The sequence below is a fragment of the Schistocerca nitens genome, chromosome 3 (assembly GCF_023898315.1).
Source record: "Schistocerca nitens isolate TAMUIC-IGC-003100 chromosome 3, iqSchNite1.1, whole genome shotgun sequence".
In the NCBI taxonomy this organism is placed as follows: Eukaryota; Metazoa; Arthropoda; class Insecta; order Orthoptera; family Acrididae; genus Schistocerca; species Schistocerca nitens.
In genome coordinates, this window is record NC_064616.1 from 761,296,665 (window position 1) to 761,440,843 (window position 144,179).

Below are 144,179 nucleotides of genomic sequence, written 5' to 3' on the forward strand. Positions count from 1 at the left end.
TTCAACATTGGAACAATTCACTGTAAAACTGTTGGCGCCTCTCAGGTTGGTGTTATACCATACATTTGTGGTCTCTTTTCTTCTTTGAATACAATCCTCTTGCACCAGTGACCTCACTAAACGTGATCGTTTTGTAATCTTCATTTCAACATTTTGTCATTCGTTTCTCTTAGGACATCCACAATTATTAATATTCATAAACAATGATAAAATCAGCTACAATTGTAAAACTTATTTATTTATAAAAAGGAAAGCTCTCAACTCGGTTTCAGGACCTGAGTCCCATTTTCAGGTGCATCCACAAAATTATAAATCTATGACAACACCTATCCACATCGTTAATATAATAAAATCTTCGCAGGACCAACAAAAATTCTTAGGAAAAACCCATGTACACATATTTAAATGTGAGTCCATAAAGGATGCATAACTCATCTTAAAATAGGTCAAAATATGATAAAATAGTGCAATCCTGTTATCAGCCTGAAACATGATATCCTCTTCACGTGTAGACGCGGTAATTTATAATTATTGCCTCACTGGTACGCGAGAGACGGATGCTAGTTTGTGATTTGTTAGACCTGTTGTTGGCGGTTACGTTAATTCAAATTCTGATCGTCAGATGGCGCGAGGAGTCCACCCGCTAACGTTACGGGTACACGGCCGCTCCCGCCGGCATTTCAACTTGGGGTTGTGCTTGGTACGGATGTGATGGGTGTGTGTGCTGTACTGGTGAGTCGCAAATTTTACTCAGGGGGTTACATTGTTTTTTCACACATGCCTGCAGGTACACAGTGTATATAACACTCTTGTTTGGATGTCTGATGTTTACGTGTACGAAAGATCGCTTATCTGTCTTCCTGTGGAGCCACATGTGGCACGTCCTTAAGCACGGACCATTGTGAGTTTTGTGATGGGGATTTGGGATGTCGGGCGGTTAATATTTTACATTTGATTCAACGGGGTTTCCATTCTTTTAATTGGGGACCTCTTGTGCTTTTATGTAGGTCCTCTTCTGCGAGAGATCTTCTGGCAGGCCTTGTATTGAAGAGGATCTCCTGTTTATTCCATGTACCAGAGCTACACTATTTTAAAGTATTTTATGGACTCACATTCTAATATTCGTACACGGCCTGCTGAAAGTCCATAAAATAGCTGCCTTTCGTGTGAACAACTTAAAATCGTTGCTTGCGAGCTGTTGCTACGGTGTTCATGATATCAGCAGAAATAAAATACTTCTTCATCTTCGCTCACGCTTTCTTTTAGAGTTATCACTGTTTCTATTACTTCCCTTTGCTAAATTATTTATGTTCTTTTCACCATTCAAGACACGCAAGTGACAGGCTTCAAAACGGCAGGAACACGCGGCAGTGTATCATCTCTAGTAACACATACTGCACTTACCACATTTAGCATGAACAACGCATAGGAGCTACCCCTCATGCCATCTACTGGTCTTCGTAGCACTTACATCAGCCATCACTGGAGATACCGGAAGCCCTTTTAGTATGTAAAAGCCCTGTTCACATACGACCCAATGAAGTAGGTATACCAATTAATGCAAAACTGGCGCTTAGCCCCTTCAACACAACAACCCTTCAATTGTCAAAAGTGAAAGCTCCTGTGTGAAAGTTTTATAATAGCCCGTTCTGATTGTTGAAAAATGTTTTGCGACTGTCTAGTATGATAAAACTTGTGAATCAGTCAGTATCTCAGCTTTCGGCTGTTGTTTTGAGCTTTTGCAAAGAAGCACTAATTTGTGAAGTTGAGGTAGTGCATCGAAAGTGAAATATAGACGGGAATGAGTCTACAAAAATGTATCATGCTCTTGGGAAATTTCATGTGTGACGTGCCAACTTTCAGTAATAACCTGAACAGTGAAAGGTAGGCGGCAGTGGACTGATTATTTATCAAATTGTAACATACAGAACAGAAGCAGTGACCATCATTTCGTTAATGTACCAGACGATACGATTCCTTATGCAAATTACCTATGGAATGAACATAGTAACTGTAGGTAAACGGTCAATTACGGTAGTGAGCAACCAGTTGCTAAGAAGAGGTAGCCCCGTACAACAATGAAGAGTTCTGTGCATGACTGCAACCGGTTCTTATTATCGGCCGATACAACACGGTCTTGCCGACTTACACAAGATAGGCAAAACTACTTCCAGAGCAGTTTGGAACTCCTTCTGCATGTCATCACCAGATGAAATAAAATTAAAATTAACGTCACTGAATGAGTCGTATACAGCTACACGTAGAGTACTATTTAACGTAGCAGTCTGTTTGAACAATTACACTTTGATAATCCTCCTATGAAGTTCCTGATAGCCTAGAGGCTTGGCTAGTATGAAACAATCAGGAACTAGTTGTAGAACAAACATCGCCAGTTGCGAACCGCTGCATAGAAACTTCACCCCACGCTCAACTTGATGGTCCTCCAACTGACATTTTGGTTTCCCAGCGTCTGAAATGTGCTGCATCTTGATACGATCATTCATGAGACGCATTTTGCTTTCACTGACAATGCCATCTCAGCAGTCATATTGTAATCGCTACGAGTAGATGATAATAGAATTAGTTCTTTTTGCAGATGACACTAGTACTGTAATTAATACAAGTATACAAAAACACAAGAAATGGTAAACAATGTCCTTAATAGTACCATTGACTGGTTTTTTATGAAAGGTCACATCCTGAAATTTAAAAAGACATAAATATTCAGTTCTGCACATCTAAAGGTAACATACCAGTGATAAGTGTAACACATAGTCAGGAAATAAAATATAGGGTGTAAATCCCAAAATCCTTAAGTGTACATACTGATGAGAGTTTCAATAGGAAAAACACATTTTGGAACTCCTAAAACATCTTTGTTTAGCCACATCTGTACTTAGAATCATTACAAATCTTGGGGAGAGACAAATCATTAAGTTGACATATTTTACATATCGTTGTTCAGTAATGTCATATGGAATAATGTTCTGGTGTAACTCATCCTTAAGAAAGGAAGTTTTCATTGCTCAAAAACGCGCTCCAAGAACAATGTGTGATGCAAACGCACGAACATCTTGTAGACATGTGTATAAGGAATGGGGCATTCTGACTACTGCTTTAGAATATATTTATTCCGTCGTGAAATTTGTTGGAAATAATGCACTGCAGTGCACAAGGAACAATTACGTACATAATTTTAATACCAGAAGCAAAAATGACATTTTTACCCCACATGAAGGTGGTTTTTCGTACAAAAAGGAGTGGACAATGCTGCAACCAAAGTTTTTGATCACTTACTCAGTGACGTAAAATATCTGACAGACATCAAAGGTAAATTTGAGAACAAACTGTAACAGTTTCTCCTTGACAGCTAATTCTGTTCCGTAGAAGAGCTTCTGTTACTGTAATATGTAAAGGGTAGTGGGTCGCAATTACTAACTCATATTTGTATTTATAAAGATCTTATAAATGTTCAGCATGTAGCCATATTTACAAATTAATTTAAGATGATAATGTAAAATGACTCATTCCACATCGTTACGATTTATCGTGCAGACTTCTCCATGGAACACGAAACTAACTAACTAATTAACTATTCGTTATTTTGATTACCGTAGAATGATTGGCAGTTTCGTTTAATGACGTCATATCTCAGACAATACAGATAGCTGATGACAGGTGCTTCTCCCTTCGTGTTATCCGAGGCAGAAATTGAATTTGCAAAGGTTCTAAGCGCTTAAGTCCGGAACCGCGCTGCTGCAACGGTCGCAGGTTCGAATCCTGCCCCGGGCATGGATGTGTGTGATGTCCTTAGGTTAGTTAGGTTTAAGTAGTTCTAAGTCTAGCGCACTGATGACCTCAGATGTTAAGTCCCGTAATGCTTAAAGCCATTTGAAATTTTTGAATTTGCGCTGCACATATTCGCCGAATTCTTTTTTTTTTCTGAGTTTTTGGGTCCACTTCACTGTCTTGATTTCAACCTCTATGTTAATCACAGCTTTACGGATACTGCGAATGAAAGCATTCCTTAGAAACATTGTTTTTATGTTCATAACGATCAAAAGAATAAGAAGTGTTATCTCCTCATAATGTTTACGTGATAACCACCAGGTGATGCCGGAAAATGAAAAGAAGAGAATCGTGTCTCGCGAATTAGTGTCTCAGTTTGGCAAAAAAAAAAAAAAAAAAAATTTCGGCAGGTACTATCGGGTAATGCCATCCAAATAATTCCCCCTACTCTATATTTATTATGTACGAGTTACAGTCGGTGCGTCTGGATATTGTTTGTAACCACGCTTTAGACACATATCATAGTTAAGGAATGATGACTCATTGGCCTTTAGGTATTTCGGCTACTAGTCAACACAGTAGCAGTCGCAAGGGCGAGCATCCCAAGTGCTAGCAAGCTCAGCGCATCGGCTGAGCAAGCGTGTTCTTCTTGTCGCTAGTCTAAGAAAATTAAGAATTGGCAAATTGTAGAATATGTTTGGCAACTACGTGACCATCGATTTACTTCCTGGAGTGATTCAGAATTGTTCTGTTAAATTCACTTGATATTTCGATGTCATTTCTGATAAATCATCTGAATGATTCCCACTTAAGGTGTAACATAAGGTTCTCAAATTTATTATTTGATTCCAGTAAGGTAGTTGCACATAATCTATAACTAATCTCTTATTTAACTTCAAGATTTGTCTGTTTTTGAGATCACTACGGCAATGAGAGCATACTACTGGCATTATCGGCGTGCTCTTTGTAAAGGAGAAGACGCTAGGTTCTAAGCTTGCTGGTGGCCTAGAAAAGTTTTTAGCTTATTAATTCTTCTGTTACGGAGCTGTAAGCTTCCAGATCGGAAACCAGCAAAGAAATCGTCACTTCAGCATCTCTAGTCTTATCTCAATCTCAATTAAGTACCCCCTAAGGTGAAAAACTTAGGAAACTGTGGCATTTCAACTTTGTTAAAACTTGGTTTTTTCTGCATACTATTTTGCAGATGGGGCAGCCACAACTAAAAATATAATAACGTTAATATTTAACAAGCTTCAAATCGTTATTTACCAAAGAAGGTCCTATGGCTTGCTGGGATTCGCCATGAATGAAAACTCTTCAAGCCACTTTACCTGTTTTGTAGTCCTTTATTGGGAATACTACCGGTTTCGTACTATTATAGGTGCTTCCTCAGGTGACGCAATGATCAGTCCTCAATCAATCGGAAGTTGATCCATAGTTCAGTAACAAATCGAAACTGTTGATCCACTATAGACTGTTGTCAGTTGTAAAATTGGCGTTAAGCACCAGCAGGTGAATATCAGACTGTACACATCGGATGATAAGATCAAGAAAATGTAAAAATCACTGCCGTTCGTTACGCCAATGATACGGACTGTAGTTGGTGGTGTTGTACTAGAAGTTCATATTGGAAAGCATTTATCCCCAGCTTGAGTTCATGAATCCTGTGATTCCTAAGCCTTTTTGCAGAGTCGCCTTAATAAAAGCATAAAATCAGGAAAAGCACTTCTATAATGAGCGTTTCCTCCGTCAGGCGTAGACCCAGTACCAACATGCGCGACACAGCTGTTGCAGGTTGCGTGCGATAGACTGGGTCTTGGGCAATTGTTGCTCAAGGCCCTGTCTACCGCACGCAACTTACAACAGCTGTTTCACGGATGGTTCCCGTACTGGATCTACGTCTGCCAGAGGAAACGCTTATTATAGAAGTGCTTTTCCTGATTTTATTCTTTTATTAAGGCGTCTCTGCAAAAAGCCTTAGATAAATGCTTGCCAATATGAGCTTCTAGTACAACTTCGCCTACTATAGTCCGTAGCATTGGTATAACAAACAATCGCCGTTTTCACATTCGCTTAATGGTCTTATCACCCCATGTGTCCAGAAGGACACTCCCCTGCTGGTGCGTAATGCCAATTTTACTAGCGACAACAGCCTATAATGGATCAACGTTTCCCATTTGCAACTGAACTATTGGACGTCATAGCTTCCAGATTATTTGAAGGCTGATCATTGCATCACTTGAGGATCCACTTGTAACGGTGCGAAACTGCTAGTGTTCCCAATAAAGGACTACAGGACAGCTAAAGCGTCTTTAAGAGTTTTCACTCACTGTGAATCCCATCAATTCATATCACCTTTTTTAATAAAAAAAAACGCTTTGAACATTCTTAAATATTACGTTTTTTTCTTATACTGACATATGTCTTAGTTTTATGTGAATACGCAGTTCAGTTTGTTAAGTGTGACACTGAATAATTTGTTAACTGGTTTTCGTTTTGGGTTTACTCACACTCCGTGGCTTACATATTTTCGTGGTAATCCCGAAATGCTTCTTGGTTAGGACACTGGACTTTACGTGGACATATACCATATCAGAGACAAACGTGCCTAATACCGTGCTAATGAATGGTGTTTTGAGCAGGCTCGTACTGCAGATACTATTTGTTTTATTAAATTAGACTTTTATCGTAAACTGGTAAATTGTAATTAATTTGTATTAGAACAGTGCATATTTCATAGTTTTTCTCGTTGATTTATTGAATATAACAGAAAAACATAAGAGAAAGATTAGTTCAAAATGGTTCAAATGGCTCTGAGCACTATGGGACTCAACTGCTGAGGTCATTAGTCCCCTAGAACTTAGAACTAGTTAAACCTAACTAACCTAAGGACATCACAAACATCCATGCCCGAGGCAGGATTCGAACCTGCGACCGTAGCGGTCTTGCGGTTCCAGACTGCAGCGCCTTTAACCGCACGGCCACTTCGGCCGGCAGAAAGATTAGTCAAAAATATATACCCTCACATTATCTAAAGCAGTCTCATGATGCTAAGGCAGTTTCTGCATTACAAGCCGATAGAAAGGTATTAGTTCGGAGATAAAGATGTCATCAGTCCCTGTTTAAAATGCATTTTCGTCCCCATAGAAATTTTCGTGATGGTTTTCGATGAGGAGCGAGAAAGGTAAACGTTTGAGGGCGCTATATCAGAAAAATTAGTCCGGTAGGGGCTGCTTTCCACCCAAGCTCCTTGATAGGCACTTTTGTGAAAACGGAAAGAGTGTAGCTGGGCATTCTCTTATAGTAGCAACATTTGTTGCAGTTTCCTTGGTTGCTTTTCGATGTTGTGACGGCAAGGTGTCTCAGTTGTTGCCAACAGATGCCAACAGCAATGGACATACATTCTGTTTATGAAGTTAATACTCAGTGGCTCAAATCCCCGTTTGAATATTATGATTTAGTCTTTATGTTATTTCTTTAAAGCGTTTAAGGGATATGCTGAGGCCTTTTCTTTGAAAGGACACAGACGATATCATTCCCTATCCTTCGCAATCGTAGCTTCTGCTTTGTCTCCAAGGATCTCGTAGTCGACCGGATGTTTAACCTTAATGTTCATTTCTTCCAATTTCCCCGAATACTGCCCATTAAATGCAAGTGTCTCACGAAGGTTAAATGGTCAAAGTTCAATACATTTACTAGTAATCGGGTGTACCACACTGGTAAACCAAAAAACGTCATTCATCAAAGCCCTTTAATCTTCTTGGATGTGGTAAATAGTTCACGTCGAAAAGATCCTGTTTGAAATGAGAAAATTATTAACTGTCGTGTTTTCTTCTACGCACTTACCCCATCTTTGCACCCGCCTCCGCTGCCTGAAACGCTCTATTAAATCCAAAGAGGACAAAACGTCAAAAACGTTAAAGTTTGTCCCGCTTCAAGCTATGCTTTCTAACGCTTCGACAACGCTTATCATAACTTTCAAACATGCAACGTTTACGTTCACCACACGGAAATTGAGGTTTTACTTTCTTTCTTTATTCGTGATTTAATAAATTCTGTTATCAATTGGCACATGAAATAGTATTTGGTGCTATTTCACTTGTGTTGCCCAACGCTAAATGTTGTAACAGGGGCCAAAATTTATCTTTGACTTAGTTATTAAATTCTGACTTTCATAAAAATGTAGAATTACTGAAAATCTGAAGGCTTTCCTTTACTATTATTTTCAAAATAACAACGGCCCACAGTTTACTTGGAAACAGTTTAGTTAATTCTCTGACGGTGTAATATTGACGTAAACTCCGTGAATCTTAAAAGTTCGAAAAGACGATTGGACTTCGGAATAAAGGAAAGTCATTGTAAGTTCTATTGTAATTAATGACTGTGAAAAATTGCTGAACTTGTCAGTTGAAATTAATTCCTATATCAAACGAAACGATTCCGTATTTAAATATTTCACTTTTTTTCCTCTTATGAACCTTTCTCTTTAATAAAATGGAGAGATAAGTTAAAGAAAGTAATCGGGATATAGTTAACTTTTTCACTTTAATTATTTCAAACACTGACATACACGATGATGTGTGACAACTTACATGGATAAGCAATCTCGACTACAAAGGGAAATCAATTTGAGAGACAATCTGATAACGAGTCAATGTAGCAATGGCCGATTTCGCAATTGTATCGTCTTTATATAATACATCATTCTTCAGGATCTTTGTCTTCTTTGTTTTGCTCACAATGATACTAGCACAATTTTTATAAAGATCACTGGTCTTGTACAGACGACAAATATTTTATACATTAATTATTATTTCGCTTCGTGCTTACATGACGCTTTCATGACATCCTTAATGATTTGAATAAAAAGCACGGGTAAATGCCTTTACTTTTGGCTGTGACGGAATAAATGCCCCTTTTCATTGTTGAGCTCTGAATGCCTCTCCACATCAGAGAACAACATTTAACACAAAGTTTATTTCGTCTCGTTCTAAATTTCAATGTTAGTTCGTCAAAAATGTTTATAGGCAGTTACATTGACTTTGACACATTACGTTCTTTCTATATGTTTGTACTCCAGTTACATTTTGTTCCAACTGATTGTTTGCGGCTTCTGAACAGCTGATAATCATGTCTGATTTACTTTGTCTTGACTAGTGTTCGATTATACAGCTTCACTGGCGTCTGTTTTACGACTTATGCCCCAAAAATTTTTATCGTCCACCTATTCAGGCGCAGTCCACTGGAAAAACTGGCGTCCAAAAACCAGAGATGGACGTACAGGCTCCAGTAGGTAGTTTAGTATTACATTTGAATTTGATATGTATATGGTATTACTAGTATTACAAAAGTACATAATACATTTTTACAATGATTGCGAATTACGATCATAAAGTATAGTCGATACTTTCATTAGGAAATGCATCACCAATCTTGGATGAGTGGTAAATTTTATTATCTTTTGCCATTTCAAAAATACTGAATACTTGACAAGTGCATGAAAATTTTTGAAAGACAATTTTTTATAAGCATTACAAATTTTCGGAAGCTCTTCCGGATTTAATACAATAATATTTATACAATTTTTATCTTGTGATGATTTAGTGGTTCTTGAGGAGCCGTCAAGGTAGAGGGAACTCGCGACAGCTCATCAAACAGTTGATCGGTTGACGCCAGGACCCTCGTAGTTATACTGGAATATGACCACGTCAGCTGAGGTACAGAACTGAGTCGAGAGGGCTCAGGGCTGCCAGGAGAGGCTCTCAAATAAATAAAATTTTACTGTCGTTCAACTGTTAAGCAATTGAAAATGTCAAGTTACAAATGTATATGAATATGCAGTACATACACAAAGCACATTAATGAAAGCTGAAACTACAATAAATTTCCTATAGAGTACGACATTTAAGCTAAGACAATTTGAGCAAAGCGTCTTACATTGACAGCGTTAAATAAATTGTGGTAGACTCTCCAAAGAATTACCACCATGGTGTCACATTTTCACATTCATAAAACTCATTAACTGAGTAAAAAGGATTGATGGATAAACGGCTGTACCATCTGTCCTTAAATAAGTCGAATGAAGCTTCTACTCATTCTAAAGGCAGTTAATTGAACATTTTCATGCCCATCACTTCATAGCTTTTCTATAATTTACATAGTCTACAGTAAGGTATGTTGATATGCCTGTTATTTCTATTGATATGTGCCTATTATATCTATTGATATGCCTATTATTTCTAGAGCCTTGAGAGTGCAAATCCTATCTAAGTACCAAGCGAGGTGGCGCAGTGGTTAGACACTGGACTCGCATTCGGGAGGACGACGGTTCAATCCCGCGTCCGGCCATCCTGATTTAGGTTTTCCGTGATTTACCTAAATCGCTCCAGGCAAATGCCGGGATGGTTCCTTTCAAAGGGCACGGCCGACTTCCTTCCCCGTCCTTCCCTAATCCGATGAGACCGATGACCGCGCTGTCTGGTCTCCTTCCCCGAAACACCCAACCCCCCCCCCCCCCCCCCCCAACCCTATCTAAGTTGGTAATCTGATAAGTTATTCTTTGTTTACAAAAGAACAGTGTGAATGTACGAGTTTATTGCAGTTAAAATTTTTAGGTTCACAAACAATGATCTGCAGTAGTGAAGTTTCCCTGAGTTTGTAATAACAATGATAACTTTTTTTAATATCCAAAATATTCTGAACACATCTGCCATTGTCCCAGAATAAAAGCTCATAGTATAGAATATTGTGAAAAAGCAAAGTAGGCGATCTTACATAAGCCAAAGGCACGTGATTTTTTAAATTTCATAACAATTACACCACTCTATACAGGCTTGCACTAACGTACTTAAAGTGTGAATCCCTAGACATTTTAGTATCAGTGACAGTACCTAACAACTTAACACTACCTAAACAGTCTCCTACTGGCCAGTCTCTTAATGCAAACACAGTTTGTTGAATTGTACTCTCATTGATTAGAAATCCGTTTGCTCGAAAGAAGACTGGTATTTGTGACAGGTTGACTTTAGTCATAGTCTGAAGGGTATCAGAGAATCAACTGTCATTGAAAAAAGTGGTATCATCTGTGTGGAGAATGGAGTGAGTATTTATACAAAATGGCAAATCATTTAACATTAGAATAAATAAGAAATATCCCAAAACTGAACTTTGTGGCACACCACACTTAATTTCAGCTATCTGCGATCTCTCATTTTTAGTATACACAGTCTGCTTACGGTTATTAAGAAATGATTAAAAAGTGTTACCTACCTTGTTGTTAATGATTCAATAATAAACTAATTTGTTGAGAAGCGAATCACGGTCCACATAGTCGAAGGCCTTGCTAAGATCACAAAAAGTAGACTGAGCAAAGTTTTTCTGCTCACAACTACTGAGCACCTTTTTAATGAAAGAGTCAGTAGCATGAACAGTCGATTTGCCCGTCCTTAAGTCAAACAGTGCAGCATGTTCAAAATCGCATAACTGGTAATAGATGACAGATTCTAAAATCTTAGATAAAACTGGTGTCAGAGATCCATCGGCGATATTACGGAAGCAATTTCTCTCTCCCTTCTTATATGAAGGGTGTCAGTAGTAGTGCAAGTCCATTTTTGTTCATTTTGAGATACAGAGTCCTAAAGTTAAATGAGCTATGAAAAATCTGCAGCTGAGATACCAGAAAATTCAAGCATATGGCTTCTTGCTAGAGATGAACCTTTCTTTCCGTTTGTTTGGATCATTAATTTCAGAAGCATTATAGACAGAAAAGTGGAGGTAATAGATTTGTACCACTATTGAAATAAGCCCTTCATATATGGGCACAACTCTTGATAATTTTCACACTTTGAGGAATACACCTGCATTTAAACATTTGTATACACAATACGTAAGAGGAAAAACTGTGTTTTTTTTAACTTATTACTAGAAAGATAATAAACATCTGCACTATCAGAAGGCCTAAAATTATCTACAACACTTAACACAACATCTGGTGTTATCTCTGAAACAAAATTTTGTCTTTCTGTGCATAGCTTACATTATGGCATTTTATGATACCAGATACAGTTTCACGAGGGCTAAAAATGCTTTTAACAGATTTCATTGATAGACTATATACAACAGTTATTAAATTCAGCTGGTGATACAGCTACAGCCTCTATTCTTTTCTTTTGGCACTGAGTTTATTACACTCCATGCTTTCTTGCACATAAATTTGGATGACGCTATACTAAACAAGTTATATTTATTCTCAGTCTCACTGACTGTTCGTTTATAATCATTTTGAGCTCTTAAGTAACTTAGCTCAGTCATATCTGTTTGACGCACGGGGAAGCCCCGCGGTCTGGGGCGCCTTGCCACGGTTCGTACGGCTCCCCCCCCCCCTTCGTACCACCTCCCCCTCCCGCCCCCGTCGGAGGTTCGAGTCCTCCCTTGGGCATGGGCGTGTGTGTTGTCCTCAGCGTAAGTTAGTTTATGTTAGATTAAGTAGTGTGTAAGCCTATGGACTGGACTGAAGACCTCAGCAGTTTGGTCCCATAGGAACTTACCACAATTTCCATATCTGCTTTGAGTAATCTAAAAAAATCAAAATAGTTTAACAATCTGTTTTCAATATTGGCTAGTTGAAAAGTATACCATGCATTCTTATTCCTATACTTATTTGTGTTCGGACTGACTTTACATTTGTGCTGAGGAAAGTTGGTCTCAAAAATTTTAAGAAAGCATGAAAAAATCTATCAAAGCTTATATTAACAGTACAATAATTATTACTGTTAAAGAAACCTATCCAATCATAATTCTCGGATGAAACCATAAAATTAGAAATTTTGTCCTTTGTTATTGCTCTCGTAATGGCCACTTTAGGCTCTTTGCGCACTTTAGACTTCATACTAGGCTTAATTACGTCTACCCAAACGGAATCATGATCTGAGATAGCAAAAACAGCTACATCAGAACAGTAAATCTCTACTATCATTTGTAAGTAGGTTTACAGTTGTTGGAACTAAATAATGGGGAAATATATGCGGAGGGCATCATCTGGCATTCACTCATGGAATATAACCGTTTAGCATTAATATACATAAATGGGATTGATGCTTCTGGTGAAAAGACGTTTGATTATTGCACATATTAACATAAAGATGCTCTTGCAATGTCCAACAATGTCCTACTTGCAAATCTGATGATTCGGATACCGGTGCTACAGTTATCTTCTTCTACCTGAAAGAGAAAAGATCCAAGGCCTGGGAAGGAAGCATCGGTAGCTAAGCAAAAATCTTCGTTCACATCAAAATGAAGTAAAATTGGTGCATTCATCAGAGCCTGTTTGATCCTGTCCAAATCTGCTTGACAGTTACCGTCGCAGCGCCAAGGTACGTTTCTCCTTAGCAATAGGACTAAAGGCTCATTGTTAAGCAATTGATCCGAAGGAATCGGCGGAAAAATGAGGCTAATCCTGAGGAAGCATTCAGTTGATTCTTCGTGCGGAGAGGTGGCATATTTTTCACTGCATTTATCTTTTTTGGAACGTGGTTAATACCTTCAGATGAAATGATATGCCCTAAAAACTTGATTTTTTCCTTATAAATTTTGATTTGAACAAATTTTCCGTATCTCCCGCTTCCTCGAACTTTCGAAGCACTCTTTCTAGAAGCTACCAACAAGTCATCTACGGAGACAGTTACTTCATCCACGAGGTGAGGACCCAAACGTGTGCCTAAGGCTGCGTTCACAGTGGGATCGACAACAATCGTTAGACACGGTCGCCAGAGGCCACAGGTCACCCAATAACATCGGCCGAAAGTTGGGTCATGGCGCGTCCGATTTCCTTCGTCAGTTTTTGGCGGGGTCGAGAAGTTTAGTTGAGGTTCGAATCTATTCTACATACGAAGCAGGTTTGTTTTAAACCTCCAAGGATGGTGTGGATACCACACCGCCTCTGTGATTGGAGACCAGTGCTGTAATGCGGCTCTTGTTATTAAAAAGATGCTGAATGCATGTGAACAACCTATATTTGTCTCGAAAAGAACATGGCGGGTACTGTATATTCTATTCTGTTACTGGAATCACCAGAGAAATTTTACAAATATATGAGATGAAGGGAGAAACGTTCTGTTACATACTCGAGATGATTCATAGTGACTTTGAAAAGCAAAATTACAAAGACTGGTTTGCTGAATTTATTTGAAGTTGTGCAGACATAGATCAATTAATCTGCAAATGACTGTCATTCATCCTACCTGTGAAAGACAAACAAAAGGTTTAGAATCAGATACTCTGAACACCTAAAGCACTGAAAAGTGGAAAAACATACACCACATTTGCAAACCACTTCATGTTACAGAATCATCACACTCCTCGCATAAAAACGCCAGTAATCAATAATAATAATTTGTAGACAGCTAACATCCACCTATCAAAACCTAGAAAAGAGCCACTGGAGTAGGTTTAAGCTCTTCTCACAGGAACAATTTTTTTGAGATTGTTATTTACTTCTAAAATTTCCGATATAGAATAATTTGCAGTAATTTCATTCCATAGATTCCGAAATATGTCTCGATTATATTTTTCATCCTCAGGATGCCACAAACTCATTCTTTGGCTTAACTCATCAGTTTCTCACACTCCATGTTTCATGTTGTGTCGGCCAATATGACCTAAGAAAACAAACTGATCTGAATTTCATCGACAGTCGTCCGAAGTCTGTACGTTCGAGAGATCAGATCGGCTACATAGTGACCACCCACGTAATGGCGTACTGGTTTGGAAACATCGGATGTCTTCGGCCCATTTCGGTAGTCGGCAAAAGCCATCGAGACCGGTGCCACTGTGACCGCAGCCTAAGGCTGTTATGAATGCGCCAGCGCTCACATTGAGGCTAAATGGTACGGTATGAAAATGATAACTTCTACCGTTAAAAATAAAGGCGGTACATTGGCGAGATTCTTCCGACATTAAAACCTCCCATTAGGAAGATCTCAAATCGATTGAAGATAAACACCGCACATCCAAGACAAATACTGCACATCATAAAACTTCTGGATTTGTTTTCTGATCGCGTCCTAACAGCTACAATAATTTTATTTATGTCCCTCACATATAACACTAACCGTGCAAGTATCTTCTTGATTTATTTATTCTTCTTGGTCCAGCGAATGGATTAGGGGGATCGGCAATATGTTTCACGTGGTTTAACTTGCATATGATATACGTATCCTTTTACGGTACTAGGTTTCTCAGTGAATGCTGCTAAGTACACTACTGGCCATTAAAATTGCTACACCAAGAAGAAGTGCAGATGATAAACGGGTATTCATTGGACAAACATATTATACTAGAACTGACATGTGATTACATTTTCACGCAATTTGGGTGCATAGATCCTGAGGAATCAGTAACCAGAACAACCACCTCTGGCCGTAATAACGGACTTGATACGCCTGGGCATTGAGTCAAACAGAGCTTGGATGGCGTGTACAGGTACAGCTGACCATGCAGCTTCAACACGATACCACAGTTCATCAAGAGTAGTGACTGGCGTATTGTGACGAGCCAGTTTCTCGGCCACCATTGACCAGACGTTTTCAATTGGGGAGAGACCTGGAGAATGTGCTGGCCAGGGCAGCAGTCGAACATTTTCTGTATCCAGAAAACCCGTACAGGACCTGCAACATGCGGTCGTGCATTATCCTGCTGAAATGTAGGATTTCGCAGGGATCGAATGAAGGGTAGAGCCACGGGTCGTAACACATCTGAAACGTAACATCCATTGTTCAAAGTACCGTCAATACGACCAAGAGGTGACCGAGACGTCTAACCAGTGGCACCCCATACCATCACGCTGGGTGATACGCCAGCATGGCGATGACGAATACACGCTTCCAATGAGCGTTCACCTCGATGTCGCCAAACACGGATGCGACCATCATGATGCTGTAAACAGAACCTGGATTCATCCGAAAAAATGACGTTTTGCCATTCGTGCACCCAGGTTCGTCGTTGAGTACACCATCGCAGGCGCTCCTGTCTGTGATGCAGCGTCAAGAGTAACCGCAGCCATGGTCTCCGAGCTGATAGTCCATGCTGCTGCGAACGCCGTCAAACTGTTCGTGCAGATGGTTGTTGTCTTGCAAACGTCCGCATCTGTTGACGCAGGGATCGAGACGTGGCTGCACGATCCGTTACAGCCATGCGGATAAGACGCCTGTCATCTCGACTGCTAGTGATACGAGGCCCTTGGGATCCAGCACGGCGGTCCGTATTACCCTCCTGAACCCACCGATTCCATATTCTGGTAACAGTCATTGGATTTCGACCAACACGAGTAGCAATGTCGCGATTCGATAAACCGCAATCGCGATAGGCTACAATCCGATCTTTATCAAAGTCGGAAACGTGATGGTACGCATTTCTCCTTCTTACACGAGGCATCACAACAACGTTTCACCAGGTAACGCCGGTCAACTGCTGTTTGTGTATGAGAAATCGGTTGGAAACCTTCCTCATGTCAGCACGTTGTAGGTGTCGCCACTGGCACCAACTTTGTGTGAATGCTCTGAAAAGCTAATCATTTGCATATCACAGCATCTTCTTCCTGTCTGTTAAATTTCGCGTCTGCAGCACGTCATCTTCGTGGTGTAGCAATTTTAAATGCCAGTAGTGTACTTACATAGCAAGTTACTGAGTTCGTTTCATTTATTCTCAGTTACACAATCAGACTCAAATAGTTTATCTTGCAATACATTTTCTAATTCATGCATGTCAATCCTATTCATTAAGACTTGGGCGACTTCAACTGGTTTGAACACAAAGCTACCTGTGTGTGGTACCTCAATCTGGATATACGAAAACTACCCCTGCGATATTAGCACCCAATCAGAAATTTGTGGAATTTGGACCCAGATTACTTGGAAACTACCTGCTCACTACATTACTACCTATCTGCTCCCCGATTTCTCGCTCACCCCCTCCCTAAGGCCACTGGCGGTGCTGTGCGGCCCTGTCAGAGCCGCGTCGACGCCACGTTTAAAATGATCAACGTAAAAAAATATCCTATTGCCGCAAAAAGAGCAAGAGATATAATCTGTTACATAAGCTTATGGCACTAGTTCTATGTGTTTTAACGTTTACATCCTACGTTCCCTTCTTTTATGGTGTTTATTTGCAACTACAGCTACTTCTACTTCTACATCTACAGAACTGCTCAGTAATTCACATTTAATCCCTGGCAGATGACTCACGAATCACTTGCACACTATTTCCCTACCGTTCCAATCTTGAACAGCGCGTCGGAAAAAAAACTCCTAAACCTTTCTTTGTGAGCTCTGATTTCTCTTATTACAAAGATCTTTTCTCCGTCTACAGGCTGACGTCAGTAAAATATTTCAGCGTTTGTAGAAGGACTGTGCGACTGATCCCGGCGGAGGTTCGAGTCCTCCCTCGGGCATGGATGTTTGTGTTTGTCCTTAGGATAATTTAGGTTAAGTAGTGTGTAAGCTTAGGGACTGATGACCTTAGCAGTTAAGTCCCATAAGATTTCACACACATTTGAACATTTTTTTGAATTTTTGAGAAGGAAGTTGGATATTTAAATTTCGTGAAAAGATCTCGTCGCAACTAAGAACACCTTCGTTTCAATAACTGCCACTCCAACTCGTTTATCATATCCGTGACACTCTCTCCCTGGTAGCTACTTCGAAATAATACAATACGACCTGCCTTCTTTGAACTATTTCGATATTCTCCGTCAGTCCTATCTGGTGAGGATCCCATACCGCAAGGCAGTACTCTAGCATAAGACGGACAACTGTAGTATAGGCAATCGCTTTACTGGCTTTGTTCCATTTTCTAAGTGTTCTGCCAATAAAACGCAATTTGATTAGCAGTCGGTTGTGAGGAACGGTATCAACAGTCTTCTGAAAATCTTGAAATATGGAATCAGTTTGATATCTCCCGTCGATAGCACTCTTTGCTTTCTGAGAATAAAGTAGTTGTGTTTCACAAGAACGAATTAATCCCTCTCTTAATCATAATCTATTATAGATCCCTAGAACGAAAAACGGTGCCTTGTGGGTAGAAGAAAGCACCCGTCTACAAAAAGCGTATCAGAAGTCATCAACAGAACTAACGTTAATGTCCTTGGTATCCATTAGTTGTAGAATCTTAGAACACATTCTGAGCTCGAAAGTAATGACGTATCTCCTCCACACCAAACAGCATGGATTCCTGGAAGCCATGGATCAAGGCAGTCTCAGGTAGAAAAGCATTTGACTTAGTACCTAATCTATGCTTACTATCAAAAGTAAGATTCCATGGAGTATCAAGCGAAAGTTGTGTCTAGATTGAAGATTTTGTGGTAGGAACGATGCACTAAGTTATCTTAGATGGAGAGTCATCAACAGAAGCAGAAGTAACTTGAAGTGTGCCCCAGGGCAGTGTGTTGGGACCCCTGTTGTTCAAGTTACATAGTAATGACCTTGCAGACAATATTTTATTAGGACCTTCTTTTTTTTCAACCTCCGATCGCTTAGTATAGAAGCTACTACGCAAGCGGCAGAAAATGGACATGCGCTGTAGGTTACTGCGCATCTCTCGCACTACACACCCACCCACTGCCGACCTCAAGGCATCAATCTGCGTTGCACTACAGCCACGTAAACGTGGCTGTCGTCATTGTTGCTACCACCAAGTGTGAATTACAAAGTGTAATTCGGTTTCTGCAAGCAGAAGGGAATAGTGCTGCAGAAATTCATCGGAGAATGAGCCGAGCGTACGGCGATAACTTCACGACTGTTGGTGTTGTGCGTGAATGGTGCCGAAAGTTTAAAGATGGTCGAAATGACGTGCATGATGAAAGGGGCCAAGGATGCTGGTCTGTCGTTACAGCTGACCTTGTTGAACGAGTTGACAGAACGGTTAGAGAAAATCGTACATTTACCATAACTGCTTTTCCAACGGAAATTCCGGAAGTTTCAAGATTTGTCGTACACTCTGTCGTTACTGACCATTTTTGCTACAAAAAACTTTGTGCTTGTTGTGTTCCAAAAATGTTGGCAGAAGCCCACAAAAGTCGCCGAATGGCGTCAGCTTTAAATTTTCTTGATCGTTATCATGATGAAGGAGAGAACTTTTTGAAATCAATTGTTACTGCAGATGAAAATTGGATCCAATACGACACACCGGAAGCAAAACGACAATCACAACAATGGATGCAATCAACCCCCCAAAAAATTCAAACAAACATTCAACAACAGAAAGGGTATGGCTACTGTGTTTTGGAACCAAAAAGATGTGTTGCTTGTAGAGTTTATACAGCCTAGAACCACTATCAATGCACCTGCTTATTGTGAAACCTTACGACGTTTGCAGAGAACCATTCAAAGCAAACAAAGAGGAATGCTGACTTCAGAAATTGTGTTGATCCATGACAACGCTCGTCCACACACTGCTGGCACAACCCAACGGCTCCTTGAACAATTTCAATAGGACATTTTCGATCATGTGCCATACAGTCCTGACCTGGCACCCAGCGACTTTCACCTTTTCCCTGAATTGAAGACGTGCCTAGGAGGGCAGCACTTTCAGACCAATGAAGATCTTCAAAACAATGTCAATACTCATTTGACAGCATTGACGGCAACATTTTTTGAAGAGGGTATTGCAAAGCTTGTGCGCAGGTACGATAAATGTCTCAATCTTTTCGGCGATTATGTTGAAAAGTAACCATAACTGAACAAAACTTTTGGTAATAAAATAATTGTTTTCTGTGAACTTGTCTTTTATTTATAGTCTATCGGAGGTTGAAAAAAAAACAGCCTTTGTAGTAACCTCAGATCTTTCGAAGATGATGTAGTTATCCATAGTGAGGTACTACGTATAAAAAGAGGCATAAATATCTTGATAAGATTACAATGTGGTGCAAAGATAGGTAACTTGCTTAACATGTTCAGAAATGTAAAACTGTGCAGTAAACGAAACGAAAACAACGTTGTATTCTATGATTACAGTATCAATGAGTCAACTGTAATCGGTAAACTCATACAAATGCAGGGTGTTACAAAAAGGTACGGCCAAACTTTCAGGAAACATTCCTCACACACAAAGAAAGAAAATATGTTATGTGGACATGTGTCCGGAAACGCTTACTTTCCATGTTAGAGCTCATTTTATTACTTCTCTTCAAATCACATTAATCATGGAATGGAAGCACACAGCAACATAACGTACCAACTTTGTTACAGGAAATGTTCAAAATTTCCTCTGTTAGCGAGGATACATGCATCCACCCTCCGTCGCATGGAATCCCTGATGCGCTGATGCAGCCCTGGAGAATGGCGTATTGTATCACAGCCGTCCACAATACGATCACGAAGAGTCTCTACATTTGGTACTGGGGTTGCGTAGACAAGAGCTTTCAAATGCCCTCATAAATGAAAGTCAAGAGGGTTGAGGTCAGGAGAGCGTGGAGGCCATGGAATTAGTCCGCATCTACCAACCCATCGGTCACCGAATCTGTTGTTGAGAAGCGTACATACACTTCGACTGAAATGTGCAGGAGCTCCATCGTGCATGAACCACATGTTGTGTCGTACTTGTAAAGGCACATGTTCTAGCAGCACAGGTAGAGTATCCCGTATGAAATCATGATAACGTGCTCCATTGAGCGTAGGTGGAAGAACATGGAAAATGAGCTCTAACATGGAAATTAAGCGTTTCCGGACACATGTCCACATAACATCTTTTCTTTATTTGTGTGTGAGGAATGTTTCCTGAAAGTTTGGCCGTACCTTTTTGTAACACCCTGTATATGGACATAACAGTTTGTAGAGGTATTAAATGGAATTATCACATAGGTTCAGTCGTAGGTAAAGCACGTGGCAGACTTCTGTTCATGGACAGTAGATAAATTCAGTCAGTCTACAGAGGAGACTGCATACAAAAGACTCATTCTAGAATATAAACAAAATTGACTTCATGATTTGAGCCACATATAGAGGACGTGCACAGGTAACGCTAGAAATGGGAGAAAAAGGTACGTACCAACTAACGTCGCCTATAGAGGGTGAAACAGAAATCCACCGACAAAATTTCGAAGGTTGTTCACGGATATTTTCTGAGTATTTTGGTACAGGGAACCCGTGGTCTCTGGCGCATCGTTAAAAAGTAATAATGCAATTATGACTAATTTGGCTTTGTTACCAGAATTATCTTTGGCTCTGTGAAAATACTTCCTTTAATATGGAATCAACAAAACGCAATAACACGAAAGGATCCGGTTATTCGTGGTCGACTATGTACGGATGCAAAAATACTGTTATGAAAAATTTCAAATCAAAAACACCTTCAGCCGTCTATATTTCCAATTTTACTTTGTTTTTGCTATTAGTTTCAACGTTAAGCTGCGCCATCTTCAGCCCCTGTGTAAACAACAATAATAACAATGTAAACTACATAACAAAAGGGGCGGTGTAAAATTTAAGAAATGAAATTAGGCCTATGTCTTGTCGTGGTCTTGAGTCTGAAGACTGGTTTGATGCAGTTCTTCGTGCTATTCTATCCTGTGCAAGCCTCTTAATCTTCGAGTAATTACTGCAACCTACATCCTTCTGAATCTGCTTGCTGTACCAACCTCTTAGCCTGCCTCTACGATTTTTTCCTTCCACACTTCCCTCCAGTACTAAATTTGCGACCTCTTGATGTCTCAGAATGTGTCCTACCAACTGATCCCTCTTCTTCTTGTCAGGTTGTGCCAGAAATTTCTTTTTCCCCAAATCTATTCAGTACCTTCTCATTAGTTACGTGATCTACCCATCTAATCTTCAGCATGCTTCTGTAGCACAACATTTCAAAAGTTTCTATTCTCTTTTCATCTAAGCCGTTTATCGTCCATGTTTCACTTCCATACATGACTACATCCATACCAATATATTCAGAACGACTTCCTGACACTTAAATCTATACTCGATGGTAACATATTTCTCTTCTTCAGAAATCATTTTCTTGCCATTGCCAGTCTACATTTTGTATTCTCTCTACTTCGGCTATCATCATTTATTTTGCTGCCCAAACAGCAAAACTCATCTACCACTGTAAGCGTCTCATTTCCAAACTAATTCCCTCAGCATCATCTGATTTAATTCGACTACATTCTATTATCCTCACTTTGCTTTTGTTCTCTGCCACCTTTAGAATTCGAAAGAGAGAATTCCAGTCAACATTGTTAAAAGCTTTCTCTAAGTCCACAAATGCTGCTAACGTAGGTTTGCCTTTCCTTAACCTAACTTCTATGAGAAATCATAGGGTCAGTATTGCCTCGCGTGTTCCTACATTTCTCTGAAATCCAAATTGATCATCCCAGAGGCTGGCCTCTACGAGAATTCGTGTTAGTATTTTGCTACGGTGACTTATTGAACTGATAGTTTGGTAATTTTCACATGTATTAGCACCTGCTTTCTTTGGAATTGGAATTATTATACTCTTCTTGGAGTCTGAAGTCTCATACACCTTGCTCAGTAGATGGAAGATGTTTGTCATGGCTGGCTCTCCCAAGGTTATCAGTAGCTCTAAAGGAATGTTGTCTACTCCCGTGGTCTTATTTCCACTTAGGTCTTTCAGTGTTCAGTCAAATTTTTCACGCAGTATCTTATCTCCCATTTCATCTTCATCTACATCCTCTTCCATTTCCATAATATTGCCCTCAAGTACATCTCTCGTGTATATACCATCTATATAAACCTTCTACCTTGCTGCTTTAACTTATTTGCTTAGGACTGGTTTTCCATCTGAAAAAATATTCATATAGGTGGTTCTCTTTTCTCCAAAGGTCTCTTTAATTTCGCTATAGGTGGCATCTATCTTTCCACTAGTGATAAATGCTTATAAATCCTCACATTTGTCCTCTAGCCATTCCTGCTCAGCCATTTTGCACTCCCTGTCAATCTCATTTTTTAGACGTTTGTATTCCCTTTCGCCTCCTTCATTTACTGCAATTTTATATTTTCTCCTTTCATAAATTAAATGCAATATCTGTCGTGTTCCCAAGAATTTTTGCTAGCCCTCGTCTTTTTATCTACTTGAGCATCCGCTGCCTTCACTATTTCGTCTCTCAAAGCTACCCATTCGTTTTCTACTGTATTCCTTTCCCCTGTTTTTGTCTATCGTTCGCTAAAGCTCTCTCTGTAATTCTCAACAACCTCTAGTTCTTTGAACTTATCGAGGTTGCGTGTCCTTAATTTTCTATCCTTTTGCAGTTTCTTCAAATTTAAAGTACAGTGCATAACTCATAAATTATGGTGAGAGTCCACATCTGCCCCTGGAAATGTCTTACAATCTAAACTCTGGTTCTGAAATATCTGTCTTACTATTATATAGTCAATCTGAAACCTTCCAGTGTCTCTAGGCCTCTTTCATGTATACAGCCTTCTTAAATCAAGTGTCACCTGTGATTAAGTTATGCTCTGTGGAAAATTCTACCAGGCGGTTTCCTCTTTCATTCCTTTCCCCCACTATCGAATTCCATTTGCCCATGACTACTAAATTTTCGCCTCCCTTAACTGTCTGAATACTTCTTTTATCTCATGATAAATTTCCCTCATCTGCGAAGCTATTTGACATATAAACTTGTACTACTGTGGTCTGTATGGGCTTCATGTCTATCTGGGCTACAATAATGCTTTCACTATGCTGTTCATAGCAGCTTATCCGCGTTCCTATGTTTTTATTCATTATTCCGGCATTACCCCTACTTTATTTTGTATTTATAACCCTGTATTTACCTGACCAGAAGTCCTGTTCCTCCTGGCGCCATAATTCACTAATTCCCCGCTATCTAACTTTAACCTATCAATTTCCCTTTTTAAATTTTCTAACCTATCTACCCGATTAAGGGATCTGACATTCCAAGCCCGTAGCACACTAGTTTTGTTTCTCCTGATATCGGCATCATCCTGAGTAGTCCCCTCCTGGAGATCTGAACGGGGGACTATTTTACCTCCGGAATATTTTACCCAAGAGGATGCCACCGTCATTTAACAATGTGGTAGAGCTGCATGACCTCAGGAAAAATTACGGCTGCAGTTTTTCCTTGCTTTCAGCCATTCACAGTACCAGCACAGCAAGGCCGTTTTAGTTGATATTACAGGGCCAGATCAGTCAGTCATCCAGACTATTGCCCCTGCAACTATTGAAAAAATTGTTGTCCCTCTTGAGGAACCACATGTTTGTGTGGACGCTACAAATACCCCTCCATTGTGGTTGCACCTACGGTATGACTGTCTGTATCGGTGAGGCACACAAACCTCCCAACCAACCTTGTGGGGGAGGGAGGGGTAGGGCTATATGTTTACTACGTATTACCACTGTAGGCCTAAACACAGTGGCAATATGTAGTACATATAACAAAAAATCACACTGTACAAGGAGTGACATCAATGCTAAAGGTATATCAAGTAACAAAACCACAGAACAGTGGCACACTGTATGAATATATACTAGGGAACAAAATATGTATGTCACGTAACAGTAACGAGAACCTACTAATCGTAGGTCAAAATTACATGTTATGCATAGATAACCACGGTATCACATACTGACAAACAACCAATGTGTAACTTCCTGGCAAATTAAAACTGTGTGCCGGACCGAGACTCGAACTCGGGACCTTTGGCTTTTGCGGGCATGTGCTCTACCATATGAGGTATCCTAGCACGACTCAGACCCGTCCTCACCGCCTCACTTCCGCCAATACCTCGTCTCCTACCTTCAAAACTTCGCAGAAGCTCTCCTGCGAAACTTAACAGAACTAGCACTCCTGGAAGAAAGGATATTGCGGAGACATGGCTTAGCCAAAGCCTGGGGGATGTTTCCAGAATGAGATTTTCACTCTGCAGTGGAGTGAAAATCTCATTCTGAAACCAATATGTAACGCTAATGCTAATTCCCGTGAATCAACTGAAGCAAAACAATCACAGTCGTATACTGCTGAGTACAACTGAAGGTAAAATGTGTATTTATACGCTGTCGAATAAGAGTAAAATATAAAACCACTTATTGGAGGTCAGCCTCACGCTAACTACCTGTACCATCATGTATTATATAAGAATAATAACTCATAAAACAAGAATATAAAGTTATGTCAACATAATTTATCAGTCGCAGATTCATAAGTTGCCACCTATTTAATAACAACATTTTTAATGACTCATACTTTGAGGCTAATGTAATACACCAGAACGAATTTTTGCTAAGCAGGAAGTATTGAAACATCAAATGGAAAAAGTTATAACCAACATTATCATGAAAGTTGGGAAGTCTGCTGGTAGGCAATCATGTGGATAGGTGATATGTCAAACAGTAAACTCTGAAGTAAGTCTAAAGAAAGTTTTGTTATGCTTTTGACGACCCTACGGGAACAGCTGAGCATACCAGGACATTCAGCGGTAAGACTTTTGCCTTTCCCTCAGCAGACATGGACACATTACACCTCTGAACTGAAACTGTAATATAACAGAAACAATACACTTCTGGACATGTGTTCTGACTGAAAATATTATGTACTCACTCCCTCCACAAGTCCTAGAAGTTTTGTTACAGGAATTTCCAAACACCCCATATGTCTATAGAGCGAGCTGTCCATGGTCTCAACATCAAACCCAGCTAGTCACATGATTTTGGAACCTTTCTGCTTGTCTCCAATTCGTGATAACAGTATAACTTCAATGTTACACATATTCTCCTCATTTTATATAATGTTTCCGCATATGTGAGTTTTAATAACAGCTATGGGGCAGTATTGCCGTTACTACTGATGCCAAAAGAAGTATGTGAATGGAGGACCAGTTGCTTTTCATACATATGTACAACAACTATATAGCTGTAAATGTCATATTTATTTGAGACAATTTATATGTTGAACAGAATGAGACACGCTATTATAAAGTCTTGTATTGTAGATAATTTCTGTGATTTTATTGCATGTGTTTAAAGAGACAAGTGCTAGATAAATTGGCAAGTGTGTCTGAGTAAACTGCCAGTCAGTGAATATATATTGGTGCTGTATTCATATGCAGATAAAATTTGTACGTGGCAGTGTAATTAGTTTCCTGTGACTTATACAAGTTCTCAAATTATTGTGTGTATCTAAGTATTTCTGCTTGAGATAGTTTCCTATTTAGTGTCATTCATGCAGTCAATTTGAACACATTCAACAAAATAAACAGTCCAGTAGAAAATCTAAAAAAAGTTTTTGCCTGCTACTTCTTTTATGACTCGAGAATTAGAGTATTGATCTAATACTCTTTTTTTGTGTGTTGTGAGTACATATAAAATGGGACTACTGGCATACATTTCATATGTGGCCCAATTTTATATCTACAATCGACAAAATTCCAATTCACCTTTAAGTAGACCATACTTATTTTGACAACAATGAAATAATAAAACCGAATTTCATAAACAAAAATAACTAAAAATATCATAAAAATATTAATTTTAACCGAATATAAAAATAAATAAAAAATCAGAAAAATTATAAATTTTAGATGAATATGAAAATAATTAAAAATCAGTTAATAATAAATTTTTATCCGAATCAAAAACCCTACATTTTGAGAATTAATTTTTATATGCTTTTCATTTTTATTTTTACAATAAATTTTTTATTGTTTTATTATTTATTACCTTTTATTTTTTAATTGTTTGATTTTTTATTTTAATTTTTTAATTTTTGTTAATGTTTCTTTCGTTAACTTTTGCTTTTAATTTTTATTTTATTAATTAATTTCATAGAAATTTTCATTTATAGTTCTGTATTGAAAATTATACATTAAACTCCTTTTAAACATTATACATAATGTAAGCTAAAATATCGTTAGAAATTTTATCATGAAGTCATCTTTCAAGTCATATTCATAACATAAATAGTATAATCTGTAACGAAATTATAAGAATTATTTCAATATCCCCTTACGTTTCAAATCAAAAAATGAATAGTAAGCTTTTAAAAAATAGTTTGGTTGATCTAAATTTCACCTTTCTTGTCATTGCTTTAATTTTTAAATAGATAGTACATAATTTAACATTTCAAATAAAGAAGACTCAACAAGTTTAATATTTTTTTGTTTGAAAAGCAACAAAAATTAAATAAGGCTTATCAAACTATACTGAATTATACTCATACATTAAAAGATATTTCAAAATTATTTTTATTACACAAACCAGCAGTTGCTGTAGTTTGTCATGCAAAGAGAGATGTAGGCATTTTATAATTTCTTAGTCTTACTTGTTCTAATTCTATGGTTACAATCGGGATCATATTTAACAAAAGGTTCATTAATTTCCATATTTTCAGTAACAAATTTTCCTTTGATAATGTATCTTTTATTTTGAATGCAGCATTACTTTTATCAGACCAGCTAGGAATAGAATCATCAGAACCTGGACTAAAAGTAAAAATAACAGTTAAATCTCCATCTCACATTACTTCTTTATAATCTTTTTAAAAAACCACCAATTATTTCTAATGCATAAAATAATTCATTTTATTTATTTTTTTTACCATTGTTAAGTGCATGTCCTCCATTTAAATTTATCAGGAAGAGATGAAGTTAAATTTAATAAAACTAATGGAGAAATAAATAGATCTTCTGTTTCCAGTTAAATATAATTTCCTTTTTTATAGTCACAAAAACAAATAATTTTGCAACATATTAGTTAATTAATTTTTATTAGATTTTTCATCATCTGTAGGGTAATTGGAATCATCAGTTTCTACAAATTTGAAATTCATATATAATTGTGCATGATTAGGATAAACCCAGTCATTACCAAACTTATTTTTTCTTTTCTCATTTATATATATATCATTCCAAGCAGAGAGCTGTCACTGAGTTTCTTTTGGCGAAAAACCAGAGCAACACAGATAATGATAAGTTTTAACGGAATGTGTATGGAGATATGGCATGAACAAAAGTACTATGGGTTGTTATGTGAGCCGTCTGTAATCTTCAAAATAAAGTAAAGTCATGATGACGGTCTTCTGGGACTCTGAAGGGGCTATTCTGTTTGATGTACTCTCTCATGGTGCAACAATCAATTCTGAATTGAAGAAACGACTTCAGCATGATTGTCGACACAAAAGAAAAGTGAAAAGAGTAGTGAATAATACTGTGTACTTTAATCCTGATTCAAACCAATCTGCCGTCAAATGCAGATAAACACATAAAGGACAATACAGATTGACTGCAGTTGCACTGACTGCCTCGCACAGAAAAAACGCAGTTTATCTGCTGCTTAACACTTCTTTCTACTCCAATAGGATTTTAGCTTTGTTTATAGCACTAAAGTGGATAGTATGATTCTGGAAAATACACAGTCTTCTTTTAACAGCATAAAGAGATGTAACTACGCAAACTGACACCTAAAAAAAGGAGATATTTTGGTCTACTCGTTGAAGTAGGCTACTTCATTTTTGTATGTGTTTTGGAGTCCTTTTGATTCCAGAGAGCAGAGTTCATTCCATACATGGTAGCAGGCAGTGTTCTGCCTGTCAATAAATATTTTAGCTAATCAGAAATGTGCTAATATATCTCATATGAATATGTATTGTTGTTAGGTTTATGTATGAAAATGAATCAGAAGTTTTATTTGATGGTGCCTATGACCCCAAATATGGACAGAAATGTTTCTCTTCAGTTTTGTGGAGTTAATTGATTATTTATCGATAAAGTATGTCTGCGACTCTCAGTAACCATATATGATTGCTCATGAAGTTTATTTGAGTTATCACAATTGGTAACTGAAGTAAAATTAACAAAAACATATAACACTTTAGCGACATACTTAAGGCATATTGAAACTGTAAGCAATTATTATAAATAACAAGACACATGTGCTGCAGCTTCTGCATTTTGCTACAATTAATGTTACCTTTTAAAGTATTCTGCTAAAGAGGACATGAAATCAAACCCTCACTCCGAAGAGTCAGAGAAAGATTCTTCCCTTCTTGCCAATATGTTTGTGGCTTCTTATGGATTAAAAAAATTATAGTCATCACACTTAACGTTTATGCACTATTGCACTCAGCTGTGTAGTCTGCCAGATTGCACTCACTACAGTAGCATTTAAAACCTATGCAGTGTATGAAACTCCTTACCTGAAACTTATTATACTGTCCTATTTGATCTCATTAAAATGATAATATTACATGTTTTGATGTCAAAGAACAAAATTAGCATATACCTTTCACATTTCCACTTTGTTTGATGGCTATTCATTGATTCAGATTTATGTAACACTAACCTTCTTCATTTTATATATATTCCTAGTCACTTTATACTGCTATACTGTTCTGAACATCTTCTAACTAAAACAAAAATTGATCATGTATTTATTCACGAATCAATATACTCTGATATAGTCAAAACATTACTTAATAGTGCATTGGTCTGCATTTGCAGCAGAACTTCTGAGTGGTCTGGATTAGACAAGTATTAGGTAGATTTCCAGAGGTGTGTGTCAAGAGATGACTATGCATGGGCCACAGAGTAACCATACATTACAGGCTGGTGGTTATCAGGTGTGAAGCTGGTACCCAGTGGTATCCTAGATGCATTCTACCAGGTTCAGATCGGACATACTTGGCGCCTAGACATCATAATGAGTTCCCTACCATGCTCCTCAAACTAATGGCACACGATTCTGGCTTGTGACATGGACAGTTATCCTACTAGAAGATACCATCGCCTCCTGTGAAGACACCAGTCACATAGTGATACAGGTGGTCCACAATGGTGCTCACATAGTCCACAGCTGTCATGGTACCTTCTGTTACTAGCACCGTTCCCATGGACGCCCTGGTGAATATCCCCCAAACAATAATAATGCCCCCACCAGCCTGAGTCAGTGTTGCAGTGCATGACAACATTTGTGATTTATCTGACCTGGCAACACGTTTCTGTTGATCAAGTGTCCAATCTCGATAATCCCATGACCATTGCAGTGATAACTGACAATGTTGTTGGGTCAGCATGGCAATCCAAAAGGTTGTCTACTGCAGAGCCCCATGATCAACAATGTGTGCTGAATGGCGCATTATGAAACATTTGTGCCTGCACCAAACACTGTTCTCTGTCATCAGATATACTACAGATCGCAGCCTATCCTGCTTTAGAGAGCGGGAAAGCCTCCCAGCACTACCGTTCTGTCATACGACATAGACGTCCAACACCTTGTCACCTACTCGTTGTTTTACTGTCCTTTGTCCGCTTTTCCATAGGTGCTCACGACAGTTGCATGTGAACAGCCGACTTCTTTTGCACTTACGTCTGGGCACTGCAAATTGTGGAGCCATTCGGGTGAACTCCGCTAACTTCGGTTCGGTTGACTTCGGGTCTGCTGCATTCGTAGTGCTTCTGGTGGCAGACGGTAAAAGTTTGACAGTTTACACTCTGCAGTCCCTGTTACTTTCTTCAGAGTCTTGTGTTTACTGATCGTTACCTCGCTTGTTTTTGTTGTTGTTACTGTGTTGTTCTTATTGTTGTTGTTATTGTTATTGTTTGGTCCGGTTCTCCTTAGAAATATGGAGCAATACAATTGCAACAATAGAAACTTATATCGCCACATCCGCTGCAAGCACCCGGCTGCTGTTAGTGAAAAATTTACGTGTGTTTTGTGCGGGTATTCCACTCCTAAAGCAGATTCTCTAAAGTGTCATGATAATGCTGTACATAAAACAGAACACAAAAGTATAGTACTGTGTGCTTTATGTGAGTTTGGCAGCTCAAATAGAAACGAAATGCTTCAACGTTATTCATTGCTCCATGATCTAGTTATCCGCGAAGCAAATCATGAATTTTGTGATCAAAGTAAATTTTATGAATGGAAACGTTAATTAGAAAAAGATACTGTGAACGAATTTGTACATGCACGAGGACAATATAATAAAAGTGCTGATGGAAGCAGTAAGTTATATCTTAAGTGCCACGGTGATGGAAATTACAAACCCCATGGAAGCAATGAGCGTCAGTTAAAACTAATGCTCATCTAGAATGGATGTGACACTTTATCAATCAGGCCAAGTGAAAGTTATTTTTTGTAGCACACATGTGGGTCATCAGCAGGAGATGGGCCAGTTGAGGCTTTCGAAATTTGAAAGAGAGGAAATAGCAAAGAAAATTGCTATGAAAATTCTATTTGATCGCATTCTCAACTCCCTTAGATACCCGATTCAAGATAGTGGTTCGCAGCGTCATCACTTGCTGTCAAGGAAAGATATCCACAATGTAACACAAAGTTACAACCTGAAGTCTGAGGCTGTACTGGTGTGGAATCGTGGGTGAGGGAGATGCAGGAAACAGGATCTGTTGTCCAGTACTACAAACCACAAGGTGTTGCATCACAAGAATACAATCTGCGAAATAAAGATTTCATTTTAATAATAATGAACGAAGCTGAAAAAGATATGTTGGTGAAATTTGGAGGTAATTGTGCTTGTATGGACAGCACCCATGGTTTAAATGACTATGGGTTCGAATTGACAACTTTATTGGTGTTAGACGAATTATGGCAGGGATTTCCATGTTCGTTCATATTTTCTAATAGAGGGGATCTTCCAGTTATGGAAGCTTTTTAAGTGTAATAAGAAACACACTGCAAGTCCCAGTACATACAAATGTGTTGATGTCTGACATGGCAGATGTATTTTTCAATGCCTGATGCAAAATAATGACTCCACCCAAGCACAGATTTTCCTGTTCATGGCATGTTGACAGAGCGTGGAGAAAAGAATCTGTGTAGGGTAAAGGGACACGAAAATCAAGAGCAAGTGTATAAGCTAATTAGAACATTCATGGAGTACAACAACTGAGAAAGTTTTCAGGGAATTTTAGAAGAGACTATACACTACATGAAAACAGAACCGGACCTTTTGGAATGTGGGATGTATTTTGAAAAACCCTACAAGGCCTCATCTACGAATTGGTCATATTGTTACCGACAGCACAACACTCCGAACACAAACATGCATTTAGAAAGAATGCACGGTGTGATTAGACACATATATTTGAAGGGAAAGAAGCCAAAGCGACTGGATGTGGCCATCCACGCACTTATGCACTAGTTGCAAGACAAGTTGGGTGGTAGGTTGATTCATATGGACAAAAGAAAACTGACGACCAAATTATCAACCATTGGCAACAGCATCTATCATCAGAGCAGTTGAAACCTGGAAATGTTATTTGTGGAGATAGAGAGTGGGAAGTAGTATCAGCAAACAATGAGGAGACATACATTGTAAAAAAATTGCAAGACAGTCTATGCAAATGTGAGCTACGTTGCTCTGACTGCAAAGCTTGCATTCATGAATGCATCTGTAGTTTTGTTGATTCAGCTATCAAATTCAACATGTGCAAACATATTCATTTAGTTTGCACATTTACAGCTGAAGAAGTTGGCAGTGAACTTGAGTCCTCGGACACTGACTTGATTGTCTGTGAGCCAGGTAGTGGCGATAATCAGAACATTATAATAAAGACGCTGCAAAACCCTGTCACATCGAAACACTTTAAAAGCCTGGAACACAAGCAAGAAAAGCTTTTGCAACAGTTTAATCTATGTTTGAATGAAGCCACATCTGAAGAGGCATGTGAAGTCATCAGCAAATGTGTTTCCTCTCTGATGCCCACTCTTCAAGCTATACAATCTACATCAACTAAATTACCTGCCCTTTCATCAAGTAAAGTTTCTCAATTTGAGTCTCAGAAAAGGTTTGTGTCCACCAAAAGGAAACGGGAAACAATGTATGAGCCAATCATGAAGCCTGACACCCCGGAAAGAAGAAATACTGTCACCGGAATATTAGCAACACATCAACATGAGTTGAGTGAATGTTTAGAACCCTATTATTCTTGAATTCAAAACACATAAAACATATTTTTTTAATTGACTGCTGTACTGATCTTTTTCTCATATTTTGGAGATGAGGAGCAAGATCAATTACCTCCTTAGCCTCTCCATTTCTGATTGATGAAATACATATCAAAAGCTGAGTAATTCTTCATTCTATTGTATATACCAATACATACCTGCAAATTTTTACAGCACTCTTGGAGGTTTTTTAAAGAGGCACTCCATACGTAAATGGAGTGGGGAAAAATCTAATACTCAGTACAGAGGGCTTAACCTCTGTCATACACTTCACTGGTTTGCAAAGCATGGAAGAATGAAAATCAGCTGAGAAGCTACCGAGTATACATTTGTTTTATCTACATTGCCACACTACTGATTATATTTCAAAATCATTCTCCTTGAATATAATTGTGGATGTATCAAATGTTGCCATAAAAGAATTATGTTGACAATGATATACCAACATACCAAACTTTAGGCTTGACATGCAATGCAAACCAAATTTCATCAAAATGGTAACTGATGAAATTTTAATAGATATTTGAACAATCTGATACAGAATGTCTTATGTGCAATTTAAATTGCATATCTGAAGCATTTAAGATTACAAATCTTATCAAAGAAAGATACTATCTTCTACTTCACCATGGTTCAAACCACATAAAAATTATACTTTGGCGGTTTCCTTTACTTTTTAAAGCCTTTATCATTAGCAGCGATGATTTTCATTTTTTTATTTATCATCAAAGAACACAAATGGCAATCAGAGCGCACTGGCAATTAATGTTGTGAACTTGCACTGTTATACTAAAATATTCGTAAATTCCTGTAAACACAGTTTACACTTAACTAGCAATTTCGTAAAAAATAAATAAATAAATATATAAACCCGAAATATCTTTAATGAGTCAATTTCCTATGTCACTACTACTGAGATTATAGAAACAGAACGCCCAATTTTTAAAATATTTCGAGTACCAACAGGTAATGTATAGATCTGACTCTAATAATAGGCTCATTACGCTAATTAACTTATTTCATAAAGCCTGCCAGCTGTTTCTGACTCTTCAGTCCAGTACAACATATTAATAAATACTTCACCTCAGGCTTATGAAATAGCGATGTCGAAAAGGCTTCCTCCAAATCAAGTTTTAAATTTAGGGCATTCCGAGAAAAGCAGACCCTAGGACAGCAATTGAGGACTGAATAACATAATACTTTCTGATTAAAACTTGAAAATAAAAAATAAATGAAATCGCTCAAATGTTTTGTGAAATGATTTATTATCTAAAAGTAAGAAATAATTAGATTAAAGATACATTTGACATGCCATGAATGATGCGTGACTTCATGTACAGCAAATGAGGCATATCAAATGTACTGACAAATATACTTTGAGATGCGCCCTAAAAACTATGGATAAAACTTTGTACATAGACTATATAATAAGGATTACAACGTAAAGAGTTAAAATTTTTTTTGAAAATGATCGATTCCACACCAGAGCGCCACTTCAAAGTGCAGCACAGAATTTGCAGACGCTTCCCCTACGCTACCTGTGTCTCGAGAGTAGTGTTTTCACATTTTTTTACTTAAACACTTAAGCGGTCTTATATATTTGTCGGCTATTGAGAGTTTGTGGTCAGCTAAGAAATACGTGTCTTCACTTCACTGACGAAATAGTCAAACGTTTCGGTGCACATTCTCATACATTCGCGGAATTTGTTTGTGATCCTCATAGTTGATGGATGAATTCAGGGGCGGCATTCTTTAGAAACAGCTGGTCGGCTATGGTAGCCATGTTGTAGCAGGAGCTCGTCGTCTGCAGACCTGAAGTCTGCCGAACCGAAGTTAGCCGAGTTCACCCGATCGGCTACACGATTTGCAGTTCCCAGGCGTAAGTCTCTTTCGCCCATTCTGAGATGCTCGTTCCCAGATGCAGCACCACAACAATCTGCCCTTTGACAAACTCGTTTATGTCAGTGTATATCCATATTTATGGCCAATATCGTCGCTATAATGATTCTCCATTTCTCTCTGCTCTGCTTATACCCTTTCCTTAATGCATCATGTGCCTGCAATGCCACCAAGTGACATTCAAACTCTTGGTGGACAATGCTGATGATTTTGGCTTATCAGTGTATATATGACAATAAAGTGGCGGGCATTACTGTTTTACACTTAAAGGCAAATACATTTATGCAAGAAATGTGCTTAATGAGGATCAATTATAATGATATTACTGGTGGATATTTTCACCACATATGAAAAAATAAAAATACACTTCCTACAAACGTCTTATGTCAGCTACACACAAAATTCTTCCATTGAAATTCCAGGTACGTGAAACGAGATATGTGTTGGTACTTCAAAATTAAGATTACTGTGTGCACCACAGTTCGCGAAAACATCGTTCCCATGATGTAACACGTCATGCCTAACAGGGTTTCACAAGATTAGCTGTCAATAAGCAATGCATGAGACAAACTGACCACAAGCACATCAGGTGTCACTGCTGTACATAGATTCCATCAGTAAAAGTCAAATATGCAATTTAAAAATAACCATGATTCCAAATATACACATATAAATTATTCTGAAGTGTTTATTCTACTCATTAGATGAATTTTTGGATATAATCAGTGGGTAATTTTCCCACTCCCCACAAAAAAAATTAAAAATATTAAGTGCCATGTAATATTTTGTAAAATGTAATATCTTGTATAGGCATCTTTTATTTACCTGACACGTTCCACATCATTACAAAGTGTTGTATTCATGATCTATGGAACAAGTACTAATCTAATCTAATCTCTAATCTTACAAAATATGTTGATGACTTCTTCATGACAGAATACTGCTAAAGAACCCTAAACATCATGTTTACGATACTTGGTTTATATCATTACAAAACTGCAAGTACCAATGTTTTGGCGAATTGTGGCGCACATAGTAATTTTAATTCTGACATGCCAATGCATCTCTCATTTCACGTTTTATGTACGTGTAAATTCAATGGAATGATTTAGTGTGTAGCTGATATGAGATACTTGTAATAACCTTGATGATGGTATGTTGTCATTTGGCTCTTATATGGGTTAATGTTGCATTATTTATATAACAATTTGTAGCACTTCTTGTAATTTTATTACAGACCTAAAGATTGTAACTTAGTTTTATCGAAACCGGTTATCTACAATGAAGTTTTTTGTAGTGATCTCAGCTAAGAAGTTCTTCCTCTCCTAAGTAAACACTGCGGATTGGCCCTTTGAGGTAAACATGAATAAACTAATAGTATGTTTTATGTTTACGAAACCATTGCCACACCACTTGCTAACATCAGAAACAGCGTTACTACAAGTAAGAACAGCCTCTTTCATGAAAGGACTCGAATAAACTCATTTACAACAAAAAAAAAAACTGTACAAGAATAGCAGAAGTATAAATGTGATTTGGCGTAACAAAAGAATTATTTAACTTAATGAAACAGAAATAAGGACAACAGTCGGATTTGTCCTTAGGGGCATTATGGATATTATGGAAGGGTAGGGAATTTTTAGCATTTGTCAGCAAATTTGATAATTATTATGTTGTGCAGCTCAGTGCCTTTCAGTGCATCTTTTGAGGTAACTAAAACACTTCATCATATGACTCTGAATGTACGTAGATATACGTAATTTGATCAAAATGTTTATGATATTTACATTTGTCTTAGATGCAAATATTTCTGTAGAAAGTTCCAACCTGTAAACTACTTAATTAAGTGGTTAGGTGGATACCACTATTCACAACGATTTGAAGATGAATAAGTATAATAATAATAGTAGAAAAAGTTAGAGATGTGTGAAAATTTGACAGTGGAAAAAGCAGAAATACCCAATGGTAACTAGAGGTTATAGTGACACGGAATAGATAATGTACACTAAGAACATTGGTTTGTAATTTATGAACATTTATAGGAGATGTCGTAATATTGTATCTTGTCGCACTACTAGTTGAAGAAGTGACAGAGCGTTATTAAAACATGTCTAACATAAATGTTTATTTCATTGGCGACTATCGAAACATGATTGAATGTGTCCTATTTTATACAGTGTATTTCATTTATGTGTGATATGTATATTCTCATACTTGAGATGAGATATATGGCAAGTCAAGGAACTATATATTCCAATTTCGGTTACTAATAACGGAAATATCTTTTTTTAACAAAATAGATTCGATGATGCCAATTTACTCTTCTGTAACTTCTAATGGCAATTATCAGTGTTGTTCTGGCAATTATTGAAACCAAATTATTTCAGGTATCGAGTTTCTGTTTAATACTGACCTCTGTATGAAGATCCGAATCCGTAATATTATTCTTATTTATTATTGAGGGACTTCATAAAGTTACTGAGCAAAAAAGAAACTCTGCTTTGCAATATCTGGCATACAGTCACCCTCGACGGGAAATTTACGCAAGAAGTGTCTCACATTACACTCGTAACATCGCTGCTGCAAAGACATGATTTGACTGTTAAATAATCAGTGACTAACAAGAATACGGACCTCACTAATAATGCAGATTAGGTGTAAAGTTTTGAGTTAGTGGAGCATGATTTGTTTGTGACGTTTAAGAAAAATAAAGTATTTAAAAAATAGATATGTGATCACATTTTGCGTGTGCATGTTTGTACCCAACACCTACGAAAGATGAAATAGCTGTAGTAAGTCCTGCTGCTGATAATGTCATGAAAGCTGTCATATGGTAAGCTCACGACAGTTCTTATAATTACTTTAATTACTATCTAAAGCTGGCATACAGTAAATTTCCACAGTTTAGATGTGCTTGATTATTTTACGATATTTGCTACAAAAGTTTAGCAGATAACAGAACGTCGAAAAATGTAGGTGGTTAGGGACACACTGATGTGGAAATCTCGTCAGTGAGCAATTTATGCCAAGTGACACCTTTATCCTTGGATCATCGGTTTGATATGTTAATTCTGTGACATCAGCGTAGAGTGAAAAACTGGATGTACAGCTGCTACATATTTAATGATGATATTGTACGTATCTAATCAGAACTTAACTTGTATTATACCAGACCAACCTAATATTTTCGAATTAGCAAGACGTTTTACGTGTTTTACTAAGGGAAGATGCATGACGTTTGGTTACTAAAATGCGGGTCTGCTTCAGCTAAGCTTCATAACTATTCCCGTTGCCCGTATGCTAACTGAATCGTCCCGTTGTTACGCAGGAGAGCAAGTAGAATACGGAAACTATATTTGGTGTCATTTATTTCATACCAGCTATTGTTGAGCCGTTAACTAGTTAAACACAGCTCTGAGTTATAAGAAGAACAAGCCACAGGTGACTGAAGACTTAAAGTATCATGTGTTACACGTTTTCATATCTCACATTCAGCATAGCTGTTACATTGTTAAATGCCAATTGTATAAAAGCTACATAGTACTTGTGAACGGCAGCATATTGAGTATTCACATAAGGTGTGCGTTTCCAGAAACTTCAGCAAATAAAACTTTGAAAGATTTATTAGGCTATGTAAAAACCTTTACCATCGTGTGTGCCAGGAAATGAAAGTGACATGAGCGCATTGCAGTTAAAGCTTCCATTCAGTTTCATGAGAGAAACATTTGTACTTCAGTTTAATTTACACAATTTTTTGTGTGCCATACTTTATTACTTAAAAGTTTAGTAATGTCTACTGCACATGAAGAACATTATAGTTACCGTTACCTTATTAACAGTATATAATTTCAAACTGAAATGTTTGTAAGGTGTTAAGTGGGGTTATACATTATAGGTCCATGTAGCCTAAGTGTATCAGTTGTTTTATTGGTGGAATAATTATGTTGTGCAGCTCAATGCTTACATGGAATGTTCATTTCAGAAAATATGCAGCAGCTAGAAGTGTCTTATAGACAGTTTATGCATAGGCCTACTGACAACAGCCTTACAACATTTTTACAAGGAGCACATATTTACTTTGAGGCGGCACATATCCAGCATTGCTGGTAGAAACAAAAATCAGGTGCAACACTCCTAGCTTTAGGAGCAATTGGTTTGTTCTTAGAGGTGGTATGAGTTGTTGGTTGGGTGAAGTTGTGTGTGTGTGTGTGTGTGTGTGTGTGTGTGTGTGTGTGTGTGTGTGTGTGTGTGTGTGTGTGTGGTGGGTGGGGGGGGGGGGGGTCATTTAACCCTTGTTAGGCACAGTTTAACAATTTTCTGAATTGGATTTTCTCGTTTTATTGTAGTGTAGTTACTACTCTCTAATGTTATTAACAACTGCTCTGTTTAAAAACAGTGACATTTGTAAAGGCATGGAAAAAATGTGATCTCCATAAATTGTAGTGTAACCAAAGATCTCAATTATGCAAATAAAAAAATTGTTCACTCTTCCCCAGCTGAGTAAAATTTCTAACAGACAATAAGTAGAGTTTTAAAATTGCATGGAAATCTGTATGACGGTTCACAGTTCCTGCCACAATTCTTGGGTTCATTCATTAATTGATAATTATGTATGTACATGAGATTTCGGTCCAACTGCCTGAAAGGTGCATACTTCAAAATCTCCTCTCTTCACATGTAGCTTGTCACTTCTATAAAGCATGATTTTCTCATAAATGTTCCATAACATAATACATATATTTCAATAATACTTATAATGAAACTTGGGATTTCTGGACTTTCAGAAAGTTAACAGTTGCCACCTGATTCCCTGAAGGTGAAACTGTCTTGAAATAACGTGCACTTGTATAAGGTTGTTGACATACTGTCATTTAACTTCTGAAAATGTCATGGTTATTGAGTTTATATGTGATTTGGATTATTTATTCGCCCAGGGATCATCTCACAATGATATAGGATTTGTTGTTATACAATGAAAATAAATAGATCAAAATAAACACACACAAATAGTATGTAAGTATGCTTCTATGAGGCGAGGATATTTAATTGGCAGTGACCCTGTTGAAGGAACCATCCCATTTGCCTGAAATGATTTGCGTAAACCTAAATTGGGATGGCCGGACAGAGCAAACTCCATCCACCGTAATATGAGGTCAGTGTCTTAACAAGTACATTGCCTAATTTGGCTGGTTTCTATTGTACAATATCCTTTAATTTAAGCACAATTTGCGCCATATAACATAAAACAAAACATAATTTTACTGTGCAGTAAGAACATCCACTGACTGCTGGACCTTGGGCATGTTGCTATGCCCATTCTATCAACTCCAGTCTATTTAGAAAGGTTACTCTGGGCCCATGAACATGCAGCTAAGTCCAATGCATGTCTTCATGTCCTCCCAACAGGCTACCTGAAAAACTGAGTCGGCATCTTCTTATGGTAAGTGGGAAGTTGAGCTCAGGAGAATGATAAGGCATTACTGTTGCACATCATAGGTCTTTTATAGTCCCTTTTTGCAATTTTAAAAGTCATGTCCATCTTGTACCTTCAATCTCTAGTAAAAAGTCCCGTGGCCAAGAATTGAATGTATATAGGAACGTTGCCACAAGACAATGACTGTTACAAACTGATGATAGAACTTCAATTCCTTCACCCAAAGAAATTTCTAAGTGACAGGTGTCTGAGAAGGGGTGGCATGTACTTCGACTAGGCATAATGATGTTTGGCAAAATGCTCATGAACATATGTAAAATAATTTAAAAAATGGAAACTGGTTCGGTCTGGAGAGAGTGTTAATTCAAAAATGTCTTGTGAAAAGGAAATACATGAATGAAATTGAAATGACAAAGTACTTAAACTCATTCACAATGACAAAAAAAAAAAAACAGAGATGGGAAAATATTAAATGTAGTAGTGATAAATTAACAATTGTCATCACAATATTCAGTGCCCAACAAAGTGCAACAGTCAGAGTTTGAGCTAGAGGGTTTAGACATCTGTGTTGTTCTTATCACAGAACATTGGTGCAAAGAGTCAGAAATTAATCATGTAATCTTAAAGTCTTACAATTTAGCATGTGCATACAGCAGTACATCTAAGAAGTATGGGGGTAGTTGTATTTATGTAAAACAGAAGTGTCTGTTTAATTCAAGAGTAAATGTAAATGTCGTGTGACTAGGACCTCCTGTTGGGTAGACCGTTTGCCGGGTGCAAGTCTTTCGATTTGACGCCACTTCGATGACTTGCACATCGATGGGGATGAAATGATTATGATTAAGACAACACAACACCCAGTCCCTGAGCGAAGAAAATCTCAGACCCAGCTGGGAATCGAAGCTGGGCTCCTTAAGATTGACAGTCTGTCGCACTGACGGGGGGGGGGGGGGGGGGCGGACAATTCAAGAGTGATCTATGTGCAGTCAGTGAAGAGAAGCATTTTGAGTTGTCAGCAATAAATTAAGGGACCAATATGAGTGTAGAAAATTGACTATTGTATGTGTGTACAAATCTCCTAGCAGAGAGAGAAATATATTTTTGTTTAAACTAAATAGGGTCTTGATATGATATATCTACTCCAAAGGACAAGATCCTCACATATGGAGACCTAAATATAAATACACTGAATCCTGATACTACCTGTAATTTAGTCTTAAGCATCAGTCAGTTTCAATTTAGTGTCAATGGTTAGCAACAAGAATAACAGACCAATCAATAACAGTTATTGATCATGTTTTAACAAATTTAGACAAAGAAAACTGTAGTGTGGGTGTAGGAGAGCTAGGGTTATCTGACCACTTCAAGTCAAACTGTAAATATGGAAGTGGCCACAGCAAAAACATTGAAAATCCATATTTATAAATGAATATTTTCTAAACCAAAAAGGTATGACTTTTTCAAACAAATAGCAAATCAAACATGGGAGTAGTATACACAGAGGTAGATGCAAACGAAAAATTCAAAAATTTCAGGACACTGTTCAAACTAAAATTCAAAGAGACTTTTGCTAAAATCCATTAGCATCAGTGGAACAAAACATATGGACAACAAAGGGCATAAAAAATCACCCCAAACACTGAAGTACCTCACGTCCATAAAAAACAGCCAATCTAATACAGCTTTCTCACACTTTTATAAACAGGATAGGGAAACAAACATGAAAGTTCTGCTTACAGCAAAGAGGGCTCATAATTCCAAATACTCTCAGCTGAAAACAAAAACAAAGCATGTGGAATATTGTAAAGGAGTACACAGGTACCAGAAAGATGAATAAAACAAACATACAGATCCAATACAAGGGACCCTAATAGCTCCAAAACCTTTGCAAACTATATAAATAACTACTTCAGCAGCAGAGGAACAAAATTACAAGAAAAATTTCAAACAGCCCCTTATGTCAAGAAGTCCAAAGGCTGGTTTGATACAGCACTAAATGGTACTCTATCTTGTGCAAGCATCTTTATCTCTGAATAATTAGTGCACTCTACATCCTTCTGAATCTGCTTACTGTATTCATCTCTTGCCCCCCCCCCCCCCCCCCCCCCACACACACTCTTACTCACTTCCCTCCAATACCAATATGGTGATCCCTTGATGTATCAGAATGTGTTCTATCAACTGATCCCTTCTTTTGGTTAAGTTGTGCGACAAATCTCTTGTCTCCCCAATTCCATTCAGTACTTCATCATTAGTTAAATGATCTATCCATCTAATCTTCAACATTCTTCTGTAGTAAATCACTCCCTTCCCAACCACTGCTTTCCTTTCATGTCTCCTTACTCTTATAACTGCCATCTGGTTTCTGCACAAGTTGTAAATAGCCTTTGCTCCCTGTTTTGTGCCCATGTTACCTTCAGAATTTCAAAGAGAGTATTTAAGTCAACGTTGTCAAAAGTCTACTAATGCTGCAAACACAGATTTGTTTCCGTAATGTATCTTCTATGAGAAGTCATAGGGTCAATATTGCCTCGCGTGTTCCTACTTTCTCCGGAATCCAAACTGATGTTCCTTGAGGTCAGGTTCTATAAGTTTTTTCATTCTTCTGCACAGAATTCATATTAGTATTTTGAAACCTTGACTTATTAAAATGATAGTTCGGAATATTCACACCTGTCAGCACCTCCAGTTAACTGTTCCAGCTTGTCTTAAGGACTGTACAGGGATTCTAACATCACAGTTAGTTGACATTATTAAACATTTGTTCAAATAGGGTTGCTTTCCTAACTACTTAAAATATGCTAAATTACTGCCTCTCTTCAAAAAGTGACATGGAAGATATATACTATTGGAGGGCACTTTCACTACTCTCGTGCTTTGCAAAAATAATAAACACAATTGTGAAAGATAGATTTATTAACTGTTTAAATAAATACAACCTCCTTTCCAATGACCAGTTTGGTTCCTCACCAGGAAAAGGTACCAAATTGACAATTGTGTATCTCTCGAAACATGTTGTAGAAGCATTGGGTACAGTGAACTAAATACCATGTATAGTCCTCAGTCTAACTAAAGTATTTGACACAGTCAACCACAAAATACTGTTAATTAAACTACATGAATTGGGAATAAGGGGGCTGGTGAAAAAATGGTTTCAGTCATATCTATAAAATAGAGTGCAGTTAACTGAGGTTACACATTTATCAAGTAGCTGTAAATATCTCCAGAATGAAATTTTCACTTTGCAGCGGAGTGTGCGCTGATATAAAACTTCTTGGCAAATTAAAACTGCCAGAAAGTTTCATATCAGCGCACACTCCGTTGCAGAGTGAAAATCTCATTCTGGAAACATCCCCCAGGCTGTGGCTAAGCCATGTCTCCGCAGTATCCTTTCTTTCAGGAGTGCTAGTTCTGCAAGGTTCACAGGAGAGCTTCTGTAAAGTTTGGAAGGTAGGAGATGAGATACTGGCAGAAGTAAAGCTGTGAGGACCGGGCGTGAGTCGTGCTTCGGTAGCTCAGGTGGTAGAGCATTTGCCCGCGAAAGGCAAAGGTCCCGAGTTCGAGTCTCGGTCGGGCACACAGTTTTAATCTGCCAGGAAGTTTCAGCTGTAAATATATTGAAGAACATACACTTGACTCTAAATATATAAATATAGGCTTACCACAGGATAGTGTGCTAGGTCCAGTACTGTACCTTATGTTCATTATTGATTTATCACAAAGTATCAAGTGTTGGCAAACAATACTGTTTGCAGATGACTCTAACATACTGATTACCGACAAGTTGCAAGAAGCACTAAGAGAGAAAGCTGATGAAACTCTTAGTAGTATCTATAAGTGGGCAATAAACAATAAAGTCACACTTAATACAAAGAAAACAAGCAGTATCAACCCATACATATAAAAAAAACAGATTTGAATTACCTGAAAATAAATAGTGAATTTATACTGTGTGTGGAAAGCACAAAATTTTCGGAAATGCGTGTTGACTGTCAGTTAAAGTGGGAAGAGCATGTAAAAATACTTATCAACGGAACCTCTACAGATGCTGTTGCCTGCTAATTTTTACATCAGTGTGTGATGTTTCATGCATCGAATCAGTACATTTTGCTTATATTCATTCTGTTATTAGTTATGCCATAACATTTTGGGGAGTGAACAGAAAAAAATATTAAAGCTCTATTCAGACTGCAGAAAAGAGCATTATGTATAATGACCATGAGTGGAAGCATGGATCATTGCCTCAAACTTTTTAAAATGCTGCAAATATTAATTTTTCCTTGTCAATATATTTTAGTGTGTTATGTATGTAAAAAAAAAATATTGACTACTATGTTAAAAATTGTTTAGTACATGATTATAAAACTAGAAACAGTTATAATTTGCATCTGGAACAGAAAAAAATAAAGTTAAAGCTCAGCAGAGTTCATTGTGCATTGGCATCAAATTATGTAATAAAGTACCACAACATATAAAAGACATAGAAACTATTTGCTCTTTCCAAACAGAACTAAAAGATTATTTACAAAATAAAAGTTTGTGTCGTAAATGGAGTACCAGAATTGAAACAGGTTACCTTACTTAAGTAGTACTGTGTTATTTATAGTAATAAAGTTAACTAAGGTTAAAAAACAAATGTAATTAGATTAAATGAAAAGTCATTGATGACTACTATATAATAGATTAATTTTAAGCTGTTAATTTTTCAATGTTTTGAATGATGAAATCCCTACAGTGTAAATTGTTTCACAGATTAATAAAGAAATCATTGAAAAGATCATAACCTGCTGATGAGATTCTTTTTGCCAGTAACTTTGTGCGTTCATTCGACATTAATTGAATATCTATATTCACCCCTAAACACTTCGTATTTGGTACACAATATGTAGATTTATCATCTATGCTTAATGTGAAAGAGTTATTTCCCCTCTTTATGTAGGAGTATATACTCTTTAGTCCAGCATTAGTTTACTGCATAAAGCCCAATCATAAACATCCTTGAATGTTTTCTTTGCTTTCACTAGTAAGAGTTCTGGTGTTTTATCAGTTGCTGTGATGTTGCTGTCCTCAGCAAAGAAGATTGCGTCTTCATGTTTCAGACTGTCTGGAAAGTCATTGATAACCATTAAAAATAGAATTGAACCTTCAATATCCTTTGAAACCAGAATCAAACCCATGTTTATACGTTTCTTCTTTGACAGTTGTTTTACCAAGAATTTTTCATCAGCAGACGTGAAATATCCCTATCTTTTCGACCCTTTTTTCCAGATAAGACTGGAACCACTCTACTGAACTTTTGACAATTTTCCTTTAGTGTCAGGGAACACAAATTTTTTTACAAATGAAGACGCACTGATTTGCCAAAATTTAACGCATAAACAATCAGATTAGGTCTGAAAAGTTCATGCAACAGTAGACTTTGTTATGATAATGAATTTTCTTGCATAATTTTGTGTAGCTGGCTTGAAATCTGAGCAGTGTACTGTCATCTTGTTGTAAAGGAACTAACCCTTACAAAATTTATTACTTTCTCTTGTGAAGATAGGAACTATCTTTGAATTTAGTGCTTGTCAGCTTCAAACACATAGTGCTACTTCACTTCTCTTCTTGCTGTTTTTTTTTTAAATAGTAAAATGAGAATATTAAGTTGAGTTATTTTTGGAGTAAGTGCTCCAAGCCAGCAGTCCCCATTGATATGGATGCTACTTCATAAGTACAGTCATAAATTAAAATAAAAGGTGAATTATTATTATTTATTAAATAATCCTTATGATTGTAATGGACATTATTACTCAGTAGGTAAGCAAAATAGCATTATTACTTAATGTACAATTTGTTACTTCCACTATATTTATACAAAGACACTATGTCAGTCTTTTGTTGAAACTTGTTACATGCTTATTTTCGTGTGTTTGCTTACCAGCTTCATAATAAATGTCAGTTATCCAAAGGTAGGTATGTAGTTTTCTCCATCTTGTAAATGACAAGCCTTATGACATTTACTGACAAACAAAAGTAAGTAGCAATGATAGCCTGTCCTCTCTTACGGAGTTAGTAGTGAGGCATGTACACATTGTGATGCACAAAAAAATTGTTAGACTTATTCAGGAAACTTTGAAGTGACATTCAGCTATTCTGACGTTTCCTACAACTAGCCCAGTCAACGAAGGAAAATTAGGGGAAAAAAATTGTGTAGTCGCAAGTTTTTATAGAATGGTAGGGCGAAGTGTCATGAAAACCATACTAAAAATCCTGACCTGTAGGTTGTGAGCATTGGGGGGGGGGGGGGGGGGGGGGGGAGAAATTAAAGGGCACTGTTCATTTTTTCCTTGAATAACTCGAAAACCATGGCTTCTAACAAAACTGTTTCCCAGTACAAAATTAAAGTACATTGCATTTCCTACAAAAAAACTCCTATTAATTTTTTATATAGGACTAATATTTTCCGCATTACAAGGGGTGTAAAAGACACATCTTTTTTAAAAAAAAAAAAACAGCGTTTTACTGGTGTAAATTAGTGTTTAATGCCTAATGAACTTGAAAATAACAGAAAACATACATTGGTTATTATAAAACATCATCTTATCTTCGATTTGTAAATTTCAAAGATCAACAACTGTATTGTTATCACCACCACCTTCTTCTTCTTCTTCTTCTTCTTCTTCTTCTTCTTCTTCTAGATTGAGCCATGGTGCACTGTTTGTATGTGTACCATGGCACATGCCAAAGACATCACCACATTCTTCTTAAACTGTATTACAACCCACATGACTCTGCATGGTTCTTGAACCAATTTCTAGGGCTTGGTAACTATTTATTTTTGAGTTTCCGGTTATCCCTGTCAAGAGAGTCATTAGTGAATTCATTTTTGAAAAAGGAGGATGATCACTGAACCACTCATAGCCCTTTGCCCGGCCTTGCCCATCCCTAATTTGCCATGACACCCGGAGATCAACATGCTGGTTCCCACTTAATAAAGTCACTCCAGTAAACTCCTCTAATGCTAAGCAGACGGTGGCCGCTCCAGGAGATCCTCCAACCAAACCCCTGCCCAAGAAGATGCAGTTCTATTTATGGTGAAATAATCCTTAGCTGCAAATCCTTGAACGCATCTGGCCGGCTAGTTTGTAATGCTATCATATCTTGCATGTAAAGATGTGCACATTTTGCATACTGAAAATTACCACTTGCATGAAAGAAAGGTATCATTTTCTAAACATGTGCCAAATAGCCATTCCCATTACAATGACATTCAAAATCTATTAACTTGTTCATTAATGAAACCAAATTGAAATACTCAACCCACAAAGCAGCAGTAGGTCCATTGTCTGTGTGACGAGCCAGCTCATTTTTAAATTTATTTGAAAGTGATGCCAAACAATCATCTCCCTCAATTTTTTGTACAGTAAGATCTTCTTTGTTGCTAAAAATGCTGAGAGAACTCTTCTTTCCTTCCTCTGAGGCACTGGCATCTTCCTGAATGATCAGAGATAAAACACTTGAACAAGTAGGTGTTCTCTAATACCTCTCTTGTAAGCATGTCCAGCTAACATCTTTTCAACAGAATTTGCGGCATAAACTAAGCTTAACACTTCTTTCAGCCCAGACCATGCCATTGTGTGATCAGTGCACCCCACGAACGATTTGAGTGTATGAAATCCTCCAAATCTCACGGATATTACCCCACACTGGATTTCTCGAGCCTTTATGTATAGTGGCTGGTCGAAAGTAACGAGACAAATTATGGCACCTTGCAGCTGGCTATTGTTAGCAGTGTATTGTAAATCTGTGTACACTGTATTGTAGTCATTTGGTGGTGAATTGATGAATGTTAGGAAATTTTCTGCACTTCTTTCAACACTAATTGTGTTACTGAGAGGCTGCATAAATCCCTTTCACTGGGGAACTGCTGACACTTGTGGAGTGGTCTGCACAGAATGAAGCCATTGAACACACATCCACAGTATATCTGGCGTGGTGGGTGTTAATATGTCACAGGGAATGGGATCAATTATGTTAAAGTCAGGGGCAGTAATGTGCCATAATGCATTTCTTCTGGGGTGTTCAAATGTTTGAAGTTCCACAACACCAAGTTTGCCTACTGCTGTGGCAGAGAGAGCCAATTTAACCTTTTGGACCTCTTTAGATGGTGGAAGATCTGAGGCTTGGGTGATGCATTTGATGCCCCCCATGCCCAAATACTGTGGAAAGTATTCCATCTATCGATAGTGGAGACATTGAAATTGGCGATGTCGAATACATACTGACAAAATGTTCCACTTGGGACAGGCTTTTCAGTGTGGCAGACAGCTGATAACTCTAGCTTTGTGCTTTCTAATATGTTCCACTGAATCCGAAAGCAGCTAGTAGAATGATCAAAGTTTTTGATCCACACTTGCTGTGAATGAAGAGTGTGTCAGCGTGTAGTATAGGTGATAGGAATGAATGAGGGTGAATGGCAGCAATGGGGTATGGGATATAGATGTCAGCTTTCTTTTAATTTTCTGTTTTGCCCCGTTTTTTGTCACCAATATGCAGTCCGTGAAGACATTGAGTGTACGAGGTACCATTTCCTCAGCTTCACTACAGAATTTGTCACTGGGTGGAGAAACAGAAAATCATACACCATTAACTGAACATCATCTAAGATTATAGTGGCAGCTGCCTTTACAGTTCTTTCGTATTCTGCTTGTTCATTTGGCACTTTGAAGAATACCATGCATCATTTAAAATTTTTTTGCCTGAGCTATGAAAGCACACAACAGTTTTTCTGGTGTGGACTGTGCTGAAAACAATAGCATCCCCATACTTTTCTCTCTGTCTTTCCTTGACTGTCTTTATGTGAGGTAATGTTCCAGAAACTTGCGCCAACAGCTCTTCTAAGGTGGACTGGCAGTCAAAGTTCCCCTCTATGTAATAGAATATTTCCTCTATTGATGCATTAATTTCTTCATTCTCATGGCATCCACTCAGTCTAGATTTAGGCACTGAACCGATGAAGAACCTTTTGTAGCAATCCTCATGATACTTTGCATTTGCAGTGTGTAGATCTGTAATGGAACAGATATGTCTTTGGATGGTATCTCCCCATTCATCCTTCCTCTCCTGTGCATGAACTAAAATTTTAGTATCGTAACTGTAAACCTTCCAATGCCATTTTTGGGTTTTTCCTTCTGTTTATCAAAAAAATTCATCATCAATTGCTTCTGCACAAAACAGACAGTTTTAAAATCAAATTTTGCTTCAGCTGAACGCAGTTGTTTGACTCTAGCTGATGTTGAAGGCTGTTCCTCTAAAAGAGATTCTCTTAAAAACCTTTTCACTGAATCACCTATAGTGTAATTTTTCCTGCGAGATGCATGAACAACACCGCTTGTTTTGTTTCTGAAACCTTCAGCTTTCCCATCTTTCCTCAAATAACTGGCATTTAGCAATCCACATATTCCTTTCCCAACAACATTGCATAGGTCTCTGATGTCATCACACTCACAGATCAAACACTTCTCTGCCATTGTGTATAGGAACATATTTCATGTACAGTCTCTCTTAATAATGGTAAGTAACTAATAACTTAGTAAAATGAATTCCAAATATAAGACAGTCTCTGCTGGAATATTTAATAAGGAATGACATGTTTCATGCTCTTAGTGCACGATCATATAAACTGCAACAAGTAATTATTACATGAAACTTTTGATTTGTGACCCTGTCTAAACCATTAAATAGTAGTATAAACAAAACGTGCGAGGTACAAACATACTTTCTAAAGGTAGAGGGAACCACTGAACTCACTCAACAGTAAAGTTGTTTTGTCGACTCACATAACAGAAGTGGACATAAAATGCCGTGTGTAAATTGAAGAGCGAGCAGTTCTCATGGTGGGGGAAGGGGTCTTCCCCAGAAAAAGCCGCAACAAACGTACAGTGTTCCCAGCAATCAGTTTCCCACCTACTGGTGCAAGGTGGCGTGCAGAGATGTACGTAGATTTTTTTCAAATGTATAGTTCTATTAATAACTAATATCTGTATTCCACTTACTGTTAATGCAGTTGTGGAAAATTAAACACTCCCTACATGTGTCATCGTACAACGCATTTTGTGAAATATCAAAAATCTCCAGCTGTGTCTGCGCACTGCGTCACCAGTGATTTACAAGGTGCACTGTGGAAGGGTCAGTATAACTTGGTAAACACCCTGGAGTTGGTCCTTGCAACATAATGGGGTAGGTGGAGTGAGGACTCACTAACATGCTCTTTGTTTTGCAGACGCACAAATAAGGGAAGTACTTAACATCGTTCCACGTCATGTGTTCCATCATCTTCTACCCTCCACCGCCCATCCCCCTCCTCCTCTCTCAAAACCCCCACCCTTACTTGCTGCCACCTGTTACATCATCAGAACAAAATTTGTCCATAAGTACTGTTCTACTACGTAAATGAGTTAGAGCCATTTAATATCTGGTCTTAATCAACTTCATTTAACAATAAACGTTAATTGTATACCATTAAGGCATTGTTTTCATAAATTTGCAATTTCACCCCTTGTAATGTGAAAACTATTGATTCTAGAGAAAACATGAATTGGGCCATTTTTGTAGAAAATTCAGCATACTTTAATTTCGTTCTGGGAAACGTTTCCACTAGATATAGTAGTGTTAGTGAATAAAACAAAGTTGAACAGAGTACCAATCCCTATTGATAAAATTCTCTCTTGCTTCCAACTAAGTCAAGTAGTTTAAAATTCATGAGCTTGTGACTGAGTAGTGCTTGGCTATTGTCAAATGGTGGCTGTCATGATGATACTGCTGCCATCCTTATACAGGGTGTCCAAGTTTAAATGGTCAGTATTCAGGAATATGACAGGAATGATCAATGGAAGCAACAAAGCAAAGTAAAGTAAAGTAAACGTGGACTATCAAATGCATACCATAAGAGATATGAGCATCTGATAATCTTTGATACTGTGGAACAAATCTCTTTTGCTGCAAGTTCTTTGCTTTTCATATTTTGGGAAGAGGTCATATGGACAAAAATAAGGGAGAAAAAGTCCAGTAAACATGGGCTCTAAATTGCGTACCTTGAGAGCAACAAGCAATCATTCATCTCCGCTACTGTGGAACATAGTTCTGCTGAACAAGTGCACAGAACTCTTAAGTTATGCATTTTAGAGCCCATCTTTACTGGACTTACTTGCTTCGAATGATTGGTCCTTTCATAGCCCTAAATATTTGCCATCGCTTCTGGGGCATCCTTTATACCTGTGATGTCGCTGATGGCCAGTCCAGTGCCATGTAATATAATGTTCTGGTTGCAAAACAACTGTGCCTCATTCAACCTTCCAGTGACTGAGTCCCAAGCTGTGCTTAACTGCAGCCCGTCACATTTATTTAGGGCATTTTCAGAAATTTCAGTCTCAATTGCTTTGATTAAGCTATCCCAGAAACCATTTGCCCATTTAATAATAAATCTTGTGCCAAATACAATTCAGTGTTTGTTTCCTAGAGCATACTCGGTTACTGCTGATTTCTCAGGATCCTGTAGGCAGAAACGTGTCTTATGTTCTACATGCCACTGTTCCAGTAGTCTACACAGTCTGTCCATTACAAATCTGCCCACACCCATGCAGTATTGTGTACATTACTGGCGTGCTAAGGCTTACATCATATTTCACTGGACTAATCTGTTGTCTTATTTTTGCTGGAGACCTGACAACTAAATCGATTGTTTGCCTCCTTTGGAGCCATCTAGTCTTTCCTGTTACTGAGCCACATAATGGCAAAAATATGAGCTGCTTTGTGTCATCCTAGTCGGCCAGTGAAAGATGATACAGGCCTCAGAATGCCAGCATACCAAGTAGGTGTGGATAGTTTTGTGTTGGAAAGACTGTGTGCATTGTTGGTGTTTCCACCTATGCTTTCCTAAGAAATCGGTGGTAGCACTGTCTCTATTGATACACATCACTAAACTGAATTTTGTATTGTACTAACTGTATACTGCTGTATTGAACAGGCATGTAAAGTTTTGCTTTAAAAGTAATTTTGTTTGGGCTAATTCCAGCTACACATTGCGCAAATTAAATTGCAAATATCTGCTGAAACGCCAGAGTAAATGGCTCTGACAACTCTTAGGTGAGAGACCCAGTATAAGGATGGCGACAGCAACCGCACAGCAATCACTACGTGAGAATGGCTAGATAGTGCTCTTCCAAAACATCAATGGGTTTTAAATGACATCATTTTGCTGGAAGCTTGAGAGAATTTTATCATATTGCTGTAAAACCCTGCATTCATGTACCAGTCCCTTTATTTTGTAAAATAACTCAAATAATCTTACTACTTTATTGAAATGTGGTGCTCCAATTGCCAATTGTTTTGTACCAGTGGTTTTGTTACTGCGACTTCTTCCCAGCCAATTGAGAGTTATTCTCAAATGCTTTAAATGTTTATTCTGAGGACAGTGCAATTATATAAAAAATGTATAAATTCAGACACACAATTGTTTTCTGGAGTAAATAACTAACTATGCTGAAATAACTAACTAAGCTGAAATTTTGTAACATTAGTTACCAGTCGATCAACTGATACTGACATTACATCAGACTTTCTGTAAAGTTCTTGTACTTGCCCCCCATTTTGTAAAATATGGGAAACTTCTTTGTCAGACTTTAAGATGGAGTTGAATAAAGAAAACATCCCTAATCTGAAGACACTTCTAGAGAATCTTCATATTTTTAACAGTGTCTGGCTAACTGAAGTTACAAATTGTCCTATTGATCTACAGTATCTTCTGCTCTATCAAAAAATTTAACTTTACCTGTTTTATGCTTATACCAATTACTGATTGCTTAAATTCTGGTTATCAAAGAATGAATAAAAGCAGTTTACCTGGATTTTTAATTTCACAGCCTCTTTATTTTATGTACTTTGTAAGTTATCACTACTTTCTTCTTCATCTCATCTCAAAGGTTAGAGTGTGTTCTCTGAAATACTGATCATGTTGACAGACCTATCTGTAGTGTAGCCTAAGGTGTAAATTAGCCTGGATGGTTATAGGCCTAATTTAGTGAGTTGGTGAAACCAGCAAACATTAATGCCAAACAAAGGTTATTGTGACAGATTGACCTGTAGCATAGCCTAATGTTTACATCTGCACCATGTTTAAAACACTTCGTAATATTTAACACTGCAAGGTTGATTCAGGAAACCTATATTATACAATAGACAAGTTTATTTTGATGCATATTTTTTACACATCATACGTAAACTACAAAAAAAATCTGGGAGGGATTCCACATTGTAACTTTTGCTCATATTCAGCTGAATAAACTAGTTTCTGTGGTTCTGAACTAAATATATGTCTGAGAGTAAATTCATGGTAACACTCTTTTTAGGTGTTTTTGTGTGTTGCTACCCACTTGCCCCTTATTCTTTTTACGTGGAAAGCAGCTCCTGATTTTCATTTTTGATGTGCTGACACGTATACATATGTGTCTGCCATTAAACCAAACTGTTTGTGTTCCAGATGGAGAGGGTGCACAAACTACATGAAGTGCGCCCATCTCTCAGCCAGATCACACACACAGAATTCCATCATGGCCACAGCCGTCGATATCTACGATGTTTTGTAGCATGTTTCGTGTCCTTATTCTTTCTGTTAATGCTGTATGTCCCAGCATATCATCAGACTCGTACACGCGATGACCAAATGCACATTGGTAAGTTCTTTGCATGATGTTGTCTTTCTGGGGTTTAAGGGTGGTATATCTTTGGAATATCTTGTCTGCATCTGGAGGATTTATACAGACAGACAACTGAAATCAATTCGCAAAGAGTATTTAAAGAGCAACATTGTTTGATCAGAAATGCATAGTACCTAAAATAAAAGATTTTCCCGATTATGACTTGAAGTTGTACAGTCTACTCTAAAAGTTTTGATAAAGTAATCAGGTACTTTCTATAAAGTTATGTGCACAGTGAATCTCCTCATACCATTAGCTGAAAGCTCCATGATATGCCTCCTTATGTATGTTGTTCAGGAGAGCTACATAGAAACATGCTGATTCTGTGGTTTAAAAGTGTTGTGTGCACACTGGTCGGGTTTTTTTTTTTTTTAAATTGAGGGGGGTGGGGGAACAATAAGAATCCATACAGGGTAAGAATCAGATTGTAAGGTAATAGCTGTAATGCCTGTGTTGAGGAAATCTCAAATGCTTACATGTTTTGTTAGCCAGTGAAGCACATTGTCACGACACATCATTTTGTGCAGGCCCACATTAACTTCCTGAATTCGTCTTAAAAGGTTTGACACTGTTGTGCAGCTTATTAATCTGTGATTACTATTCTTATTTCTTAATGTAATGGTAACAATTCTGACCTTTAAGAAGAAAAAAAAATTACAGTGTGTGTTCTGCTCCTTGACTGGACAATGTAATATCAACTAACTGCATTCCTGAGGTGAAGACTTTAGTACAAGATCTTAGAGGCATTAGCTGCTTGAATCGCAGGAGTACTCTATGTGTGTAGGTAAGGGCAGTGATCATTCTCCAAAACGACAAATGCACTTTTTGCAGAGTGCCACAAAAGACAGTAGCTGTGGGAGGTGAAAAATCAACAAAAGCACCCACAATCAAATCCATATTGAAATCATAACAAAGGCGTCACAGTCATGCTCCCACTTAATCTCTATGGTTGACTGTCATGTGGAATGTCACAGAGAGAGAGATGACGATGATGATGATGATGATGATGATGATGATGATGAAGGGGGGGGGGGGGGGGGCAGTCCAGCCATGCAGTGTTTGTATAGAATACTACATATAATGTTATAATGTTGCTGTTGTTTGTTGTTCCTTAAAGTGAACAGTGAACCAGATTTCACCCATTTTTAAAATTTTTTGTCTCACTCGTATTAAACCAGAGTCAGAAATAAATTATAGTAATTTTAGTAAAAATGCTCAGCATACTGTAGCCCTGAGACAGATAGAAACAAATCCAATTTATCTTAAATTGAGTGATCTTTCCGGTGCACAGCATATATTTCAAGGCTGAGAATAATCACTGGAGTGTAGATGTTAAAGATTTTCTAAGACTATGCACATACCAGTATGCTTTAGTTTTGAGGAACAGAGCCACAAGTGAAATAACAAAAATCGTGAAATCTTAATAACTGAAGATCATGCAGTAGTACCATAAAAATCTTCTTAGTGTCAGGTTGTAACCACACTGAAGTCCAAATAAAAAAAACAGGGCCATCAATGACATACAACACGCTAGAACTGAAAGCAAGTTTATTACCAACACCAACATACAGCAAGAACAGAATGCAGAGTGCAACTATTTATACAAAAACTGAATATTCAAGACTATACAAACATAATATATGTCAAGAACATTCCAGAAATGATATATACTAAATATCAAATAACTACTGGTGGTGGAGTTTGAACTGATGATGATGTGCAACATGCCAAACAGTGATGATAACCACTGTGCTGCACTGCATGCACCACAGTGCATAGCATTGCTCCCTCTCCAGAAGAAACAGGAACCCACTGTTTCAGAAGTTCTCACTACATCCTGGATTTAGATTTTGTCAGTGGCCTTCTGTATCATGGTGCTGGTATGTTATAATGTTCTGGTCTTGATGTTACATCCTCTTCACTGTGATCAGCATTGAAGATCACCACTCATGCCAAAGCTTTATCGTTGAGCAGGTGTTCTGTTTCCTCGAACCTTCAACTGTAGATCTGCACCTCTCAGCTGTAGTAGGGCTTCATATAGAGGACATGCACAGTGTCTCTGTGCTTTTGGTGTGAAGAAGGATCATAATCCTAGACTTCATATGTGACACCCAACAAGCAGCTAAGGATGCAAAAAAACCAAAAGTAGCACTTTAGCAACTTTTGTGATAGCTCTACTTGTCGCACAGGCATAAAAATCCATGCCAAGTCTCCTGGGCTGTACCTCACAGGCTGGTGCTGGCTGTTATAGTGCTCTCGGTCTTTCTCCTGGGTGTTCAAACCCCAATACTCATTTCTGCTAGACTGTCAAAGTATAAGTTTATAACAAACCTTTCAAATCACTTCTTTGCATATGTTTGTGAAATGTATTCTGCCTCTGAGAACATGTATGATTGAATTATTCATAAAATAGTGATAACTTAACTTGTTATCCTCATTCGATATTGTTGTTGGCTCTGTAACTAGAAGTATAATCAGTTTTGGCTAAACTGTAGGTGTGAAATAATTTGTTTGTTCTGATATTTTTGCCAACACAATTGTCAGTATTGAAACATCTTTAGTGGCAGGATGTTCCACATAGTCAACCTGACTATTGTCCAGTAGAAATGGGGGCAGTGTAGCTATTGTCATAGCAGCTTCATGACCATGGACTGGAAAGAATGGTGTGAAGCCTGTAGTGTGTTGCTTCGCTGTGTTGTATGCTAATGTCACAGTGTGTAGCACAGTATACCAGTCTCTCTGTTCAACATCAATGTGTATTGAGAGCATATCTGCCATTGTGTTATTGAAGCATTCCGTGAGGGCATTCATCTGTGGATGGTATGCAGTCGTCATGCTGTGGGTGATGTCACAATGTGAAATTACCTGTGATACTAGTCTTGCACAGAAAACTTTCCTGTGATTAGATATTGTCACACTGGATGCTCTCTGTTTCAGAATGATATCTTCTATAAGGAATTTTGCAATTTCTGGGCTTCTGAAGTTGGCACGGTGTTGGTGACAGTGTAGTGGGTGAGATAGTCAGTGCAGACTGTTATCCATTGATTGACATTTGTCAGCGTAGGGAACCTTCTCAAGAGATCGATTCCAATTTCAGGAATGGCACTGCTGCAGGTGGGATTCGTACCAGATGCCCTGGAGGTAATAGTGGCATTTGCTACTATCATTAGCACTCCTTACAGTGATTCAGATAGTGTATAACAGATCAGTAGAGACCAGGTCAGTGACATATTCAGGGCAAACTGTTTCTCGTCTGTTCAAATGCCTTTACAATTGTTACAGGCTGTGTACTAGAGTGCTGCAACGCTCAGTGTTTGACCGGTCACGGCTCGCCTGTTGACGGGGGGACCGAGCAGCTCGTGTCCGGTCCCATACGACTCGGCTCAGTCACGTACTCGCCCCATGTCTGTTGTCCGGATTCCAGACACGCGGATAACCGAGCATGACCGGTCACCGCTGACGTCTCACCTCACCTCGCCTCGTCCCGGCTTGCTGCACTGTACTGAACAAATCCAATGCCTCTCTCTCTCTCTCTCTCTCTCTCTTAATGCAAAAGTAACATTTCCAAGAACGGGTACGTGAGACAGCTAAATTCATAAAGCATCTGGAAAGTAAAATGATATTTCAATACAATCGTGGATAGAAGACGAGTCTCATTTCCAAACAAAAGATATATTTTTCCTTTCATTTATAGGAAACATTAAATAAGTGCTTTCCCTGTAATCTAGAAGACAACCATCTTCATAAAGAAAGCATACAAAGAACATTAAACATTTACAGGCGTAAGTAACTTTTCATACTTTTCAATTGTTTGCAACATAAACAAAATTATAGTTATTGTTGATCAGCAGTAAATCACTAACGCGTTCCGGATTTAATTGGCTGCGGCAATTTGTTAGTAACATGCCGGCTTTACTGAAGCACCTTTCACTAGGTGCGCTTGTTGCTGGGATACATAAAATACGTCTTGCATCTGCAGCGAAATCTGGCAGATCTGTTTCATGTCTACTCCACCACTTTAAGATGTCATCATCATCTCCGGGGTGCATTAAAATGTAAAGATCTACTTCATCTGCTGCGGATGATCTGTTGTTCCTCCATTCCTTGAAACGATCTCTCTTTCTGGGTGGTGATGACACAGTACTTGAAGGATATATGATAATAAACAAAAGAGACAAGTAATACAGAACTGATATGAAAATCATCGAAACGTTCCCGTAAGAGACCGATGACCTCGCTGTTTGGTCTCTCCCCCTAAACAACCCGACCCCCGTTCTCATATAAACGAGATGTTTTATGTTAATGAAATATTATACGAGTCACAACATTCCCGTTTCTCTATAATACACTTTCCACTAACTATGCAAAAATGATTATGTTAATGATTGCATGTTGTACCTGCGTACGTAGCACACATTGTCACACATTGCTAAGAATTTCTTGCTTTTCACTTATTTCAAGCATATTAAGATCACGGAAGGACGGCTAAAGAAACGATCTTTGTGAGGTTTCCTGCAACTGTGTTTCTTTAAATGAGTGGTTCCCGACTGGAAAAACAATAAAGTGGAGCAGTTTATGCACGATACGTACCCAGTAGATGCACTGTTTTCATCTACAACCAACAGAAATGTACTCCATACTTGGCTTTTTAGACCTTCACGTTTCTTTAATGTGTAAACATTGGTTTCAATCTTACGTCTTACTACACTGGCTTCCTCGTGCTGCTTGATTACAGAGAGAGAGACACCACAAATGAGAAGCCCCCTGCCGGTTCGGGGGTAAGAATTGGCCCGCGGTATTCCTGCCTGTCGTAAGAGGCGACTAAAAGGAGTCTCAACTGTTTCGGCCTTTAATGTGATGGTCCCCTAAGGGGTTTGACCACTCCCTTTCTAAATTTTTCCATTAGTGCGTACCATTTGGGGAAGGACACCTTACATGGTGCATCTTAAATCCATCTTGCCCTAAGATCTGGCACACCTGATTTTTCATGGAGTTGGACTTACATCGAGCTTCCGGCCACATCCACTGCAGTGTGTTCCGGGTGGCATACATTCCCTCCAATGTGCACTTCCATCTTTGCCCTCATGATGTACATGGATATTTCGACACCCGACATCCAGCACGGTAGCCAGTCCGTTGTGGTGGGGTCGTCATGTACCCTCTTGGTGGTAGCCCCCTGACTACACAGGGATCGCACTGCTGATGCCTGAGCTGCTACCTCCCCACGCATGCCGAGGAGTAGATGCCTATCCCTCTGGGGCATCGGGACTCCCGGCAAAGGCCATCCTGCCAGGTGGTCTTTGCTGCGGCTGGGTGGCGCCCGTTGGGAGAGCCCCTGGTCGGAGTGTGTGGCATCAGGGCGGATGACCCACAATGAAGCGTGGTACATCATCTCTCGCTGGTGGGCCTCCACCAGCAGTCTCTAAGCGATCGAGGTCTAACCTCAACGGGAAGAAATTTGATCAGAGATCGTTTCCCTCCCTGGCCACTCCATGGGAGGAACGTTTGTCCAAAGAAGGCAGTGGAGATTATTCACCCCGGTACCTCGTGTGTACGCTGGTTGATGGGGAATCGTTTATGTCGACCAAGCCCCAGTTTTTTGTGGAGCATTTAGAGGACAAGTTCGGGGAGGTGGAGGGCTTGTCCAAAATGCGCTCTGGTTCTGTGCTCATCAAAACGGCATCCTCTGCCCAGTCACGGATGTTGCTCAATTGTGACAAGTTGGGGGATGTTTCAGTTAGCATCACGCCGCATAAGAGTCTCAACATGGTCCAGGGTATTATATTCCACAGGGATCTTCTTCTGCAGTCCGACGATGAATTACGCGCCAACCTCGAACGACGAGGTGTTCACTTCGTCCGGCGCGTCCATCGGGGTCCGAGGGATAATCAGGTAGCCACCAGTGCCTTCATCTTGGCCTTCGAGGGTGATGTCTTACCCGAAAAGGTTGTGATGGTTTACCGTTGTGATGTGAAGCCGTATATCCCTCCTCCAATGCGGTGTTTTAAGTGCTGGAAGTTCGGGCACATGTCTTCTCGCTGTACTTCCGGCGTCACCTGTCGAGATTGTGGCCGTCCTCCCCATCCCGATACTCCATGAGCCCCGCCTCCTATCTGTGTTAACTGCGGAGAACACCATTCTCCCTGCTCACCGGACTGTAGGATCTTCCAGAAAGAAAGGAAGATAATGGAATATAAGACTCTGGAACGCCTGTCCTACACCGAGGCAAGGCGGAAATATGAGCGGCTCCATCCTGTGCCCATGACATCCACCTATGCCGCTGCTGCAACACCGGTACGATCCTCTCCCGTGTCGTCACGTATACTGTTGCGTCTCAGCTATGTCAGCATGAACCGGCCCCCTTGGTTGTGGGGGGCACTTCCCTCTCTGTTGCTCCTGCTCCATCTACTTCAGGAGCAACACCACCCCAACCATCAGGGACATTCGTTCCCCCTTCCCTGCCGGAGAAGCGTGAGACTTCTTCGGCTACTCTAGCCAGGAAGGGGTCCCTTGGGGCCCTCCCATCCCAGGCTTTGCCCAGTGTCAAAGCGGACACCCGCAAATTTTTCAAACAACAACCGGTCGCTGGTCATAGGGCTTCATGGTCGTCGTCAGTCCCTGAGACTGACCCAGTGGGGCCCTCCCAGCCAGACCCTCCAAAGGCACAGCATGCAAAGCAGTTGAAGAAAAAGGCTCCCGAGCATCCTGACATTGCAGTGGCACCTGTCCCACCACAACCTTCCAACTCTGCGTCTGAGGATGAGGTGGAGATTCTGGCATCAGCTGAGGACCTCGATCTCGCCGGTCCCTCCAACGCCATAGAAAGCGCTGGCACAGGTGCTCAATCGGAGGCAGCAGGTGACCCAGCGACATAATCTGCCTTCCCAGTCTCGTCACGCCTTTCCCATCCATGGACAATATCATCCTCCAGTGGAACTGCAGCGGTTTCTTCCACCATCTAGCTGAGCTCCGCCAACTTCTCAGCCTTCACCCTTTCTTCTGCATTGCTATTCAGGAAACTTGGTTTCCAGCAATGCGAACCCCCGCCCTCCGTGGCTATTGGGGTTGTTATAAGAACCGGGCAGCTTATGAAAAGGTATCTGGTGGCGTCTGCATATATGTCCTTAACTCTCTTCACAGCGAGTCTGTACCTCTACAAACAGCTTTAGAGGCTGTCGCTGTTCGGGTGTGGATGCCACAGGCTGTTACTGTCTGCAGTCTTTACCTTCCACCGGGTGGTGCTGTCGCGCAGCATGTCCTGGCTGCTCTGATAGCCCAATTGCCGCCACCTTTCTTGTTGCTGGGTGACTTCAACGCCCATAACCCTCTGTGGGGTGGGTCAGTGGCGACAGGTCGAGGCGCCACAATTGAGCATTTATTGGCACAGCTCGATCTCTCGCTTTAAAATGATGGTTCCTTCACACACTTCAGCGTGGCGCATGGCACGTACTCCGCCATCGACCTTTCGATCTGCAGTCCTAGCCTCTTACCGTCTGTCCAATGGAGAGTGCATGACGACCTGTGTGGTAGTGACCACTTTCCAATCTTTCTGTCACTGCCACAGTGTCAGTCTTCTCTGCGCCCTTGCAGGTGGGCTATGAATAAGGCTGATTGGGACTTGTTTTCCTCCACTGCCGCTACTGAGCCTCTCTCTAGTGATGACATTGATGCGGTGGTTCAATCGGTCACCACCGGCATCGTTACTGCCACCGAATCTGCCATTCCCCATTCTTCTGGGTCCCCTCGGCAGCGTACTGTGCCTTGGTGGTCGCCTGAGATTGCTGCAGCGATTAACAGTCGCCGGCGGGTGCACCAGTGTCACAAGCGACATCCCTGCATTGAACACCTCATCACCTTTAAACGGCTGCGTGCGCGGGCCCGCCACCTTATCCGCCAAAGCAAGCAGGAGTGCTGGGAGCGGTATGTGTCCACCATTGGCCTCCATGTCTCTCCATCGCAGGTCTGGGCCAAGATCCGACGCCTCTACGGCTATCGGACCCCTGTCAGCGTCCCTGCGCTCTCACTGAATGGAGCAGTTTGTACAGACTCTGACAAAATTGCCAACAGCTTGGCAGAGCATTTTGCTCTTAGTTCTGCTTCTTCCAATTACCCACTGGCCTTCCGCTCCATTAAAGAGTGGATGGAACGTCGGAGTCTTTCTTTTCGCACCCACCATTCTGAATCCTACAATGCTCCATTCAGTGAGTGGGAATTTCACAGTGCCCTTGCCGCTTGCCCTGATACCGCTCCTGGGCCAGATCACATCTGCTGTCAGATGCTGAAACACCTTTCAGTGGACTGCAAGCGACGCCTCCTCGACCTTTACAACCGTCTCTGGGTCGAGGGTGAGTTTCCGTCGCAATGGCGGGAAAGCGTTGTCATCCCCAGTTTGAAACCAGGCAAGAGCCCTTTGGAGGTGGACAGCTACCGCCCCATTAGCCTCACCAACGTTCTTTGCAAGCTTCTCGAACGGATGGTGAGCCGGCGCTTGAATTGGGTACTGGAGTCTCGGGGCCTTCTGGCTCCATCTCAGGGTGGGTTCCGTAAAGGCCGCTCTGCCACCGACAATCTGGTGAGTCTGGAGTCGGCCATCCGTACTGCCTTTGCCCGCCGTCAGCACCTGGTCGCTGTCTTTTTTGACATGCGGAAGGCATAAGATACGACATGGCGTCATCACATACTTTCTACGCTTCATGGATGGGGTCTTCGGGGCCCTCTGCCGATCTTTATCTGAAATTTTCTGTCGTATCGTACCTTCCGCGTGCAAGTCGCGGCCTCTCATAGTTCCTCCCGAGTGCAGGAGAACGGGGTACCACAGGGATCTGTCCTCAGTGTCTGTCTGTTTTTAATCGCAATAAACGGACTCGCTGCAGCAATGGGAAATTCTGTCTCCGCTTCCCTGTATGCTGACGACTTCTGCCTTTACCACAGCTCTACTGGCATTGCAGCTGTTGAACGTCAGCTACAGGGCGCTATCCGCAAGGTGCAGTCTTGGGCTGTAGCGCATGGTTTTCAGTTTTCAGCTGCCAAGACCCGCGTTATGCATTGCTGCCCGGACCGAACAGTCCATCCTGAGCCGCGGCTTTATCTTGCCGAGGAACTCCTTGCTGTGGTGGAGACCCACAGATTTTTGGGTGTAGTTTTTGATGCCCGGCTGACTTGGCTGCCTCATATTCGGCAGCTTAAACAGGCGTGTTGGCGGCATCTAAATGCTCTGAGATGCTTGAGCCACACCCGCTGGGGCGCCGACCGATCTACCCTTTTACTGCTCTACCAGGCGTTAATCCAGTCTCGTCTGGATTATGGGAGCCTGGCTTATGGCTCAGCATCCCCATCTGCGCTGCGGGTACTAGACCCAATCCTACACAGTGGCATACGCCTTGCCACTGGTGCTTTCCGGACCAGCCCAGTGGACAGCATACTTGTGGAGGCAGGTGTCCCTCCATTGCGGTTCAGGTGCCAAAATTTATTGGCCGCTTATGCTGCCCATGTTTTTAGCTTGCCCGGGCATCCAAACTGTCGTCTCCTGTTCCCGCGATCGGTTGTCCATCTGCTAGAACGTCGGCCCCGGTCAGGTTGTACGATTGTGGTCCATGTCCGAGAGCTTCTCTCCGGGCTTGGGGCTTTACCTCTTCCGCCTCCTTTCCGGGCACCTCTGCGTACACCCCCATGGTGTGTGCCTTGCCCTCGCCTTCAGCTGGAATTGGCACAGGGCCCAAAGGACTCAGTCCCTCCGGAGGCCTTCCGCCGCCACTTTCTTTCCCTCCTTGCAATGTATCAGGGCTCTGGCATTGCGTACACTGACGGCTCGATGGTTGCTGGTCGTGTCGGTTATGCGTTTACTCTAGGGGACCATTCCGAACAATGTTCATTGCCGGCTGGCTGCAGCGTTTACACTGCTGAGCTGGTTGCCATCTTTCGTACCCTAGAGTATATCCACTCCTGCTCAGGTGAGTCCTTCGTGATCTGTAGCGATTCCCTGAGCGGTTTACGAGCTCTCGACCAGTGTTTTCCTTGTTCTCGTCTGGTGATGGCTATCCAGGACCCCTGCATACTCTTGCGCGTTGCGGCCGCTCTGTGGTCATTGTTTGGACCCCGGACCATGTTGGGATACCCGGAAATGAAAATGTTGACTGCCTGGCGAAAGAGGCCACCAGTACACCACATCTGGACATTGGCCTCCCGGAGACTGATTTGAGGGTAGTCCTCCGCCGACACATTTCCTCGCTTTGGGACGCTGAATGGCGCGGTCTTGCCACCCATAACAAACTTTGTGCCGTCAAGGAGACGATAACTGTGTGGCACTCCTCCTTGCGCGTCTCTCACAAGGAGTCTGTCGTCCTCCGCCGACTGTGCATTGGGCACACTCGGCTGATGCACGGCCACTTATTGAGCTGTGAGGACCCACCTCTGTGTCGCTGCGGCTCCATTTTATCTGTGGTCCACATTTTATTGGAGTGTCCGCTTTTAGTTGTGCTCAGGCAGACTTTTGCGCTGCCTGATACGCTCCCTGCCCTTTTATCTGATGACCCTGCTATGGCTGGCTTAGTTTTACGTTTTATTTGGGCAGGGGGTTTTTATCGTCTCATCTGAGTGTTTGTTATGTCCTTTTGTGTTGATTCTGGCCTTTGGCCTACGATTTTAGTCTGTGTTTTTAATGTGTTTCCCGGTGGTTGGCTTTTCCTTTTTTGTTTCTATGGTCGGCCAACCACCGACACACTCTGTGTGATTTTAATTTGTTTTGTCTGATCTCTGTCGGAGTATTTCTTGTCCTGTGTCGTCTGACGTCTTTCCTGTTGTTCGTTTTTATTCTCTTTGGGTGGTTTTAATTTTTTTTGGAAAAAGGGACCGATGACCGTCACAGTCTGGTCCCTTTAATCCCACAAACCAACCACAAATGAGAAGCCCGTACTGGCTGCAGTGTCTCACGGATAATAACACGTGTAATGTGTTTGAAGTGATGTGCTACGTATTCGGTCACGGCTTCTATGCTCGGTCACCAGAACTAGTGCGGATAGCCTATCCAGTTAGGGTGTGCTCGCCCCACCTCGTATTTTGTGCTCGCTTACTCGGTCATGCAGGACTCTACTGTGTACCCAGCTGAGAAGTTGGCCCTGCTGATACAACACCAACTATACTTGCTCCAGTGGCAGGGAAAACAGGTGTCATTCTGCTGGTTGCCATATCATGTAGGGATACGGGGAAATGAACAGGTTGATCGGGCCGCCAAGGTGGCCTGCAGAGGGCAGGATGTTTCCCAGTGTCCTATTCCCTTGCAGGCTCTCTTTTCTGCACTACAGTGGAAGTTCATGTAGTTGTGGGATGAGGAATGGCTGGCAGTAAACAGACAGTAAGCTGAGGCTGGTGAAGTCAACTATCCGGTTGTGGCATTCTTCCTGCTCAGCTGGGATGAAGTGACCCCTCACACGTTTCGCATTGGCACTGCCCTCTTACACATGGCTTTTTGCAACGACAACAGGGTCCCCCGTTTTGTGATGTTTGTGGCATGCACATCTCTGTACACCATATTTTAACGGAGTGCATTTTATACCATGATGCAAGAGCAGAAGCAAATATTGGTGGGGATCTGCCCTATATTTTAGCAGATTATGAGATGAGTGTGGCTAATGTTTTAAGTTTCTGTAATGTGTCTGGGCTCTGGCCTAAGCTCTAAAGCTGGAGGTTTTAGTGTGTTGCAGAGTGGCTGGCTCCTCCTTTTTTATTCTTGCAGTCAGCCAACCTCATTCATCTGCTATATTGTTTTAGCTCCTTATACCCTTTTCCTCCTGTTTAGTCAATGTTCTAATATTGACGCAATACTTCATTCCGTGCTTCTGTGCGAGTACACACATAGTTTTCTGACTTCTGTTACTTTTATTTTACATGCTGTTTTATACTCCTGTTTAGTGTATTTTACCGACACTTAAACAGTTTTCACGTGGACACTGAAGACCCATACCAACATATCCTCACACACACACACACACACACACACACACACACACACACACACACACTTACAGACCAGGCCAGTGATATCTGCATCTGAGTTTTTCTGGAGTATTCACAAATCCCAAGTGACTGGATTTTGGAGTGTCATGGAAATACTTCAGGATAGGTGGCCACAGATGAACTCAGATGATGAGCAACCATTTCTGCCCCATCACATTGTAGGTCCTCTTGTATAAAATTCTGTTTACTAATTTTCATTTTCCTTTCGTCATTTCCTCATTCATCAACACTTCTATAGTTTTCAGCAATGCTGGATCTTCATTCTTTTCAGCAGCAGTGTCATTTAATGCAGTGATGACTGAGATTTCGTCTGTGTTGCTGTTTTTTGACAAAGGATTCTTTGAAAGGCAGTCAGTGTCCTTACATTTGCATCCTTTTTTGCATACTATTGTGACGACGTACTTCAGAAGCGGTGCTCAGCTCACCAGCCGACGTGAAGGATCCTTGAGGCTAGTCATCCAGCAGAGAGAGTGGTAATCCATCATAGCAGTGAATGAATGCTTTACTGAATAAATATGGAAAGAATTTGTTGATGGCCCACCATTTTAAAGGCAGTCTCCCTCAGTTTTACAGTAGTTCATCGTAGACTTGTAGAGTATTCAGAAGCATAAGCTAACATCTTTTCAGTGCCTTCCTGAATTTGTACTAGAACTGCCTCCATCCCAAAACTGCTAGTGTTGGTGTGAAGCTCTGTCTTGACATTCTCATCATATAATACTATAGTTGGAGATGATTGTAGTACTTCCTTAAGGACAAGGAAAGGTCTTTCTTGCACTTTGTTCCAGGAAAATTTGGTGTCTCCCTGCAGTAGTTCTTGAAAGGGAAGTGCCTTTGTACAAAAGTTCTTTATGAAATACCAGTAGTACAAACAAATTTTGAGAAGAATTCACACATCATGAATGTGCCATGGAGTCAGAAAATCTACGACTGCTCTTATATTTTCTGGACTGGGATGAACTCTATCATTGTTCACTCACTCAAAGATTTTTGTTTGTGAGTGATTTAGAGGCATTTTTTCCAATTTGGGAGAGCTGCAGTCTGAACACACTTTAACATCTTTGTCAGACATTTTAAGTGTTCTTCAGATGTCTTTGAAAAAATATGGCATCATGCATATAGCAAAGATATATCGTTCACTTAAGGTGTCGAATCAGGTTGTCCTTCATACATTCGATGGTGGCTGGAACGTCAAACAGTCCAGACTGTGTAACTCCTGCTGTGTCATCTGAACAAGACACAGCCAGGGCAAAAGCTCCACAGGCACAAAGATGTGAGCTGATGCCAGTGTCACTTGCGCAAGTTCTACCAGTGCCACAGGTGGTGCTGAGGAAGAAGACATTGACTTTGCCTCGGCCAATTTCTGACTGAGTGCAATCCGCTTATGACCAGACGACAACATACAGAAGCCGGCTTGGAAGATAGAAGAGCAGCTCATGCTCACTGGGCTACAGACCATCGTCCAGGGCTGAATTAGACAGGGAACGTCATTTAGTGAACTGTTAGAAGTGAACAGACAGTTGTAAATTGCATTTGCTATGTACTGTGAAGCTTACCTACAATTATTTGCTCTTAGCCTTTGAGAGCCTTTTTTGTGTTATATAATATGCAATGTTGCAGACTTTGTTATTTGACAAGTCACAAAGATAAGTAAACCTTTTTAACTCATTTGTGTGACTTTGTTCCTAATGTGTTGGAGTGTTGTAGACCTGTGTTCTCCTATCCTGTTACCTGACCCTGGGGCATAGCTATGTAATAGGAGCAGGGAGAAATTGTTGTAGCAGCGTACTGCACCAGAAGCTGTTTCACGAAGTCACAAACTGGCCGTATCGTAACAACAGTGGCGACTCGGCCTCCACTGCAGTAGCAATGAGGGTTTACAAAAACTTTGAACCCATAGAAGCTGTCAGTGTTGTCAACCTCTATTTATCAGTAATGTCCATTGATTATAATACTTTGCTCCTTTCAAGCAGTTGAGGGTATTATCCATGCGGGGCAATGGATAGACATTTTTCTTAGTGATTTTGTTCAGTTGTCCATAGTTCAAACAGAGATGCCATTGCCGTCGTCCTGCTTCACAGGACCACAAGGGAGGACCAAGGATTCTGAGAAGGTTGAAAGATGTCGTCTTACAGCATCTTACCCATTCCCTTCTGGTTTTTCCATCATTCAGGTGGTGACACTATATGATTGCTGGATAATTGGTAGATAATCCCCAATGTTGATATTGTGTTTTACTGTGGGCCACTTGATCTGGCTTTTCTCCTCTCCAGAATTGAAAGCATCCATACATTAATGCAGAATGGCTATCACTCACTGACACAATCACTGACATTGCTCAGATTCAGGCTAGATCCTATTGGCAGTTCAATAGTAGATTCCTCTGCTACACTGTCTGTAGTGATATCAAAGCAAGATTCTTTGTCCATGACAGTAATCTTCCCTTTCTGGACTGGTTTGCCTGTCCCTATGCACACACCTTCAGGGATGAGTTGGGGCTGCTTGTGACAGTAATTGATCAAAAGTTCTCCTTGATCATTTACCACACTTACCATGCGTATCATCATCATAGGCAACTATATTTCTTACGTGAGCCTTAATAGAGTAGCTTTTTTCAATTGGCAAAAGCTGCACAATTTAACTGAGCATCTCGACTGATGACTGGAATGCATCTAGTTCATGATGGCAGGATAACAGTGTCTTAAATGGCAAACAACTGCCAAGAGCAATCTTTATTATGTGTGACTGTTGGAATAGCTTCGACGTTCTGGATCTCTTCCACAATCTGTGATCACTTGTGATGCCTGCAAAAGTCTTATAAGAGAAGAAGATCATAACTAAATTCTGTTAACATGACAAATGTGAAGAGCGGTGTTCTGTCATTGATAGTTATTCTTGCAATACATGTTCCCGTCAGGTGGATGTACTTGCCATTTTTGATTATCAGTACAATCACTTTTGTATCATGGAACATAGTGTTCTTTAGCTAATGATCATAAGCATCTGACATAACAGGAAAGGAAGCCCCTGCGTTGACTAGTGCCCAGATAGGCTGATCATTGATGATATCAGTGAGATTTCTAGACATTTTGGTGACTATAATCCATGACGTTTTTGCATCGGTGATGGCCTCACTTCCATAAATGGTCACCTTATTTTTAGTTTTCCTGAAGTCATAGCTAGGCAACAGCTGGTACCTCTGTACAGCGATGGGAAATGGCTCCTTTGTGTTAGGGAGCGGCGTCTTCTGGGGTACAGCAGTGGACTTCATCCTGCATGTTGACTATAATCACCTTCAGCTGACTGGCATGAATAGCACTGTTGTGATGGATGATATCTTGTGGTGGTGGTGGTGGTGGTGGTTTATATAGGGCACTCAACAGCTAGATTATCATAGCCATCCAAAAATCACCTTCTTTCTCAAGCAGTAGCACACAATCTGTCCAGGGCATCGACAGTGGAAACAGACCCTTATGTTGTCCTCCATCTGCCAAATGTCTCTTCTTCTCTGGGACATTTTATTTGGTGGAGGAGTTGATTGTACCTGTATTGGTTGGATGCTGGCTTGTCGGTTGAGGGTGATGGCATAAATATACATTGGCAGAGTCCACTCTTCCTAGCACATTCGACTGGTTGTGGAGATTGGTGCCAAACATTGGTAAAGCTCTTCAACATATTCTATCACCTCTTGAATTATGGGGGTCGATGTTTGATTCTCTCTCTCTCTCTCTCTCTCTCTCTCTCTCTCTCTTGTATATACAGTCTGACAGCTCTGGCTGCCATAAAATGCTGTACCTCTTCTCCTACTCCCTGGCATTTGAGAGAAGCAGGATTATGGTGGTCTTCCATAACTGCCATAGGGACCACATTCAGAAGATGATCATAGCTCCTTCATCCAACTCTTTTTCTGTTGCATTTTCTTGATATCCTGGCACCACTTGATAATTTTTTCTGTTGTTGTGACATCCTTTGTTAGATTTTGTCGGCTTCTGTCATATCCGGATTCACAACGTTGCAATGGGTCAAAACATTCTGTGGGTATGACTGTGTCATTTTGTCGTGATGTTGGGCCCTGTTCTTTAATTGTTCTTCTGCGGAGTAGGCTTGCTGTTGATTGTCACTAAATGTTTTCTTCAGTTGGGCCTAGAACTTCTCCCACCTCTTGAGCTTCTCAAACTGCTGCTGGACTGTGCTACTCAGGTAAAAGTATACATTTGTCAAATGCATTACATCATCCCACCTATTGTATTTGGCAACTCGCTTCAATCCTTTCGGCCATTTTGTTAGGTCAATGTACTGCTTGTATTCTGGTTCCTGTCCATGTGGGTGACCGCTTTTATGTTGTCTGAGTGGAACCATGGCGATGTAAATGTTTTGAAGTATCCGGCATCTCCACCAGTGTCACATCGTAACCACACTGAAGTCCTAATCCGAAAGCAGAGTCATCAGTGAATACAACATTTACAACTGAAAGCAGGTTTACTACCACAACAGTGTACAGCCAGAACAGAACTGTCCTCCTGGTTGGAGAGTGCAGCTATTTAAATAGCCATTGAATACTCCAGAATACACAAACATTACAAGCATTACAAACATAGAGATATTTCAAAAACTCCCCTGGAGCAGTAAATACGAAGTAACAAATACTTGCTGGTGGTTGGGTTGAACCGGCGATCCACAGCATGGCACGCACTGAGGCTAACCACTACTCTATGCTACACTACACTGCACTGTATGCATCACAGCTTGTGACATCCCCCTGCGGGTCTGTGGGATAGAATAGGCCCAAGGTATTCCCGCCTGTCGTAAGAGGTAACTAAAGGAGTCTCTCACTTTTCGGCCCTATGAGTTCAGGTCCCATGCTATGGTTGGACCTGTCACTTTCAAAATTCTACAGAAGTGCGGGCCATATGGGGAAGAACGCCTTACAAGGTGCTAGAGTTATCCATAATGCCCTTAGATTTGATCTCCTGAATCTCTTGTCATGGCTTTGCATCTCCACCAGCGATTCACCTATTTGGGCAAGGACACTTTCTGGGGTATGTCATCTTCTTCCATTGTCTCTTGTCCTCTTTCGCCCCCATGACAATATTGGATTTCTCCGCACCAAATATCCAGCACGGTAGCCAGTCGGTTGTGGTGGGGCCGTTGTGTACTCATTTGGTGGTAGCCCCCTGACAAAACAGGGATTGTACTGCTGATGCCTTAGCTGTAAACTCCCCATGTATATCGGGGAGAAGATGCCTGTCTTCCTGGGGCATCAGGACTCCTGACAATGGCCATTATGCCAGTTGGCCTTTGCTGTGGCTTGATGGTACCCGTGGGGAGAGCCCCTGATCAGAATGGGTGGTATCAGGATGGATGACCCGCAATGAAGCGGACTCATTCATATCTTGCTAGTGACCGTATGGCACCAGCAGTCTCTAAGAAGGGCAAGATCGAATACAGTGCCGACAGGTACGGCCCTAAATCATTTCCCTCCCTCACTACACCGTGGGAGGAACGTAGAGCTACAGAACGGAGAGATATTCACCTCGGTTTTTAGTCTGTAGCAGAACTGATGGGGACTCCTTTCTACCTACGAAGCCACAGTTTTTCATGGAACACCTTAAGGATAAGTTTGGAGAAGTGACAGCACTGTCCAAGATGTGAAATGGGGCAGGCTTTATTCAGACAGCATCCCCAGTCCAATACCGAGCATTATTCGACTGTGACAAGCTGGGTGATATTCCTGTTTCTGTCGCTCCCCATAAATGGCTCAACATGGTCCAGGGGATTATTTTCCATGGCAGTCTCCTCTTGCACTTTGACGATGAGCTCTGCTCCAATTTAGAATGGTGGGGTGTTCATTTCATTTGGTGCATTTACAGGGGACCCAAAGACAACAGGGTTGCTACCGGTGCCTTCATCTTGGCCTTTGGGGATGATTCATTGCCAGAAAAGGTCAATTTGATGGTTTACTGCTGTGACAAACCATACGTCCCTCCCCATATGCGGTGCTTTAAGGGCTGGAAGTTCGGGCACATGCCTTCCTGCTGCACGTCCAGCACCACATTTTGAGACTACGGACGTCCACTGCACCCAGGTACTCCATGTGCGCCACCTCCCACTTGCATCAACTCCCCTGCTCGCCAGACTGCTCAGTACCCTAAAAGGAGCAGAAAACCATGGAGTACAAGACCCTGGACGGGTTGACTTACATGGAGGCTAAACGTAAATTTGAAAGATTACACCCCATTCGGTTGACGTCGACATATTCTGCAGCTACGTCGTCATCTCTGTCCCAAGTGCCAGTGGTTCCTCTCTCTGTGCCATGAACAGTTGGCCCTCCAGGCCACCATAATACATCCGCTCCCTTGGTGGTAGGGGGCAAATCTTCCTACGTTGCTCCCAAAGCACCTACTTCAGGAGCAAGGCCTTCCGAATGCAGGGGACGTTGGTCCCCTTGCCCCTGCCGGACAAGCAACAGCCTCCTCTGGCTCCTCTCATGCGGAAGGGGTTCCTTGGGGCCCTATCTCCCAAGGTCTCCACTAATGCCATGGCAGACACTTGCCAGTGGCTCAAGGAGCCAAAAGCTGCTGGATGAAGAGCTTCACGGTCTTCCTGACTGAAGCTGCTTCGGAGAAATCTTCCCAGCAAGCCCCTAAACAGAAGCGACAGAGCAAGCAAACTAAGTAGTAGTCTGCTAAGCAACAGGACCCTCTGGTGGCCACAACATCACCACTCCCTATCAATTCTGCATCTAAGGATGCAGTGGGGATCTTAGTGTCCCCTGTGGACTTGGATCTCACTGATGCCTCATCCACTACAGAAATGGCTACAACTACTCCATAGGTAACAGCAGGTGCCTCTGAGGCGTAACCTGCCTCCTTGCGTGCTTCATGCCTTTCCAGCCTCACGATAATGCTATCTTCCAGTGGAATTGTGGCGGGTTTTTTCCACCACCTGGCTGAGCTATGGCAACTCTTAAGTTTTACACCTGCTTTCTGCATTGCCCTTTAGGAGACCTGGTTCCCAGAAATGCAGACCCTTGCCCTCCACGGCTATAGGGGATATTACAAAAACCATAGTGACTATAATAGAGTGTCAGGTGGAGTTTGTGTCTATGTCCTGAATTTAGTATGCAGTGAACCTGTGCCCCTTCAAACCACTCTTGAAGCTGTGGCTGTCAGGATAAGGACAACGCAGAAAATAACTGTCTGCAATGTATATCTTCCTCCAGATGGTGAAGTACCCCTGAACGCATTGGCTGCACTGATTGATCAACTCTCTAAACCTTTCCTACTTTTGGGAGATTTTAACACTCGTAACCCCTTGTGGGTGGCACCGTGCTTACTGGCCAAGGCAGAGATGTTGAAAATTCACTGTCACAACTCAACCTCAAACTCTGCCTCTTAAATACAGGTGCCCCCCCCTCCCGCCCCCCCCCCCCCCCCACACACACACACTTCAGTGTGGCACATGGCACATATTCGGCCATTGATCTCTCGGTTTGCAGTCCTGGCCTTCTTCCAACTATCCACTGGAGAGCACATGACGACCTGTGTGGCAGTGACCATTCCCCATCTTCTTGTGGCTGCCCCAGCTTGAGGCCCACAGACACTTGCCCAGATGGGCTTTAAACGAGACAGACTGGGAAGCCTTCATTTCTGCTGTCAATATTGAATCTCCCCGACAGGATAACATCAATGTGGTGGTTGAGCAGGTAACTGCAGTGGAAAATGCGATCCCTCATTCTTTAGGGTGCCTCCGGTGAAAGACAGTCCCTTGGTGGTTGCCGGAAGTCACTGAGGCAATTAAGGAGCGTTGGCGAGCTCTACAGCAGCATAAGCTGCACACTTCCCTGGAGCACCTCATAGCCTTTAAACGGCTCCATGCCCGCATTTGCCAGCTTATCAAACGATGGAAACAGGAGTGTTGGGAGAGATACTTCCCGACCATTGGGTGCCATTCATCACCTTCCCAAGTCTGGGCAAAGATCAAACGAGTTTTTGGGTACCAGACCTCAGCAGGTGTTCCTGGTGTTAACATAAATGGCGTGTTATCTACTGATGCAATGACGCAAACGCAATTGCCGGACACTTTTCTGAGCGCCATGCTCACGCCTCTGCATTGGAGAATTACCCCCCCCCCCCCCCCCCAGCCTTTGCACTCTCAAAAGGCGGACGGAAGGGAAATTCCTCTCGTTCAGTACATGCCACAGTGAATCCTATAACGCCCCATTTACAGAGTGGGAACTCCTCAGTGCTCTTGCACATTGCCCTGGCACAGCTCCTGGGCCTGATGGGATCCACAGTCAGATGATGAAACATCCCTTGTCTGACTAGAAGTGACATCTCCTTGTGATCTTCAACCGGATCTGGTGTGATGGTGTCTTTCCATCGCACTGGTGGGAGAGCGCCATCACATAAGTGCTCAAACATGTCAAAAACCTGGTTGATGTGGATAGCTATCGGCCTCACCAACATTCTTTGTAAGCTGCTGGAACATATGGTGTGTTCATGTTTGGGTTGGGTCAGGTCATGGAGTCACGTGGCCTACTGGCTCCGTGCCAGGGCGGTTTCCGCCTGGGTCGCTCTACCACTCATAATCTTGTGTCCCTCGAGTCTGCCATCCAAACAACCTTTTACAGGCGCCAAAACCTTGTCATCGTCTTTTATGATTTACGAAAAGCGTATGACGCGACCTGGCGACATCATATCCTTGCCACATTATACAAGGGGGGGTCTCCGAGGTCGGCTCCCGATTTTTATCCAGAATTTCCTGTTGCTTCGTACTTTCCATGTCCAAGTTGGTGCCCCCTGTAGTCCCCCCACCCCACCCCCCCCCACCCCCCATATCCAGGAGAATGGGGTCCTGCGAGGCTCTGTGTTTAGTGTATCACTATTTTTAGTGGCCATTATGATCTAGCAGCAGCTGTAGGGCCATCTGTCTCACCCTCTCTGTATGCAGACGACTTCTGCATTTCGTACTGCTCCACCAGTACTGGTGTTCATGAGTGGCACCTACAGGGAGCCATTAACAAGGTGCAGTCATCGGCTCTAGCCCATGGCTTCCAGTTTTTGGCCGCAAAGTCTTGTATTATGGAGTTCTGTCGGCGTCGTACCATGCATCTGTAATGAGATCTTTACCTTACTGATGATCCTCTCATTCTAGCAGAAACATATCAATTTTTAGGACTGGTTTTCGGTGCCCAACTTACTTGGCTTCCTGCACCTTTGTCAGCTTAAGTAGAAGTGCTGGCAGCACCTCAATGTCCTCTGCTGCCTGAGCGACACCAACTGCGGTGCAGATCGCTCTACGCTATAGAGCCCTTGTTCAATCCCGCCTTAACTATGGGAGTGTGGTTTATGATTCGGCGGTGCCCTCAACATTGCATTTACTCGACCCAGTGCACCACTGTGGCATTCGCCTAGCGACGGGAGGTTTTAGGACGAGTCCAGTGACCAGCGTCCTGGCGGAGGCTGAAGTTCCTCCATTGCACATCAGGCGTGCACACCTGCTCGCTAGTTACGTTGCACACTTTTGTACTTCTCCGGCGCATCCAAATTACCATCTCCTTTTCTCACCGATGGCAGTTCATCCCCCACATTGACAGCCCAGATCAGGGCTTAAAATTGTAGTTCACGTCCAATCCCTTCCATCTGATCTGGAGTCTTTGCCTTTACCACCTATACCTGAGGTCAATTCTGGTACACCTCTGTGGTGTACACCTAGGCCGCAGCTTCGCCTGGACCTTTCACGTGGCCCAAAGGACTCCGCTGTCACTTCCTCTCGATTCTTGACATGTACCAAGGCCATGAAATAGTTTACACCGACGGCTCAATGGCTGATGGTCACATTGGGTTCACATGCTTCCATGGAGAACATATTGAACAGCATTCCTTGCCCGATGACTGCAGTGTTTTCGCTGCAGAGCTGGTGGCTATATCTCATGCTCTTGAGCACATCTGTTCATGCCCTGGGGAGTCGTTCCTTCTGTGTACTGACTCCTTGAGCAGCCTACAAGCTATCAACCAGTTCTACCCTCGTCATCCTTTGGTAGCGACCATCCAGGAGTCCATCTATGCCCTGGAACGCTCGGTTGTTCAGTGGTGTTTTTGTGGACCTTAGGACACGTCGAAATCCCAGGCAACGAACTTGCTGACAGGCTGGCTAAACAGGCTACACGAAAACCGCTTGTGGAGATCAGCATTCCAGTAACTGATGTGTGTTCATTTTTTGGTGTTCATTTTTATGCTGCCAGACTTTTCAGCTTTGGGAGAGGGGATGGCATGGTCTCAGTATGTACAAAAAACTGTGTGCCATTAAGGAGACTACGAACATGTGGCAGCCCTCCATGCTGGCCTCTCGCAGAGACTCTGTGGTTCTCTGCCGGCCCCGCATTGTCCATGCTTGGGCGACCAACGGCTACCTCCTGTGCCGTGAAGACCCATCTCAGTGTCGAGTGCGACACCCAGTTGACAGTTGCCCATATTCTTGTGCACTGTCCCACTTTGACTGCCCTGCGATGAAATCTTTGGATGCCAGACTCGTTGCCACTAATTTTATCTGACAACGCCTCATCAGTTAATTTAGTTTTACATTTTATTCGTGAGGGTATGCTTTATCATTTGATCTAAATTTTAGCACATGCCCTTTCTCCCTCTGTGTCCTCCATCCTAGTGCTTTTAGGGTGGAGGTTTTAATGTGTTGCAGAGTGGCTGGCTTCTCCTTTTTATTCTCATGGTCAGCCAGCCATGGTAATCTGTTTTGTTGTTTTAATTTCTTCCACCTGTTTCTTGCGTTTCTGTGGTTTTCTTCTCCGCTTTTATCCATTTAAGTGTTTGTTGCTCTTCCGTCGTTCTTGTGGTTTTTCCTTTCTCTTCGTTTTGTGTTGTCAGTCTCGCTTGTTTTATTCTCACCCTTGTGGCATTGTTTTATTTGGAACAAGGGACTGATGACCTAGCAGTTTGGTCACTTTCCCCATCTTTTAAACCAACCAACCAACCGCTTGTGACAGTATTTTTACACTGTCTCTCTTTATAACAACTTTTGCTGCAACATGCAGTTACCACATATAACCTGTTACTATTGAAAGTTCAGAAAACAAGCAAGTACCTTAATACCTTCTAGCAGATATAAAGCAAGAAGTAGGGAACACACACACACTTTAAAAACTATAGTGTGAAAACTATACTTTACTAACCACACTTCCAAAGAGTCGTCCAAAATTCTGGACTCTCTGTTGGCTCCATCCAATAGGCTACATCTATTAGAATAACTCAGTTTCCTTTTGTGTGTAGGTTAAGTGGCTGGGTCAGTCTGTTTGAAGGTTGAAGGAAAGCAATGGCATACCACCTCCAAATAGGTCCATGCCTAGTAAAGCACTGCAGTGTTCAAACCAATCATCTGCTTCATGACAGAATAAAATTTTCATTTACTGTTTCATCTATGCGTACATACAAGTAAAGTTGCAGTGTGTGATTGGACTAACACAGAAGATACTTGTATATAATTACTGATATAGTGCAATTAAAATAACTTTATAGATGATAGATTGTGAGCTGATAATGGTGTTTCCATCTGTTGGTTAGCATTCCACATGCTCATTTAATATGAAACTTTTGTGGTTGTGTGTTCCTTGTAGCAAATAGCTCAAAAGACAAGGCCTAGTGGAAATCCTTGGATAACACAAGAATTTAACTGATGAAAGGAGAAAATATAAAAATGCAGAAAATGAAGCAGATGAAAGGGAATACAAACTTCTAAAAAGTAAGGTTTTTAGGAAGTGCAAAATGGTCTAGCTGGAATGGCCTAATGGACAAATGTGAAGATTTATAAACATATATCACTAAGGAAAAGATAGATACCACCTACAGGAAAATTAGAGGCCTTTGAAGAAAAGAGAAGCAGCTGTGTGAATATGAAGAGTTCAAATGGAAAATAAGGCCTAAGCAAAGAAGGGAAAGCTGAAATGTGAAAGGAGTATATAGGGGGTGTATACAAGGGAGATAAACTTGTGAGGGCATTATTATAGAACTAAAAGAGGATGTAGATGAAGATGAGGGATGAGATTTCGTGTTGCAGGAAGAATTTGACAGAGCACTGAAAAACAAGGCCTGGGAGTAGATGATGATCCTTAAGAACTATTGGTAGCATCAGCAGAACCAGCCATGACAAAACACTTCCATCTGGTGTGCAAGATGTATGAGACTGGTGAAATACCATCAGATTTCAAGGAGAATATAATAATTCCAATTCCGAAGAAAGCAGGTGGTGACCCTTGTGTATATTACTGAACTATCATTTTAATAATTCATGGTTGTAGAATACTAACACAAATTCTGTACAGAAGGATGAAAAAACTGATAGAATCAGACCTCAAGGAGGATCAGTTTGGATTCTGGAGAAATAAAGGAACATGTGAGGCAACATTGACCCTACAACTTCTCACAGAAGATATGTTAAGGAAAGGCAAATCTACGTTTATAGCATTTGTAGACTTAGAGAAAGCTTTTGACATCATTGACTGGAATATTCTCTTTGAAATTCTGAAGGCAGCAGGGGTAAAGTACAGTGAGCAAAAGGCTGTTTACAACTTGTACAAAAACCAGGTGGCAGTTATAAGAGTGAAGGAGCATGACAGGGAAGTGGTGGTTGTGAAGGGAGTGATACAGGGATGTGGCATATCCCTGATGTTATTCAATCTGTACAGTGAGTAAGCAGTGAAGGAAAGCAAAGAAAAATTTGGAGTGGGAATTACAGTTCAAGGAGAAGAAATAAAAACTTTGAGGTTTGCCAAGGACATTGGAATTCTGTCAGAGACAGCAAAGGACTTGGAGGAGCAGCTGAATGGAGTCGACAGTGTCTTGAAAGGAGGATATAAGATGATAAAAGCAAAACACAGGTACTGGAATGTAGTCAAATGAAATCAGGTGATGCTGAGGGAATTAAACATTTAAATTAGGTGAGTTTTGTTATTTTGACAGGAAAATAACTGATGATGACCGAAGTAGAGAGGATATAAAATGTAAGACTGTCAATGGCAAAAAAGTGTTCCTGAAGAAGAGAAATCTGTTGTCATCGATTATGGATTTAAGTGTTAGGAAGTCTTTCCTGAAAGTATTTTTATGTAGTTTAGTCATATATGAAAGGTAAAAATGGATGATAAACATATTAGACATGAAGAGAGTAGAAGTGTTTGAAATTGGTGCTACAGAAAAATGCTGAATTTTAGATGAGTAGATCACATAAGTTATGAGAAGGTAGTGTATAGAATTAGGAGGAAAAGAACTCTCTGGTACTACCTGACTGCAAGAAGGGGAATAGGTTTGTAGGACCTGTTCTGAGACATCAAGCAGTCACCAAATTGGTACTGGAGGAAAGTGTGTGCAAGAGGGAGGGGGGGGGGGGAGGGCTAAAAGTTGTAGTGGGAGAACAAGAGATGAATATGAATATGGTAAGCAGATTCTGAAGGTTGTAGGTTGCATTAGTTACTCGGAGATGAAGAGACTTGCACAGGGTAGAGTAGCATGTAGAGCTGCATCAAACCAGTGTTTGGACTGAAGACAACAACAACAATAGCATGATGTTCCTTGTTTTTTCTGTTGATTGTTGTGTGTTGTGACAGCAACATTTGTATTTTCAGTGTAAACACCAGCATTTTAATGGTATGTTTAAAGGTGAATAGCACACAAAAAGAGGGTTCAGACATATCCTGTTGGTCCAGAAAGTTTTGAGGCTGGATTAATAAAAATAGAGAAGCTGTAGATGGTGGTCTTAATGTGTCATGTATTCTACATAGCCTCTGCCCACTCGAATGCAAAATACTGAACGTTCAGACAAACCAGTGAAACTGTCATAAGTCATTCTTTGAGATTTGTTTGGTGTTAGTCCAGGACAAACAATGCAATAGCTTAGGTAGTAAACACTGTCAGTCAGATAAATGAAGGTATGTTTTAAGTCACACATGTATGAGATCCTGGATCATGAAAAAGATTGCATTATTAGACTGGAGTAATCATACTGTGTTGAATCTTCTTTCTTCTTCTTATTCCATGCCTGTGGCCATTTCTCCACGGGGTCCACGTTGTTATATGGGTTGACGTAATGTTAATGGCCAACATGATGCTCTTCCTCACCACCACACTCCCCAGTACAGAATCTGTGTACCTCACTTGTCTGTCTGGAGTAAATCTCATATTCAAGTGTGAGAAAGTTTTCAGAATGTTTGTGTAGTGTGTAACTTAGGTGGAACATGGCAACCAGCTCTGTATTCACCTAGCTGGATGTGGGGAAACCATCTAAAAAGCACATCCAGGCTGGTCGGGTCACCAGCAGAGTAATAATGTTAAAAGAACTCTTCCCACTTTTGCACTGAGGATGGAGAGTACATGGAATTAGACTGAGGAAGAAAGAGTGTTTTTGCACTAGAGCTTTTTTTACCAATAAAAAGAAAATTAGAGTATAAATGTTATAGGAAAGTTCTGGTAGGTTATAAGTATTTTTGGATTAAAGGAGACCACTCACTGAAGAGCAGAAACATTTAGTAATCAATAGGCACACACAAAAAGAAAGAAAAAACTTGCTAGTTTTTGGAGTAATCATTTTCAAGCTAGAGTAAAATACACACACACACACACACACACACACACACACACACACACACACACACACAAAGAAAAAAAACACCACCACCACCATATCTGTGCTGACCATACCTTTGTTAGTTTTATCGTGTCATTTAATACCTGAGAGAGATATTCAAAATGGTCAACTGTGGGTGCAAGTAACTGTTGGTAATGTTTTATAATATGCACTTTAACACAAAGTTCACATTTGGAGACAGAAGAAAGCCATTATTTTTAGGGATTTGAACTGAACTTAATGTGCTCCTCAGTACTACCGGTATGTAGCCAGTGCTTGCAGACATTTAACTCAAGAGTGCAGAGCTTTCGTCTGGCCCAGAAAAGAGTGGTTTTAAATACTTTGATACATCCAGATAATCTGTAACAAAGAATACCTGAATTCCATAAGTGGTCGCTTGAAGAGCATCCCAAAATTAAGGCTTTAGTAGATACAGTATAGACTTCGAGTTTCTGAATTTTTGAGAGCACGATGACATTAATTCAATAAAAAATTATCCACCTATAGAAGTACTCACTTTTGTAAGCTATGTACTTAACAAAATTGGCTGAACCTGGGAAGATAATGGTTCAGGTTATTTTATCACTGCTTAAGAAGGCTAAATAGACACTGTACTCGTTGAAAGACATTCTCATGTCAAGAGTTCCTGGAATTTACAGTATCCCATGTGAGGGCATCAGCACAAGTGATATTGGAGAGACAATGGATAGTTTCATAGAGATGAAACATTTCATGTCAAAGTGCTGCACAGAAGACTAATTGCATGTTAAATACATAAATTTGGGAAAAACAGTGGTCTCATAGCACAGGAATTAAATTATGTTTATGACCAAAATATATCCCATGTATTAAGATTCTTTTTTCATGTAGGAATGCCAGCATTATTACCTTCATGTGGCGGCCAGTGACTCTACTTGTAAAGAGAAGGAAGATAGTTCTGGTTATGAATTTAACAAATGTAGAGAGGAGAGATTTTTCTAACTAGGCAGATACCATTAAAGGAGTTACGCAAGGTTCAGATTAGGTCAGCTTTCAATCCTGATGTATGTAAATGATTCTCAATTTAATACATATGAAGCAGAATTAGTTTCCTTTTGCAGATGACGCAGGTACCATAATAGCATCCAACAAACCTAGAGTAACAGAAGAGATTAAAGCAATGCTTGTAAAACAATTATTATTGACTGTTTTTCTCCAAATTATCTCTTTCTTTATTAAACAAAAAATGCATATTCAGTCCTGCACTTCAAATGGTAGAGTACCCAGTTAACACAGAGGCAAGAATTAATAAGACAGAATCTTCAAAACTTTGAATTATACATATAAATGAGATTTAAAACTTGAATTATTTTCTGGCACAACTATATTTTAAGGAATAACACTTTCTTTGCACAGAAGGGTGCCAAGAGAATAATTTGTGGTGCTTTCACACGATCATTTTGTAGACACCTGTTTGAGGAACACATTGCGTCACAGTACATACTTTATCTCACAAAAGTTGTTATAAGTACTCCGTTGGGGTTTAGAAAGAAGTATGAGATTTAAGATATCCATAATTACAGTGCCAGAAAAAAAGAGACCATCATTACTTTTTATTAAAACTATCTTTAGCTCAAAGGGGGTGAATAATGCTGGTACCAAAATCTTTGATCACTTACCCAATGATATAAAATGCCTAATTTTTAAAATGACTTAAAAAGGTTTCTTCTGATATGTAGAAATTTGTACTTGTGTATGAAAAAGTAATACAGCCCTACTTCTGTTTCTAAACTGAGTATTGTTATTTTTTCATATGGGTTCATCATGTGCCCATATGTACAGGATGTTTTTAAGAGGAGATTCATCCAATTTCACAAGACTGTCTTCTACATTAACTTGGGGCAAATTTTAACTTATGCACTGAAATTAAAAGTTTTTGTTGGTGCCCTTTGTAAGTTGCTGTTTCATGTGGTTGCCACTTGGGGTCTCCCTGGTGCAGCTAGTTCACTCATTTACCAACATGTGTTAATTTAAGATGGTGATAATACAGCAAGTGAAGGTGTTTCACATTTTCCATTTCAACAGTTGCAGTGCAGTTAGGACTTATTTTCATTGAGAATACTGCCTTGCACCACCTACAGCTCAAAACATGTGATGATGATACCAGCTATTTAAGACACCGGTTGTTTATGTAAGGGAAATCCTCTGTGTGCATTCAACACAGTTTTGCACATAGTCTACAGAAGTCTACTCATTTTACCAGCCAAGCATGAGCCATTCCTCATGTGTGTGTTTTGCGACAATTTTTTTGTTTCAAACTATGCAGGATTCAGTTCCTACAAGCCCTTCATGAAGATGATAAACAATATGTAGAGTTTATTTTAATTCATTCTGCATGTGTAGACAGAAGATAGAAATTTCCTTTCACGTTTAGTGCTCAGTGACGAAGCTATGTTCTGTTTAAGTGGGAAAGCGAACGACCACATCATAATAATATGGTGAACGCAGCAGCTACATTCTGTAGTTGAGCATAAGAGAAACCCATTAACATGGTTTTACACAATTTCCTGAGAAATAATTTACGCCACATTCATTTTCGTGGAAAAGACAATTACAGGAATCACTTACCTGAATATGTTGGGGATTCGGCTTTTAGCAGAATTGCGAGAATATGCTGAAAATTCCATATTACAGTGGGATGAAGTGCCACCATTCTAGCACTTGCATGTAACAACACTTCTTTACAGTAAGTGCCTCAGTGAAGGATCTTGGGAGCATTTTTTTTAAAGGCTCTGTGTGCATAGGATGGGCAAAAATATGGAAACACCAAAAACACAATGCATTGCCAGACCTAGTAAGGTGTAGGAAACCCTCTGGCATTCAAAACAGCTTTCAGTTGTCTCCCAATGGTGAAATATACGTCCTGTATAGTTTTCAAGGGAATCTTACACTATTCTTCCAGCAGAATAGTGACAAGTTCAGGTAACGGAGATGGCGGTGGATAGCGATCACATGCTCTTCTCTCGTAAGTAGATTACAAAGGCTCAGTATTATTGAGGTCTGGTGACTGTGGTGGCCAGGGGAGATGAGAAAACTCATTCTTGTGCTCATGCTCATGCTCACAAAACCAGTTCTGGACGATGTGAAGTGTGTGAACAGGGGCTCTGTTATCTTTGAACCCATCATCACCATTGGGGAACAAAGATTGTACCATTGGATGGACCTGATTGGCCAAAGAGGTAACTTAATGCTTGGCAGTAATGTAACTTTGCAGAGTGACTATGGGACCCATGGAATGGCTGCCCAATTCATCACTGAACCCTGACATGTTTCTCTCTTGGAATGTAAACTCAGCCAGCAGTTGGAAACAGTGTGAAACAACACCCACCTGACCAAGTGACTTTCTTCTATTGCTCCATATTACAGGTTTTATGGGTTCAACACCACATTGTCATGTTATGGGTATTTGCATCACTGATGAATGGCTATAGAATTCCAGCTCACCCTGCAATTCCCTGCTCTTAGTCCTCCCTTCGTGTTGTTTTGTTGCTCACAGGGTTCACGAGTGCGACATTCAGTTCTACACTGACTTTTGCAGCTGTCATCATCTTATTTTTCATCACGATCACTCAGCACACACTTTCATCGGTATTGTGACTTAGTAAATGATGATTTTCCACTTCTTTTCCACTTTCCTTGCATGTGGTATAAATCTTTGATATGGTGCATCTTGAAACACCAAAAGCTTCATCTACATTGGTTATGGAAGATGCTCATTATACAATCACCAGCTGTTTGCCCATGTTCTAATTCACTTAGCACCAACAAGTGCGATTCCTGGTCAAATAAAACAGCACAACCAGCAGGCTTGCATGTCATCTGCATGTATGTTCAAGTATGAATTTCCAGCAGTGTTTCCAAATTTTTATCCATCCATTGTATGTGCCTCCCTTTCCAGCAACTTTGGATTAATTGTGATGCTACATTGCAATAGGAGGGAATGCAGTAACTCCAGGAATACTTCCAATAGCATGGAATGAGTTTGACTAGCATATGAATGTTTGTCATGCGTCCAATGGAGTGCACATTGAACATTTGTGATAGTTAAATGGACTCTATGATTCTAAATGTACTTGTAAAAAGTACCCCAAGGTTGTATGTGCTGCATGCAAAAGATATAGCTTCATAGAATGTGATGGTTCGTTAGTAAATAAAAGCTTTGTAGTACTATGAACAAGTTCAAATTTAGGCAAAGCTTTTATCTTCATTTGGGAAGCAAATATAGTCTTAAGAAATATAATGCATCTTCTTGTAACACCGTATACTTGAAAATTAATTTAATAACTTGAAAATCTGTGACAATATACTGTACGTGTGACTAATAAACCCATGGAAACAAGAACTAAATGCTGGAAGGCTAAAGAGCGAACAGGGAAAATATTTGCATTAAAATAGATTTGGTGAAATTACTAGCATCCCTGCATCACAAGTAGCAACATAATCTCACCTTGACTTTTACAACCAGTTATAGGTCAACTTGGGTTGTGAAAGGAGATGATGCTTGCAGCCATGACAATCAGTTGCATCTGACAGAGTCAATGGCATTGGTAGAAGTTGTTGAAAGGTAGAGTTTTTGTATTTGAAATGGAAGTAAGGCCAAGAATATTTTGTACACATGTTTTTTTTATTCTTGAATTAGTACACCAGGAGAATCTGTGTAATGGAATCCCAAGATAAGGTAAAGAAGTGTGTGATTTTTTAAAAATTTATTATTGGTCCCATGGGTCCCATGAGTATATTCAGAATTTTGTTCCATGTAATAAAGAATGCTTTTGTGCTCATTGTGTGCTGTAAGGAGCTGATATATGATGGATTTCCTGATTGTTGCACTCATTTCTGTTTTATGTAACTCATATGCAATACCATTTGATTACAGTAAACATTCCGGGCTGGTCTCTAAATACAAGCAGAGATTTGAAGCTGTATGTGCTGCCAGAGAATTTGACAGCAATTATTCCTCAGCCAGATATATGTAGTGAAAAGCTATTCCTCCTCATTGTTGTGTGCTCAGCTGTTGGTAACTTTGAAGCTCGATCAGCAATCAGGCAGACATGGGCATCTGCACCTGTTGTTACTGAAAAAGCTAGTGCTATAAGAGTAGCATTCCTACTGGGTGAATCTGAAAACAATACTCTGCAGGTACTGTACCACATGATTGTAATTCATAATCCTATAAATTAAGTAATTTGGTTAGTCAGGTTACATCAGTACTGGAAGTGATTTTATTCATCAAGTGGAATAATTAATTTAGTGACAAATATAAAATGTTATATAACAACATGTTTACAAGTTCTGTCTTGTGACATCAGTGGGAACTGAGAATAATTTTACAAATACTTGGGTTGTAGATTGCTTTCCGTACTTCTTTAATAAATATGTTGTACCAGGGTGCATAAGATCTGGAACAACTGGGAGATCCAGGAAAATCCTGGGATTTTTTTTTCATCCAGGAAAAACCCTGGAATTTTTCATTGTTTTAGTTTTTAGTTAAATTTTTGTAATTTTGGCTGGTAAGAACCTATACCCTAACAAAGTGTGTCTGCCCCGAGTGGCAATTTCAGGGGTCTTCATAGTTAATGTGTGTTAGAGGTGCACATCTCTCCCTCAATTGATGATCTGTGCCACATTGTCGCTATTTATAATAATCAGGTGAATTGTGGCTCCTCATCCACATAATTGCACTGACTCCTTTGTATTTCGGTGATACAAAAATTGTCAGTAACATTTCAAAATTGTCGCCTTTAACTTTCTTTCTTTTGATGAAGAGGTACAGTATGTTCATATTTTAGTGTGTAATTCTCCAAGTGTGCCATTATTCATACACATATGTGTGCTGTTATTCATACACTTTTGAGGCAAATATTGTTGAATCACACGAGTAATCACTTTGAGATTATCATATACTTACTTTACAAATTTTGCACCCAAAACCCTGTTGTTTACCAATGTCACTCATTTTATAAATAACAATGTGTTTTTACACACAAAATGTGGTCTTGGAAAATAGATTATAGCTTTCATCTGTTGTGAAGTGTTGTTGTGCATCAGAAAGGGAAAGATTTGCTTTTATAGAAATACAGGAAGATTATGATGTAGTATGGACTGTTAGGTTTTTAAAATATTCCCTAACAGTGTTTAAGATCATGGTGGACAGTTATTTCTTAGAGTGTACCCTAATTCTGTTTAGTGGAGTCCTGCAGTGTGGAGAATCCTCATTCATACTCATGAAATAAGACTGAATGTGCGGAATTTGACTTAAAATCCACACGACACTGCTAATAATGAAAATTTATGAACATGATAGAATTGCAGATCTGTTATGACAGCTTGTACTCATATCCTTAAACTTGAAATAAAAATGTGTGTCCAAGTTTTTTTGAAAAGTGCTTTAATAAGCATTGTCCCATTAGAAGTAAGGTGTCCTTGACTTTTTCTGACATTTGGACTGCCTTAACCAATCAGATGTGTGGGGACTTACAGTTTAATGTGGATGCCAAACAAGGATACATTAGCATTTTTCACACAGAAAAATGATAGCCAAAGGTGAAAGAAGCAATAAAAGCCAGAAAAATCTGGGAGTCATGGAGAATTGATCCCCAAACCTTTATTGTTGTAATTTGATACATAACTGCCTTTCCCATAAGAATGTAAAAGTTCAGACTTCCATAAATCCACAAATATTCCATTTTTTATACCTGCTACAGGTAATGAGAAATTAGTCAGAAAGGTGATTTAGTAGTGAAAAACATTAATTAGGAAGAGCCAAGTCAGAGTCCCAGTACCAATAATAACGATTTAACTTCATCACAGATTTCCTGGAAGTCATGACTGTTCTGACCTCAACATTGATAGAATTGGACCAGCATCTCCACTTCCAATGCTTTCATTGCCAATAGGATATGAATTACTGATGAAGAGGAGACAAAAGGAGGAGGAGAAAGCAGTGAAAGGAAAGTTTGGGGGGGGGGGTGGAAGGGGGGAGAGTGATGAAGAACAAAGTGGTGAAGGGAAAATGGGGGTGATTAGGGGTGGGGGTTCTAGATTTTTGGTACAGGAATAATATGCAGTAATAAAACATTGTCGCTCTCCATGGAGGTAAAATAGTGACTGATGAACAGATGGCAGAAACTAGGTTGATATTTCAGCCATTGAAATGAAGATCTCATTAAAAGTGATCTGCAAAAAGGACAGGACAGGGAAGGGAATAAGGGGTTGTGCAGGGTGACACAGAAAATGGGAAAAATTTTAACCCTCCATCAGGCGCGTCAACTTTCATGACGCCACTAGTCGCGATGTATCTGGTGGATACATGCGACGATTTTTGTGGTTTTTTTGTTTGTTTACAGGTTCTTTTTCATTTGTTTTTGTTTTAAATTGCAGTTACCTTTATTGTTACAGATTTTACAAATACAGAAGTGAACATCAGGCTCATTACACTTTCAAATTAACAGAAATATTTGACATTTTGTAATGGAGAAGTACATGAAATTCTTTTAAAAATTGATTTTATTATAGATACAAATAAATTATTGAACTAATCAAAGCATGTCTCTTTTTACTGATTGCCCTCTACAGAAAGACATTGTTCACAAATTATTTTTGCGTGCTTTTGCAAACAAAGATGTGTACCGCATTTTTCACATGTATACTTGCTGAGACAAGTCTTTTTGTCTCCCTGTAGCATGACTGGCACCATTTTCTTTTCTTGTTTTCTTTTTCCAAGGATTGTTCAGCGTTTTCTTGCTCTTTTCCTTTAGGTTTGTACTTTACTAGCATTGACTTTATATCATCAGGTAGAGTCATAATAAGAGCTCTTCTTTTGAGATGATCTTGCAGTAGAGTCAGAGCCAAAGTTTTGAGGTACTCCCGCCGATTTGAGTATTTATTCTTGTTGCCCAAGAAAATTACTCTTGAGTTGATGCCTGCAATGTTCAACAGGTGGAAAAAAATCACCATAGGCCGTCCTCTTGTTGACCTAGCTAAATTGTAGGTTGCACAGAGTTTGTCAACTACATCAACTCCAGATTTGGTGTCATTATAGTGTAGAATAATTGCTGGTTTTTTCTCTAAACCTTCCGAAACCTCACTTGACGATACATGCATACTCGAAAGGAGGACTACAGTTTTCCCTTTTTTCGGGACATAAGACACAAGGGTTTCATTCTTGCTGTAGCCAAATACACTACCATATTGCTGTCTACTTTTTGGTGCTATGAAATTCAATGGCAGTTCCTTCTTGTTTTTTCTAATTGTGCCTACAAACGACTGTCTCCTTTTACGCAGTTCTCTTACTAACTCCAAACTAGTGAACCAGTTATCTGCTGTAATGTTTCTACCCGTCCCATATATTGGTTCGGCAAGTCTCAGAACTACTACTTTGGCGGAGTTGTTATTCTGAAAGGGTCCTTCTGGTTGTAATCCACAATATATTTCCATGTTGTAAGTATAATAAAGCTTGGCATCACATAGGCAGAAAATTTTGATGCCATATTTAGATGGTTGGGATGGTATGGACTGGCGAAACCCACACCGGCCTCGAAATGCTGGTAGCTGCTCATCAACTGTGATTTTCTGACCGAGGGAGTAATGTCTCTTGCAGTTTTTCAAACACATGGTGAACATTTCCCTCACTGCTGCTAATTTGTCTGTCTTGCGCCGTTCTTGTTATGTGGCTCCATCATCAAAACGAACACATCTTATAGGAACAGGAAACATTTTTTGGACATGGTCATTCTAAAAATATTCAGACCAAGGTCATCTGCTGTCCAGAAGTCGTGAACATTCTGTCGCCCACCACAGAACACACCAGCATGGTATAACAAGCCAAGAAAGGCTTTTATTTAGATTGTGTCTGTGTCCTTGCAGTCACTCTCGCGAGCAAAGTTTCCTTTTAGATCAGCTATACGCCTGTTAGTGTTGACCACAATTAGATCTAGGATATCATTACTGATGACTAGGCTCCAGCAGTCAATTTCAGTTACCATTTTCTTTGCGTCTCAAACTACCCCAGGCAGGTTGGTTAGTATATTATGAGGCCGTGTCTGTGTTGCTTTCCAAGGCACTTTCCTCCATTTAGTTCCATCCTTACCTAAAATAAAAAATAAGTACATTACACCATTAATAGATATTGTTATTATTACATCTGAAAGCATATTTATTGTCTTTTCTACTCACCAAAATAGTAATGTTCATCAGTTTCCTGTGCTTCATTATTTTCCTCTTCATCAAATTCATGATCTATGTCCGAGTCTACAGATCGTGTTTCGAGTATATCTTCGGTTTCTGAATCAGTTTCTGCAAGATCATCTTCATCTTCAATGGATACCTCGTCGTCGAGAAGAAGGCGATGTACTTCTTCCAAATCCTGAGGATTTTCTAGATCATATCATTTACTCATTTTGAAAGAGAGTACACGTAGCTACAACGAAACGTTGCTTCATTTAGAAGACAACAACGCAACTGCCGACTTGCGTACACTGCAAACAATGCAAAAGCTGCAGTCATTAGCGGCGACAAAGCGTTACCAGAGTAGGCGCGCTGTATCTGATAGTTACAGGCAGTACATGTTCGCACACCTGACTCATTTATGACCTTGTCAGTATCGGGATAAGACTGAAATTCCTGTGAAGCAATAAGAAAGGTATGACACAAGATGTCGTGGGCCAGCAAACCGTTACCACTGTTCCTTGCGGTAATATTAGAGAAAAAGTAAGTCATGTATCTCACAGATACATGTGCGACTGTCGGAGCGTTAAACGTATGTTGACAGCCTTGCGTGGGTATCAAAATTGGGGAGGAGAGGCTTCAACAATTGTAGCAGTACCAGACATTTAGTTACCATGGAGCACTGGAAAAGTGCAGAACATGCATGGTAACAATTTGAGAGCAGCAAGATGAAATTTTTGGCACCATTATCAAATCTTGGCCCCATGGTCAAGTTCCATAGTTACACACAGTCTCTATGTCTGTCTGTAATTTTTGAGAGGCTGGTTCAGTTATGAAGAAGTAGTGTAACGGTGTTGCACAGTTTCTATGTCCTGTGATTACTTACTTACTCCTTGGCACTACAGCCCTTGCGTATGGTCTTGGCCTCGCTGACGATCAAAGCCCGATCTTGATCTTCCGCTTGTATCCTCCATCTTCTGACTCCCATCTTTTTCAGATCATTTCCACATCCTCCTTCCATCATTTCTGGGGTCTCCCCTTACACCTTCTACCACCTTGGTTTCCTCTGTAGACCTTCGTGACAGATCTAGTCTCAATCATTCACTCTACCTGGCCCAGCCATCACCATCTGCTACACTTGGTTTCTGTAACTAAGTCAGCATTACTATACAGTTCCAGGAATTCCTTGTTTCTCCAGATCCTCCAATTCCCCACCTCACTCACAGCTCCAAAAACCTTTCTTAATATTTCCCTCTCTCACCTTCTCAAGTAATTGTCCTCTACTACCATCATTGTGCATGTTTGAGCCATACCTGCCCTGCAGCTGTTCGATAGACAGTAACCTTCGATTTTCTGCTCATGCTACATGACAGAAAGATCTTAATCAGGGCCCAGTAAGATCTATTTCCCACAGCAATCCTTGCTTTTATTTCTTCTCTTATACTGTTATCCTCTGTAACCAGAAGTCCCAGATGTTGGAATTTCCAACATCTCTCATAATTGTCTCCACTCAGCCTAATGTATTTGTCTTTAACAACAGTATATATCCTGGAAGCAAAGAGGTGTGTTTACATGGAGTTCAAATGTTTGGCTTACTTTTCTAGTCTGCGAAATCCTTCTCTATATTCTTTGTCTTCTAAACAGCATACACACCTGATCAGCATATGCTTGATTTTGGTTCATATGGTTAAACAGTGTGCCATATGGCTTCTCAATCTCCACCCTTTGTATCACTCTCTCCAACACAATGTTGAAGAGTAGTGTGGATAATACATCACCCTGTCATAACCCTTGGCTGGCATCAAATTCCCTATGAGTTTTGCTTCCTTTTTTACTTGGCATTTTGTGCTGTGAGAGTCATTTGCACCAATCTGATTATTTTATATGGGAATTCCATCTCCATTAAGGTCTGACACAGATTTATCCTTTTAACACTGTCATAGGCCTGTTTGAAGTCTACAAAGAGCAGATGTACATCCACATTGTATTCACAACTCTTTTCCATTATTTGCCTTTTAGCAAAGATTTGGTCAGTTGTTGATCTGCCCCATCAAAACCCATACTGGTACTCTCCAGGTACTACTTCTGTCAGTGGAACAAGTCTCATAGCAATGAATTCGACTAATACTTTGTATACAACATTGACTAAAGCAATATGTGGTAATTTGCACAGTTAACTTTATCCTTCTTCTAATGAATCAGGCAAATAATGGCTGAATTCTGCTGGTCTGGCATCACTTCCTTTTCTCATATTTCAATAGTTAGTTGATGAACATATCTTGCCAGATGTTCACCTCCACCCTTGATCATCTTTGCTATAGTGTTAGCAGTATCTGGTGACATTCAGCAGCTCACTGAAATATTCAGCCCTCTGGTCTAAAATATGTTTTCTCCTCATGTAAAATTTCCTTCTTTACCCCTACAGAATACAGTATGTGGTTGAAAGCCTATCTTCAATTCTTGAAGTCTCTTGTAGACTTCCCTTACTTCGTGGTCGTTATATTATTCTTCTAGCTCCATAATCCATTCCATCACTAATTCTCGTTTCTTTCTTCTACAAATTCTATCTATCACTCTCCTTTTGTTCATGAATTCTTCTGTATTAGCTCTTGTTTCACCGTTTATCGTTTTCTTTCTTGCCTCCTTTCTATCTGCCTCCACCTTTTTACAATCTTCATCAAACCAACCTGCCTTTTCCACCCTTTCTTCTGTACCTAAAACTACTACTGCAGTTTCTTGTAGAACATCTTTCATCATATTCCACCACCCTTTGATACTTTCCACAGCCCAGCTTTGTTTAGCTTCAAACTTCTTCTGCAGTTCTGTTTAATACTTTTTGGATACTCCCTTCTCTTTTAATTTGGAAACATTGTATCTTTGTGGAGCTTTTCTCTTCCCTCTGTATCTAAACACAGCTATGTGTTGTCTGTATTTCAATCTTACCATATAATGATCCAAGTTGCAGGCAGTCTCCTTGCAACTCTGATACTCAAGGATGTCAGATGCATGTCTCCTGTCAATTACTATATGGACAGTTTGATTAAAAGTAGTGCCATCTGGCAAGCATCAATTGGCTTACCTTACTCTTCACTACCATAGCACTGCCCATGGCAAAATATATAAGTCTTTGTCGCTTTTTATTTGACATCTCATGCAGACTTTCATTTCCTAGTGTTTCTCTAAAGGTTTCTTCTTTTCCAACTTTTGCATTCAAGTCACCTATTGCTATCTTCATAATTTGCCTTGGTATACCTTCTAATTCCTGTTCCTTGCATAATCTTTTGTAGATGTGTACGCACATGCTTGAGTGATGTTGAAGAAGAGAGCCTTCATTCTCAAAGTGTACATCCTTTCATTTACAGGGTTAAAATGTATGCCTACTTCTTTACACTTACTATCTACAAGAAAGCTTGTGCCGCCTACTATACCACTGTCCCCTTCGCTGTACAAAATTGTATAACTACCGCTTTTTATGATACCATTTCCTTTCCATCTGACCTCTTGGATTGCTGTTACACCTATGTTGTATTTCTCCATATCTTGTTTAAGTCCATGTAGATTTGCTGGTTTGTTCAATGTTCTTACATTCCAAGTAGCAAACTATCACTTTTCTGTTTACTGTTTCCTTTTTGTTATGTGTGTCATTCATCAGTATCATCAGTCTGGCTTTCCCTGTCTCCGAGTTTCATAACAATATGTTTTTTTTTTTTTCCAATATGGGATTGTTAGCCCCGTGATAAACACCCCAACATGAGGGACCAGGGTTTGTGTCAGGTGTGCTCCCTTAGGGAGACTGGCTTCAACATGCCTCTAGAGCCATCCCTGCCTTATGTTGTTGGACACTCTTCATCTGTCAAGACAACTCTAGCTTGGGTGACCCTGCCAGTAGCTGTGCTACCGCTGGGGCAGCTCTTGACTTCATCGGAGCACCAAGCCCTTCCACCTGGCACTGAGGGTGCCTCCAACAAGGTGGTGTTCCCTGGGAGGTTTGTATGTACTGCTGATAATATTAAAGCTGTGCAAGCTGCCATTGAAATGGGGCTTCACTGTTTGGTACAAAAAACTTCCCATGTGATTGCAGCTCAGAAATTGGAGCCATGAAAGAACATTGTCAGTTTGTTTCATTCATACAATTTTCAGACTTAATTCTACTGACTGAGGATGCACATTTGTTCAAAATCATTGGATGTCCAAGTGAAGTCCATTTTCACTTATTTGATTAACTAAATAAGCAGAACTTCCATTAGTGACTTAAAGGAAACCCTGCTATACTTCACCATTCCTCTTGACACAGTACCAGAGTTACAATATGGTATGGAGCATCATGTTGTGCAGTGATAGGCTTTCTTTCCCTCTAGAATGAGCAAGGTTCTGCTGTCGCTTTGATGTCTGAACATTATCTCACTCTGAGACACATTTCTGGCTCCAAGGTTCCATATATTTTCAAATCATGACATTCAGCACCCACCTGATTTTTAACAGGTTAGGGCCATCTTGCACACTACCGGGCAGTTGATGGCAGCAGTAAAGTGTTTGTAGACTGCATAATTTCAAGGGATGCTAACTTTGCTTGTCCTCACCAGTCTCCGATCTTTAAGTCTGTGACATAGTTAATCAGACTAGACAAGAACGCAGGTTAGCTTCGCTCAAGATGTGGATGAAAGAAAAAATTGCCAGCATCCTGTGTGTCTTGTTGTGCTGTGCTATACAAAATCTACAGAGTAACTTAATGAATACATTTGGCAAGATTGACAGCATTAGAATGACGTGATTTTTAAAACATTCTATCTAATGCAATTTGCAGTACTATACAACATATTTTGGACCTCAAATAAAGTTATGTAATATTCCTCCATTTTTTGTAATTTCAAATTTTCCCATTCTTCTGTGCCACCCTGTTTCACTAAACAGAGTTGCTGAGAACAGAGAAGCAGGAAACAGTCTTAATGTGAATTTACACTTGATATCAACAAAATGTCACGTAAAAGAACAGAACGTCATTGCCAAATGGCAGTATATTCGCAATAGATGGGATGTCAGCATAATGTCACATCACTTAGCTCAGTGCTTGAAAGATGGGAGTGAGGTTATAAGAAACTGCCTGTCTTAAAAAAGTTGAAGTATATAAAAGTACAGAGATAGTGGGATGAATTAATTATATCAGACATTACAAAAGGAACTAGCAATGATTGTAGAGTTTGTTAATGACAGAAGAAAAATTCATTATGGATATTCTTCACAAAGATTGTATGGCAGAGATGTGAAAGAATATGAAAAATTTTGTCCAAATATTCCAAGACATCATTTATTTACTCACCAAATACTCTATCTGCTCAAAAGTACCTGGACTCCCTTATGTAATGCAGAATCGATCACCAGATGTCACGAGAGGCAGACTCACCAGTATAAAATGAGGCAGAGAGTATTGTGTTGTAACAGCAGAATGGGTGGGTTAGGAGAACTCATTAACTTCAAACATTGACTAGTCATTGGCTGTCACGTGGGTAACGAATCCATCAGGGCCATTTATCCCTTCTAAAGGTGCCCAAGTCAACTCTTGATGTGATTGTGAACAGGAAACATGAAAGAATAACCATGGCGAAATTGAGACGAGACTGATCTCATGTTCTGGTGATTAGATACGTTTGAGCATTGCAGAGGATGGTTGTAAAATATTGCCTGGGGTAATTGGAAGGACTTATTTGTTAGTTCCAAAGTGCTACCAACAGGCCAGCTAGCACAATGAATATATGTAGGGAGTCAAAAAGAGTTTATGGTGGTTGAGCAGCTCCTCATAAGCCACACATATGTGTAGTCAATGCTAAGGAGCACTTGAGGTGGTGTAAAAAGTGATGTCACTATACAGTGGATTGTAAATGAGTGATTCTTAGGTACTGTTCACACATGTGGTAATCTGATGAAAGGGTTTGGGTTTGGCAGATGCCTGGAGAATGTTACCGGCCATCATGTGTAATGCCAACACTGAAGCACGGAGGAGATGATGCTCGTCGTGGAAATGTTTTTTGTGGTTGGGATGTGATCCACTTATTGCATGTAAGAAAATGCTAAATTCAGGACAAGAATACATTTTACAGCATTGTGTACTGTATACAGTACAGGAGCAGTTTGATGATGATTAACAAATAAACAATTTGGAGATGATGAGTGATGGTATCAGGGTTCCTGCCCAGAGGCCCAGTTTCAACCCAATGGCACACCATCATCACTACCTGGCTTCAGGTCTTCACGAACAGTGGCTGCCATTCATCCACAAGCATTCGGGCACCTTGCTGAAAGTGTCCCCAGTGGAGTTCAAGCCATCATAAAGGCAAAGGGTGGATACACCCCGTATTAATGTCCACTAATAGTAGTCTGAACACTTTTGATCCAATAATGTATAGACATAAAAACATGCCAAATGGTATTTAGAAGGCAATTCATAGCACCTTTTTACTTTACCTGCTGTGTTTTGTCTGCCTTTTAGATACTAAATAATGTAAAAACAGGGTGTGTTTCTCTTACAAAATAAATGTGTTAAATGAAGGTTTCTTAATTGACATTTCCATCTGTGTTCTTCTATATGCACAGTGTAGCCGTTTTCTTTAACCAGGTATTGTAAAATCTACATTGTTTTTCACTTTAATATTTGGCTTCTTTTGTGCAAGAACACTCAGTGGGAAAATGACTTAAGACTTTGTGGAATGTTCACTTAATGTCACAAAAACAGAGCAGACAATAAAAATAAAGGTTAAGAAGGCACAAAAGCACAATATCCCCTACTACGCTATAAGTGAGAATAGTTAAATTCTGATGTTACCAGATGATGCGCCTCTCATTCCACCAGCGTCAAAACTCTGTTCCTGAGAATAATTGACATTAACATCTCATTCTGTTCCATTCCATTGTAAGTCTGAGAATGCTGCCATTTGAAATGCATAAAGGAATGTTTTGATGTTCTGTGGCATGATATCCAGTGTAAATGTTACAATATGAAGTGTCCCCTAAAACAGTTGATTTCACTGCCTTCAGCAGATGCCACATGTATCAATTATCCATTGCACCAAATGATGACCAAGTGGTGTGGCACAGTGGTTGAGATGTTGGACTTGGATTTGTGGGAAGTATGAAGTTCCAATACCTGTCACAGTCATTGTGATTTAGATTTTCTGCGATACCCCTAAATTATTTCAGATGAAGTCTGGGATGATTACTTCAACAGTTACAGCCTGTCGTCGTCTTCATCTTTGTCTGTCCAAACAATGTTGTGCCATTCCTCTGTGCAAATTATTGGAAAAGTAATGATGTATAAGCTACAGTAAAACAAATTTTTTATTGTAAAACAAGCTGTTGTCATTAGGAAGTCTGATACATAATTACTTAATTCCAGGAACAAGTTGAGGAAGAGAGCATTAAACACAGTGATATAATCCAAGAAGGTTTTTTGGACACATACAACAACTTGACTTTAAAAAGTGTCATGTTACTGAAATGGACTGTTACAAACTGCCCGTCTGTTCGTTACATTATGAAAACAGATGATGATATGTTCGTCAATATTGAAAGCCTTGTACGCTTGCTTCGTTCTAAAGGTTCAACTGGTTTGTTGATTGGTGCTCTTATTTGTGGTGCACATCCAATATCGGATTCGCATAGTAAGTGGTATGTACATATTTTGCATTTTTATTAAATTACGTTGTAATGTGGTTTTACTTTAAGCTCCACTTTCAACAAAATAATACTTAGTCAGTAGAAAGAAAGATCTTAGTCCTAATATATGTTGCTAACCTTCAAATGAAATAAAATTCTGGGAGCTAAGTTAAAATATAACACAGTAAACTGCATGCAAGAAACTTTAACTGATTGGAGTATGTTGCAGAAATATGTGGCCACTTGTGTATTGTCTGTTGTATATACTTTGTTTGTCATGTGTTTTATGCTTTTACATATAATAAAGTTACAGTGTTGTTGGGTTAGAACACTTTATCAATTTCCAATATAGTCATTGATACTGTTTTTGGGACTGAGTCCATACAGAAAACATGTTGCACAATTTGGCATCAAAAATGTGTCTCATCCTCATTATGCCATTCTCTGAGCATTAGTTTCTGCCTTATCTATTTTGCTAAAAATTCCACCTCAATTGATCAAGTGTTCTTGAGCTGACAAATACATTGTAGTCTTATGAGTAAATATTGTAAAACTACATCTGTGAGCATTCTGAAAGATAGCCGAGCTCTGTTCATTTTGTTTGTGTACCGATGGATGATGCAGTGCTTCTGCTTTTCGGTAAGTTGCTTCCTTTATTCCTAAATAATTTGTAATTGTCAAAAATTTAGGATTATGTAGCTGATCTGTAAGATACATGAAATACTTCAACTGAGATTATATAAGGACACAAGTAACACCTACTGTATAAAGGTATATGTAAATGTAGACTTGGTCAATAAGAGTGTTAAGGTCAACATTCAGAATTACACTTCATTTTTTTAATATCCACTAGAAATAGCATTAAATTTATTCTTTTGATACAAAAATGGAAAGGAGGTCAGCATTCAGTGTAAAATAGACATTAAAATCTTTAAAGGTAAATCATTAAATAGATTGAAAATATTGGGAAGGTAACTGACATGGCATAGTTGGAGGAAGTAGCCACACATTAACATTTACTTAGAGAAAGCATAGGGAACCTGTATAAGGTTGGACAAATGGAGAATTAATATCTTGCATTAATATCCATTAACAGCATAAACGGCATTTGTTCTATGTTTTATGTATTTCAGACTTTTTACACTTCTTTGTGTAGCAGTATGTTGCTACAGTCAGTTGATTTGAGAGTATCTGAGCTGTTGTCATGGTAACAGAACTTTTCTTCCCCCTGGTGTGAGCTGCAATACTGGTACTGTAGTACCTACACAAAACAAATTTTAACAATTATGTGAAGAACTTGCAGCAGGTAAATTGAGTAATTGCAAACCTTTATGTCTGATAGAGAGATTTGTTGACTTTACCAGGTTCAATTTAATGCTAGATGTTATTTGAACTTAAAACAAGTTTGCTTGCATTAACAACAACTCAGAAACTGTACTTAATCTCCTATTTGCTTGGGATCCTAACATGGAGAGAGAAACAAAAAAACTATCCAAAGAACAAATACTCTGCTTTACGTGTGTTGTGAAGTGAACCCAGGATGTAGGGCCTCTTCCTTGCAGAGTTGGGTGGCGGTCCGACTTTAAAGCACAGTTTTTGTAAACTATCTACAACTAGTGACAAAAGACTAACAGGGCAAACAATATGAAAATTGTGAAGAAAAAAGTTTATAACATGAAAATATGCGTAAGTTGTAGTGTGATCTCCAATCTGTGACCAGATGAGAGGAAACACAGATGCCAACCACAAATGCAAAGAAGTATTCCACTGATGATGCCTTAAAGTAAAAGGCAAATAAATAGTTGCAGCAAGAAAAGTTTTTTTTCAAAACGAATGTGGTGAGAGTTTACATAGTAACTCAACATTCTACCAATAGTATGATGCACATGCTGTGTTCTGCCATTAGTTTGTGGGTGCAGTGGACTAGTTCTTATTTTCTAAACCCATAGCAAATGACAGTTGTTAAATAAAGTTCAAAATGAAATTTGTCCCTTCGTCAAAAATTACTGTTTTAGGCACACTAACTTGAGCAACCTGTTGTTGGTCATGGCCTGTACCACAGTAGTTGTCTGCTAATCTGAAATGGCGATCATTTCCACACGCCATGAAAAATGGTCAATAATTGTTAAGACAAAATCCCTCAGAGTCCAATTAATTGGACCTAGGATATTCATTCCTATCATCTCAGATGCCGTAGTTGCCTCTAGTAACCTCTATAATAGTGTTTGCTTATGATTCATTTCCATTCCCTATGCACACTGTACACAGTTCATAATGTGTTGGTCTATGTCTTCATACCTTCCTTCCCTTCCACCAGTACCATCTGAAACCCTCCATTTCATTGCCCTCTGACCTCCAAGCACAGACAGCATGTTGTGTGTTTCCCTCAACACTCAATCCTTGAGCCTAGCTGACACCACTGTATTTGGTCACAACCCAATTGTTTTACATAACAAGCCATCACACATGCTCAACTGTGACTGCCTATTTGTACGGCTTGCAGTTGGTGTCAGCCCCTTGCACTGCTTACCATTTAGCAAGGCCATGACCCAGTGCCTGTATGTAATACTGAAACCTTCCTGCTCAACTTGTTTGTGGTTCTGTGCTTTTTGTCTGGTTTATGTACAGCTTCATAATCAAAGATGCGTAGCCTCAATGCCCACCTCGTGTCCGTTGGAAGGGTCCTTCAACCCTAATAACCATTTCAGAACCATAAGATCAAAAATGCTTTTTTCTCCTATGATTCTGGCTTCTGGAGCATTACCCTCATATTTAATGCATTTAAAAGGCCACTAGAAACGGACTATTTATGGTTTATTTAAACAGTAACACCCTAACCTTAATATTGAATGTATGATGCAGAAGTTACATTTATTGTCATGTAAGGTTAGCATGATTAAATTAACACAAGCCATGTGATGGCTTGCTGTGCAAAGTACTTGTGTGTCTTGCTTGCCGTGAGAGCCTGCCAGTGCTCTTTCAGATCTATGTGTGTCAAATGGAAACTAATAGCATTGTCTGTGTATGCTGGGCACTTGTCTTCCCATGCACCTTTGTAGGACTAGAAAAAATCTGTCAGTTGACATATTTGAGCAAAGTTCCCGGTATAGGACTCATGTTGTTGTGCACATGAATAGAGCTGTATATACCTTCTTCATTACATGTCCTTTTCTGACATGTGATGAGCCAGTGAGGTCAGTGCATGTGACTTCAAATGAGTTTGCTGGTGAGACTTGTTCAGCTGGCAATGGAGCCTTGGTTTGTTGAACAAAGTGAGCTTTCAATAGTAGTGCAAGACATGTTTCATTGACTGCCGAGATCTTAGAATCCAGAATTCTGTTCTCAGTTCAGATAACACTGTTTACTCCAAAGTGGTGTAGACGAATGTTAGTCTGCTGGATCAGAAAATGGGTTAAATGATGCTGCCCATAGAGAAGAACTGGATGTCATTGCTCTGTGGATAATTCTGCAGACGTCCAGTGAGATGAATAAGATTGTAACCAAGAAGGGTTGAAACGAGCTAATTTAGAATTTTGTGGTAGAGACATATTGTTGTACAGAGCACACAATTTGAGCACAAACTGTTGCTGTTAAACAGCTTGAATCCAATAAATATGTGCTTCATGCCAGTCTAATGTTATCAATTCTCCGGACATCTTATTTTCTTTCATTAACTGCTGTTTGAAGTGAAGTATCCATCCTATGATTTGAAACACCTTATAGTTACTGTAGTATGTAACTGTTAAAACAGGGAGTGTTGTTTTTACCATGAAGTGTTGGTCTCTTTAGTTTCTTCTCTACTGGCAAGCAATGATGTTTTATCTGTATAAATTGCTGCCACTGTGTTCGGTTCTTTGTTAACCAAGCAGGCCCATGGAACCATTTAGTAGGACAATGAAGATTTTGCTGTGGTGCTTCTGGATAATAAATCAGCTGGGTTTTCCACACCGGGATTGTCTCCAATGTGATGGGTTGGTTAGTCCTTGAATTTCTGTAACATGGTAGGCCCAAAACTCTTCTGACAGTTAGCATTATGTCATATCCATCCTAAGGCTACAGTTGACTCAGTCTGCAATGTTGCACAACATATATCATAGCCCTGGCCTTACAGAAATAATGAAGTGGTCTTGATCTAAGAAGTGCTGCTAGAAGTTCCAGCTGTGGAAGAGTTATCTTCTTGATGGGAGCTAATGTGTTTTTACTGCAAACTAAATGAACTAATGTCATGTTGGAAGTGGTGCACCGTACATAAAGGGTTGCCTTGTGTATGTCAGAAAATTCGTGGATTTCTGATTTATTGTCTTCAGAAACTAACCCATTGGGGGATTTTTTATGTGTGAACATGATGGGAAAGTTGATAATCGCATGTACCAATATAAAGAGGTGAAATCTCATCCCACTCCATTCCCCTAGACCAAATTTCCTTGCAAATTAGCACCTGCTACTACAGAATCATGTTATCTTTGACAAGTGAAGTGGGTTGAGGAAAATTTGTTGTGTGCATTGTAGCAAGTTCTTTCAGCATGGCTGTGAGAAGAAACGGGCTGCAGGTAAGTCTGAAAGGTAGGCAGGTGAAGAGATTAATAATCCTTTTGGCAGTTGTAATGTAGTTTCCTTGTTGACCTATGATTACTTTGTGCCAGAAAATCTTGTGGAATCATTGTCTTTACTGTGAAGAACTAATTGCAGAAATACTTGTGCAGTATCAGCGGTTATGGCTACTATATATTGATGGAATCTCCTCATGCAACAAACTGTCAAATACAAACCTCCATTTGATGACACTTTACATTTCTTCTTTTTTTACTGCATGATGTGGCACACAAAATGTCCTGCAATGTCCATCCAGAAGGAATGATTCCCCTTCTCTATTTTTGCTGTGGTCTACGTTTTGGGCCTAGTAAACGTGTTTCAGGTTGCTGTCCTTCATACATTTTTTCCTCCAGTGCATTAAGTGTCTTCTCTGCTTGGTAAAGATTATTAGATACAATAACATTGGGTTTTCTGGAGAAGGTCACCACCCTTCTTTTGTTTTCAATGCAGTAGGATTTTGACAAATCTTGCAATAAGGCCTGTTACTTTGGATTTGGAATTGTATTATGTGATCCCCATTGTTTCTATTTCCAGAAAGACTATAGAATATTATCTGTTTCCATTGCTGTCCATAAACTGATGTTTGCTATCACAAGGTTTGCCATAGTGCTTGATTAGCTCCCATTTAGTATCCAACCAGGAATGGAAGATCACAGTGCAGTGGATGATGTTGGTCGAATCTGAGGGGAATCTTCAATGGTTTTGCAATAGTAATCTGCTCCGATAAGGATCTCGATGGGAAGATCTTCTATGTCATTCTGTGGATCCACTCACTGGAGTCTCCAGTGTGCACTAGGTTTCTTATACTGGAAGGGACAGTTGGGTATACAGCAAATGAGTATGCGATTTCAAATGCAGTCACAGATATTGTGTAACAAGTTCCATGATGTCTGTGAATTATGCAACTTTATGGTGTGTAGAAATTGGGGATGACATTTCAAAGGTGCCGACAGATTGTGATGTTCAGTAGTTACTAAACTCAGCACATCGGTGACGAACTTGGAAATGAAGCTTGTGTGACTACCACTATCTAGAATGCAGCAAGTAAGTCAGCTTAATCCTCTGGGTCCACTGAGGCAAACTCGAGCTGTATGGAGATATTTAAAATCTGCTGAACTTGTTAATTTTCCCTACAGAACTAGTGACATCTTGCTGATAAGATGACACAGAGGTAACAGTGTCAGTACTAATAGCTTTGTGGTGGTGTTTATTGCATCTAGAACATCAAACCTTGCCCTTCTTATTGTAGCTTTTAGCATTACAGTGTCAGTTTGGACACACAAAATCATGATTATCTTGCTTTAATTTATTGATACATCATTATGTTGCAGTCTTTGTCCTAAAAAGTGTAGGCTTGGTTAAAAACACAATATGGTTGTACCACTCTTTCAGATTTTCGAAAGTTTTTAGCTTGCTCTGAATTTGCATGAAGTGTCTCTGCAGTGGCTGTGAAGTTAGAGGAGGGCAGATATCCTGCACAAATTTTTTGTGCAGTAAGAGCACCATGAACTGCTACTGCCAAAAAATTCACTGATTTCAATGCCTCCCATTCTGATCCTTTAGTTCTCCTAGCACGAATAACCAATTTCTGAATGCATGCAGAATTTTTGGAGTGAGAACTTGATATCATGTACTGCTACGTCTTCTCCTAGAGCACACCGTATTTGATGAATATTATGGCTACATTCTAGGAATGTATTGTTCAGCATTTCAGGGGTCACTGACTGGGGGCCTTAGCACATCCAAATAATCAAGGTTTACCTGTATAATGCAATTGCTATCTCTGTACTGATTAGATAAAATTTTCTTTATTTCCTTGTACATGTTTGCTGTTATAAGTATTCTATCTACTAACAACTCCAGTTCGCCTAACAGATACCCTCATAGGAAAACATGTTTATTTACTGTAGAAAGGAATGAGTATTTATCAATAGTAGATTCAAATTCTTCCCAAAAGTGGGACCACATTTTAAAATCTCCACAAAATAGCTAAAGTTTAGTGAGTGGTAACTTGACAGAGTGGAATACAGCAGGGTGCGTGGACACTGTAGGTGACAGTATTCATCTGCAGCATTAAGGTTGAAAGTTTATAATCAATTTCTTTTGTAGTCATCTGATAGCATTTTTAATTTTGTCTTTATATTCCTCGCAGCTCAGCATGTGTGTGTCATATTCATCATCACAGAGAAAATTCTGAATCACATCATTCAATGAAATGAGCTTCTCTAAAGTGTCTTGGAGACATTTCCTGTTGTGTTCAAAATCATCAAACAGGCCTTCTGTAGCAAGCGAAACACCTGAATAAAAACAGTGCACCATTAGTCCTAGTCCTAGCTCTCTTTCTTTTGAAGTGTGCTTTTTTTATGTGTTACTAAAGACAGCTGTTGCAAAATTGTTCACAAGTGCCCTTGGGAATATTTTTGATGTCTGAGAGATCGGGTACGCATAAACATAAAACAAATTAAACTTTTGTCAACAAATTAACTACTCGACGCAAAAGTTTGAGACATGCAATACAAAGTTCCTGAAACATTGTTTTTGAAGCAAGCAATTCATATTATTATATTATATTATATTGGGAAGGACTTATCTTGTAATGTGGTCCAACATAGGGGAGGGCCTGGGGGAGGAGTGCTTCCTTGTGAATGCCTGTAGTTATATTGTTGTTACATCACTACACTGAAACCCGGAGACACTCACAAGTATTAAAAATGTTCAAGTTTTTGGTAATTGGTACGTTATTCAAGCCATGGTTTTATTATTTCAAGTTTTAGTGATGTCATATGCGATAGAAGTGGATACAAGTTGTCGGAGCTAAGCTTTTACGTCAAAGGAATGTGAGGTGCACATAAAGCAGAAAGGAGAATTTTGTCCCCACTTTGAGTAGGGACATTAGAGGGGGAATGTTATCTGTCTGCTGTAAAATGGTGCATCTTTAGGCATGCATGCAGATAATCAGTAACTATGGTGTAAGTAAAAAGGTTATGTGGAAGAATATCAAAGAGGTGTTCATGTTCAGACACAATTGTTATGCTATCTGATTTTCTGTTGACACACACAAACTCAAGTCCACCACACTACTGTACTGCTACAGCTAGAGTTGGCAGCAGTCATAAACATAAGACAGAATACACATGGTGTACCAACATGTGCCAATAACAAGTAGAGAACCAAAGCTCACCTTAGCATCTCAACTTACAGGTATCATGCCACTTTTCCCTGCTGCCTAACTTGGCAATCTAACAATCACTGTAAGTGTTCAACAGGCAAAATTTAATCTTATATTCATTACAAATAATAATTCCCATATTTTAACCTGAGTGACTTGAACCCCATTTAAAAAACTTAATGGTTCTGAAGGAAGGAAGGGTGGCCGGGGGGGGGGGGGGGGGGGGTTCAAGTGTAGGACCACCTCCTCCACATCAACGCCACAGCAATGCATCAACATGTAATTTGGGTTCTATACTCACCTAAAGCAACTTCCCATTGCCCTCCCGCACAGTACCTTAAGAATCAATTCTTATTGTTTTTGTACCCAGCTTAATCGATTTGCTCCTTACGTGAGATGAACCTTGAGACAGTATTTTGCTGACAATAGTTTCTCCTAGATTGAATGCCATCCCAGTTAAATTCCACCAAATGCTGCCAACGGTCAATTTTGAAATGATGATCTGAAAGAAAGTCCAACCCCAGTGTCATACAGTAGTTTTCACTATGTGGGGCACCACCAACACATGTTGTTCAAATGGAACCACCCCAGAATGATATTTTCAGTGGAGTATGTGCTGATATGAAACTTCCTGGCAGAGTAAAACTGTCTGCCAGACCGAGACTCGAACTCTGCCCCTTTGCCTTTCGCGGGCAAGTGCTCTACCAACTGAGACTGAAAGTATCATTCTGGAAACATCCTCCAGGCTGTGGCTAAGCTATGTCTCCACAATATGCTTTCTTCCAGGAGTGGATATTCTGGAATGTCAGCAGAAGAGCTTCTGTGAAGTTTGTAAGGTAGGAGACAAGGTACTGGCAGAATTGAAGCTGTGAGGACAGGTCATGAGTCGTGCTTGGGTACCTCAGTTGGTAGAGCACTTTACCGCCAAAGGCAAAGGTCCCGAGTTCGAGTCTCGGTTCAGCATACAGTTTTAATCTGGTAGGAAGTTTCAGAACCACCCCAAACTGAAAATCTGATAACACTGATGCTAATGCTTTCAAAACATTCTCTCCCACCCGACACAACCTATAACATGGCCGACTTAATTGTTTCTGACCTACGAGGTTCCAATTAACCATCGGCACATGTGTCCCCTGCATCCAACAAAAACTGCAACTCCCACTGTACCATATACCAGACTTGGGGTTCCCTTTTTGCTTGTCCACTTTTCCCATATCTATTCCCACCTTTACTACCATAATCTGATTTTGTCTGTACCCTTACCATTCTTACCCCATTGAGACTGGCTACACTGCCTGTGGACATGTCCCAATCATCCGCACCTATAACATGTCAAGTTAGTGGAAAATACTACTCACTTGTCCCACAGTCCTGTTGCTATGTAAATTTCTTCAAACTCAGCAGCCAATCTGCCAGTAGGTACAGGTGTTTCGTGGTATCTGCCCAAGCCCTTCTTAACATATCAAGTGACAAGCCCCTCATGAAGATGAAGATGTCAAGTGCACTATACTCAGCTTCCTGGAGTGTAATCTATTTGCCTCATCATGCTCCCCTAGTTTGTATGTTTCCACATTAATCGTGAGTATTCTGTCTTTGAAACCCTCCACCATTTCATTATGCCCCATTGTCACACTATTTAACTGCCTGCTGGAAAATCTCACAGTATTTTGCTTTGTGTATCACTGTAGGAGGCCTTCCTTCAACTGCTTAAACGTCTGTGAATCCCTCAACCTCTCTGTACACCTGTCAAACATTTTTGCCTCCCCAAGCAACTGCAATTACATTATTTGCAGCAATTGATTATCTGTCCAACCTTCCAACTTTCCTGGTGATGCCAGTCATCCGAGGAAGACATTAAGCCCTCAGTTCACATACCAGAAAAAGGAGTAGTTAAGCCGGCAGTGGCTAGATCTATCCGCGGATCAGCTAAACTGACTAACATTAATTCCTCATCTTTAGCTAAAGGTTGCCCCAGCAACTGTGTCTTCTTTGCTCTCAGTTGTGCTATCTCATTAAGTAAATTCTGTGTCATGTCCTGTTGGACAGAACTCTGCATTCCAGACTCTTTCATTGTGGAATCTTTATCCCAATACATAAGTAAGTACGGTACAGTATCAGTCAACAATAACTCAAACATTCACAATTACAATACAACAATTTAAACACTATATCTCATCACAAGCCATCTTGACTCCATGCATTGTCTAGCCATATAGCAATACTGGTGATAAGTAACACACACTATGGCCACTGTCTTGACACACAGTGCAATATGATCAGACAAATTACACTGAGGACACCATATGGGTTGCAAATTCTGTTTCCTTGTATTGCTCCTAAACTCATCTCATTCTAAAGGCTTTATTAACATGTCCCACAAGTTTTTTTAAATCATCTGCCTTTGACCCCATCTCCTTTGCACATAGCAGTAGAAACAGTCAACTTATTCACTCACCCCACAGTTATGACAGTGTGAGCTATGATTGTGCCATTATGCTGTGTGGAGGTCAACTTCTGACACCAATTGAGATGGACCTGGAATGTAGGGCCACATCAGTGCAGAGTTGGGTAGTGGTGGTGGACTGTGGTGGGGATGCATGCCAATGGCAGCTGAGAGAAGCATCAAAAGTCAGATACAGGATGTTTACAATCAAGCTTTCACTACTTGAGAAGGTGTCCATGACAAACGAGTTGTTGTAGGACAATGAAACTTCACCGAGCAGAGTAGCACAGTGGCTAGCAATCTGGGCTCGCATTCTTGGGATGATGGTTCAAACCTGCGTCAGGTCATCTTGATTTAGGTTTTCCATGGTTGCTCTTAAATCACTTAAGGCAAATGCTGCTTTCCTTCTCCGTTCTTCCCTCCTCCGAGCTTGTGCTCTTTCTCTAATGACCTTGTTGTCGATGAGACATTAAACACTAATCTGCTCTTCTGACAATGAAAATTTGTTGAAACATTTGTAACGGCATGCAGAAGAGAGACAATGAATAAACTATTGAAATAAACACATCTTAATTTCCACATGAGAGGATAACATTTGTTACTTGTGTACCATGTTTACATTCCAGGTTACAAACATTCCTCAGTGTGTTGACCTCTGCATCTACGACAGCCTGGAACCACCGTAGAGTTACCATTTCACAATTGTTCACAGCACTTTGTGAATGGTAGACCATGGAATGTTCAATTAGCACGACACAGTTTTTACACTGCTTGAAGATTGCACATTGTGTCCAGCATTCACAGCCATGGTAACAGTGTATTCTCCAACAATTTGTGGCGCAGTTGGCCATCAGCCTCTCCCAGAAGCAGATCCCAAATCGCCAGTGAATTTTGATCTGATGAATCATGGTCTTTGACCTCGGTGTGGAAACAGGACCACTCTGTATTCTTGTAACATGTCAATACTCACGAACAGCAGCAGTACTATTGCTGATGTTTTGATGAAACAGCTTTGTTAATAAAGTCCTGCTTACCCTGTCCAGACTCCTGTTGACTGTGTCTAATTGTAATTCACACTGATACTTTGTTTCAACCCTACATCGCCGTACCAGTACTGGCATCTTATGGCAAGTCATGCCACTACTAACAATGCAAATCTGGCAGTGCACAGTCTGAATGCCATTCCCATAAAGGTGTGTGCCCGTATGATAAGTAGTATTTTGTCTACAGTGGCTCAAGTATTGAAAGTTTCTAGTGAAAGTTCAATTATAACCATCCCATCTGCGAGGGCCCCCCTCCCCTTCTCCACGTGATGAAGATGGTGTATGGTATGCTGAGGTGGCCAGCTGGCAGCCAGTAGGTCAACAGGTACATCTGCATCCAGGAATGCAGACAATGATGTCTGCACCCAGGAATGCTCACACAATGAAGCCCGCTCAGCAACATGTTCCCCATTTAGTGCAGCATCACTGCTGATGGTAGACACCAGTGTCTCACAATGTATAAGCTTCCCTGTTGGTGCAAGTGGCATGCCGACACCTTGGTGCCTGCCAGCTTCATATTGTTTCTGCAACTGCTGCAGCTGAGCTGCTAGTTTCTGTAGTGACACTACAGTTGGGAAGAGCATTGTTGCTCACTGTGCAGGTATCCTCTGAGAAGATTGATGTAGGGAAATAAATACATTGTTAGTGATCTTCATACTTCAGTGCAGAAACCACCTCCAAGCTATTTGCCTGTTCATGTATTGCTTTCCTCTTCATTATGAAATCCATGAGGGTTTGTTAGATTGCACAATAGCTCAAGTCTGTTGAACATGAGTAGAAAATAATTCCGGTATATGTGTCTTCCTCTCTGATTAGCTTGTCATCGCGCCAACGCGTGTAAATGAAGCGTTGAAACAAGTTATTACTGTTACATCTGTCACTGCGCAAATAGGTATTGCCCCGGTGTTTCCTATGTAACCTTTTGATTAGGTAAAAGGACATCAGGAAAACACTTCATGTAGAATAAAAGACCGAAAAGAGGAATGATGTACTCCCAAGAAAAAAAAGTTAATGTGTGGTGCAAAAGACTCCTTTATTAAACTGTGACCCTATTGACCGTAAACTTCCATGTGATACCCAAAATTGTAGCTGTATCTGCACACTAAATGTACCGTAAGCATTTCCTGTAAAGTTAAATGTTTCACTACACATATTGACAAGGAAAAAAAGTAGAAGAAGTAGTATTATAGTAATAATGTTGATGAGCCAAAACTATGCCCACTGCACACCTTGAGATTCAGTGCTGCCTGTTGTTGCTGCGAACATGTGACATGATACGGAAAGAGTATAAGTAGAGCAGAGGTGAATGGGGAATAATTCTACTGATGATACTGGCTGAAAATAGCGAAATCCACTGACATAAGCAACTTTCACAAAGGGCAGATTAGTATGGACCAACCGCTGGGAACAAGCATATCGGAAACAGTGAAGAAGGTTGGCTGTTTGCATGCAACTGTCATGAGCATATGTGAAAAGTAGTTGAAGCACGGTGAAATCGTTAGCAGGCAACAAGGTGTTGGTTGTTGCAATTTCATCAAAGAACGTGGAGTTTGGAGGCTTTTCTACTTCATATGACAGGATAGGCAGGTAGTCTGTGGCAGATCTGTCGTGTTGTCAGGGTATAATGCTGGTGCAAGCAAAAGTGTTTCAGAACACACTGTTTAGTGCACGTTGTTGAACACAAAACTTTGCAGCAGGCATCCCCTACATGTTCCCATGTTGACCCAACATCATCATCAGTTGTGATTGCAGTGGATATGAGATTATAAAGAGTGGATCATGACTCAGTGGATGTGTACCCTTTGATTGGATGAATTATGTTTCTTTTACACCAGGTGGATGGTAATGTCCAGATACACTGTAATACAGGTGAATGGGTGCGCAAAACATGCACCATACCACAGATGCAGCATGTTGAAGGCCATATTATGCTATGGAGGATGTTCATCTGTGGTAGCAATCAAAGGTGTCATGACAGCTATGGACTACATGAGCAGTATTGCAGATCACCTGTATCCCTTTATGCTTGACATCTTCTCAAACATCAATGGCATCTTCTTGCAGGTTAACTGTCCATGTCACAAGGCCATAATCATGCTACAGTGATTTGAGGAGCATGATGGTGAATTATTGTTTGCAGATTACAGTGTTGTTGTTTCATTTCCAAGTTTTGGTGCCATTTCTAAAAGCTTATTTTTCATTATTGTTTTATATTTTTGTCTATATTTATTAGACATTACACATCACGTTTATTTACAATACATAAGAGAAAAGTTAAACCTGTGCAACCTACATAACAAAGAAAGCTTTAGCAAAATCATGCTTATAGTCCTTCAACCAAACAGTGCTGAAAGTGTTTCCATGTTATCTTTTGAGTGGTTGTGCTGCTGATCCATCAGCACTGTAGTCAGAAAATAACCATTCACTATATATTTGAACCTGAAACCCAAACTGATTTCAGTGGCACAACAGCAAATAATTAATTATTGAGTTGGCTGCTGGGATGAAAAGTAGCTTTTCCACTAAAGAGGTTTGAATCCCTTCAGAATATCTACACAGCTGTTGTCTGTCATCCCAGATACACATACTTAGATCTGGGGCCCAAAGAGGAGTCAGTCTAGTCAGAAGGTGTAACACAGTGTGTTTAATATTTCCTTTGCCTGCCCGAAGTATTTCTCTTCAAGACTTCAGACATCTGAATCAAGCTTATGGCCTTGTTTTTTCATCAGATATTCTTAATGTTGTGTATTTATGTAGCTATTCAGGCATTAGAAATGTAGAGAAGAAGAAAATTGTTTAGAATCTCTGATATTTTTGCATGTATGGAGAAAATTTTGTTCTAAATTCATTGTTGTGAACTATGTATAAAACTGGCTTTATGTAGCAGGCTATTAGTAAATTTTGATTTCTGAGGTGATGAAACTGTTAAAAGGGTGTGGAAAAGCTTGAAGAATGTGATTAAACTTAAAGTTCAGGAGTATTGTTAGTTTTAACTTTCAGTGACTGCTAAATAATACTTATTTTCATGCAAGAAAAAAATTCAATTTATGCCTCTTCTCCACGTTTTTTCTCCAGCTATGCATAGAATCTTAATTCTGATACAGAAAAGGAAGAAAGCCATCCAAAGCCTGAAAATTGATTTAAATGCTGCAGTGCTTTTACTAGATGTGGTCCTGCTGTCTGATGCATCCTTCTTTTCTTCTGAGCTTTAACCTGACTTATCCACTTTAATATGCACTCTATGCCACAGTGTAACTACACATTTTTCATATTAACAAATCATTGCCAGAAGTGAAGGAAGTGATAAGTGACAGAAAAAAAATCCAAGGATCGACTTGAGATCAAACACCAGATTTTTAGATTTGAAGCCTGGTATGTAACCACTGACCATGCTGCTTGCCTCTGTCTGAACATAATAAATTTCATGTTTACTAACAGAATAGTATCCTCAGACTAAAACCTGTCCTGTGGTATATGCAAAGTATACAATGCCACATACTGTGAAATTCCATTCACTCTTTGGTTTTATTTATTGATGCCCGTTCAGAAGACATTACTCGGTATCTCGGCACCACTGGTTGGCTTTGCTCCATCTAAATGACTGCCTGGTTTGTTAGCTCTAGCCAGTGCCCAACTGGTTCGTCACCTCATACTGTTATATTGGTGAGAAGTAAGGAGAGTGTACTTCTTGCAAATTTTGAGTTAGGCACTTGCTTAAGACCAGTTTTAGTGTGAATTCATCAATAAGGAAGATTATTGCACTTCAACATTTTGGAAACTAGGAACAGCTAGAAAACTTCAAAATGAATAAGACACATTCATATTCCTAAACACAGACTTGGCTAATGTTTTTTCACCCTCACTGTTTACTGTTTATGGGAGCTTTTACCAGTTTAGGAATTAGCCAGCTAGATAGAATTGCTAGTCAGTTTGATTTTTCTACTTCATCAAAGATATCATCATTTACACGTCTCCATCTACTACACAGTGAAAATGAAATGTACTTTTTTCAGCTAAATGTAGGAAATTAATATTTTTCAAGTCAATCAAATCCTTCCTTTCTTTCCACATAAAATTGCTTTGTCCGCATTAACCATCGTTTCAAAAAGGAAGCAGCCACCTTACCACCCAAACATTACTTAAATGTGAATACTGCCTATGGAAGATGAAATCCACCAATCAAAACTGAATTTCTGGAATCAGTATTCGAGTATATGCATGAATAACCACATACCATATTGGAAAATCAGTTTACAGTAAACAGGATGTGTGTATTTCATAAACATAGTGTATAGTATGTTTTATAGGACTCTGCTGTTGAGTTCTGGGTGACTGTAAGAACTGAAAAGAAACTTTTCTTTCATAAGTGACTGGTTTGAATATATTTGGGTTGCATAAATTCTTCTTCACTTAAAATAGTTCGTTGATTCCAAAATCAACTTGTTGAACCACTTCCCCCGACTTTCCATGCCCTTATTCTCAAGTTGGTTTACCTGCTCTCTTTTCTGAGAGTGTCTTCTGTTATTTTTGTCTCCTCTATCATACTGGGTTTGCTCTTCCATCTTTCTTAAAAGAATTTGCAACTAGTTGTTCAGCCATTGTCATTGTCTTATCCTGTCATTGTTTCTTCTCTTTCCTGATTCCAGCAATTTTCTCTCTGTAAGTATAATTATACCTGGTGTTTGATACTCACTGCCCTGCTTCTGCTCTTCGCCTCACTTCGTGTGGTTTTTCTTTGTTTTTTTTCCCCTCCATCCTTTATTTAGTTTCTTCCTTTTCCTATCTCTTTTGCTCCTCAGTTGCCTTAGAGCCTCCATAACACACCTAAACATTTACCTAATATTCTGTGGGGATTCCCTTGGACTACTTTATTTTCAAATGTGTGTTGCCATGTGCAGCTGAAACTGATTATTCTCCCATGCATCTTCTTCATGTATCTTTGTGAATTCATATTCCTAAAACTTTTACTCCATAATTAGTTTCTCTCTCTCGCCTGTATTTATCAGTCAAAATGCTTGAATAACCTGGCCTTTGCTGCCAGATGTAATCTTCACTGCCAAAATATAGAATTCCCTATCAAATTGCCATCTACATTGTTGTATCCATCCCATTACCCAAAACTTGTGGCTTTTTGTGGGTCACCACTACTATAATATTGCTATGCCTAAAGGTTTGACACGGAATGACATGAACCTGACCAAATGAGGGTGGTGGGATTCTTCAGTTGTTCACTTTATTTTTTTTATATATTTCCTTTCTTGAATCAAAAAATTCCACTTCTCTGTTGAATTAGACTCTTTCAGGAAAATTAATCATCTCATATCAGATGTGCCGAAAGTAACATTTACTTCGCAATCATACACTAACTCTGCTGAACATTCTTAATAGCAGCATACTGCATACTGCAGAACAACAGAATCTATCCCAACCAAACAATACCACCACTTGAAAAGCAACCCTATAAGCTAGAAAAAATAGAAATAGACTCAGCTAATAAAGACCAGTCAGTTACTAGAATTTACTGTGAATCCAGAATTTTCATAATTTTAAAAATATATTTTACAAGTTAACTTCACTGTGAATCTTTGTGAAACTGTTATGTCAAATTATAAAATGCTTAACTGTTATATAGATATAAATTGTGTGAGGATAGACAGACACTTGTCATAAACTTAGATTTGGCACATAAACTTAGATTTGTGTCATCACAAAGTATCAGTATGGCAAGAACACACACACACACACACACACACACACACACACACACACACACACACACAGAGCATTTGCACTAACTGATTTAGAGAATAAAGAAAATCTTTCCATCTTTGTTTTGCTGTATTTGCTTTAGTAGTTGTCATACTACAAGACATAAAAAATGGCTGCCGGCATCAGAGTCCCTGTTATACTTCCGTTACATGCGTGATTTATATTAGTTTTTGTTGATTGGTTTTTGTCCAAAACAAATTTCTGGGTTTCACCTGCTGTGATATATTCCATCCAGCTGGATATTCTTAAAGTGTGTGCATCATTATAAAAGCTCAAACCCAAGTAACTTGTCTCCAACTTGAAAGTTTTGATTTGTGTGCTATCATTAAGTGATGAAGATCATTAGTAATCTTTCAACAGTTTTTACTTCTTTTTCTTTATTCGATTATGAAACAGGTATGTCCAGTGTGATTTCTTTCATTCCTATGCTTTTTAGCCCTGTTTCATAGGTTTCACCAATAATTTAAATTTCATTAAACATATTGGTGTTTGTGTAACTGGGATACTCATTTCTGGTTTCACTATGGAATGAGATGGGGCATTGGTTAGACACTGTAGTCATTCCCAGGAGGACAGCAGTTCAAATCCCTGTTCAGCCATTGAGACTTACATTTTCTGTTCGCTTAAATAAGTTAATATAAACACTGACATATTTCCTTTGAACAGAGCATGTCTATTTTTCTTTTCTATCCACCAAAATCTTAGTTTGCCGTTATTGAGCTCTAATTTTCCTTCTTTCCTTTTTAGAAACAGTAACATTTAACTTTGTTTTTGTCTGATTGTTATCAGAAAAAGATGTGTGTGAAATACACTGTTTTTTTCATCTTTTTATGCCTAAAAACTTTCTACAGTTTCATTATATCAGGGTTTGTGTTGTTTGTTAAATAAGCATGGGTAACTTGGCACAAGCTGTTTTATAACCATAGTGAATAATATGAGTTTCACTGCTATTTAATTGCTGGGGTAGCTAGAGTATATATAATGTATCCACTAATACTTCGAAACTTCCTTTCTGTGCAGGTATGCTCCGAGATATATGTATCCTGGAAGAGTTTACCCAAATTACCTGTCAGGCACAGGTTACGTAATGTCAAATGATGTTATGAAACGACTGTACAAAGCCGCTCTGCAGACGCCACTCTTCCATTTGGAGGATGTATATGTGACAGGACTGTGTTCCAAAGCAGCAGGCATACGTCCACGTGATCATCCAGCTTTCACATATGCACGTCGTCGAATTGATCCTTGCTTGTTGCGTGATCGTTCAGTTATCACCAGCCATCGCATGGATAGTGCTCAGCTTCTGAAGATTTGGCCTCGCATCCGGGATCCAAATCTTGATTGCTCAAGTTTCACTGTATCGCAGAAACCAAGTTCCAGACCCAACAAGAAAACAGCAAAAGTGAGGCGTCCAGTAAATAAATGTGTTTAATTACCTGTATATGTGGACATGATTAGTCAGGAAATGTCTTGGTTGTGATACTGCTGAATTGGTGTGAACATGTGTGTTTATTTTGTGTGTGTGCTATCTTTCTTGTCATGCTGCCATTAGGATTATTTGTGAAATTTCTCTTCATGTTTCAGTGATTTATTTGATTTTAAACAAAACAGAAAATTGTTGGCTTATATGTTACAGAACACTTAAGTTTTTTTAAGTATGAGATTACATATTTTTTATGCGAAAACCTAAGGTACTCGGTCATAAGCTCTCCAGTACTGTAGGAAGCTGATTGAGGGATTTTGTCAGATTTGTAATTCAGTTTGCACAAATATTTTGGTCCCAGCAAATGATAGGGACAAATAGTATTAGTCCACTGTTTCTGTTGCATTTTGGACACCATTGCCTGAACTAGTCGTACAAAGTATGAAATAATGGATGCATTGACGATGTGTAACCAAGCAAACATTTTATAGTATTTATGCATTCATATTTTTTTACAGGAAGACATTGAGCATTGCAGTGAAATGAAATGAAGTGAGACTGGTTGGAATTAAAATTTTGTGAAAGAAAGAAATGATCAATTGATGCTTCAGTCTGCCATACACTCTGAGAGTAATTTACCAAATTAAATTTCATATCAGATTTACTATTTAGCTAACAGTACCATATTATTTGTTGTGGTTGTTTTATAAAGAAATCTTTTATATTTGACCTAAGCTCAAGCAACTGGCAATCACAACATAAAAAGTTATTCTCTTACTAACATTTGATTTTGCAATTATTTATTTATTGCTATTTTAGGCTTCTGTTGTTTTTTTTTTTCCTGCATATCAGTAATTAAAAAAAAAGGTCAGATATTAAAAGTAAAGTGACAAAAAATGAGAGTTTCGGAAGTCTTAAGAAAGATAACATGTGAAAATTTTTGGAATGTGGTACTGTAGAGCACCACTTTTATTTTTAGAAAAAGGGTGTATGGCAAATTTGTGGGACTATTGCTTTTTTCTTTCATTGTACTCTGACAATATTGTTTGCTAATTGTGTTCCATAAAAATAGAGTTGTGAATATACAAATGCAACAGTATTACTATTCCGTTGTTCCTAAGTATCATAGTCAATAATTTTTAAATTAACTGTGGCAGTTTGAACACAACTACGAGTGTTCCTTGTATACATTTTAATGCAAAAAAATCTCCTTCGTGTTGCAACTGCGAAGTTGAATGATTCTCTTTGTTATTTTTCTGGTTTCTTTTTCATGTACTGATATTTGCAATTTCATCTCTTACCTTTGTGAATATAACTCTGTGAATCAGCTGCCTTGCAGAACTCATATAATAATAATAATAATAATAATAATAATAATAATAATAATAAAAGTGTTGACCTTTTAGTGGTTGTGCATTTAGGAAAATCTTCATATTTCAAAATTTACATAATTATTTTGTTATGCTCATCGCTAAAATTGTCAGCAGCTGTATATTACTGCTCGACAGTTTTCTTGGAATTATTTTTGCTATAGTGTGTATTTAGTGAATTGTGGAGAACTTGGTAATAAACATAACAGAAAATGTGTTGATCTAGTACATTAAAAAAGTTTAATATATAAATGAATCCAAGAATAAGATCATTTATTCGGGTGTTACAATACCTTACATTCTGATTTTTGACATTCAGTGATCAGGTGCTAAATGTACACTATTTCTGACAATGAACCACCAGATTTTGTAAATACCCATCTTGAGTGAGTGTCCAGTTAGCTTGTAAATGTATTGTACTCTTGCCATTATGTTGTTTATCAATTCAGTCATAGTAAAATGCTGTATTTCAAGAGTTCTGAGTTTCTTTGATTTATGTTTAACTAAAATGTTCAGTGGTTGCGTCAGTGGTAATTTATATAGTCTTTATAGTGAACCTGGAGTTTTGTTACCAATATTCTTACTACTGTCTAAATTGCTTTTGTGTATTAATACTGTAAACTACCTAGAAGATGTTATTGAATTTACTGTTAAGTTATTGTATCGGACTGGTGCTTGTGTGTGCTGGCGCACATTGCCTTTTTTCCCCTCTGTTTTTTAATATGGTGAAAGACATCAACTCTTAATTGGGAGTGGGGCAGGGTACTGTTGTTTTTATTGAGTCTAGTTTATGTGTGTTTAAGAAGGAAAAGATGTTTTAGCGGGCATTTCATCATCATATTGCTTATCCAAATCAGTTACTTTTTTTATTAGAGTTTAAAATAAGTCTTGCTTTTTCTGTATTTCCCTTCAATAGTTTACTGCTCTTTGGTGTATCAGATATTTTGCTCTTTGATACATTCATTTTATTTTTATTCTTCACAAAATGTTACTACTGCTTCTGTAAACCTGATTCGTTTATACTGATTGCTAATACTGAAAAATTTATATACCAATTTCCCTAAATGCATTGATTGAATATATTTTCATCTACATTATCAACAAAAAAATTGTGAAGCTTCATCATGTGTGACAGACTGATGGGAGTGCTGAAGAATACTCATATTTAATAATTTTTTAAAATATTGTGCAGAAACAGTTAATTTGTAGTAGAATTGCACAACGCCAGCAACATGTCAATTGTGACTGCACATTGACATTAACGAAACTTGGTGCTGTGCTTTCACTTAGTTCTGATGACACCTTTGACTGTCAGGAGCTGAGTAGTAACTCTGTAGGTACATGACCATTCACATTTGTCTTTTTACCTCATACTGAAAGCTTCATAGTCAATTCAGTAGTCAGTCACAAATAATGAGATATATTTTTGAATATGTGCAATAATAAAAACTTCTTCAACTGTTTTTATTACAGTATAATTTACTTGTGTGTGCCCACAAATGGTGTAACTAGTTTGTGAGCGAAATGTGGATTACTGAAATTATCAGGAGCTTTAGCTTGGTCCCTGTCTCTTCAGAGTGATTGACATGTGCTAGTAATTTAGATATTGTTTTTTAAGGTCATGTGCCATAGGTGTGTGTGTGTGTGTGTGTGTGTGTGTGTGTGTGTGTGTGTGTGTGAGGGGGAGAGAGAGAGAGAGAGAGAGAGAGAGAGAGAACAGGGTATCATGCCATTGCCAGCAGCCCCCAGGTTTTAGTAATTTTAATCCATTATTTTATTTATCAGATCATATTTTCAAACCAATAGTTTTGGTTAATAGGAATGCCAAAATATTTCTCAGGCCATAGTTCAGAGACAGATCTTCATGGTGCTATATTGTTCTTATATTTCAGCTGGATCAGTAGTGAAAATTTGCTTGCTTTAAGTTTCCAAATTTCAACTACTTTGAGTTGGAGGATAAACAGTGAACTGTCTGAGAGTAATGTAAATATTGGACTTGTATTGTTGTTTCTCTTTTTCATCGTTGAGAATGCATTTTTTCTTACAAATAATGTTCTTGTAGGTGCTTCATTTGCCCATCCATGTTTAAAATAGTTTACAATAGTATTCATGTCACATTAAATTTCCATGATGTCGCTGATGGAAGAGCATTAAGATTAGAGAGAGACTGATTTATGTGTATGTGGTCATTTACCTCTTCCTTTGGTTAGACCTCACTTTGTGTGTGTGTGTGTGTGTGTGTGTGTGTGTGTGTGTGTGTGTTTTTCAGCACCTTGCATATGCATGTGCCCGCACTTGGCTGTGCAAATTCGTGTAGCTTGCACATCTAACTGATACAAATGTGGCAGAATGAAATTAGAGAGGCACATTTTTCGAACAGGTTGTGAATCTGCAAATCAGTATATGTGCTTAATATATTTTTATCAGTCTGAAAATTTGCATGTTTATAGTGTTGAATGTTGATGTAACATTTTCAGATTTAATATTTTGTGAAAAATTAAATTTGCTTTTTTGTGTGCATATTGTGCCATAAATGAGTCCTAAGATGCCATTGTTTTCTGATAATAAGTTTACATATTGTACTTCTTTCAGCTGTTTGAAGGTGAAATCTTCACTTTTGGTGGCAGAAAGAGTAATGTAAGTCATAAAATTAGAAATTTGTGGGCCTTTTCTAAGGAAGAAAATCAAAGAACACTAACTTTCAAGCCATCACTGTAGAGTGCTAGAGTTATTATAAAAGTGGGAGAAGTACGAGAGTCATATTCTGTAAATGGTATAGTAAGGGATGATTGCTCTATATTCCATGAGACTTTTTCATATACTTCCTGCTAATTGCATAGGAACAGGGTAGGACATTTTTGCTTATGCCGTTGTGCTATCTTTGCCATTAGTGTGTAGTGCACAGTGAATTCTGCTTTCACTTTTGAAACATTTAAAAAATGCATTGTGTTTGTAAGTGATAAAGCAACTGTTCTCATCCTAACACTTTTCCTTCACCTGAAGGTGTTCCCTTCTTTTTGTCATTAAAAAGGTAACTACCAAAATGTCTTCTTAAGACCTGTTCTGTTGGTTGATTTATTCAAGCTAGGATCATATTCAGTATACTAGAGACTCCTTTCCTTCTACAGATCTCTTGTATATTTATGTTGTTCAATTTATTAATACCACTGTTACTTGTAGCATGTTTATACGGCAATGTTAAGTTTGTTATTTACAGTATTCATATTTCATATTCTGTAAAGCTAAGCTCTTAAAACTCGGGGGGGGGGGGCTTGAAAATGTATATCACTTGAGATATACTATTGTTATGAAAAAAAAAAGAAAGAATCAGTTCACCTGAAATATAATATTGCTGTAAAAAAATTAGACTCATTTTCCTTACTGGCAGTCTATTGCTGCCATAGATACATTAGTAGTAGATTTTATGAAATAGTTTTTTGTGCAGAAAGAATGAGGGTAGATGTATTTAATGTCGAATCAAGCTAAATACTTTTAGAATCAGTTTCTACTTCAGTCAGTATGCAATATATCTCACTTTCAGTTGGCAAAGTTTGTCCAGTTCCATCAAAAGAAGCGAACAGCTGCTTGTCTGATACGAATCTAAAACTGTGTGCTGAAGATAGTTAAATATTTGCATTTTAATTATACTATCTAGAGATTTCTTTTCATCACAGCAACATTCGTGGTGCAGTCTCTGCTAGCCATTTTATATGTGTAGGTTTGCAATATAATATTATTTTCTTTGTAGCCCTGGTGCCAATATTGATTCCAACTCATGAGTTATCATGTTATTATTTCATTGTTTATAACTGTACAATATTGTGTTTTTGCAGCAACTTTATGCCCAATTTTAGTCAAATCTTTGTGTGGAATTTGGAAAAGTACTTAATGATTAATAACTGAAACTTGACTCGAAGGCTGAAACTTTGTAACTAGATGACTTAAAGGAATCTGGTTTATATTTGATAAGCTCTATAATTCTCATGGATGAATAGTGAACTACTTCAGAATTGAATTTGTTTTTACACTGACAAAATAAAAAAGCCAAGTATGCAGGAAGTTTATGGGATAATCTCTTGATGGACATGCATTTAGTAAAGCTCCATAGGCTCTTTAATGCAGCAATTATTAGTTATTTACAGTAAAATGTCTATCAGTACCTAAGTAAATGTTGGCAGTCACAAATGCCTATGTATCATTTAATGTAACTTACTGGACACAGTTGCTTGGCATTGTTGACAAAAGTTTAGTGGTTTTATATGTGTGTTTTGTGCAAGGCAACAGAAAAATGTACCCCACTGCTCATCCATACCACCACAGTGCACTTGTCTCTTGTATAGTCCCTCCAGATGCTTGTCTAACGTAAAATGTCTCCTTCCGTGGATACTTTTGGTCCTATAATGTTGAAGTTCATAAGTAGTGATTGAAAACATTTATAGATGCAGTGCCTGAGTGTGCAGAGTACAAGCATTGTAACTTCATAGCCCGTGCTGTCTTTTTCACAAGACAAGAATAAATATTTAGCCATTGGTTACCAACTGTCCTCCCTGAGGGATTGCCTTAAATTGAGTTATGTACTTGAAGTTGGCACATAACATCATATGAAACCAAGATTATGTTAAGGGGATGATGGTTTTCTGAGATTACATATTCTGTGGAAATATGTAATATTATGTGCAAACATTTTGTTATGTTGTATCTATTCAAATAAGAAACATCAGGAGCAAAAACGACAATTGGTTCCTGTGTATTATCTAGGTCAGTAAAAATGAAACTAATGAAGAGGTACAGAATTATATTCTGTTTAGATTTTTAATAACTTACTATTTATGATTACATCTGCTAGATTTAACACACAATTTTTGACTGATCATGACTTTCAGATTTATTTAGTATAAGAAGTGGTTTGCAGTTTTACATTATGAAGAATATCCTGTCCTTTTTTTCCCCCCCTCAATAGCAAGAAGCATTGAGTCAGTTTCTGTCTAAGATAATGCAACTGTTATAGTGTGATTCTATGAATCATCAAAAATAACTTAATAGAGGTGTTTTGTACTGTTCATGTAATCAGAGTTTCTGTAAAGGCACATTTTAGAAACTTGAATATATGGATTGATGATTTCTCACTACTTACATTGCAGTCTCAGTGAAACAATGCGGGACATGTATTATTGTATCATTGTATTTCTCTCTGCTTATTCGTGAAACATTCAGTCAAGGTAGAGGAGTATAGGTTTTAGTACAGAAAGAGCTCAAATATGTCAGGTCTTCCATTTTATGGGATTTTATCATACTCAGTGTCATCAATTCATGCTGCTTGCATCATGGGTTCTTTTACAAGGCAGTCTCCCTAATGTGTGGAAGGAGAATGAGATTTCATGTTCCCTGAAGAACTTTATTTTACTTGACCTTTTAATTGCGTTGACAAGTTGCATGCAGTCCCTCTGTGAGTTTTCAGTGCTTATATTTTTATTTTAACGTTAATTATTCAGCTCTCTGATACTTTTATGTCTGATTTTAGATAGAATTTTTTGCGTACAGGATATCACTGGTTTCCTCTGTATGTAATTTTGTTCTCCTCTTATTTGTGATATGGCAGGCAGAAATTGCATATCTGCTTCCAAGACCAAGATGAGCAAAGTATGAAAATATGTTTGAGTTTTCAGTTCAGTTCCATTTAATTTATGTTGCATGGAAACTATACTCTGTGGTGCTGTCTTCATCATCAGTGCTAATGGAAAATGAAGTAATTATTAAACAGTATTGTTATGCATGTTAAATGTAAAATAATTCCTTTGGTGCCACTAAAAAAAAATTGTGTTTGTTGTAATACAAATATGAGTCAATTGCAGAGCATTCCTCCTTCGATGGCCATTGTCATGACTTTAGCAGCAGCTCTACTCAAATTTCCATTGGTTGATCCCTTCTATCCAGTGCCAATAAATTACACAAAAAACTTAGATATATAACGTTCAGAAAGTGGAAACCACTGGAATTAAGAGAAGAGGATGGGAGGGGGCAAGCTCACAGTGGAGTAATTTTTTAAGCACAGTGTGACCTCGATAGGTAATGTCACTCATGTTTTCAGTTATTTTATAGATGCACATGAAATATTACTGTAATCTATTTTATGTATGTCATGCATGATGTAACCATTATCATATTCCAGTAACTACAGTCTTCAGTTTTTCAAAATACACTATTTGTCACAGTTATTTATCTTCAATGTTACATTTAGAAAGGTACTGTAGCATGTCTATAGAGCATACTATGTAAAAAAAAATTAGGTTCTATTTTATTGTCTTTCTATGAGTAATGCTAACATTAGCCAGACAGCTTTCATTGGTGTCATTTTTACACACATGTAGTTCAACATATACCATCAATTGCCTGAAGTGCTTACTACAGAAAGTGCAGAACTATACATAGCAGTGCACTTCTTTCTTGTAATTGTCTTGTAAAGTTAAAATTTTTCAGGTTGTAATAATTCTGTGCCAGCATACTTTTCATACTTTTGTATGTAGTTTTACAACAGTGTAAATTAATTATTTCTTGTTTTGTAATGTAACTGTAAGGGTGAAAACTGTTGTTACCTTTAAAACTATCTTTGCCATAGGTTTTAGAAAAGCTTACAGTATTTTTGATACAGCTACAACAGCATATAGGGTGCTATTTTGTGTGTGTGTGTGTGTGTGTGTGTGTGTGTGTGTGTGTGTGTGTGTGTGTGTGCGGGCATGCATGCACGTTTCGTACAGTTATTCCCTATTTTAATTCTGGAAATTTAACTGAAATAGTACTCTTTCACATTGTGCAAAAAAAAAAAATTGAGACATTTATCTGTGTGTTGTAAAACCACCTACACACAAATATATGTGTGTACATAATTGATAAGTTTATTAATGTGATTTTGGTGCAGCAAATTGTGTTTGTAAAACCATTGAATCTGGACAGCTTTTAGTGGCAAACACTGTTGCAGAACATCAAAACTATTTGCTTGAATGGCTCATTTATTTTTCCCTGAATGTACTACACATGTAAGATTATTTCACCACTCTGATATGCTTGGGACATTTTTGGAATATTAAAAATGCGAAAAAATTAGTTTTGTGCGTGTGTCTAATTTTTACATAAAATTTTGTGATTTTATTTAATAATGACTTTATGCTGACTAATGTAAGATGCCAGATGTATTTGTTAGATAGTGCTGAGCATAATATAGTTAAGAGTTGCAATTACATCCTAATTATTGCCATATCTATTTATTGCACATTGCAAAAATAACAGGGCGAATAGTCTGTAGACTTCTGTTAAAATGTCAGAATTACTTACTTTGCCAAAGAATATATTAAATCTATCTCCAAAACACTATGTGGAGAACTTCTATAAATTCTGATCACTTGTATTTCTATGTCTCCAGTGTGCTGCATACACACTGATGTGTATAATAGCTTTTCATGCATACCATTTGTTTTTCATTTTTCAGAAAAAAAGTTGTAGTGAGTCTTACAGTTTGCAAATTATAAATGGTTTTATCACACTTTCAATCTTCATGAATCCCATATGGTGTTTCTAATGTTTTTATTCACATTTGTTTCCTGAAATTTTAGGAACAACATATTTTTGGGTAGTGTGACTTCTTTTCCATATAATGGGAGTCTGAGGAATCCACTGAGACCTTTATACATTTAGCCTATTGTTTCCTTCCAATTTGACAGGTAAACACATAGTTGCTGCTTTACAGTATAAACTATAGTAACTCCTCATGTCATGTGACTATTAGTTTTACTTTAATAAATAAATCGTTTTGGGTCATTTATTATAATCTCACTATGACAAAAACATTTGCGTATTGGCAGCTTATATGTACAGCTTGTAAGCTGCTGTGTCACCATTTATGAATATGAGAGAAAATACAGTTACAGAAGTTGTTAATGATTCCTGAGAGAAGTAAAGGAAAACTTTGTGGAGAGTCTTACATAGTAGGTTATTCGATATTATAACTACCTCTTGACATTCCTAATCTATGTTGGGAACTGTTGAGAAATTTATTAAAAGCAAATGTGTGGAAATTGCAAAGAAACTGGGCTGTTTTACCATAAGAGTATGTTTCTATAATTCTTTTATACCATTCGTGTCTCCCATACTGCATGGGGAAAAATATGGTATCTATACATTTTCACCTCTGGTTATACTAAATTATATACTTTTTAGTTACAGCTCAGTCTTTTTTTCCATTTTCTTTTTAAATATGAATCTGTAATTATTCCATTTCCATTTGAAACTTTCTCTGTATGTCTTCCCTGTTTATAATTCTGATAGTCATCTAACTGAAAGATGAGTGAAAATTGGAACTATGCTGAGTTTCCAATATCTGGAGCACAGGTTATTTCATACATTGTGATAGAGGGGAAGGCAGGAAAGAGTTTAGATTGGACAATGTGGTCTGGGTTTCTTTCATGCTTATGAGGAGTGCTCTTACTGCCACAAGTTGTGAGCAGTTTCCACACTTTTTTTCCAGTCTTGTAGCAATTTCTACACTTATTTTAAACAAAATACAGCAGCCTGTGTTCCAAGAGCTATCTGTGTTAAGAATTTGCAATCTTAAAGCTTGACCTCTAACAGTGTGTTCGTAGGTTCTTCTAACTACTTAACTGCCCTTTTTTACCATTTCTATTTGAATTCTGTCTTGGGAATTACAATAACCAGGTAGTTGCATTTCAGAGAGCTTTGTAAACATTCTGAGCAGTACATGCATTTAAAAATCTCTTCCATGGTTAAAAACTCCAATCTTACTCACAATTAAATTGTCTGTTCAAAAGAATTATTTTAGTTGTTTAATGCTTGTTGTGTTACTGAAAAAAATTAAGCCTCAACATAAAGACTGTTACACAATTCATGTAAACATTTATTTTTCACTATAAGCTGTCCTTCATATTTACAGGACATTGTCACTTCTGGGTGTGATACTTCCGTTGTTCTTTTTGATTAGTTACTCTATTTCCTCGGTAACTCATACCCAAATATAAGTTAATTAATTTTTAAAGGCGATTCATTCAAGTAAGTGGTGACATAGAGAAGTCTTTTTTTTATTATGCATTTTTAAACAAAGTGCCTATATTGTAACTCCATGGTATTTGGTAATAGTAGCCCAAACAGTGGAATTCATTAACTTCTTACACTTAAGATTGCTAAACTGATAATAATATAGATGGAGATGTAAATTTTTCTCATTATTTTATAACAATCCAGTTTCAAAGAAACGGAATTTAGTTACTTGTGTGTACTGAGAAGACAGGAAAATCGGTGTTTAGTGATACTGAACCATCCACTTAATATTACACACTGAACTTTTGCACTTGGATAAATATTACCAAATACCATCTAATGAAGCAAATGTCAAAATGTGTTTCTTTGCCAATAGTAGTTGCAGAGTGTGAGGTATAAATGGTGACATGAAAAAATTCAGATTGTAGTGTACAAGTAATCATAAATGTGTATCAATATTGGTTTAAGCAGTCTGTTTCAGGATTGTTGCATATAACACAAATTACAAAAGAAAGACAAAACAATGTTATTACACATACATAATCCTCGGACAAGTACTATTATGCCACATTTCAGACATTCACGGAGAGTCCTTTCAACATTGTCTTGAAGATACATATTTCAGACATTTTTATCATTACGATTGTGATAAATGGTGAAAAAAAGAAAAAAGTCACTATCTGGAAAGACCCTCAACTGGCTTTTGGGTGTTACTTATACTTCATTTGATGTATTAGTTACTCACAGTTCATAGAGATTGATCATATAAAAAGACAATGGCTTCTGTGCCACAGGCAGTGCTTAAGTGCTTTCGTAGAAGATTGCAGAAGTTTCTGATAGATGGATTCTTTGAAATTTGTTGCACTGACATTTGGTATCAGTTTTGTATTTATTTAATAAGAGAGTCTAGTTATTCTCTCTAAGCTAAGGCAATGTTACCAAACATTTTACATGTCTATCCAGTTGTATTTTTGACTATGTTAAGAGTATATTGTAAAAGTGAAAGGATTGCAAAACATATTACTGGCTACCCTCAATAAAACTGTAATTATTGTTAACATCAGGATAATTTATTGTTAACATCAGGATTTTGGAGAGTAGTGTGAGGAGAAAAATGTTGCACAACTATGCAACAAGTTTGTTCTTTCATTCACTCTACTGTGCTGTAATATTGCTTTATTAAAATGTTTGTCAAATTTTTAATGGTTCTTATCATTGTTTTTCTACATAGCTCATCTCTGTTATAAATTGTTAATTGCCTTCTGACTCCAAGTCTCATTTTATTATTTCTTCTGTGTATTACATGTAACCTTAATGTTGAGAAAAGTGGAAATCTTATATTGCAAGCCCATGATGACAAGCAATTACTGCTATATGTTTTCCACAGAGTTGCTATGTTCTTAGTACAGCTGCCTAATTTTTTTGTATCAATATTTATTTTTGTAGGGAGTTTTATATGTTTTGCATATTAAAAGATTCTCAAACTCCACAAGAATAGACTGTAAACAATATGTTGTTTTCATGGATGTTTTGAAACTGAAATAAAATCTATAATGTGATATACATATTTTGAATACTTTCCAAATAAAGACTGTTTATGAAGAATTAAATCTGCATTTTAATATTTGCTCACTGACATACCACATTATTTTGTTACTTCCAGCAATAAATGAAAAGGAACCTTGTGAGACTTGGTGTCTCATTGCAGTTATTTCATTTTAAGGAACAAGTGTGTCTTATCAGTGTAGACTTCATTGTCAGCAGCTAAGTCAGGATGTCATTTTAATGTGTTGTTTGAATTGAATAAATGATTGCTATATTGTAAGTTGAAAATAACTGTATTGACTGACCAGCTGACCAACATTTGGAAGCAGCATAAATAATCAAATGCAAGAATTCACCAATGCTGTTAGCCAACATTGTACACTGAAGTGCCAAAGAAACAGATAAAGGCATGCATGTTCAAATACAGAGCTATGTAAACAGGCAGATTGTGGCACTGTGGTCAGCAATGCCTATATAAGACAAGTGTCTGGTGCAGTTGTTAGATTGGTTACTGCTGCTACAATGGCAGGTTATCAAGATTTAAGTGTGTTTGAACATAGTGTTACAGTCAGCGCATGAGAGATGGGACACAGCATCTCCAAGGTAGCGATGAAGTGGGGACTTTCCCATAAAACCATTTCACAAGTGTACCTTGAATATCCTCTGGCTAATCATGGTAGGCAGATGGAAATCAGACCCCATTATCTTGCACACTGTTCTGTTTAGTAACAAACCACTCCCATTTAATTCAAACCTCTTTGCTGACATAAGCTTTCCCTGCTTGAAACAATTAGCTACTACTTCCATCTTGTCAGAGGTAGAGTACAACCAGTCAGGCCCAGAACTAGGGGACAAGGGGGGGGGGGGGCAGGGGCAAATTCATATTCTTGAAGAAAAAACCTTGTTTCACAAAGCGCCTACCATCCAGTGCACATTGGCCTATCGAATATTCATACAATCTTAAAAATCATCCCAATTTGCTTTCATATATTTTGAACACATTATAACTTGATTTCTGAACAAATCATAAGTTGATTTTTGAATGTGTGCGTACTGTACGTGATGTGTCTGCCAGGGAAATCCCGGTGCATCTAGAAATAAAAATCTTTCCCACAGACAAAAGAGGACGTGGCTATACAAGCTCAGCCGAATAAATCCGAATGGGTAAATGCCAATTGCTGTTTGTTTATGTGGTTGATTGGAGGTGTGAATGATCAGTGTTGTTATAATTACAGGCAAAATCTATAGATCCAGGCTACCAGAGTGGAAATAAATAAGTAACAGCAATGACAGATAAGGAAGATTACATATTGTCTTCTCACTGTATCAAAGAAAATGAACAGAAAATTTTTGCCAGAAGGCTACACTGCCAAGGGCCAGTTGTACAGTCTGTAGTTAACAGCCAGTTAAGTTCTGTTCTCAGAATAGTGTGGAAAATGTGTTGTACAAACACATAATAATGCCTAACCAGAGAATAAATGCAGGATAACTGAACTGATGATTCTGGCAGGGTTAGTGTATTGAACCAGAGAATAATTTTTGACAATGGCAAGAACAGTTACAGAATTTATGATGACAAGATTGTTAGAATGAGGAAGGAGAAGAAAGGTGGACATCAGACAAATTACACGGAAAGATTATGACTATTTTAAATGTATATAAAAATTTTGTACTACTACTATTTGATCTCATGCTTGAGAAACTGGAGTGTGTGAATGAAATGTGAAACTCTTTCCTAACATAAAACTTTTTGCTTGTAGTAGGCCTAATAGGCATTTGTTATTGGTATTCATGAATTATATTCTGCCGTGTAATTTATATAAATGAGGTACATAAAACTGACCATTTGTGTCAAAACAGTCTCACTTATTTGGCATGTGTTTCAATTGCTGCAATGTTAGAAAGGCCTGTTTTGTTCTATCTAGGAGACAGTGACAAAATAGATGTAATCAGATTGAGAAACCACACTAGTCTTTGGTACTATTCGTATTAACAGCTTTTCACTATTAGACGACGACATTTTGATTTCTCATATAGCAAAACTTTTGATGAGGTAACAGATTGTTTCGCAGAAAGGAAAACATGCTGTGTAAAGCTGTAGCATGATTAGAGAGAAAAAATGTTGGAACCTAAGTTTTGAAGAAATGCACACTGTCTTGCTTGTCTGTACTATTTTTATGTTTACTATATTTAATTTTATGTCACACAAAAGAGAAAGTTATTAGCTAACAGGCAATAAAGAGTACAAATTTCCAGAAGAGTTCATAATCCGACCCAGTATTAATTGTGTGTTTTTTTTTTGGAGGGGGGGGGGGGGGAGGTGGTGGCAGGCTGTCAAACCGGCTGACTGGGAGCAGGAGAGGCACCACAGGACATTTTTATTTCCACTACCCTGAATATAGATTTGATGGCTTCCATTACAAAATATACAAGTTTTAGTTCCACAGAGTGAAATGCAGTGACATGTGATAGACGAATGCTGTGTGAAGAGGTGTGGGCACTGCACTTTGGCACACTTAAGACCAACGTATCTTACATGCCTTGAACATTTGTTTTATGTATCAAACTCTTCAGAAAGAGGTGCACTACCAAATGAACATATTTTTGAAAAATTGATTTCTTTCTTTGAATTTTTGACATCCTATCTGAAACGCTCGAGCAAGAGGGGGAAGTGGGGGGGGGGGGGGGGGGCGGTTTTGCCACTATCAAGTTTTTGCCCCAGTTCAGAAATATCGTAGATCTGGGGCTGTGCCTCAACTGCTGTACAGTTCCAGTTCGATCACTTCTTTATTACGTTCTTTTACCTCCTTTTGTGCCATTAGCAATTTCACTGCACTCTCTTATAACCGTATTCGGAAAGACTGTAATTTTTGTAACTTTGTTTCCTCCATTTCTACATATCTTCCCTTGTCTTTTGCAATTAATAATAATCACTGTGTTTTTACTGGTACAAATTTCTTCAGTATCCTGCACTTGACAGGATTCACATGAACTATGTACCACTTGTAACATACTTGTTTCCCTGCTACTGGTATAGAAATGGAAATGTAAGCTTTCTCTCCATCATATCTCACCAATACTTCGGCTACCTTTACATAAAAAGGTAAGTTCGTGTGCTCCTGTTCTCAAACCAATTGGCAGTAGTTCCTTCTGTACTTTCCTTAGACCCTCTAGACACTGCTCTGGAGCCCTAGCTGACCTCTTACAGCCTGCTGCATTTTACAACCATGTAGTACTTTGTGTGGTGATAATCCCGTATTGTATCCTGTTTTGAGTTGTAGGTGGAGATGATCTATTTTGAATAGACTTCCCAGTTGGCATGATGTAAGTCAACATAGTATTCAAGCATCTTCCTGATCGCCATATGCACAGCGCACAGGAGATGAGACATGAAGTTTGTTTCCTGGTCTGTTACTATTCTTTCAGGCATTCAGAATTCCAGTGTCCAATTATTCACAAATGCCTGTGCCACTGTTGCTGGCGGCTAGTTTGGCAAGGTGACCATTTCTATGTGTCTTGAAAAATAAACTATAATTGTGAGTACATTCTTACTCCCTCCAAGTATTTTATTGAATGAATGTACCTGGTAGCCTCTGCAATGGTACTCTTGTTTGACACAAATCCACTCTCTGTGTGCGCTGTATGCAATTCCGCAGATACTGATTTACATCTGACTGCCTATTCCTCCACCAGTAAATTTCTGCTACTCTTCTGTTGGTGGATCTGCAGTCTTCATGACCCACTAATATGTAATCATGAGCATCTTGTAGCACTCTGTTCCTAAGCTTCGCTGGTACCACTACCCACGGTCCCAACTTGGTTTCTCTGTATAGCAACCCACCCTGCATACAAAACTGTAACTGCTTAAAATACTGCTTGCAGTCATCATCCGCTCTCTGTGCAGTTTTACATTCTTTATTCTCATTACCCCCAAAATGTAATACTGCTAATTTTCTACTTAAGCCATCCGTATTTCTGTGCTTCTTTCCAGGTTTATGAGTGACTTCAAAATCAAATTCACTTAGTCTTACTGCCCATTGTGTCAATCTACTAGAAGAATCCTTTAGCTCCAAAACAACCATTTTAATGCTGCATGATCTGTTATTAATCTAAACCTTTTGCCATACAGATAACATTTGAAATATGTGATTATATAAATAAGACTTAAAATCTCTTTCTCTGTTGTGGAATAATTTCTTTCTGCAGAATTTAGTTGTCTTGGTGCATAAGCTACTGGATGTTCTATGCCTTCTATCTCTTGTGACAACACAGCCAAGCTCATGGTTTGATGCAACATATGATAAAATTAATTCTCTATTAAAATCTAGGAATACCAATATCAGACTTAATGTTAAAGCTCCTCAAAAGCATGCTGCACTCTTTATGACCACACAAATTTAGTACCTTTATTTTAGCAACTGTGTCAACTGTCCGGCAATATCTGCAAATCCTTTTATGACCCGACGGAAATAGTTCATAACTCCTAGAACAATTGCAACTCCTTTACAGATTCTGTTACAGGAAGTTCGTATACAGTTATAATTAATCTTGGGTCTATCTTAACTGCATCTTTACTTATGATATGATATTGGTATGTTACCTCTTCAATCACAAAATTAGACTTTTCTGCACTCACTGTTAACTTTGCTGCTTTTAACCTTAGAAATATGTCTCTTAATCGCTGCATATGCTGTTCCCTATAACTCCCATAGACGATTATGTCATTGAGATACTGTAAGCACTGCTGTGGTTTTAAAGCTCTGAATACTCCCTCCCACAATCTCTGAAACATTGCAGGTGCATTTTTTAATCTATATGGCATTCTTCTGATTAGTAGAGTTTTGTGAGAAATTCAAATTGAACATTATGACAACTAAATTCCAGAAGAATCCCAAAAAACAAACAACATGGAAATCACCGAACAAATTACTTGGCGAATTCCAGATTGATCACGTGACAATAAGTTATGATAATTCAAAGGACATTCAAGATGTACAGGTGGTGAAAGGGGCCAACTTTGATTCTGACCATTATCTGACCAAAATTAAGATGAAACTAACACCAGAAAGAAGTCACAAGAGTGACGAAACAAAAATAGCCAAATATAGAGTACAGGACTTAATGCTCAATCAGCAAGTCTTAGACGACTACAAGGAAAAGACAGATAAAATCAAAAGTCACAAATGGGAAGAAATTGCAACCTCAATACGAGACGTAGCAGAACAAACAATTTTACTAACCAAAAAGAAAAAACATCCCTGGTGGAATGAGGTCTGTGAGAAAGCACTACAGAAAAGAGCCAGAACTTGGGAGAAATACAACTCAACCAAAAGGCCAACTGACTGGGAGCAGTTCAAAACGCAAAGACGTGAAACGACGAAAATCATTAAAAGTGAACGAAGGAAATATGACACACAACAAATACAGAAAATACAAGATGAATTTTCTAAGAACAATACACGCAATTTCTTTCAAACATTCAGAACTACAATAACAAGATATAAACCACCGACACTCTGCTTCAAAGATGAAAAAGGAAATCTGATCACCAGTGTGGAACAAAATTGCCAACACCTAGCGAACTACTTGGAAACGCTGCTAAGCTGCAAAAGACCTGATGAAACCTTGACATTTGAGAAGCCTAAGAATAAGCTACCAGACTCTGAACCACCTAATAAAGAAGAAATTAAAGAGATCTTGAAAGGATTGAAAAACAATAAAGCATCTGGTAAAGATTCGTTAGTCGCGGAACTACTGAAATACGCAGGAGAAAACTTAATAAATAATTTCGAGGCGCTGTTTGAAGAAATTTGGAATACAGAGAAGATTCCGGAGGAATGGAAGACAGCATTGATTCATCCATTACATAAGAAGGGTGCCAGGACAAATGCAAATAACTACAGAGGTATCTCATTGTTATCAGTGGCCTATAAGATCCTATCCAAGGCACTACAAAACAGGATTGAAAATCAAGTAGAGAAAGAACTGGGTGAATATCAGGCTGGGTTTAGAAAAGGAAGATCATGCAGTGAACAGATATTCAGTCTACTCTCCATAATACAACTTCGCGCACGCACATCGAAAAATCTAGTAATTACATTCATAGACTTCAAAAAAGCATATGATTCTATTGATAGACCAACCTTGATTAACACATTAGAAGAATTTGGGATTGATGATAAAAGCAGAAGTCTAATCCAGGAAACCCTTACGGGAACAAAATCGCAAGTGAAGTTTTTGGGTAGATTGTCACAACCGTTTGTAATTGGAACAGGTGTTAGACAAGGGGATGGACTCTCCCCACTGTTGTTTAACATTGTCCTTGAAAAAGTGGTCAGGGAATGGAGAAAGAAGATGGCAGAAGCTGGAGTGAAAAATGGGATAACGTTAGGAAGAAATAAAACAAAAATTGAATGTCTGGCATTTGCTGATGACATGGCAATATTGGCAGATGACATCGAAACAGCAAAGATTCAGATAGAAATGCTGCATGAGATCGCTGAGAAGACAGGTCTACAAATATCGTATGAAAAGACAGAACTGATGATACAGGACAAAACAGACGCAACACAGACATTGCAAACTAAGTATGGAATAATTAAGAGAGTCCATAAATTTAAGTATCTAGGGGAATGGATTACACCGACAGGGTTACCAAATGTTTCACTACAGGAAAGAGCAATAAAGATGGAAACGGCATACCAGCTATGCCGAAATGTATACAATAAAAAGTCGATCTCCATCAATGCCAAGCTCAGGCACTACAATGCGGTAATAAAACCAGAAAGTTTGTATGCGATTGAATGCATCCCACTGAACAGAAAACGTCTGTTGGAGAAATTGGAAATAAAAGAGAGAAAAATACTGAGAAAGATCTTAGGACCTAAAAAGGATGGACAAGATTATAAATTGCGATCCAATAAAGAGTTATATGAGAAAATTGAAAAACTGACAACATCCTTTAAAAAGAGAAGACTGAGTTTCTATGGGCATGTCAAAAGAATGGCACCAGAAAGAACGGCAAAGAAAATCCTGGAATACATGGAAAGCAGAAAGACACAAATTAACTGGCTGAAAGAAGTAAAAGAAGACATTGCAGAAATGAACATTATATCAGAGACAGTTTACAACAGAATGGAATATAGGAATGCCATCAACAAAATACAGGGATTCAAAGACCGAACGCAATCAAAGAAGACGGGAACAACCTGGTCGCAAGAACGTAAAGAAGCCCACTCAGAAAAAATGAAGAAGTACTGGGAAGAACGCAAGAAAAAGCACAAGAAATGACTGATGCTTAGCGTAGTCCAAAGTTGACTGTAACGAATAATAATAATAATGGCATTCTTCTGAATTGTTAGTGTCCTCAAGGTGCAGAAAACACTGTTTTATATCAATCCTGCAGTTCAACCTCTCTCTGATAACCACTCGTCAAATCCATTGTTGAAAAATATTTCCAATACCCAAAATAGTCCAAGGTTTCTGTGATGTTTGGCAAAGGGTAGGCATCTGTTATGGTTTTCACATTTAAATGTTTATAATCACAATAAAACCTATATTTTCGTGTTCCATCCATTGATTTTTTTTTGGTTCCTACTCCTGCCCTCTCCCCCCTCCCTGCATGCACTATTACTTACTTCAGTTATTCCATCTTTCAGCTGTTGATCAATAAATTCCTCCAAACTTGGTTGTAAGTACCTAGGTATTCTGCGTGGTTTGCGGTAGACTGGTGATTCATTTACCATTGGTATGTGGTGGTGTGTAATATGCACAGCTGGTAATGGCCCATTTGGAAAAAAATAAATCCTTACATTCCAAAAATAATTTTTCCATCCATTCTCTCTTCAGGCTTCACTTTTCCTCATAATGCAGTTTCAGTGGTGTTCAGTGATTGTCCGTGGCTGACACCCCTCGTGTGTCCTTCTTCCTTCAATGTATCCATATTATCGATTAACAACCCCTTTGTTAGTCCTATGTCCTCTGCGCTAAAATTATCTATAAAACAGGAACCTTCCTTTTATTCTTTATATCTTGTACACATACAGTACCCTTCTAGCTAAGCAGCCCGTCTGATCTAATGCTTCATTCTCTTCTAACAGTTCCACCACTCACAAAATTCCTACTGGCAAGCTAGACTCAACACTGACCCAAAGTGATTTCCCTGTAGCCTTAGGTACACAATCATGCGAATCAAGTCTTAGTGTAAACATTCACAGTTTAATTGGTTTGCCTTCCCCGACACACACACCCCTATGACATCGCTACACTGGCAATGGCTTTATCAAGTTCCTCCCTGTGTTACTGAAGATTGATTATGGCAAATGCTAATATAAGAAATCTTATCCTAGGATCATGTCGTAGCCCTCACTCATGAGTGGCATATTCTCTAAATAGTGTTGAAATTGAACTATATCCAGGAAAAGTCTGTGTCCACTGATACTAACGATGTGACTTCTTTATCCCCCACTCCATGCAGTCTGTACTGTGGTGGGCCCCATTGCTTACATTTCATCAGATCACTACCGGTGACTGACACATGCACCCCTGAATCCAATAATACCTCCAACACCTTTTTCCTACTGTTCCTCATGTTGCACAATCCACCTCTACATATTATTTCGTAGCATCCAATCTTACTAGAATGACTGTAGGTGGAACTGTGGTTCCTGTTGGCATTTTAACACCTTATTCTTCCTCAGTCCTCTACTTCTAAAACTATTACTTCTTCTGACTTTATTCACATCACCCTGAGTTTGGAAACACTGCCTCCTTACATGCCCCATTAATCCACACCTGAAACATTTTATATTAGTTGTAAACACTATCTGTTTACCCTGCATTCCAGTTGACAAAGCCATCTCCTCAGACTCTACAGCTACCCACACTCCTGTGCACAAAGCCATTGGACCTTCTGTCCATACACGTTTTAACATTTCTGCATGCGACCCACAAAGAATATTATTGAGCAACCTCTGCTCAGCTTCTTGCAAAATAATTTCATTGACTGCAGCATCCTGTCTTAATTCATAAGTACATCCATTAATTTTCCTTATCCTATCCACAAATTGTTCCACAGTTACTGGATTTCTCTTAGTTTTCACCAAATTTTTCCTATAGTGTTTGACACTATTTCATTTCATGTACTCAACCCTTCTTTAAATTCTTCAAATGTTGTGGCTTCCTTAAGAGGTTTTGTATACATTATATAAGTTTTAGCTTCCCCTATCAGTCTCAATTTTGCAACACTCAATAACTAGGATTTTCAGACCACAATGCATTAATTATGCAGGTCTGGTTGCAAAATAACAGCCACGAACTCAATAAAATCACTGTACAGAGGAGAAACTTCAATAAAACCCACATGCATACTTTCCTCTTTGATATACAAAATGAAAACTGGCAAAATGTATACGAGGCTCAAACAGTAGACAGTAAATATGAAGCATTCTTGGATATTTTCTGTTATTATTTTAATTGCCACTTTCCCTTACAAACAAAACGGATCACCCAAGATAGAAAACTCTCCAGCTGGATCACCCCAGGAATCATTAGATCATCACAAAGAAAAAGAGAACTCTTTTACGTGAGCAAATCCAAACTAGGCAGTAGTGAAGCATTTAAATTATACTTTACTCTATATAAAAAGATATTAAAGAACGTAGTAAATGCAGCGAAAAAGCTACAGAATGATAACTACCTCAAATTGTCATCAAATAAGAGCAAAAGCATGTGGAAACTTATTAATATGAATACTAATAGAGGAAAACAGCTACAAAGTGATATTAGCTTAAAAATAAATGGAAAATTAGTCTCCAGTGGGAAAGAAACAGCAGAGGAATTCAATAACTACTTTACAGAAACAGTACAAAACCTAGCTAACCATCTTAAAAATAGCTGTCCCTTACAACTAGAACCAAACTTATGCTCTGAGACACTATTTTTAAGGCCTACATCTGAAATTGAAATTGAAAAGACACTTCATAGCAAAATTAAAAAAAATCATCTGCTGGACAAGATCAAATCCCATGCTTCCTCCTTCATAATTGCAGTAACTTTATCAGTAAACCCCTAGCTCACATAATAAACTTCTCATTCCTGAATGGTACATTTCCTGGTATGCTCAAAATTGCAAAAATTATACCTGTCCACAAAAAAGGAAGCAAAGAGGATCCCAGTAATTATCGACCCATTGCACTGCTTTCAACTTTTAGTAAAGTATTTGAATATATAATGGCCACCAGAATCATGTCCTTTCTAGACAAAGAAAATATCCTGTCACCTGCTCAGTTCAGTTTCCAAAGTAAGAAAGCTACAACAGATGCAATACAAGAATTTCTAGATCATGCACTGGAGCTTGTGGACAAAAAACTCCCAGCCATAGGTATCTTCCTAGATCTAACAAAGGCATTCAACATGGTTAATCATAGTATACTTCTGCAAAAGATGCATTCCTATGGAATAAGAGGAAATGCCTATGACTGGTTTAAAAGCTATCTGGAAGATCGACAGCAGTATGTCGAATTAAATGAAACTAAGCTCTCAGGTACAGCTAGCACTGTACATTCCTCCATACATACCATAAAGCAAGGCATTCCCCAAGGCTCCGTCCTGGGCCCTTTGCTGTTCTTACTTTACATAAATGACCTTCCTCACAGCCTACCAAACACAAAAACCCTTTTATTTGCTGACGACACCTCTATACTCATATCTGCGCCCGAACAAATTCTCCAATCTAATATAGATAGAACCACAGATGAAATAAGTCGATGGCTTCAAAGTAAAAGGCTGCTGATTAATGCAAAAAAGACAATTGGGATAACCTTTCACACTGCCCAAAACAGAAATCCATTACTACCAACTATATCACTGGAAAAAAATAATGTTAAACTTGAAAATGAAATAAAATTTTTGGGGGTCACTATTACTGATACGCTCACATGGAAAAGGCACATTGACGTTACCAGCACAAAACTTAGTAAAGTATGCTTCATGATTAGATCAATAAGGAACGTCACTAACACAAGTACCCTAACCACAATGTACCATGCACTCTTTCACTCTGTACTTAACTACGGAATCATCTTCTGGGGCCAAAATTCTGAATCAATTAAGATATTCAAACTGCAAAAGAAGATAGTCAGAACAATTATGTTCAAAAAATAGAGAGACACTAGTAAACCATTATTTAAGAAACTAAATATTTTGCCCCTCCCATGCCAATACATACTAGAATTATTATTCTTTACCAAAAAAAGTATCAACAAAATTAGCAAAAATATGGACTACCACGATTATGACACAAGATCAAAAACCTCTCTAACAAGGGAACCTCCCCATCGCACCCCCCTCAGATTTAGTTATAAGTTGGCACAGTGGATAGGCCTTGATAAACGGAACACAGATCAATTGAGAAAACAGGAAGAAGTTGTGTGGAACTATGAAAAAATAAGCAAAATATACAAACTGAGTAGTCCATGGGCCACATAGGCAACATCATGACAATGTGAGCTCAGGAGCGCCGTGGCCCCGTGGTAGCTTGAGCAGCTGCAGAACGAGAGGTCCTTGGTTCAAGTCTTCCCTCGAGTGAAAATTTTACTTTCTTTATTTTTGCATAGTTATTATCTGTCCGTTCGTTCATTGACGTCTCTGTTCACTGTAATAAGTTTAGTGTCTGTGTTTTGCGACTGCATCGCAAAACCGTGCAATTAGTAGACGAAAGGACGTGCCTCTCCAATGGGAACCGAAAACATTTGATCGCAAGGTCATAGGTCAACCAATTCCTCCACAGGAAAACATGTCTGATATATTCTATACGACACTGGTGACGGCATGTGTGTCACATGACAGGCATATGTTGTCGACCCACCTAACTTGTACACTTGGCGAATGGGTAAAAAGATTCTTCTACCTTGCCCGATTTAGGTTTTCTTGTGGATGTGATAATCACTCCCAAAAAAGTGATGAAAACATAAGAGTTTGTCACATAAACTGAAAATAAAAAATTAAACTTTTCACTGGATGGAAGATTTGAACCAAGGACCTTTCGTTCCGCAGCTGCTCACATTACCACGAGACCATGGCGCTCCTGCGTTCCCAATGTCCTTGATGTTGCATATCTTCCCATGAACTACTCAGTTTGTATATTTTGCTTATTTTTTCACAGTTCCACACAACTTCTTCCTGTTTTCTCAATTGATCTGTGTTCAGTTTTTCAAGGCCTATCCACTGTGCCAACTTATAACTAAATCTGAGGGGGGTGCGATGGGGAGGTTCCCTTGTAAGAATACTTCCCCACTCAACAAAACTGTACAGTGATGGTGTCAAGTGCATGGGAATAAAATTATATAATCATCTTCCAACTTTTATACAAGAAATCCAAGAAATAAATAAATTCAAACAGACAGTGAAATCTCTTTTAATAAAAGAATGCTTTTATACCATCCAAGAATATTTGGAATCAAAATTGTCTTAGTGCATGATAATGTATCAAAGCTGAATGTTGTTAAGTCAGTTTTGTCACATCATGTAACAATTCTCTGTAAAGCTGTAACTTTAAGTAACATAATTTTGTAGGTAATGTAAAATAAACTTTCTTCTGTATTCTTGTTTACTATTTTAGACTCCTGTAAACTGTATATTTGTATTGACTTATCCCATATCAGTTGTACAAGCCATTGTACTGATTTGATCTATGGGACAAATAATAAATAAATAAATAAATAAATAAACTCTTTATCAGACTAACCTTCCATCTCGACCAGATTTCTAAGGTCTCCCACAAACGTGTGCACATCCTCAGTTGCCATACCAGAAAGAGGAGCAATTAAACTTATGACTGACAAACCTACAACCTATTGTGATTATCACAACACAACCAACCCACACAGTTCTGCATTACCTACTGTTAATTGTGCTGCCTTTTCTAACAATTCATGTACTGCTTCCGGCTCTGACGTACCTTGCATCCCTAGTTCCATCGAAGCTTTATCCTTGGCGACAGTCATTTTGACAATTAACATTCACAACACAAGAAAACAAAATTCCTTAACTTAATTACTACATCTAACCATGAGCCATCTGAAAATCTGGCACTGATTGTCCATATGCCCCTGATGATTACGTGTATAACATTTTACCGGAGCTGATTCCGTACATGGCAATGAGTGGCCCTCAGGGTTCCACTTTGTGCATCTAACAGGCACTAACCAGTCGTGACTTCCATTACCTCTAAAACTAGACAAATCCACTGGTTTTCTACTCACAATAAAATCTACTTTACAAAATGTACAACCATCAAACCTTTCCTCCATGACTAAAATACAATCAGAATTTTTTGGACTCACCATACTATAGGCTGTAGGTTCAGACATTGCACTAAGAAGGCAACATCAATGATCTGACACCAGTGTTAGATGACCCATGGGTTGTCACCCATGGAAAATGAAATGAGATGACAGGACGACAGGAGATTTGTTTAATTAACTTCTTTATTCCAGCCCTTAGCTATAGTACATCAGGAACAGCTTGGTGAAGGTATCTTGGTGAAGGTGCCAGTTGCCATGTGAAACAATAGATGCCCAGCATTTCCGAGAGTGCAAAGAGTGGTGCCAAGCAGGGCATCATTCGAATGCAGCTGTCAGTGATGTCTCCAGCTGCGATTGCAATGACAGCGCAGCTGATGTTACTATGGAGGTGGTTGTGACCTCCCTCCAGTGAGTGGGCAGCTCTCTGCTCCAGTGGCAGCTCCTATCATGACTCTGGGAAGGCTGCCCTGTCTCATGGTCGAACAGTGGACTCCATACTGAATTCTGGGATATCACTCTGGGTGTCACAGGCTCATGGTGTCGGCTGTGATACTGGGATGAGAATATCTTAGTACACAAATGGCTAAGTACTTATATGCTCTAGACTATGTTTGTTCAGGGCTTACAGCATGTATCCTAAACACTCTCATGGTGGCAAATGAGGAAAGGCTCCCGTCCTTCTACCAGTGTATTGCAGCATCGGCTGTTGCTGTACCAATCTCAGTTGGCTCTGCTTGGCAAAGCCTGTCATTCACATTTTGTTTTGCAGGCTCTGTTGCAACTCACTTCCGCTCTGGCATACTTTTTGACCAAATATGGTTGATATGCTACATAGGTAATAAAAATGTTGTTATATTCAAATTGAAATATTTGTATAAATTTTGTATATACATCAAACTCAAGAGGTACAAGACATTTTCGAAATTCGAAATAAAAATGTTGGAGACCTGAGCAAATGAAATTCAGATTAGAATAGACTCCATGTTGTTCAGCTGCCCTTTAATCCCTTCAAAGAACTACTTGCTGTGTTTCAGAAGCTGAAGAATTAAGTTCATTTAATTTCATTTTAAAATTTTATGTGTTAATAACTAGTAGAACATATATATACAAAGTCAAACATTGCCATTTGTGAAACATAAAGCACATATTGTAGGCACTTTGTTTTCAAAAACACAGACTATCCTGTCAAAAAGTGAATTTCAGTGAATCAAGAGTTCTTATTTTAATTTATTATTATAGCAAAGTTATAAATTACTGGTTATGGATGCTCAATGGCGAATGTGAAGAACTAGAAGTGTGAATGTTGGGAAGAGTTTGAAATTGAAGAAAAATGGGTGAATGCAATGAATGAAAGTAATTACAATTCAATACTGAATGCCGGCCGTGGTGACAAAGTGGTTCTAGGCGCTTCACTCTGGAACCGCGCGACTGCTACGGTCGCAGGTTCAAATCCTGCCTCAGGCATGGATGTGTGTGATGTCTTTTAGATTAGTTAGGTTTAAGTAGTTCTAAGTTATAGGGGACTAATGACCTCAGATGTTCAGTCCCATAGTGCTCAGAGCCAATACTGAACAAAGTACAGTGAAATGAGAGACCACCTGAAAAAGAATGAGAATTAATAACATAAGGGCATAGCTATTGCCATCATAGTGAACTTCACAATATCCAGACAGGTGTGCCAGCTTGCTGCCTGGGCTCCATGTGTAATGAGAAGTTGCACTTTATCATAACAATGCCTGGGTGTTGCCCATATAAATAATGGCTACACTGGTCACACAGTATCTATTGTTGCCTGCCGCATGCGCCAAGAACACCTCTGTGCCAGCTGGGGGGACAGTGTGGATCATACAGGCTCATCTAGAACTTGCTGCAGTGTCTGTTAGACACCAGCCTACAGGCTGTGTCTAGTCCTGATGCTGCTGGGGCCTAAGCTGGTGCCTTCCAGCTAGGGTCTGCTGCAGGCTGCAATTCACTGACTCCTGAGTGCCTCCAAGGGGTCTTTGACTCACATCGCAATCTTGGGTGGCTCCCTAACCTAATTTGAGCTGCTGATTAGGCACTACATTCATGTCTAATGGTATGAACAGTCCACCCACATCGCTGCTGACACTGCGCCTGAAATCTGCAGGCCTGACATAACTGCACATCTGCTGAGGTGCTGATGCTTCTCCTTCATTCTGGCTGCATTTTCAGCCAAGCTTCCTTGTTCTGGTGGCGTCTCCTGCTGCTGTGCGCTGAGATGGATAAGCACCACTGCCCAGGATCATTGCACACCACTGGAACACTGTGTACTTCAATTGCACATACTCTGGTGAATAGATACATTGCTGTTACCACCGTACTTATCTTTCCATGATGGCTGAGGAACTGGTTCTTCATATTTGCTGCCTCATCCAGTATCCTGAACCATAATAACTGGTGTCAGAAGTGGAATTGGCAAAGGTGCTACAGACATTGCCACTGCAAGTAATTGTCCGCAGCTCGTGGTCGTGCGGTAGCGTTCTCGCTTCCCACACCCAGGTTCGATTCCCGGCGGGGTCAGGGATTTTCTCTGCCTCGTGATGACTGTGTGTTGTGTGATGTCCTTAGGTTAGTTAGGTTTAAGTAGTTCTAAGTTCTAGGGGACTGATGACCATAGCTGTTAAGTCCCATAGTGCTCAGAGCCACTGCAAGTAATTATCAGCACATGTTAACTGTTACTAATCATTGGGTCTTTGTTTCCATTTTTCCTGGTTTTGTGTCCAATCCCTTTTTTCTTTCTGTGTAGGATATTGCTCCTGCAAAACGCAACTCACCCTTTTTTCACATATCTTGCGAAACACGGATGAAGGGTATCAGACGGATACCATATTCCTTGACTTCCAGAAAGCGTTTGACTCGGTGCCCCACTGCAGACTCCTAACCAAGGTACGAGCATATGGGATTGGTTCCCAAATACGTGAGTGGCTCGAAGACTTCTTAAGTAATAGAACCCAGTACGTTGTCCTCGATGGTGAGTGTTCATCGGAGGTGAGGGTATCATCTGGAGTGCCCAATGGAAGTGTGGTAGGTCCACTGTTGTTTTCTATCTACATAAATGATCTTTTGGATAGGGTGGATAGCAGTGTGCGGCTGTTTGCTGATGATGCTGTGGTGTACTGGAAGATGTCATCATTGAGTGACTGTAGGAGGATACAAGATGACTTGGACAGAGTTATAGATGGTTCTGTAAA

The 144,179-nt window shown here is 39.2% G+C and overlaps 1 protein-coding gene across 2 annotated transcripts; it reads left to right on the forward strand.

Moving 5' to 3' along the window:
* Positions 1-686: 686 nt before the first annotated feature.
* LOC126249753 (beta-1,3-galactosyltransferase 1-like) lies at positions 687-117,940 on the forward strand. 2 transcript variants are annotated; one of them, XM_049951435.1, is made up of 5 exons: positions 687-732; positions 53,559-53,751; positions 85,328-85,590; positions 97,004-97,275; positions 115,301-117,940. In XM_049951435.1, exons 1-5 carry the CDS (start codon positions 712-714, stop codon positions 115,710-115,712), a joined length of 1,161 nt encoding a protein of 386 aa, XP_049807392.1. In that variant the 5' UTR covers positions 687-711; the 3' UTR covers positions 115,713-117,940. The 2 variants fall into 2 exon arrangements, with proteins under 2 accessions (XP_049807392.1, XP_049807393.1); XM_049951436.1 differs by lacking the exon at positions 687-732 and adding an exon at positions 37,225-37,438.
* The last annotated feature ends 26,239 nt before the right edge of the window (positions 117,941-144,179 follow it).

Excerpts from the sequence above, each read along its gene's own strand:
- LOC126249753 (XM_049951435.1), top strand. The coding sequence starts at position 712 with ATGGGTGTGTGTGCTGTACTG. Across the intron at positions 53,752-85,327 it reads CGATGACCAAATGCACATTG|TAAACATTCCGGGCTGGTCT; the intron begins GTAAGTTCTTTG and ends ATTTGATTACAG. Across the intron at positions 97,276-115,300 it reads TCGGATTCGCATAGTAAGTG|GTATGCTCCGAGATATATGT; the intron begins GTATGTACATAT and ends CTTTCTGTGCAG.